General features: G+C 59.0%; 4 protein-coding genes and 1 long non-coding RNA gene across 9 annotated transcripts; 4 read left to right on the top strand and 1 right to left on the bottom strand.

The window, feature by feature from the left end:
- Positions 1 to 21,420: 21,420 nt before the first annotated feature.
- CSF1 (colony stimulating factor 1) lies at positions 21,421 to 29,835 on the top strand. 3 transcript variants are annotated; one of them, XM_075115536.1, is made up of 9 exons: positions 21,421 to 21,623; positions 22,827 to 22,955; positions 24,719 to 24,781; positions 25,086 to 25,265; positions 25,528 to 25,705; positions 26,647 to 27,485; positions 27,752 to 27,807; positions 27,904 to 27,956; positions 28,289 to 29,835. In XM_075115536.1, exons 1-8 carry the CDS (start codon positions 21,603 to 21,605, stop codon positions 27,953 to 27,955), a joined length of 1,518 nt encoding a protein of 505 aa, XP_074971637.1. In that variant the 5' UTR covers positions 21,421 to 21,602; the 3' UTR covers position 27,956; positions 28,289 to 29,835. The 3 variants fall into 3 exon arrangements, with proteins under 3 accessions (XP_074971637.1, XP_074971639.1, XP_074971638.1); XM_075115538.1 differs by having other exon boundaries at positions 21,424 to 21,623; positions 27,358 to 27,485; XM_075115537.1 differs by lacking the exons at positions 21,421 to 21,623; positions 22,827 to 22,955; positions 24,719 to 24,781; positions 25,086 to 25,265; positions 25,528 to 25,705 and adding an exon at positions 25,712 to 26,310.
- A 3,941-nt stretch (positions 29,836 to 33,776) lies between these two features.
- Positions 33,777 to 60,147, top strand: AHCYL1 (adenosylhomocysteinase like 1). The gene is made up of 17 exons (XM_075115283.1): positions 33,777 to 34,113; positions 48,912 to 49,023; positions 49,402 to 49,545; positions 50,329 to 50,429; positions 50,722 to 50,824; positions 51,085 to 51,179; positions 52,049 to 52,155; positions 52,235 to 52,351; positions 52,563 to 52,626; positions 54,060 to 54,148; positions 54,621 to 54,691; positions 55,143 to 55,237; positions 55,322 to 55,420; positions 55,999 to 56,067; positions 57,248 to 57,326; positions 57,807 to 57,927; positions 58,073 to 60,147. Exons 1-17 carry the CDS (start codon positions 34,006 to 34,008, stop codon positions 58,077 to 58,079), a joined length of 1,581 nt encoding a protein of 526 aa, XP_074971384.1. The 5' UTR covers positions 33,777 to 34,005; the 3' UTR covers positions 58,080 to 60,147.
- A 565-nt stretch (positions 60,148 to 60,712) lies between these two features.
- STRIP1 (striatin interacting protein 1) lies at positions 60,713 to 71,324 on the top strand. Of its 2 annotated transcripts, none has more exons than XM_075115300.1 (21): positions 60,713 to 60,878; positions 62,564 to 62,633; positions 62,921 to 62,995; positions 63,513 to 63,647; positions 64,021 to 64,141; positions 64,480 to 64,548; positions 64,972 to 65,078; positions 65,526 to 65,653; positions 66,088 to 66,270; positions 66,389 to 66,606; positions 66,885 to 66,950; positions 67,187 to 67,250; positions 67,651 to 67,722; positions 67,997 to 68,071; positions 68,266 to 68,363; positions 68,655 to 68,781; positions 68,874 to 68,974; positions 69,200 to 69,266; positions 69,541 to 69,645; positions 69,941 to 70,145; positions 70,441 to 71,324. In XM_075115300.1, the coding sequence occupies exons 1-21, from the start codon at positions 60,828 to 60,830 to the stop codon at positions 70,686 to 70,688; spliced, it is 2,385 nt and encodes a 794-aa protein (XP_074971401.1). In that variant the 5' UTR covers positions 60,713 to 60,827; the 3' UTR covers positions 70,689 to 71,324. The 2 variants fall into 2 exon arrangements, with proteins under 2 accessions (XP_074971401.1, XP_074971400.1); XM_075115299.1 differs by lacking the exon at positions 60,713 to 60,878 and adding an exon at positions 60,892 to 61,052.
- A 913-nt stretch (positions 71,325 to 72,237) lies between these two features.
- On the bottom strand, positions 72,238 to 80,753 carry ALX3 (ALX homeobox 3). The gene is made up of 4 exons (XM_075115312.1): positions 80,387 to 80,753; positions 76,768 to 77,072; positions 75,402 to 75,464; positions 72,238 to 74,771 (listed from the first exon to the last, which is right to left on the bottom strand). Exons 1-4 carry the CDS (start codon positions 80,751 to 80,753, stop codon positions 74,454 to 74,456), a joined length of 1,053 nt encoding a protein of 350 aa, XP_074971413.1. The 3' UTR covers positions 72,238 to 74,453.
- LOC142067065 (uncharacterized) lies at positions 78,901 to 99,274 on the top strand. Of its 2 annotated transcripts, none has more exons than XR_012663884.1 (4): positions 78,901 to 79,233; positions 93,491 to 93,641; positions 94,161 to 94,214; positions 94,811 to 99,274. It is a non-coding gene; the product is annotated as an uncharacterized LOC142067065 (long non-coding RNA). The 2 variants fall into 2 exon arrangements; XR_012663885.1 differs by lacking the exon at positions 78,901 to 79,233 and adding an exon at positions 89,384 to 91,066.
- The last annotated feature ends 9,805 nt before the right edge of the window (positions 99,275 to 109,079 follow it).

Consider the following 109,079-nt stretch of genomic DNA (forward strand, 5'->3'; position numbering starts at 1 on the left):
TGACAGGGAGGGGGGACAGCCACCTGGCACAGCCGCCACCACCCTGCTCATCCTGGGCTGCCCACCCCGAGGCAGGGCTTGCTCGCCTCGGGGACACCCAGGTGGGGCTGCAGCCCGCAGCGGGCAGGGTGCCCCCCACCCCGAGGCCTGCCTGGTCCCCCCCCGCCGGGGCTGAGCCTCGGCAGCGTCCCACATGGCAGCACCCAGCCCTCTCTCCCACAGACCTCTGCGCCCGTGCCCAGCGGGTAACCCCAGGCTCACCCCGAAACAGTCATCGCTGGGAAAGCCCTTTCAGGGTGGGTTGTGCCAAGGAAGGGCCCGGGTCCGCCATGTGGGTCCATGATTTGGGTTAAGGCTGGTGGCAGCAGAGTCACAGTCCCCCACACCGTGGGGTCACCCCTGCCTCCTGCCCCTGGGTGTCCAGCCCTGCTCCATCCCGCAGGGTCCCCCTTGCGGGGTCCGTCCCTTGGCACCCCCAGGAGAATCAGGGAGAGCTCCGGCCCCAGTTTGTCCCCCCAGCTGGGGGTCACTGGGTGTCCATGGTGTGGTTGGGGGGGGTGTCATGTCCATGGGACCATGATGACCAGCTGTCCCTCCTCCCCCGGCTCAGCGATGTGGGTTTTGGGCTCATTTTGAGCCTTTTGGCTTCTCTGATCCTGATGCAGCCTGTGGAGGGGGTAATGGGTCAGCTGGGCTGTGGCCACCATGTCTCAGGGGCATTGCTGGCTGTGTGGCATCCCAGCCATGCCCCCCCAGCCCCGAAGGCTGGCACATCCCAGCTGACCCGCTCTCTCTCCGTTTTCATTCCAGGTTTTTGGGCCAAACTGGTCCCACCATGGAGAGACCCCGGCACCCTGCACTCCGGAGTGTCACGCGGAGCAGGCAGTGTCACCCATTTGGGGGGGTCAAGGTGGGGGGGGGGGGGAAGGGGCTGGGAAGCGCCCCAGGGAGCGGGGAGGGGGTGTAGGGCTGTGGGTCGTGCCCCAGTGTCCCCGTGTCAGGGAAGAACATGGTGCAGTGCCCAGCTGCTGCCACCAGGGGGCGGCACGCCCCCACGCCAGCCCTGCCCCCAGATGTGCAGCCCCCACTTAGGGCCCCAGATGTGCAGGGTCCCAGATGTGCCCGGTGCCACCCCGGGTTCGGATGGCCCCACCGGGGTCCCTGGCGCTGGGGACACTCAGGTGACACTTCTCGGGGTGGGGGACACAAGCAGCTGCCTACTCTGTGGTATCACAGTCCCTGTGGGAGGTTTGGGGTTACAGCCCCCCAGTAGCTCAGCACCCCCCAGTAGATATACTGCTGTGGAAAGGAACTGGGGGGGTGGGCTCCCTGACATGGTCCCCCTGTACCCGCCTCCCTCCTCCTTAGGGACTGGGGACCCTGCCTGGAGGGGGGCTTGGGGTTTGGGGGTCAAAGGGGGGAGATCTTTTGGGATATGGGCCAAAATGCCCCCCCAAACCCTCCCCCGAGGGCCCTATCCTGCTCCTGGAGGGGATTTAAATGGCATTTGGGATCCGTTTAGGATCATGGGTGGTGGGTAGATGGAAGGTGCTTGTCCCTGTGGTGCTCCCCAGCTCCCCCAGTACCACCCACCAGCCAGTGCTGGGCCACACTGGGCTGCAGTGCCACCACAGTACCCCTCAGGGAGCCAGTCCACCCAGCACCCCTTACTGGGAGCCATGGGGCCAGGGAACTGGGGTATCACAGTATCCCCAGCTCTGCCGGCTCCCCGCACCGCCCAGGGCCGCCGGACGCCTGGGTCCTTCCCAGTGACGATCCCCAGCACCGGGGCGGCCTCGAAGGCGTAACGAGCTGTGAGGAGGGAGCAAAGTCCCTGCGATGAGGACAACAAACCCCATCGGGCACTTGTTAACGCCAGCAGCACTGGCTCAGCCCCAAATTGTGTACCCTGGGGTGTCCCCAGGCACCCCAGGGTCCCCCTGCACCTAAGCCATGTCCCAAGGGCTGAACCAAAGCACCCCGATACCCCCCGCCCCAGCCCTGCCACAAGCTCGGCCGTGCCTCAGTTTCCCCAGCCGCATCCCACCGCCTCCCTGGGCTTGGCCACAGCGCGGGGGCTACGTCAGGCTGGAGGAATCTGGCTCCTTCTCTTTACAGCACCCGTGGGCATGGGGTGGGCTTGATCCCCCCCCGACCCTGGCAGCACCCACAGCACAGGGAGGATCCGCAGCCCATCCATGTCCACCCTGCTGCAGGGCCAGGCTGCTCGCCCCACCCCTTCCCAGCTCCTCCCAGTCACCCCACTGGGTAAGCTGGGAATGGCGCCGGCTGCAGGAATATTATAAATACTATTATAATTTTTTTACCCCTTGATTCCCAGCCAGAAGCGACACCTCCCTGCACAGCCCCAGCCCCACCGTGCCCCCCCCTTCGCCCTTCCCCAGGCTCGGGAAGTCCCCAGGAGCCACCAACCCCCTTGGGAAGAGCTGGGAAGGGGCTTCTCCCACCCCTCCAGCCCTGGGTGACACCAAAGCCTTTTGCCACTTCAGGTTTAGAAACCCCCAGTGTCAAAATGTGCTAAATCAGTGAGCTGACCCCAAACCGCAGCTGTTCTGGGGAGGAAAATGGCCCCATCCTGCACCCCACTTTCTGCCCTGCAAAGCTTCAGGGTGGGCGCACCCACCCACCCGCCAAAAGGAGAGCCGTGGGGACGCAGCCTGATGCCCCGCCATCAGCCACCCACCCCATCCCCACTGGGGGTGCAGGATTGGGCCCTACCCCAGGAGCAACATGGGGTTGGCACAGATTTGGGGGTACCCGGGCGGAGGGGGACAGCGGGGGCCACCAATTCCTGGAATTACCGGTGACACATCGCTCCCGGCCAGGTGCCGCCGGGGGGGTTGCGGTGCCCGAAGGCAGCTGTGGCTCCGGCTGCTGGGTGCCGGCCAGCGGCACAAACCACCGGCCAGCCTGGATCCATCCCCACGTCACCGAGGAGAAGCGCGGGGCAGACTGCGGTGTACCCGGACCTGCCGCCTAATTGCTGGGGACCAGCTGCTCCCCGTCATTTTGAGGATGCATGGGGACAGTTTAACCCCTTGAGGGCTGGGAAACTGTGTCAGATTGTTCTCCCTGGGCTGGAGGGATGGCATGGGATGGCATGGGATGGCACGGCATGGTACGGCATGGTACGGCACGGCAGGGCACGGCCCCCGGGGTCAGGATGTCCCTCTCGGCAATGCCCAAATCCACGAGTCCTTCTTTCCTCCATGGGGTCTCTTCGGTGGCAACGGTGACAAGCTGATGTCCCAACCATCACGGCAGCCAGGCTCAGATGCTGTTTTGGGGGGACAGATGGCGGGATGTTCAGCGACGCCCTGCTGTCACCCTGCCTCCCTGCGTCCCGCTGGCTGTGTCCTCATCCACGGTGACCCCCTGCCTTGCCCCTGCCTGTGGCTTTAAACCCATTTCCAAAGAATGAGCAGGGCTGGAGCCAGAGCGGGGGGAGTCCCAGGTGGGTGCTCGGCCGCGGCGGTGCCTGAGGGGTGCTCCTGCACGCGCTGGACTGGGGTCACATCCTGCCATGGGGCTTAGGCACTCGCATGGCCACCGCGGGAGGGCATCACGGGGCTGGTGCAGCGCCGAGAGCCACCGCGGGATCCCTGTCACCCTGCTGGGTCCCTTCGTCGTGGGGGCTCGCTGGGGGTTGCGCCTCCCCCTCCACCACCCCTGGAGGTCCTGGCTTGGCACCGCCACCAAACCCCTCGCTTCCCCGGGAATACCCTCAGGGTGACCCAAAGGGAGAGGACCCTTGGGGTCCCAGCCCCAAGACCAGTGCCCCAAGCTCCACGGCTGTGGGGTGTCCTGGCCCTTGTTGCTCTGGGTTATCCCAGTTTTGCCACTGTGCTGCTGAATCCCATGTCTTCGGTGGAGCCGGAGGAGATCTCTGGAGCTTTTCTAGCCTGCAGCTTTCCAAAATCCCTCCAGCAATGTCCTTGAACGCTTTTCGGAAGCAGCACCATCCTCCTCTGTTCTATAACCTGCTGCTGACTTCTGTTTTCCCTGATTCCTGGGGGGTGATGGGGAAGATGCTGGCAAGCAGGTGATGTGCTGGGGGTTCCGAGGGCAGCAGGCACCTGTGCCCAGCTCCGCCGGGGATGCCCACGGCCGGCAGCTCCCAGCTGAACCGCAGGGACCCGGCTGGAGACTGGAGACCTTCCGACCGTGAGTATTTTTTGCTTTGAAGAGGCTGAAACGGAAAAGAGCAGTGAGGGAGCTGTGGGAAAGGAAGGCAAGGATTGTTCAGGTCCCCCCAAATCCTGAGCCTTCATCCTGGCCCACGGACAGGGCAGGAGCCCCGTGAAGGTGCATATGGCCACACACAAAGCTTTTTTATATCCAGAGAAGCAGCCGACCCCATGGCTTTGGCCACACATCTCCAAAAAGCACTTTGGTTTTGGGGTGAAGAAGGCAAACGAGCCTTCCCAGGACCACCCCTGTACATGCAGGACCCATCCTGCTTTGCTCCCCACCATCTCTCATCCCGGCAGCACAGCCTGCCCACGGCCTGGGGATTTCCAGAGGTGGCAGGGGCCGAAAAGGCACTGGCAACACATGGGTTTAATTAGAGGTGATGAGGGCACACAAATGAGCAGGTTTGGGGGTGGCTGAGCTGCTGCAGATCCCTGGAGGCTTTGGAGGTGCTTCTTGGTGTTTCTCACACTCCGGGTGCTGGGGGAAGGATGGGTTTTGCGGTAAGCACTGGCTGGAGGATGCAGCTGGGGGTGGGAGAGGGCAGGGAGGTGGGTCAGGGAGGTCAGACCTCCAAAATCGTCCCAGTCTGTGGATGTGTCCCTCTCCAGGAGAGGGAAGGGGTCCCTGACGTGCAGAGTGCGGGGAAGCCTGAGCAGCCTCGGGACCCCGGAGAGCCCAAGGAGAGCTTGGAAAGGGGTTTTGGCTGTTGGGATGAATTCCCTCATGGGAAGAGCTGGTGTCTCCATTGCCCCAGTGCTGCCCCTCCATTCTGCTTCCCACTCCTTCCCTCCTCATCATCGCTGCCAGGGGTTCACAGGGGTGAACCTAACCCAAAAGCTTCCCATTGACAGCACCCTCTCTAGCAGCAGGATCTGGCCCTTGCAACGTTCCTTCACCCCTAAACCCCCACAAATTTTGGGGTGAGCAGAGAGCCACCAAATCCCTCATCCTGGGTGGCTGAGGGACCCAAATGGGTCTTGGCATGGCAGCAAAAGGAGCTCGGCAAAGCCCGGGAGCCCCAACTCTTCCCTTGAAGAAAATAAGATGAGTTTCTCACCTGGAGAGAGCAGCTGGAGCCAGTCAGGGACCCAAACCCGTCACCAGTGACCGATGCAGCCTGCCTGTGAGATTTGCCTTTAGATATCAAACCTGGGGCCATGACGGGGAGGAGGATGGCATCAAGTGGTGCAACCAACGGTGTTTCCAGGGGAAAATCATTTTCACCAGCATCTTTCCAAGGAAAGGCGGTGGATGAGGCAGCACATGGATTATGGCAGCACATGATGCTGAGCTGGTCGGGGTGTGGAGGGCACAGTCAAACAAGGCTGTGAGCGGGCGATGCTGCAGTGGATTGTGATGAGCGGTTCCCTGCCCGAGGTGATGTGCTGCTGAGTCAACGCTCATAGAGACCTCGTGGGTGGTGGGATTGATTTGGAAGCCACCCGTGAGGTTCCTGGCAGGGGGACAGGGGAGGCGCATGCCGCCGAGCACGGGTCTGTGGCGTCTTGCTTGATGGAGAAGCTCTGGAGGAAATTGTGAAAGGGTGGGCAGATGCTGTCTGCGTGGGGTGGTGGGAGACGCGGCGTGAGCTGGGTGGGGAAAGGCCCATGGCAGGAGGTTCCCAGAGCATTGGATGGGGTGAATTTCTCCTCACACGTCATCAGATGTGTCTTCAACAAAGTCTCTTGGGTCCTTCCTACCCTGGGTGTGGGAGCTGGGTAAAAAGTGGTTACAAAAGGGCGCAGGAAAGGGGGAAATTGGAGCAGGATTAGGAGCACTATGAGGTGTTTTAAGCAAAATCCTGACTTCTGTTCCTGCCCATCAAGAGGCATCTCCCACACTTGCCCACACTCCCCATTCCCGCGAGAGACACGGGGCTGGGGTCTGCGCGCCCTAAGTCCCCCAGCGCTGTTTCCAGACTGACATTCAGGGCTTGCTGGGACACAAATGGCTGTTTTTTCTGCCAAAAGGCAACTGTTTCCGGCCAGAAAATGTCATTCCATCGATAAATAATCAGAATGGAAAGTGTTTGACCTCTTCTATTGTTTGGCTCCCCTGGGAAGCTGGCCAGGGAGGAGAAACCCTTGGCTCGCCCATGTATCAGCCCAGCGCAGGTTCTGCTGGATGCTGGAAAGGACGCGTGCCTGGGTGCCGTGACTGTCCAAGACTGTTTGCCAGCTGGCAAGGGGTCGATCAGGTCTTAAAATTGCTCTGCAAAAGCTTGCGGAGAAGAGTATCCAAATCCCTGAAGGCTTGGATGCTCGCTCTTTCTTTTTTTGGCATGTCTCTGGTCTCTTCCTTTCTGCGGGCCCCAGGTGGCACCTCCAGCGTGAATTCGGCCAGAAGCCAGTGCCACCTTCTCCTGGTTTGGAAGGTGTTCCGTGGCCGTGCCACCAACGGATGTGGCAAAGGTGAGGGAATAGCAAACCCAGGTGGTTCATCAACGGTTTTAAAAATAACTCATCCCTCAGGTCCCTCATCAGCAAGGGCTGGAGAAAGAAGCCAGCAGGGCTGGAGAGAGGACCTGCGAGGCAAAGGGGCTCTGCATCCCCTGTGGATGATTTTTGCCACCTGAGCATCTCCTAATCCTTAGTTCAGCCTCCAAAGTGGCTTTTAATGGACAGGGAAGAGGAGGTGGCTGAGGTCCCCAAAGCTGGGAGATGACCGATGCCTCCTGAGGTGCCTCCAGCAGCTTCTGGGGTCACAGAGTGAACCGTGTCATTGCTCATACGGGACGCAGATGGACCTGGAGGGATCTGGTGGGTCTGAGCTGGTGCCTGCAGATTTAGACCTCCCTGGTCTTCTCTGGTCTGGTTGGAGATGCTTTGGCCAAGGCTGGTCTATGGGACATGAGGGAGCTGAGTGTCTCTGAGCCATCTCAGGGTCTGGAAGATGGAGAAGTCAGTGGAGGACCTGGGGTTTGGCTCCCTCCAGGTGAGGGCTGGAGCCGTGGTGCAGGATGCTCATCGGGTCCTTCGGAGGAGGCCACAGTGAAGGGCTGAACCTGGGGCGGCAGCCGGGGTAGTTCAGGCTCATAGACACGCCGGCCCATAAAAAGGGACTTTCTAGCTCCAGATGCTGAAATCAGGCAATTGTTTGAAAATGACAGCTTGCGTTTAAATAAAATAAAATAACAAAGCAGCATGCTTCTGGCTTTCAGGGTGGTGCAAACCCAGACATCAAGAGCAGACTGCAAAGACCTGGGGCCATGGGCAGTCTGGGGCAGAGGGGGAGGAAAGCCCTGCTCCACGGTGGCTTGGACCCAGCGAGGGATGCTCCATACGGTACTGTCCTCGCCGTCGCCCCTGCAGCAAGTTTTTTTTGGCTCTTTATTTTGGCTATTTGTAACTTTCCCCCTTTTGTTTTTAATTTTCATCTCGCTGCTCTGGGGAGGACCGAGATACACCCGGCCCCGGCACGCAGGCGGTGGCTGCTTCTCAGAAGAGCAGAAATGGGGATTGCAAGTCCTGGGGAACCTCCTGGGGCGCACAGCACGGGGCTCCATACCCACAGGCACCCAGGGGTGACCCCACGCCAAGAGAAAGGGGCTTGGGAAGATGCATTTGAGATGGAGCCTGGCTTGCCGGAGGGGTTAAAGCTCTGCTCCTGGGGAGAGCCGGCTCCTTTCCAGCCTGAGTAAGCCCATTGCTCCTGCCAAAACCCAGCGCCCGAAGGCCGTTGCGGGTGTTTTTTTTCAGCTGTAAACAGCGTTGCTCGACGGTGCTGCACGACCCATGGGGTCAGCACCGCTCAAACCAGAAGGTGTTTTGATAATGTTCATTAATTAAGAGCTGGCAAGAGGTACTACCCATGTGCTGGGGTGGGAAGCAGCCCCGGAGGAGGCACTGGGTGGGCTCTGCAGCCGCCCCGGCCCCACCGTCCCTTTGGGGTCATATTTGGCAAAACCCCTTGGAGGGACGGCGGGGATTTGTGGCTGTGGCAAGGACGAGGAGCACCGCGGCAGCGCCGGGCAGGGTGTCTGGCCAAACCACGCTGGCTGTTTTCAAATGCCTGTGCAGACCACCTGCCTGGCCCCAGATTTTTGGGGCGTGGAAAGCCGCTGGTTGTATTGCACTGGGAGGGGGGATGCTGGCGTCACCTCCGGTCCCCGGCCAGCGCCGCGGGATAAGCATGGAGAAGTGAGATGGAGGTGGCCGGAGGGGTTAAATCTCCTCCCCTGCTCCCTGGAAAGGCCGGCTCTTTTCCAGCCTGACTAAGCCCGTCAACTTGCCAAAATCCTGCTCGGCGCTGAAGGCCAGCGCAGGGTTTTTCTGCCTGAGGAGTGATGCTGGAGGCTGCATGGGCATGGAGCGGGGAATGCATCCCAGCATAACCTGGCCTTGAGCCGGCAATGCATCCCACAGGATCTGGTCCTGGGGTACCACTCAGCACCCGGGGTGCCTGTGCTGGCTCCAGCCTCCGCAGCTCCATCCGGCAGCTCCAGCACAGGCTGCACCGTTATTATCTGCAAGAGGGGTGGGAGTTTTACTTTGCTTCCCTTTATTTTTAATTTTTTCAAAATTTTTTTTTTTAAAATTTCTGACTCATCTCAGACTGTTGCCGGGAGGAAACCGGAACAAAAATAATGCCCCAAATATCATTTGTATCAGCTAAATAAAATCCTCCCCCAAATACACAGGGAGGAAAGTCAGGCAGCGGCTCCCTGGGGCTGCCCAGGACCCGGAGCTGCTTCTCCTTCCCCCAGTCTCATTCCTATGGAGGAGGAAAACTCAGATTTTCCTTTTTTTCCAAACCACAGCTGGTTTCCGGCTCTGCAAGCGCAAAGCCAGGCCTGGAGCCACTCATGCTGCGGGGGCAGAGTGGCGATGGATGCTCCCAGCCCCTGCGTGCTCTGGCTGCTTTTGGGGCACCCATGTGGGCACCCAGCCCCGATGCCCATGGGATGCTCCATGGGGATGCAGCACCCACGGGGCTGCTGAAACAGGACATGGGAGGGAGTGGGGGGGATGCTCTGGAAGGGGTGGGTGCCCTGGAGGGGAGAGTGTCACATAAAGAGGGTGCCCAGTTAATACTGATGCCCAAGAGATGAGGTTGTCCTATTAATGTGGGTGCCTGATTAATAAGGGTGCTCCAGAAATGCAGTTGCTCCTGAGATGAGGGTCCCAGAGACGATTAATGAGGGTGCCATGGAGGCAACAGTGCCCTGGAGATGAAGGTTCCCCAGGGGTCAGGGTGCCCCAGAGGTGAGGGTCCCCCATTAAAGTGGCTGCCCCACTAACAAGGGTGCCCCATTATCGGGGGTGCCCTGGAGACGAGTGTGCCCAATGCTTTTCCTTCCTGGAGTGGTTTTGATGAGCCTCCCCTTGCGGGGGGGGGCAGGCGGTGAGAAGGTCCCCTGGCAGGTCCCTTGCTCCTCCCCCAGCCAAGTGTGATTCAGCAGCTGAGCCTGGCTGGAATGTGTGAAGATCAAGGGGGAAAACAGCCCAAATACAGCATCCTGGGGATGTGTGGGGGTGATTTGTGACTCCAGCCTGGAAAGCATCCTCCCAGACACCCCCAAACCCAACCCCCCCGCCCTAGCTGCTCCAGGGGACGTATCCTGCCCGGTGACAGCCATAGTCCTGCTGCCTGCACAGCCCCATCACCCAGCCCACGGGAAGGCGGTGGAAGATGCAGTGCCAGCGGGGAGGCTGAGTTCATCCCCCTGCCCCGCTCCTGTGCTTCGCCCCGGGAAATCCCCCTGCTCGGCCCTGCAGCAAACCTGGATCCGCTTTTCTCTTTCCAAGGGGATAAAAAACTGCTTGGCTGATGCTTGGCCCCATCCTGCACAGCTGCCCCTGGGCCAGGTGAGACCTGGGAGCTGAGAGAAACCAACCGCCAGGTGTTAGCCCTGATATCGCGGAGGATAAATTTGCCTCCCTGGCTCAGGAAAAGTGTTTTGGAGGGAGGTGGTTGGGTTCTTATCCCAGTCCTAATCCATCTTCTCTCTGTTGCAATAGCAGCTTGGGTCCAGCTCGCTCCCTGTGCCAGGCGCTGTACAAAGAGGATCCGGCAGCTTGTTTGCACCCTTGTAGGTGGGGGTTAAGCTTTATTTATTTTTAAATCCACAGCCTGGAGGTGATCCTGCTGCCGATGCCTCCTGCCCTGAAATGGTGGGGGATCCTCTGGCTTTGGGGGTGGCTGTGGGTACTGCACAGGGCAGAGGTGCTCGGAGCTGCGTTTGCCATCGCAGCACCCGGGCTGGGGTCTGGAAGTGGCTTTGGAGACAGGGACGAGGGCAGTGGGGTGGCACTGGGGGGTGTCAGCATATGGTGTTTTAGGAAGGATTGATGCTCAGGGTCCATCTGCGCCCAGAGATGCTTAGCCTGGGGGGTTTGGGCGAAGCAAGATCTGGCCTGGACAAGAGCTGGGGGTGCGGGGAAGCACCCAACGTGCTGCTCAGCTCCCCGCACTGTAAATCTTCCCCCCCAAAAAAAAGGGATTTCAGCCCGCAAGCAGCTCCAGTTTCATTTTTCCATGCTGGGAGGGGTGCAGGACAGCCATGGCTCCCCCCACGTGCCTGGGATTTGGCTCTTTTTCCTTTCCCCCTGCTTTTAGTGTCAGGTACTTTGTGGTGACATTGAGCCTCATCTGCGAGGGGAAGGGCTGAAATGAAGCCAAGCCACTCCAGGACCTCCCAGCCAAAAGACCCGGTGCTGGGCAGGAGGAATGAGCAGCTCCGAGTGGTTTGGGCTTTTCCCAGGGAGCTGACCCCGGCTCGTGTCCTGCTTTTCTGCTGTTTCCAGCAGCTTGGGGTAACCAAGCGGTCCCAGGTCCCTGCTGCGGCCAGGTGTAATTTTGGCATCCTTGGGGATGGGGGTGGGCTCCATCCCACTGCTGTGCAACCCTCACCAGGAGAAATTAATATTCGCCGTCTTTTTAATTGGTGTTTCCCTTCCTGCATCTGCCAGTGACCCCAGCACCGGCCCTGGGGTGGGATGGGGATTCAGCCGATGGCTCTGCCCTCCCTGGGCTGAGCCCTGGGGGACGTTACCGCAGGGGTGGGAGAGGGAGGATGCGACCCATGCGGAAACCACAAACGGTTTCGATGTGTTTATTAGCCTGGGCACAACTTCCCCTTGTTTCATTTCCCAATGCTGGCTGGCTACATTGCGAAGCCGCTCAAGCTCGCCTCTACATGTGTCAAGGACGTGCAATGGGGGGGGGACGGACACAGAGCACCTATAGGTGTATGGTGAAAACCCCTCCAGTGCCTAGGGTGTCCCTGAGGGGTGGCTGTCCCTGGGACAAGGCAAGGGTGGTTTGGGGAGGTGGATCACAGCTCCAGCACGGTTGGGAGTGATGTCCTCATGTCTGTCCCCATGGCCTGGGGATGCAGGAGCGGAGCTGGAGCAACGTGTGGGCTGGGAGGGTTTGCCGTCACCCCGGGGTGATGCTCACTGTCGTGGAAAGGGTGAGTGGTGCTTGGCCATGGGTCACACTCTCTCCCCCAGGAAAAGCTCGGGCAAAGGTTATTCTTAAAAAAGAGATGTTTCCTCTTTTCCTTCCTCGTCGGAGGCACGTGGTGGTGAGGTCATGGAGCGCCTGGGCTCGCGGCAGGACATGCTTCCAGCTCGGTGTAATCCCGTCCCCCGGGCCACGGCGAGACTGTTCTTGGCGGGGTCTGGGCGAGCGGTGGGAGGGAGGTTTCTCCTGCCTCTGCCCCCATCCAGCAGCACTCCCCCACTGCCCCTCCAGCTCCACTTTCCTCCTGGTCAAGCCACCACATCCTGAGCCAGCCCTCGGGCTGTTTCCTTTGCTCCCGCCGGGTTTCCTGGAGTGGCTTCTGCATCCCAGAGGCGAATGTGGCTTTGCATGGAAAATCAGCCCCAGATGTGGCTGAGCCGCCGCTGCTGCAGTGCCATGAGTGGGGATGGGGCCCGGGGAGGGCTTAGGGGACATGGGGACAGCAGGAGGGACCTGTTGGGTGGCCCGGACCTGAGAGCTCGTAGCTCCTGGAGGGATTTATCCCACCCACCGGGAGGCACGGGCTGTGCACAGTGTCCCCTCTGCAGATGGGTGCTCCCCAGGGAGGGGTGACAGGGGCACCTGGGGGCTCCCCACCCTTGGGGACAGTCACTGGGCTATGGAGTGGTGCCACCAGCACCAGGCTGAGCAAAGCCCTGGAATTTTGGCTGTACATAAGAGCCTGGCACAGCCTCCACCTTGGCCTTGGGAGGACGTGGGGCAACTCCTCTTTGATCAGCTGCCGATTCCCATCCTGGGATTGTTTTCTGGGAAGAGGGATCCCTTGCTGGCAGAAGGCAGGTCCCCATTGTTCTGTCACCACCCTCCCCGGCAGAGCTACCGGGAGCCAGGCTCTGTCCCCAGCCAATGGCACAGCCATACCTGGGGGTCATTGTAAATTTTAACTGATCAGGGATGCTTGGGAACCCCTGGGGACATCATGGCCAAGGTCCCCGGCTGATTGTGGGGCTGCCGGCCCCGCTTGGGGCAAACTGGCGGAGAGCTCTGGCGCAGGAACCGCACTCTAATCAAAAGAGGATGGAAAACTCTTGTGGTTGCTTGGAAATGAAGCACGGCTATGAGCAGACCACACCAGCCTCCAGATGCGACAGCAGTGGCCACGGGATGAAATTCCACTGGATTATACTTGATTATGAGCGCGGGGCGGGGGGGGGGGGGGGGGAGTTGTGTGTGACAGCAGCAGACTGGCCCTGTGGCATTACCAGACAGGGGGAGCAGCATGGAGCCCCTTCCCCACGGCTGGGAGCAGGTTTGGCGATGGATGAGCCCTGGCTCACGCCTGGCTCTCCTTGTTGAGCTGGGACTTTCCTGGATCATCTTAGTCCCTAAATTTAAGCCTTTCCAAGATCTTTGGGGATTCTTGGTCTATCCCATTGCTGGAAGTAATCACACTGGGGGCTGCTAACTCTCTCCATGACTTGGAGGCACTCAGCATCCCGGCTTCCATCCTGCATCCTCCCCATGCAAGGACATGGAAGATGAACCAAACTCAGGGTCCAGGCGAGGGGGTCCCTGACCATCACCTGCTCTCTGGGGCCACAAACTCCCTTGCAGGTTCCCTATTGCAGTTTTGTGCTCTTCAGCCTCCCCGGGCATCATTTCCGCCCACCCTGTTGCAACAGTGTGTTGCTCCATGGGGTTTCAAAGGGGCCGTGGGGCCGTTTTTGCGGGCAGTCCCACGGGCCGGAGGGCTGCCGGGTGGGAGGATGGGCGGAGGCGCAGCAGTGCATGCCAAGATGCATCAGCCTGTGTTTTTCTGGTGGTGGCTGAAGGTTGTTTGTGCTGTCCCAGGGATGATACAATGCTCTTGGCATAGGTGCATGACCCAGCAGCCCCCCCAAAAAAACTGCTGTGGGACCCTATTTTTACCAGCTTTGCTGCATGCCTGCATAAGCACCCCAGTTTCCAGCTCTGCTCAAACCCCTTCTTCCATCCAGGGCACGGCTGATGCTTCCTGGAGTTGGATGGGGTGTCTGCACCCTGCCCGAGCAGGGGAACAGTTCACCTGCTGGGGGGACCATTAGTTTTCTTGGAAAAAGCACCAAATGAATCAGAACTGGAGTCTCCAAGCATGTGCAAACAGCTGGAGCCGGTTTGCCCCATTGCTGGGGGCTGCTCGGCTCTGGTGGGGATGGAGGTTGCGATGGGTGGGAGGAAAAGGATGGGGAAAAGGGTGAAGGTGTCAGGATGGGAAATGACCCCTGGGAGGGAAGCTGAGGCCGCTGGGATGGAGGCAGGAGCACCTTGTCCAGCTGCGAGGGCGACGGCAAAGGCCAGATCTAGCATCAGCCTTGGCCGGGCAGTGTGGGACCGGCCGGCGGCTTTTCACCGAAATGCTGTCGTGATGCTGGTTGCGCTTGGTCCTGCCGAGTCCCCTCTTGTGATGCTGGACCCCCAGGGGCTTGGAGTTGGTGTTTGTAATGCTTTTATCTGATTTCCCAGAACCCAAAAGATGCTTTTAATAAACCTGAGTGGATTCCAGACCCTTCCCAAGCACAGTTTGGCTGGAGAAGCATGAGCCTGGAGAGCTTTTTTGCAATACCCCCCCCCAAATCCTCTTCACCCCCTTATCACCACCTTCAACTCCCCGGCCCCCCTGCCCCCCCCCCGGCCATTGGAGAGGGTCAAAATCTCCTGTTTCCAACCCAAAATGAACCACTTGGCCCCTGGCCAGGGCACCAGGCTACCAGCGCAGCTGGGCTTGCAGCATGCGTGTGCCGTGGCGTCGGCACAGCCAGCACCGGCAGCTCCCCCAGCACCACGATCCCTCCGAACAGCCACCTGAAATGCATCCCTGCGATGGAAAAGGGCCGGCTCCAGGCGTGGAGCCACGGGAAGCTCTCACAGCCAAGGCTCATTAAGGCTAAACCGCCGCTGGCTTCCCTCGACCTGCTGTTGGCATCCTGTCCCCCCAGGTAGGGCTCTGGCTCTCGGAGCCATCCCAGAGCCGCAGGCAGGAGGGAGGAGGCAGCTTTACGGTGCTTAAACCTCTGTTGCTAATGAAAAACAGGCTCTGAGCAGCCAAAACAGCTGATCCTCGGCGGCTGCGCTGAGTAATGCCTCGAATTCCTGGCAGGAGCGGCCTCCTTTTGGGAGGCGAAGGTTCCTTCCCCCAGCGAACAGGGCCCTTCATGTCCCCCTCGGCTGCGGGGCTCTCCTGGGGGCTGAGCCCCACTGGGGGACCAGTCAGCCCCCAGCCACCCCTCGGGGATCAGGGCTGACATCAGGACACAAAATTAGGGGGTTTTGCATGCTGCAGGGGGTCTGTCTATCCAGCCCCCTGCCCGTCCATCCATCCATCCCGCGGGCCCCGTTGTCTTGCTCTCCCTCCATCTGCAGCGAGGAAGATGATGAGGGCTGAGCCCTGCTGCTCCCTGCAGTGCCCAGGGACCGGTCCCTGTCCCCCAGGGTGTCGCTTTGGCTGGCCTGCATGTGTTCTGGGGCCGGCTGTCCGCCCTGATTTAAAGGATGCAAGCAGGGGAAGGGGCTCTGCAGCTCCCGGGATGAATCCTGCGCGGGGGAGAGCTGCCGCCGGCGCCGGGGCAGGATGGCCACTGGGTGTGGAGCAGGATGAGGCCATGCATGACTCAGCCCTCACCAGGGCTCTCGCACACTCCTATCCATCCCCTCTCCCCCTCCTGCCCCAGCAAAGCCCCCGCAGCACCTGGGGACCCAGAGGCGCAGCCGGGGACGGGGCCCTGCGTGTGTGTCCCCGTGGTGGAGATCGGGGCCAGCTGCTGATGTAAACAGCTCTGGCTGCAGATAAACAACCAGCTCTGGCGGGGAGGACAAACGGCCTCTCTGTTTGTGGCCCAGGCAGCTCCGGACCCTCCTTGCGACACCCCAGAAGCATCTCCATCGCTCGGGGTCAGTGGCCTGTAACCCCTGCTCCAGCCCCGCATTTGTGGGTGGCACAGGGATGCCGCCCAGCCAAGGGCTGGATCCACGTGGGGTGCAGATGCCCAGTTTAGGGGGGATTTAGCCACATGGACCTGTGCCGAGGTCAGGGATGATGCTGTCTCCATCCATCACAGCAGCCTGAGGGCTGGGGCATCCCGGCAAGAGTTTGGAAGGAGCTCGTGCTTGGCCCCAGCGGCATCCAGGGACCCCCCCCCAGCCCTTCCAAGGTGGGTGCTGCTGGTCCCTCCCCCGACACGGCGCCAAGGCCAGGCTTCCCTGAAGTGCTCCCAAGCCCTTTGCCCATCCTGCCCCCGGTCCTGGCACAGAACCGCACTCCCCCTGCTGCCGCTTGGCCGCCTGCCCCCACCTGTGCCCAGCTGCTCCTGGTGCAGCCCCCGGACCCTCCATGGGTCGGCACCCGCTTGGCTCCAGCCGGGCTGAGCTGGAGGGTGCTGGGACTGCACCCATGTGGCACTGTGCCATGAGCACCGGGAGATGCCAAGTCGGTAGGTGCTCCCTCTGCGGGGCTGAGCAGGGGATGGAGTACACGGGGGGCTGTGACCTCCCCGCAGCACCCTGGTTCAGGGTATACTGGGGGTGCTGGGGAGCCCTGGGCACCCATGGGTGCAGCCCCCTGGAGCGTGGGCACATGGATATGCCACGGAGTGGGCAGCATCCTGCTGCCACCCCAAAACCGCTGCAGCTGAGGGGCTGCTGGTGGCACCTCCGGTCCCCCTTGTCTCCCCCAGCTCGGTGGGTGCTGGCGGGCAGCTGCCTGGGAAGGCGTTTGGCTCCTGCTGCCACTGCATTCCTCGGTGGAGGGAGGAGTGGAGCTGCAGCCTGGCGTGACTCAGCGCCAGCAGTGAGGGCTGGGGACACGCTGGTGACCCGTGTGGGGCCGTAACCCGTCCTCTGTCCCCCCTCACCACCTGGCACGCACCCCTGGCGTGGGTGACCCCTCCCCGAGCTGAGGGGCTGAGCTTTATCCCTACCCAGGGACCCTTCAGCAAGCGCAGAGGGGGTGGCAGGTCCCCCAGGAGCCTCCACGGTCGAGGATGGCAGGAGCCAGGGTTATGATAACTCTAAAAAGGGACTTTCTCCGTGAGTGCTGGACACAGCCTGACCCTGCGGTTCCCTCACTCCCAGCCTGGCGGGCTGACAGCCACCGAGCCCGCTGCGCCTGGATCCAGCCGATGCTCCCCTCCCATGGGTGCACACGCCGTGGGGAAGGGGGCTGCTGCTGGGTGACCCCGAGCATGGGGGTGATCAGGGCTGGACGGAGGGGTGTCCAGAGCAGGACGGAGGGTCCTGGTCTGGAGCAGGTGGCATGGGAGGGATGGAACGGAGGAAGTGGGGGGGCTCGCTGTGGGATGAAGGCTCCAGCCTCATCCTCCCGCCTGCTCGTGACATCCTGAGTCCCTGCCGCTGGCAGCGGGCCAGGGGGAGCGCCTGCCACCCACATTCCTCCACTCTTCAAGGAACCGGCTCGGGACCTTCCCACGGGGATTTCCAGCCTGGGCACACACCACTCCAGCCCGGATCGTGCCAGAGGCTGGGGGCACAGCCCTGGCTCCGCTGCAGCCCCCAGGAACACTTGTCCACCGCTGCGGGGAGAGTGTCCCGGTCCCGCAGTGAATCACCGGGGAAGGAACTGATTAAGAGCTTGCAGCACTTTCCTGCTGGAAATAACTTTCTCTGCAAAGGCTGTTTCCAGCCCAAGGCTGGTTCCCCGATGCAGCCAGGGGGGCTTTGGATATGCTGCAGATTTTACCCCTGCTTCAGTGCTCACTGGCCTGAAAAAGCCTCCCGAAATGAGGCATTGGGTTCGGATGTGCTCCTGCTCCCGTCGGGGATGGGGAGAGGAGAATCGCTGAAGCTGAAGCTGCCCAACCAGCATTCCTCCAACTGAGCGGGGGGGGCCGAGGGATGCTCCAGCCTCAGACACGGAGATGTGGTTGCAAGTGGAATGATACTGGTGTCTGGTGCAGGCCCTTCGGAGCCAGGAGCATCCTGCATCCCCTCTGCCGGCATCCCCCTGCACTGGGGACCAGCAGACCTGGGGATCCCCCCGGCATGCCCATGAGCCCTCGTGGCCTTATCCTGCCTCCCCCGGCCCTGGGTGACAGCCCCAGGGGTTTGGATATGGCTGCGGGGGAGACGGGGACAGCAGCTCCCAGGCAGTTCCAGGGCAGTGACAGTGCCACTGGTCCCAGTTTGCAACTGGGAGAGGGACAGCCAGGACCACGCCACCCCAAATTTTGCCTCGTTGAGGCTGGTAAAGGTGTGGGTACGGGGGGTCCTGCCACCGCTGTCACCCACCGCCACTTCTAATGTTGTCTCTATTTCTGCCCTGTGACTCGAGGATTTCGGCAGGTTTGCGGGGGGTGGGGAGGGGCAAAAGCCACTTCCCTGCCAAAAAAAGAAAGAGAAGGCTGCTGCTCTCACCCTCCGTCACACAGAGGGTGGATTATTAACCCGAGCGGGACGCCGTCCCTCCGTCCCCCTGCCCGCGCTCGCCTGTCCCATGACTCGAGGATGTGACACTTTTCCGGTCACTTAAAAGGAGGAGGGGGGATGAGTGTGCGGGAGATAAGAAGAAGCGTGGTCCTCAGCCGGTGTGAAGGGGCCTCACGCGCTGGCACGGGGTTCCCGTGAGTCACCCCCCGGGGCTGGCGTCACCCAGCTGTGTCTCTTGGGTGCCCGCTTGGGTGTCCTCTCCCTGCTGGGTGCTGCTGAAGATCCCAGGACAGCTTAGTGTGGAAAATTAAGATAATGCCTCAGCATTTGTAGGTTATTTTTATTTATGAAGAGGGTTATTTTGCAAGTACAGCTCATTTTGAACTCCAGCGTCCTTCCTCCCCCCCATCCCCATCATCCTCAGTATTGATGTTTATCTGCATGCTGTTGCTAAGGGCCACCCATGGGTGATAAGGACACACGTGGCACCCACATACTGGTGCGGATTTGATGCTGTTGCAGGGCTGTCACTGCCGTCCCCATCTCCAGAGAGCTCCCAGCTCTTCCCCAACCCCAAATCCCTGTCGCTCCTCCGCCAGGTCCCCGATCCCGGCCCTCTGCTCACTCGGGGTTATCTCAGCTCCAAGAAAAACCCTCAGCAGCTTCTGAAACCCCGTTGACGTTTCCGGCCCGGGGGAGCAGATACCGCCGCTTCCTCAAAGCTCGGATGTGGTGGCTGTCACCGACACGCGGCCCAGTTGTCACCGTACCCTTGTCACAGCCGCAGCCTGGGGCCACCGCTTGCATCCAGCTCTGTTTGAAGAGTATTTTGCTTTCTGCTTCTGTTGGCAGAAGAACGCTTTGCGAGGCAACAGTTCACCTCATCGCAGCTAATTGTTTCCAGTTGCCTGCAACCAGGCAGCAAGCAGGCACATCCCCAAAGCAGAGGACGGGGCCTTCTGCATGCCCAGTGCCTCAGCGCTGGTGTTTTTTCTGGCCCCAGATCCAGCCCCAGATGGATCTGTTCCTGCACTCGCCTGCACACGGATCCATCCATGCACTCATGGAGCCCTTCATGCACTCCCATGCAAACAGCTCTGCTCGTGCACGCGTGGATCCATCCACACACACGGGGATCCATCCGTGCACACGGATCCATCCATGCACACATGGGTCCATCCACACACACAGGGATCCATCCATGCACACGGATCCATCCATGCACACATGGGTCCATCCACGCACACGTGGATCCATCCATGCACATGGGGATCCATCCATGCACTCATGGAGCCCTTCATGCACTCCCATGCAAACAGCTCTGCTCGTGCACACATGGATCCATCCGCGCACACGGGGATCCATCCATGCACACAGATCCATCCATGCACACGTGGGTCCATCCACGCACATGGGGATCCATCCGTGCACATGGGGATCCACCCACACACATGGGGATCCATCCGTGCACATGGGGATCCATCCATGCACACAGATCCGTCCATGCACACATGGGTCCATCGACGCACATGGGGATCCATCCGTGCACATACGTGCACCCAGACCTGTTCCTGCATGCCCATGCAAATGGATCTGGTTGTGTACATGCGCATCCATCCATGCACACACGAATCCATCCGTGCACACGGACCTGTCCATGTGCACCCATGTGAATGGATCCCTCCCTGCACACATGGATCTGTCCACGCATGCCCACGCACACGGATCCAGTCACACACCTCTCTGCTGGCTGCCTGCCCGGCACCAGCCATAGGAGAAGCAGCATGCAGGAACACCCTGGGGCCTCTCACCGTCTTCTTGTCCCCGATGCCTCAACTCCTGCTCTGCTCACACACGCCAATACCCCAAATTCCCACCCGCCTCTGCTCCCAGCACCCAGTGCACCCGCGAGCCCTGCACCCTGGCACGGCGAGGGCACCCCGCTCCCGATTCGCCTGCAACCCTCTGTGTGCCAGAGCCGTCTCTCAAGGGCATTTTGGCCAGGGTGGGCTGCAGGCGGCGGTGGGGTTTCGGGGAGGAACCGGGCACGTGCTGCAAGGGGAAGGCTGTCAAACCCACGCAGGATTTTCTGCAGGAAAACTTAGGCTGCGGGCTGGGAGCAAGGCACAAAGTGGCAGCGGGGCTGCGCGACGGCGTCATCAATGCACTGGGGTGCGTGTGAACGTGTCTGTGCATGCTGCGTACAGGGTTGCGAGCGTACACCTGCACGGGCGAGGTGTGTGTATTTGTGGTCTGTGTGCAAATATAAACGTGTAACCCTGTGCATGTGGAACGTGTGTGTGGGTGTGCGTGCACAGCTGCGTGGTGACCCCAGTGTGCACGCACGTGTGTGCGCGCGTAGGGGTTTGTGCGCGAGTGCCCACTAGGCGCAGGTTTCTGTGCACGCGTGCAGTGTGTATGTGGGTGGGGGGGTCTGCGTGCACATGTGCATGGGTGTGCATGCGTGTCTGTGTGCAGGCGTGGGGTCTGTGCATGCATGCACATGTTGTGTCACGTGTGCGCGCGCATGTGTGCATGTGCACAGGGGTAAGCGTGCACATGTGCGTGTGTGCGAGCCCCAGGGGGTGTGTGTGCTCGCGCGTGCGTGCTGTGTGTGTGCATGGGTACAAGTGCCCAGGGGTGACCATACGCATACATGTGTGCAAGGCCCAGTGCTGTGCATGCACGCATGTGCATGTCTGCACGCCCCGGTGCTGTGCATACCTGTGTATGTGCACACATACATGTTCCAAGGGGTGTGCGTGCACATACGTGGTGGGGCATCTGTCCCTGGCCCGTGCATATACGTGTGCGTACGTGTGCATATGCCCAGGGGCACGCATGGACATGCAAGCGTGTGCGTGCGCAGGGGCGTGCATGCGTGTGTCTGTGCATGGGATGGTGCAGGGCCGGGGGGGGGTCGCGCACACTGTGCCCATCGCTGCAAGGCTCCCGATCCGATCCGAGCCGGAGCCGATCGGAGCCGAGCGGGGCCGAGCCGAACCGAGCCGGAGCCGATCGGCGCCGAGCGGGGCCGAGCCGAACCGAGCCGGAGCCGATCGGAGCCGAGCGGGGCCGAGCCGAACCGAGCCGGAGCCGATCGGAGCCGAGCGGGGCCGAGCCGAACCGAGCCGGAGCCGATCGGAGCCGAGCGGGGCCGAGCCGAACCGAGCCGGAGCCGATGGGAGCCGAGCGGGGCCGAGCCGAACCGAGCCGGAGCCGATGGGAGCCGAGCGGGGCCGAGCCGAACCGAGCCGGAGCCGATCCGACCCGATGCAACCTGAGCCAGGCCGAGCCGAGGGGGCCGGGCCGAGCCGAGGGGAGCCGATCCGCCCCGAGCAGAGCCGATGGGAGCCGAGCGCGGCCGAGCGGCGGGCGCTGGCCGCCCGCCAGCCCTTTCTCATAAACCACATGCTGCCGCGCCGCTATAAAGGGGAGCGCGGCGGCGGCGGTGGCTCAGCCCGGCCCCGCTCGGCCCCGCCGCCGCCGCCTCGCCCGCACCGCCCGGCCCCGCCGCACCGCCCGGCCCCACGGCAGCCCCCATGCCCCGCCTCGGAGCCAAGGTACGGCGCTCCCTCCCGATATAACGCCCCCCCCCCCCCCAACCACCCCTCGTTCCCCGGCTCGGCGCCCCGCTGCCACCTGTGCGGGGTCCCCCGGGGCGGGGAGCAGCCCCCGCCGCTGTTAGCCCCGGTTTTCCATGTCCGTCCCCCCCCTCCCCTTCTGCCATGTCCCCGTCTCCCTCGGTCACGCAGGGGGACGTGGCAGAACCTCCCCCTTCGGGGGTCCCGGTGGCGTGATGCTGCAGCCCCGGCTCGGTTCCCGGACCCTCGGGCTGAGGTTCCAGCCGCGTCCCCGGTTCCCGGAGGACCCGCGGGGTGAAATCCCGTCCCCGACCCGGTTCTCGGCTCCGGCCGCGTCCCGATTCCCGGAGCCGGTGGGGAGAGGCTCTCCCCGGCTCCAGCCCCGTCCCGTCCCCAGCGGGGTGAGGCTCCGGCCAGCCGTGGCCGTGACTCGGCGGTGGCCCCGGGCGGCATCTCGCAGTTTCACAAGAGGGGAGGATTTCTGGACAATCTCCAAGGGAATTTCCCCCCCCCATCACCCAGACACCCTCTCTCTGCCGGTGCACCGGGGTGGGGGGGGGCACACGCACCCACCCCGGGGGTCCGCTCCATCCCCACCTCGAGGGGTCTTGGCCCTGGGGCAAGTCCCGTTGCCCACTGGGGTCTTGCCACGATTCGGGGCCTCCCCGGTTCATTGCAGGGGGATTGGGAGGGGAATTTGGGGCGATGCCAGAGCTGCTGCATGGAAAGAGCCCGGCGGGTGCAGGCGCTGGAGGCTGGGGGGGTCCGGAGGGTGGGAAGAGGATTTTTGGGGATGGGTGGGTCAGCGTGTCAGATGGCTCCCCAGAGCTGGGGTGGAGGAGCAGAATTCCAGGAGAGATGGAGAAATGGTGCGGGAGAAGGGATAAGAACTGGATAGGAAGTGTGGAGGTGACCGAGAGCAATGCTGGGGCTTGTGCCAGCCGGGCCCTGGCCACGCAGTCCCTGTGCCAGGCACTGGGAAATTCCCCACCGACCTGGTGCTCCTAAAAATAGCAGGATGGGGACAGGCACGGGGCTGGAGGATGGGAGTGGGGTTATCCCACTGGACCCCTGTCAAGCCCTGTCCACCATGAAGGTGGCCACTCCGGGGGATGGTGGGGAAGGGCAGGGGGCTTTGGGGGGGGTTAGCACTGCTCCAAGCCTTTGCTCTGCCATGCTCAGGTGTGCCTGTTCCGCTGCACCCTGCCGTCATTCTTCCTCCTCCTGGTCTGCAGCATCCATGAGACTGAGCAGAACAGCTACTGCCAGCAGATCATCACGGAGAAGCACCTGGCTGAGCTGGAGGAACTGGTGAGTGCCCTCGCTGGGTTCTGCCATGGGATGGGGGCTTGGCTGGGGCTGGGCAGACACAAATCAGCCCTTATTTAGGGCTGAAAAATCAGCAAATCAGCTTATTTTCAGTTATACCGGCAAAGCGGTGGTACCCAGGAGCTGAGCATCTGTGGGCATGAGGGACAAGCGGGCACCCGGGGGGGTGACGCACAGTGGTGCCTTTAGCGACGGTGGCCACGGAAGAGTGCCGGTGGGGGAAATGGGAGAAGAAGGGAAGCGGGAGCGTGGCTGGGAAGCAGGCACGAGTGGGGCTGGCCGAGTGTAGGGGTGATGCGGAGGTGCTGGATGGGACCAGTGCTGTGGGGCTGTTGCGTTTTCCAGGCGGCTGCGCAGGGGTTAAGCCAAGGAATCCGGCTGCATTCCTGAGCCCAGCTGCTTGCCTGGAAGCTGGGCTGGCAACAGGGCTGTGGGTGGGTGGCAGGCAGCAATGGGGGCCACCGGCCAGGCTAGCTGGATGATGGAGCCAGCCAAGCTGGGGCGATGGGTACCTTCACCCCGTGGGGAGCTCCGGGTGCTCGCACCCGCCCCACAGGGAGGCAGCTCCGGGCCCCATCCTGGCTGCTGGGGCTGTATCCCACCCTGGCCCTTGGCTCACCTCTGTGTGGGGAATCACGCGGATGCTTGGGAGAGAAATGGGAATCGGGGGCACGCAGGGATTTGCGCGGCTGTCACAGATTAAATGCCGCCGTTGTAGCGAGCGGGGTGTGCAGATAGCGATGCCTCCGAATCCTCACTGCCTGCTTGCTTTGCACCGAGCTCTCTGGCTCACAGTATGTAACCACTGTGTCTAGGCTCACTTTACCTCTTCCTCTTTAAGCACCAAGCTGCGGTGCCAGGAGCTGGCAGATGTTGTGTGTGCAAGCTTGGCTTCCTCTGCCCGAGCTGTCCCTGCAGCCCCAGCACCCCACATCTCTGGGGAGCCTTTGCTTTGTAAAACCCCAGGATTAAAAGTGGGCTCATGGCTGGGGGGAGTAAGGGGATGGAGCAGGTTTGAATGGAAGTCGTGGCTTCCCTGCTGGGGAGTGCAGCCCTTTCCTCTTCCCGCTGGCGGAGGAGCCAGCCCTTGCTCCAGCCCCCGCAGGATAATGGAGCAATTGTTTCCAGGCCGGCATCCCAGGCTGGGAGGGCGAGGGCTGCCAGAATTGCCGGCCGGCAATTCTGGCAGCCCTCGCCCTCCCAGCCTGGGATGCCGGCCTGGAGGCAGGGGGCTTGTTTAGGGTGGGTTTTCACCCCCATAGGAAGGTCATGGTATGGAGGGGGGCCAGCAGCGCTGTGTGCGGGACCCCGGCATTGTGTGACACCAGGGGATACGTGACCTCGGTGTCACGACCACCTCCTGCACGGCAGGATGCTCTTTTGCAGCCCGGCTTTAATGGAGCAAGTGGTGCGGGGGAGACCGTGGGAGAGTCAAGCAGGGCTTGGCTCTGCTGTGGTGCTGGGAGGAAGAGGAGGAGGAGGAGGAGAGGCGGGGTGGAAGCAGGCAGGGGGAGGCAGGCAGCACACCATCGTGGTGGGAGCAGGGATCCTGGACTCGACCCTGCCAGAGGTTTGACCTTAGGGAAGGATCTGTGCAAGGAGGAAGATGGTGTGGGATGAAGCAGGGGTGGGAGCAGAACCCACCCCAGCCCTGTGGATTCGGGGTGCCTTTGCTGGCTCTGCTGCCTCTTCCCGCTGTGTTCTCCCCCAGGGCTGTGGGGTGACATCCTGCTTTCTCCTTCCAGGCTGACACCCAGATGCAGCACCCAGGCAGGGTCTCCTTCAAGTTCATCAACAAGATGCAGCTGGTGAGTGGCTCCTTGCTGGGCACCCGGGGACTGAAGGGGACAGGGACCAGGGCTGGCTGGTGCATGGGGATGCAGGGAACCCCCGATCTCCCCTCTCCTGTCCCCCTTTGCAGGAGGCAGCCCAGGAGGGGCCCATCCTGCCTGGCCAGGCAGCTGTCGAGTCCCCTCTTGGGCAGCCTGTGGGACCGTAGAAAGGCATTTTGTGGCTCCGTGCCTCAGTTTCCCCCAGTCAGAGTGGGACAGGTGGTGCTGCCTCTGCCCATCCAGTAACCAGTCTCACTTTTTTGCATCCGTGTCCTTGCAGAAGGACTCCGTCTGCTACGTGAAAGCTGCTTTTCCTCTGCTGGGCAAGATCCTGGAGCGAACCGAGTTCAAAGAGAACTCGCCCAATGCCAAGAAGATGCAGACGGTGCGCAGGATGTACAGCCGCATCGACGAGAACGTCGACCCCTGCATCAGAGATGAGGATGATGAGGAGAGAAGGGTACAGTGTCCCCTCCCTTTTGTGGGGTGCCTGATCTGCAGGGGTGCGGTTCTGAGTCCTCATCCTTGGGTGAAATGGGGTGTTCAGAGCATCCTGATGTGGGGCAGGACCTTGAAGTGGAGCAGCGATGGGGTGTGCATGGACACGGGGAGCCATGGGGGGAGTCAAACCCTGCCCTGGGTGCAGCGTGGTACCCTGTGGTGGTGACACTGGGTGCCCGGCACTGTCTTGGAGCCGATGCTGAGCCCAGCTCTCCTTCCAGCTCTCACAGATGTGCTTCGAGGAGTTCACCACCTCCCCCTATGAGATGCTGTTGCTGGTGAAGCAATTCTTCCAGGACATCAACCAGCTGCTGCAGAACCAGGAAACCTTTGAGAAGGATTGCAGCCAGGTCTACCGCCGGACCTGCTTGGGGCCCAGGGATGCTGGATCCTCTCCAGGTGAGATGTAAACCCGTGCCGGGCTGGGGGGCTCGGGCTCGCCTGCATGGAGCAGCTTGACAGCCACGTGTCCCTGCCCGTGGGCACACGTGGGCGCCGTGGGCACGGCACGTGTCTGCGTCGGTCTCTGTCTCTGTCGCTCGGCTGGTGGCCGTCCCTGTGGGGTGGCGTTGGTGGTGTGTCGGCGAGCTCTGCGTCTGTGTGGGGAGAGCCGGGCTTGGGAGAAGGGGCTGGCTACCCTTCGGGGCCAAATCCTGCTGGAAACAAGGCCAGAGAGATGCTGAGGGGGAATAAGGAGGCATCTCCGTTGGCCCGGCTGGAGGCATCAGGCTCGGCTCCGTCTCAAAGCCCCAGCGCCTGGGTTGAGCATAACGTGGAAAAATTGAGGTGCCGGAACCCCTCTGCCACCGACGTGCTGCATGACCTCGGCTGTGTCACTTCAACTGCCCCCCCCCAGCCTCAGTGTCCCCTGACCAAGCCTTCAGGGAGAGCATTGCCCACCGGGGTGGAAGAGCCTGTGTTGCCGTCCGTGCTTTCGCAAGCGCCCGTGCTGTATGTTTGCATGCCCGCGGAGGAGACATCTTGCTGCCGTCCGTGTGTTGGAGGTGTGCCATGTCCCTGTGCCACGGGGGACGTTAAATGTGGCTGTCTGGCTCCTGCCAGCCACGGATAACTCATGGGGGACCCGGTGCTCGCTTCACCCTGCCTGCTGCTTGTTATCTTTGTGCTCCCATGTCTGTCCCAGCCTGCTCCCTGCTTGTTCCCTGCCTCACCTTTGCTGTCCCTCTTTTTTTGGGGGGGGGTGGGGTGGGGCTGTTTGTCCTGCTTGCCTGGGCCTGTGGGGAGGGACGGGGATGCTGCCCCTGACCTTGGATCTGCTGGCTGTGCCCCTCTTGGAGGCTGGTGACCCTACGGCAGTCTCTTCTCTCTGCTTCTTTCAGGTGTGGGGACAGATCCTGACTGCAATTGCCTGTCCCCTGCCCTCCCTTCTGCCACCCAGCCCTCCCTCTCTGCTGCCACCCATGCCGGCAGGGAGCTGGCACCTGCTAGCACCCAGGTCCCTTACAGCCTCCTCCATGCCACCCTTGCTGACTTAGACACCCCGTCTCAGCCCCCCAGTAGCACGGACGGCGGCTCGGGGACCGAGGAGGTCCTGGGTGCCGGGGTAGGTGACACAGCATTGGTGCCATCCCCTGCGATGCAGCAGCCAGATCAAGCCGACAGCACCAAAGCCCTCCTGGATCCGGCCGGGACCCTTAGCCTGGTGGCGGTGGACATTTCCATCCTCCGTGGGGATGGAGAGCTGGTGGAGCAGGGCACTGAAATGGTGGCCGGCCACCCGCCGCAGGATCCGGCCCAGCAGCGGGGAGCCTCCATCCTCCCGGATCATCCCGGCGGGCTCAGGACCACCGCGCCGGCAGCATCCCCCAGCGCCGACCCGGCAGGCGGCAGAGCCAGGATCCGTCCCACCAAGGCATTCGAGCCCGTCACACAGCTCCGATTCTCCAGGATGGCCCCGGGGATGCGGGGCCGAGTGCTGGGTGGCCCCGGGGATGGGCCGAGGGTGCAAGGCTGGGGGCTGAGCCGGCTGCGGGAGCCCGAGGACGGCGGGGCTGGCCCCAGCTTTGACTCTGGCTTTGTTCTGAGCGCAGAGCAGCGCAGGAAGGAGCCGGCTGTCAGGGAGGGCCACCGGGAGCCCCTGATATACATCGCAGTGGCCACTGTGGTGGCCATCTTGCTGGCCGTAGGAGGGCTGCTCCTCTACAAGTATAAATCCAGGGTAAGGCTCCCCCCCCAGCCCACACTACCCCTCCCCAGGTGCAAGCGTCCTCTCCTGCCTCAGTTTCCCCACTCATTCTCCAGCTCTGTGGGTTGAGCCCCCTTTCCCCATCATTTTGGGATGGGGGGACATGAGTGGGGTGGGAGGGTGAGATATTGGGATATTCCCACCCCACCCCACCCCCAGAGGGTTGGGGGTGAGAGTCCCCCTATGCTGCAGCCCCTTCCCCAGGGCTCATCCCCCCCATTCCCCCTCCCTCTGCGCAGGTCCTGGAGCGGCCACTGGAGGATGGAGGCTGTGACCCCGAGGAGCCAGAGAGGAGGTGGGTGTGATACCATCCTGCCTGGGGCGGGGGCTTTGGGGACCCCTGCCCAGGGCCACCCTGCCCTAAACCAAACCCCCCGCCTTTCCCTCACAGGGCACTGCAGGGAGCAAGGCGATGTCCAGAGCTGGAGACTCAGGACCTCTAAGGTGAGAAGAGGCTGGATGGGACCTTGCAGGGCTCCGGTCCAAGCCTGTGGGGACAGTGTTGAGTCCCCAGGCCGTCCTTGCCACCACTGACCTCTGCCAAGGGCAGGGAAATTTGGCTGCTGACAGGGAGTGGATGGGGTGGGAGGACATGGAGAGGAGCAGGTCTGCGCCCCAGCGCTGCCAGCATGTGGTTTTGCAGCCCATTAATCCATTACGAGCACTTTCTTAATATATATAGTATTTTTTCCTGTGGGTTTTATGTGTTTCTCCCGAAGCCCCGCCCTCCCTGGCAGAGCCTTGGCTCCCACTCATCTTTCTCCTCCTTTCCCCAGGGCTCAAGGCGGGATGTGAAGCTGTTCGGGGGACAGATTCGGATGCTCCTCGCCGTGCGAAGGAGGGTTGGCACGCGCTGGCCCCTCCGGTCCCACCATGATGCTGACGCTCCCTCTTCCCTTGTCCCGCGCCGGTGGCCAGAGACTGCAAAAAAAGAAAAAAAACCAAACGCTCCCAGGCAGGGGTGAAAGGATGGGGGGGATGCTCCCTGAGTGGGACCCCCCAGGCACCAGGAAGCGAAGGGCTGGAAGGTGTCGGACTCGCTGAGGGGCTTGGCCGGGATGGTGGTGGCGGCTGACGTGACACCGCAGTGCTGAGCAGGACGATGGAGAGGCTGGATGTGGGATGATGGATCCCACGGTGACGTGGCCAACGCTGGCTGAAGATGGAGGGGACCAGCTCCCTGAATCCCCAAGCTCTTCTCCCACCCCAGCACAGCGGGGTTTGGAGCAGCGCCTGTCACCCCCCCACCTTCACTCTGCCTTTCCCGAGGCTTCAGCTGGAGCATCCCGGATGACCAGAGGGTCAGTCGCCAGGACTCCACCCCCCCCCACCCCGCCTCCAGGCTGCACAACCCCAGCCCTGACTTGTAACTTCAACCCTCACACTGTGAATATTTAAAGCCCACCAGTGCCTGCGTCCCCACGGGGGCCGGGCTTGGGGGGGTGCGATGCTTGGCACCGTCCTGGTCCCCATCCTCCTGCCACTGGAGATCTGGCTCCAGTCCTGCATGCCTGAGCTGGCCTCGGCTCGCCGTCGTGCTGTTAGGGTTTTATTTTAATATAGTGGATGAAAGTCTTTATCCCGCAGAAGTATTTTACGGGGGGCCCGTCCTGCCCCCTTGCAGGGTTATTGCTGCGAGCTGGCCTCGCCTGCAACTGGATTTCTTTTGTGACTGTGCTTTTGAGAATGGAAACGGGGCTGGGGAAGGACTGGATTGATGTGGGTGTAAGAGATGGAGATGCCCCAGCGGGGTACCTGGGGGCTCTTTAGCTCAGCCCCCTCCCCTGCTCTGGGAAGAGCTTGGTTTGGGATGCAGCACCGCTGCAGATACCCCAAACCCCGGGCTTGGGCCTCATCCTGCCCCACCGCAGCACCCCTCTGGCTTGAATGTGAAGCGTGGCCCGCGCTGCTCTTGGGTTTTGAGGTATTATTTTTATACAGTGGATGAACCAAACTGTTTTTAAAGAAAGCATTACTATCTTTTTGTTTTTATTTGTGTATTTATGACTGCGAAAAGGAGGGGTTTAGTGCAAGGGACTGGTCTAAATCGGGAGGAAAGCCTTTCTGCAGTGGGGAGGCTGGGGCCAAACTTGCTGCTGGTGTAAGTCACTGGCTCGGCACTGATTTGCACCATAGAGGAGATGCTGACACCGTGCTGCCCCTGCTCCTGGGGGAGAAAATGTGTTGGATTTATTTTGCCTTGTTTTTCTTTTTTTTTTTTTTTTGATACATTGAAATTTTCAAATATTTTATATAAAGTCATTTAAAGAAGTCTATTTAAACAACTTGTATATTTAATATTATTAATAAACAGAGTCATGTAGCACTGTGTAAGTGTAGGAGCGGGGGGGGGCACAGGGAGGTGGGTGATTTGGGGGATGCAGCCTGTGACCACCCCCATCCCAGCCCTGGGGTCTCTGGTGGGGGGTGTGTGTTAGGAGGCAGAGAGGGGGGTCTGTCCTTGCTGTGGCTGCACTGGGGGGAGATGGGGGGGTCCTGCTGGAGCTGCCCTATGCAGAAGGAGGGGGGTGGATTTTTTTTTTTTTTCTCCCAGCCTGGCTCCAGGATGCTCCTGGGCTGGACCCAGCGCTGTGCCCCCTGCTGCTTGCACCCTGCACTGGGGCTGCTGTGCTGCCCTGCGATGGGGGGGTCCCAGGAGGTGAGGGGGGGCAGCTGTGGGCTCTGCCTGGGGTGGGACCCAGGGAGAGCTGCCAGAGCTGTGCTCGGGGCCAGGGTCAGAGGTCTGGACGGGGCCGGCGGCGGGCCGAGGGCTGGGGGGCAGGCGCCCAGCTCGGCCCCGCTGCCCCGACCCGCTTTCCTGTTGATGCACACGGGAGGTCACGGTCACTGGTGTGAGGACAGAGGGACGGACCCGGCCTTCCTGCATCCAGCTGACCCGCATCCCGCCGGCATCGCCGGGGTGAGGGGCTCCAAGAGCCGGCCCCCCCCTTGCCAGTCGTGCCCCCCACCCCCCCCCGCCCCGAAATCTGTGCGGAGGGTCAGGAAGCAGCTGTTTAACACAAACGCTTGAGGCTGCTCTCTGCAAAGCTTCCTGCGAGCACTTCACTTGGAGAGGCAGCACTTGAAGAGGCATTTCCGCCCCCCTCTCTGCTGCCTCCCCCCCCACCGCTCCCCTCACCTTCCAGGAACGGGGGAGCCCTGCATCCCCCTCCCCTCGCACGGACCCAGCATCTCCGGGGGGGTACCTGGGGCATGAGGGGGCTTCGACACCACGCCGAGCCCCTACCAGCGTGCTCACGGGGGGGTGGGGTTGGCGTTGGGGGGTGCAGGGTTAAGGCCCTACATCGCTCACAGCGGGACGGGAAGGGCAAGATGGGGCCCAGGAACCCTTTGCGGGTGTCGGTGCTGAGCCCGCTGCCGCGATTGCTGACAAACAGGATTCCTCGAGGGGAGCTGACTCAGCGCAGCCCTTCCTCTCCCCAGCAGCAGCCGGGGGTTTCCCAGGTCCACATCCCCTTCCCAGGGAAGTGGGACCTATATATATCCCGCCAGATTCAGGCCACAATCATTATGGTCAGATTTGGGGGGGGTATTTAAGGTCAGAGTCTGCTCTTACGGGTGGGCAGGGTGCCTGGGCTTTGGGGTGCTGGGGGCAGCGAGACCCTGTCCTGCAGACAGCACCAGGTGGAAGCCAGCTGCACAGGACAGGGTGTTAACTCTGGAGCTGAATGACGGCACGGCTATGACAGCAGCTTAATGCTTTGGTAGATCGTGGAGGAGCAGCGGTGGGAGCATCCCTGGCTGCTGGCCGGGATGTGAGGAGCCCCCTCTGTATTTACACCCCACAAAGACTCATTACTGACCCCCCCCGGCTGCTTCAAGCAGCCCAAACCTGTGAAGGCACATGGAAAATGCCGGAAAAAAGTGAAAAAGCATCTCCCTGCCCCAGGGTTTGGGCCACGGGGGCCCCTCTGCTTTTCATGTCCCCAAATGGTGGCCCCTTGCCCACCCTATCACCAGCCCGGCTGGGAGGGTGGTGGCACCGCCGGGGTCTCTCCTGGGGTGTAAAATGGGTGTTTGTGCCTCAAAAAATGGCCTTGATGGGGTGAAAAGGGTGATTTTTTGGGGGGGGGAAAAGATGGCTGGCAGAGAGGAAGGCAACACTGGGTGGCCCCTGGGACCTCCTGGGGGTGGCACAGAGCAGGGGCACCCTGCCCCAGCACCATCCCCCAGCACCCCAGCACCGAACCTGGGGGGTCCCTTGCATCCCCAGCGCTTGTGGCATCGGAGAGGGGCTGAGATCCCCAGGCTCATCCCACTGCCCCGAGACCCCCCCAAGCACCCCAGAACTCCCCTCAAGCACCCTGAGAAGGCTCTGCCCACCCTGGGAAACCTCCTCCAGCGCTGCTGTGGGCACTGCAGAGCTGCTGACGGGGCAGAGGCGCCCGGAAAGGGCCCTGGGGCCGCGGTTCCTGGGGCACAGCGGGTCCGGGACAGGGTTTTGGCCAAGGAGCTGCTGGAGGATTTTGGTGGCCAGAAGCCATTTTGTGGCCAGACGTAGCGATTTTGGTTAAAAAAACAAAGTTATCTGCAACCCCCCCCTCCTGGGGTTTTAACCCAAATGTTGATGTTTTCCCGGCTTGTATTTTAGGGGAATGCCCCTGGGAAAGCAAAGCCTGAGCAGGGCTCGGCCACCCCGGCTGCTCGTGGGGGGTTTGGGGACGGGGACGGGGTCAGGGTGCCCCGTGGGCAGGACTGCTGCCATCCTGCCTGTCCTGGGACAGAGGGGTGGGCCCGTCCCCAGAGCCCGTTTGGGGACCCCGCGGACACGGGGGGTGATGCGGGCAGGGTGGGTGAGCACCCGTTGGCAGGGCCAGGACCGGGGTGATGCCCAGCAGGACAGACAGACACCCAGCGGCAGGGTCACGGCCCATACGTGCACCCTACCCTCACCTGCACCCTCAGACTGCCCCCCCTTGCGTGCTGCCCGAGGGGTGCGGGTGCTCTCGAGGGTCCCGGGTAGGTGCTCAGCCCTGAGCCCCGCCATGGTGCAGGATGCGGCCCCTCAGCGTCCCTGGCCCCGTGGGGAGGGTGCGGGTGTCCCTGCCTGACACAAAGGGGCCAACGCCAACCCTGTGGCGGGGGAACCCGGTCCCTGGGGGTGGGGGAGGAGGAGGAGGCGGGGGAGGAAGGCAGCCCTGCCCAGGCCCAGCACCCCCAAACAGGGCTGAGCACCCTCTGCCTGGACTGGGGATGCTGGCGGGTGATTCCTGTGGACTTCGGAGCCCCACTCAGCTCATTAATGGGTAACGAGGGTTGGGGAGGTCAGGGACCCAGTGCTGTGCTGGCGCTGAGCCCGGGGCTGCTGCGCTGGGAGGGGCTGACCCGGCCTGGCACCCAAGGGTGCTGGCACCCATGTGGGACCGTGCACCCACCGGGGGCTGTGCACCCACCTGGGCGCCATGACTCACTGGGGGCTGTGCACCCACTGTGGAGCTGTGCACCCACCCGGAACTGAGCACCCACCCCCACAGGACCACGCACCCACTTGGGGCCGGGCACGCCCCCCCGGAGCTGAGCACCCCCACCCCGATGTCCCTGGCTCCCGTCCCCCTCTGCCTTCCCGGGCTCAGAGGTGACAGTGGGCCAGGATCAGGCCCGGCACGTCCCCCGTCCCGCAGCCCTCCACCCGTGCCCCGGCACGCACGGGCCGCATCCTGCTCCTGCCACCATCCTGTGTCATCGGCCTTTTCCCTGTAATTTCTCCATTTTCTTAAATTTTAATTTTGTTTCCCAAATTATTTCCCTCCCCGATTTATTTCTTCTATGATTTATTTTAATTTTTTCCCTGATTTATTTTTAATTTTTTCCCCAATTTATTTCTTCCCCCATTTATTTTCCCCCGTGATTTATTGTATTTTTTTCTCCAGATTTATATTTAATTTTAATTTTACCCCCGATTTATTTCTCCCGTGATCTAATATTTTCCCTGATTTATTTTTAAATATTTATTTTATCCCCTGAATAAACATAAATACTTTTCCCTGGAAAAAAAACCCCACCTTATTTTACCTTTTATAATTTAATTTGGATTGGTTCCGTGATTACTCTCCCCGGCCCCGCCCCCGGCCCCGCCCCCGCCCCGCCCCCGCCCCGCCCCCGCCCCCGCCCCGCCCCGCCCCCACGCCGTCCCCGCTCGCCGCCGCCAGGGGGCGCCGCTGCGCCGCGCCCGTTCCTCCCGCCGCCGCCGCGCGGCTTCACTTGCCCGGCGGGTGCGCGCTGACGTCCGTACGCGCTGACGTCACGGCAGGGCCGCCCCCGGCGCCGAGCGCGGCGGCCGCAGTCCCCGCCGCAGCGCCCCGTGAGCCGGTGGCAGCGGAGCCTCCGCCGCGGCACCGGACGGGCCCCGCCGAGCCGGACCGGGCTGAGCCGGGCCCAGTCGAGCCGAACCGGAGCGCTCCCGCCTGCCCGCCGTGCCCCGCCCCGCCCGGTGCCGCGGGCGGCCGCGGCCCGCCGCCGCCTCCTCCTCAGGATGTCGGTGCCGGAGCCCGCCGGCGGCGAGGAGGTGAAGCAGGCCAAGGAGGTGGAGGACGCCGAGAAGTATTCCTTCATGGCCACCGTCACCAAGGCCCCCAAGAAGGTACCGGTACCGGCGAGGGCCGGCCCGGTTCGGGGGGGCAGCCCCCGGTTCGGAGGGGGTGAGGCTGGCCCGGCTCTGGGAAGAGCAGCCCCGTGGGGGGGGGACACGCTGAGAAAGTGGGGACTGGCCCAGTTGGGGGTGACTGGGAAAGGGGGGGCTGTCGCCATTCAGCGGAGGAGAGGGAGGTCGGTACCGACGGGGGGGCGGGGACTGGTACCGGCAAGGTGGGGCTGGCCCTGCCTGGGGGCGGCTGGCGCCGGGTGTCGGGGGCGGTGGTGCCTGATGGGGGATGCTGGCCCAGTTTGGGGTGGAACGGGGAGAGGCTGGGCGCTGGGGTACAGCCCTGGCCCGGCGGGGGGCGGTGGGGGCCTGGTTCCGTGGAGGCATGGCCCGGTTCGCGGGAGCTGGGACCAGGTCTGGTTCAGCTGCGGGGAGGAGGAGGAGGAAGGTGGGGACCAGAGCGGGGGGGCTTGGCTGTGGTGTAGGGGTTCCTGGGGGACAGGGTGACCCCAGGCAGGTAAGGTCAGGGGGGCAGGTGTGGGGACCCTGAGGCTCTGCAGTGGGGTCAGAGGAGGGGGACCTGTTAAATAGGACGGGCTGGCAGCAGTGACCCGCAGATCCTGCGGTAGGTCACCCCAAAGGGTGGCAGGAGGAAATTCGGGGTGTTGAACTCTTCTTTGGGGTAGGGGATCTGTTGGTGCTGTGGGTGGGAGCACCTCTGGGCTTGGGGAAGAGGCTGCCAGAGCAGCCCCCGGTGCTGACCTCTCCTGAGTCACCTCTTTACCCTTTCATCCTTGAAGGCCTTCTTGCAGGAGCTCCTGAGATCTCCCAGTGCCGCTGCCCGTGGTGTAGGTCCTGCTTGCATAACCCTTGTGGGGTGTACGGATGGCACCGTGGGTGGGCGAGCGCTGGCTGTGCCGCCATAGCAGGGTGCAGGACCTCCACTAACTTGGGTAATCAACCAGCTTTTAGATGAGTGAGCGTACGGAGACGTGCGTTCCTGCCTTGGTGCGGACCTGCCAGGCTCGGTAACGTGCTGCTGAAGTCCCTGGTCTGGCCAGTGAGGTGGATTTGTGCTCCGAGCGCTGCACGGATCTGCGCAGCTGCGGCTGGAGGTCCCCGCTGTGCTGAACATCGGGTTTCCCCTGGGGCTGCAGCTGCCTGCCTCTGTGCTGGAAGCAAAGGCAAAGCAGTGGCAGGGAATGCGAACGTCCTCCTTCTCTGGGGGAACATCTCTCTTGCCTGCTCCGGCCAGCGGCGGGATTAGGGAGCATCTGACCCTCGTGGAGGGGCTGCTGTCAGGCAGTTGTGTCTGAGGCATCTCTCCTTGCCCAGGCTTATGGCTGCTGCTGGGGAGCAGGGGCCTGGAGGCTCTCCCTGTGACCTGGCCCTGCTTATCCGGGCTGCGGACATAGCCTGGAGGAAGGAGCAGAGGAATGTGGAGCTGGGATCTGCCTCTTCCAGCAGTGGCTCAGCACAGCTCAAACTTGAGGATTGTTTTTACCTTTTCATTACTGTCATCTTTCTTGAAGCTGGGAGTTGACAGTGCGAGGTGGCAGCTGGCTGATCTGAGAGGGGAGAGAAAACTACTAATCCTGGAGTATCCTGTGGGGCCAAAATAAGTGTTGTAAAAAGAAATGCGATGTATGTGTAGGGGGGAATTGATGCAGCACCCTCAGAGCTAAAGTTTGCTTGTGTCTTCAGGGGGTATGGGATGTTGTTTCACCTTGAATTTGCTGCTGCACAGCCTTGTTTGCACGGCGTGAGGAGCCACAGTCAGACTCGGCGGCTGCTGCAGCCTTTCCTGGCTGTGAGATGATATTAAAGGTGCCCAGAGCGACACACGACATTTGAGGTTGATAACATCAGCAGTCAGTGAGATCTTGGGGAGCATGCGATGCGGCTGAGGTCAAGGAACAAAATGCTTCGGGCCACTGTTTTCCTTGCCTGGCTAGTTAATGCGAATAGTGCTCGGTAATAGCGGAGGCGTTGGCAGAAGGATAAAAGGTAGAATTGGCCTCCTGAGATAAGATGTTGAGTGCCCCCAGCTCAGAAGCCTTCGAAGCAGGATCGCAATTAAACTATTAAAATGCCTTTCTGATTCAACGCAAGTCAAAGTGACTTTTGTGCTCGCTGCCTGTGGAGCTCTCAGCCTGGTCAGAGGCCAGTGAGGAAGATGGTTGAGAGAGATGATTTACCAGCATCGAGGTAGAGGAAATCGTGGCGTGCTGCTGAAGCAGCTCCCTCCCTGGGTTTTTAGGCTCCTTGAACTTTGCCAGTGCAGTTTGCATAAGGAGTTCGGAGATGGGGAGGGTGGGAATGCGGCCAAGCTTAGTGCAGGCTCCGTCTCTTCCGTGTGACCTGCTGCTGAATAGCTTTTCAAAGAGGGGGCCTTAACTTGTACTGGTGCATGGGGAAGGAGCCAGCGTGCAGCGGAAGAGCTGGCGTGAGCCCACCAGCATCCTGTGCCCAGCTTGGACCTGGGGGAGCATCCTGGACGTAGCTGGTGGCACGTCGGCCCTGTGGGTGCTGTGGAGAAGTCAGTGTCCTCGCTGCTGTTGGAAGGCTGCGTCGGGGGCTCCCGGAGCGAGCCCGAGCTGCGCAGCTAGCCTGGGGGATCGCTGACGTCTTTGTTTCCTCTCTTGTCAGTGACTTGTTTAAGGTGAAAAAGTGAAACAGCGGGAGGTAAGAGATTAAGAGATTAAATATGATCAACTCCAGATTTAAGTAGGAGCCGACGCAGTCGAGGTGAACAGAGCTGTAGCCTTTCTGCAGAAATGGGGCGGTTTTCCCCCAAGAGCTGGGGTTGCCTGGCTCTGCCGACGCTCCTTTTTCACTGCAGTTTATGGGAAATTGGGCTGTCAGCAAAATAACACCGGCTTTGGTCAGAGCGAGGCGGTTCTTTGGCAGGGAGTGGTTTAAAGGCAGAGGTGAGCGATGCTGAGCTTTCTACTTTCTCCAGTGTGTGCCTTGATGTTGCTGGGGGCGGTTTGGAAACACTGAGGCTTGTGTCTTCCCCAGTTTAAGTGAATGCGGGCGTGGGGATGAAGGGAGAGCTTAAGGGCACAGGTTGTGCTCTTCCAGATCCCCGAGTACTATCACCACTGCGTCTGGGCATCTGCTTTTCTGCCTCCATGGAGGCTGTAGGTGCCCTTGACAGCAGTTGCCTTCCGAATCCACGTCAGCCAGTCAGCAGAGCCTTAAACTCCCGGCTGAGCCGAGCCGTGGGAGCAGGCAGGACGCATCGCTGTGCTTAGGGATGGGTGGCAAGGCAAGGGGGCTTGGCAAGTGCTGTCCCTGTCTGTCACTTCACTCGATCCCCATTGCGTCCTTGTCGCGCGGGGATCGCCGTCCGGCGGGCTCCTTCACACCTGGGTGCTGACAGACAGACGCTCTTTGGACAGATCTGCTTACTCATGCAGCATGCCCGGGGTGTGAAGTGGGGCTAAAGCCTGAAATTTGCTTTTGGGGAGGTGAGCTACAGGGCACCTCCGTGTCCCAAGATGCCGGTGAGCCCGCAGCCAGTGTGTTTGGGTTGGTGCTGTGCCCCTGCGGATGCTGGCGCCGGAGGAATCCCGCTGAGGCTGTGCGGTGGGGAATGCTAATGCACAGCGCTGCAGCTTTGCAGTGGTAGTGAGCTGGAGCGTGCGCTGGCTGACGGGGGTGGCTGGAGATGGGAGCGGGGGAAGGCTGGGGAGAGGGGGATGGAGCCCGCGGGGAGCTGCCCTCCCCTGGGGAGGGCTGGATGCCTTCTCCAGAACATCGTTTCTGCTGCTGCTTTTTGCAGTTGCGTGCGGAGCTGCTCTCCTGCTGCCTGAGCAGGGTCTGACCTTGCTGCAGTCTGCTGCTTCCCTGCCTGCACACAGCCCCTTCCCAGGGCCAGGTTTTCTGCCCCATTTTTCTTAGTCCCGAGTCATCTCAGGTCCCTGCAGCTCTGGCAGGCCGGGTGCTAATAAACCACCTTCCCTTTTGGTCTGTCGGGAGGATGAGACTGTCCTTGTTTGTACTGACAGAGCTCCCGGAGTCGCTCGTTTTTCCTTTCTTTAATTTCAGCCCTTAGACTGGCTGTTCGTAAATCCTCTGCCTTTGTGTGCTTGTCTGGGGCAGTGGCCACCACCTCCTCTCCTGGTTGTTCAGCCAGATGCCGCACACTCGACCGTCTTTGCTTCCTTGCCCAAACCCTCTGCTCTTTTGCTTTCTTGCGCTCCTCTCCCTGCAGTTTTTCCTGCTCACAACAAGATGCCTGGGCTGCGATGAGTTGAAGGGCTCATCCTACTCTGTATGGACCTGGGATGGGTCTGGCCTTCCTTGGGGTGTGGGAAAACCCTAATAAATGAACACGTTGCTGTGGTTAGATGGTCACAGGCTGAGCTGGTCGTATCCTGACCTGTGGTGAGAGCAAACCACAAGGGTGTTTTGAATGGAGGTGATTTACTGGGGGCTGGGAGCACACAGGTCACTGGTGGTGCTGTGGTGAATGACAGAATCGGAATTATTTCTGTTAGAAGTTGCTCTTGGGTCCTTCCTGTCGCTTTGGCTTTTTGGAGGGCCTCATTGCTGTCCAGAGGGAGGCTTGTCCTTGTGACCCAGCACTACTGCAAGGCCAGAAGATGCTTAATTAAGTCATTGAACTGGAGAGCAGGAAGAAAGGAGGCTTTTGGGGTCTGGCAGACACAAGCCGTCCTCAAAACGATGTACCAGGGCATGTGGCGCTTGTTTCTCCATTCTCATCCTCTTGCAGTCGCGTGAGGCAGGCTGGGTTTCCACTCTGATGCTTGGCCTTTGGAGATGGGAGAGGAGTTGGATATTCCTTCTGCCCAGTCTTCAGAAGCATCTCTCGTCATCTTTTGATGGTGTGGGTGTGGAGGCCACCCATGTAAGCAGCGCTGGTTCTCCTGCGAGCCCCGCTGTGCTTGGTGGGAGCCTCCTTCCCACGTGAGCAGCCAGGTCTGGAGCATGGGAAGTCTGCTGGCGGCAGGAGCGCTGTGTTTTCTTTAGGCCTTTTCCAAAATGCAAGATTATCTCTGCTAGGGCCCAGCCTACCACAATACTTTCTTTGGGACCAGAAGAGTTTTCACCCTGCTTTCCAGCCCATGCAAATGTTGGAGCCTGTTCCTGCACTCCCTGTTAGAGGTTGAGGCTGGGGTCTTTAGCTCGGGAAACCAGTTCTTCAAAGCCAGGTTGGAGTTGATCCTTTTGGATAACTACCTGGCTTGATGCAGGGCTTTGTAGGTGAGGATCCTGTCCGTGTTGTTCCTCCAAGGGATCGGTGAATGCCTCGTCCCAGGTGTTTGAGCAGGGGAAGGTGTGGGACTCGTCCACTCAGAGCAGCACTCAGCTGAAGAGATTTGCTTGTGCCTGGCTGTGACTTTTATCATCAGGAGTTTCCTGCAGGTGACGTTCGCGTTTGCAGAAGGCTTGTTGCGTTTCCTGCTGAGCCCTTTGATCAGGGCTGCTTATCTGGGGACTCTGACTCACCTTCACTCAGTAGATTGTGGTGACGTTTGAGGTGACTGTCCCAGGCCCTGCCGCTGGCCCTGTGGAGCCATGGGTGCAAAGGACCTTTTGCTAATGCTTCTGGCAGAGCCTGGCGCTGCTCTTTCTCAATGGGACTGTGGGTTAGGTCAGTGCGGGGCTGGGACCTGCTGTAGGAGCGTCAGGCAGCCCTACCATGGAGGAACATCTTGTTACCATCTCAGCAGGGTATGCTGGAGCCCCTTTCAAAGCCCTGGGGACTTGGCCGCCCTCAGCAGCACCTGAACCTGCTCTGCACCGTACCCTTCGAACCTCGGGCTAAGCATCATCTCGGCACGCTTCCCTGGCGTGGCTAGCCCTCGGCAGGGCACGGCACGGGGAACGGGTGCTCTGGGGCATCTTGGCTGATGGTCCAAAGAGAAATCTGTCACTTCGGGTGGTTTTTGAACAGCTGATCTTGTCCAGTGGGCTCCCTGCCTCTGAGAAAGCGGGATGCGGAAGCTGGGGCTATTCATGCCTTTAGGAGGCTGCCCCAGTTGCCCTGTTGCATTGAGCTGCTCGAACAGTGAATTTTAATTACACGTTGGGATCAATACGGTGGCCTTGGTAACGAGCTTATTGCTGCTGCAGAATCTGTTTACTTCAGGTTGGTGACAGCCAAAGAACTTAGGTGGCCGAGGACATGATGTTCCAGCTTGTCAAACAGGCTGCATTATAATTCGGGTGAGGCTCCTGCGGCCCTTGGAGGTGGGTACAGCTTCCCCGTGGCTGCCTCCTGCGGACCTGGAGTTTGCTGGCAGGACCTGATCGTGCCTGGTGGAGGGGCTGCCTTAATTCATGAACTGTGATTTGGGTGGGGGTTGTGGAAGCCTGGCTTATCTACAAGGTGTGGGCGTAGGGAATAGCTTCTTCCAGGCTTTTGCAGGGAGAGAGAAGGTAGGCAGCTTGGAAAGGAGGTTCCTCAGGGCTTTGCCTTGCCAAAATTCATGTTTTGGTGTCCTCCTGCCAGATGGCCTAGGGTTGAGGTTCAACCTGTGTCTGCTGTTTTCTGTCTGCTGATTTTTGTCTCTCTTCCTTTCACCTCCCCACAGGGAGCCCCGAATATCGCACATTCTTGCACCATGGGGAGAGGCTTGCATCCAACCTGGGCATGTTTTGGAGCAGGAACGTCTGGCTGATCCCTGTTGACCTTGGAGCTGTCAGCTTCTTACAGGCACCACAGCCGGTGTCTCTCCTTACTTTAATCAACCCCTTCTCCAAATATTCTCTGAGCTCGCCATCCCCGCAAGGATGTCACTTCTTATCCCTCCTGCCCCATTTAAGAGAAGGGGGCTCAATTGAATCAACCCTGTCTGCAGGAAGGGGTCGGCTTTGCTCCCACATCAGGAGTTGGTGTCTGGGAGGGTGATGTTTGTCCATCCTGGTAGTGATTCCTCTGAGTCCTGACCAGCAAATAGCCTAAGGTGAAGCCTGGGATTTCCTTCCTTCCTTTTCCTCTAACCAGATGTATCAAAAGCAATCTCTTTTCCAGAGCTGAAAAGAGAGTATGTTGGTGAATGAGAAATGGGGAGCTCTAGGTGATGCACTTGTGGAAATACCACTGTGAGGGGCTTAGGGGGATCAGCCAGGGCTGGAAACATGGGGAGGAGGTATTTCTAGTTTTCTGACTGCACAGCTGTATTTCCTGGCTCTTGGGGATGTACTGTAAACAGGCTGCTCCGCTTTCCATGCTGATCCTGCTGGGCATTTTCCCTTAGAGCCGTGGTGTAGGGATGGAGGGTTTTCTAAGCGTAGCCAAGGGTAGCTGGAGCCTTGCCTGGGTGGTGTTTGCTGTATGGGTCTCTTGAAAGACCAAATGCTGTGATTCTGCAAGCCAGTTCATGGGGAGAAATGAAGGCAGGTGGGGCACGTGGGGTGCTGGGTAGACTGGTTCCCGCCCACCCCCCAAAACACGGGGGCTGCTTTAGTATTATAGGGGAGAGGTTTGGGGTTTTCAGTTTGGGATTTTTTTTGTGGCTAACCCTCGCTTCAGACCCCTGTGGTGGAGCTGAAGGAGCCTTCTGACAGCACTTTTAAGTGTTCCCTTGGTCTTGTACAGATGTGGTTGTAGGGGAGTTTTCTAATTCATTTAAAAAGTGATGCTGATTAAAGATGATTCCCTATCAGCTGCGACACACAAACACATTTCCATGGAATCCCAGCTCTGAAGCAGCCAACTGGCCCATTTGAAGCCGTTAATCCTTGGTTTGCCCCACAAGCCGCTGCAAATGATTTAACCCACAGTCCTGTCCTGTCCATGCAATGCTCCCAGCAAGGTAATTCCAATTAATAGGAATTATCCTGTTGCCCAAACATGTGGTGTGCCACAGGCGCACGGCTGGGTGGGCACCACGGATGAATCCATAGGTGAGAAATCTGGGATGTCTTTAAACCGATTGCTTTTCATACTGTGGGAAGCAATGTTTGCCCATCCGGGTAGCTGTGCTGGGTTGGTAGCGTTAACCTGTGAGTTAACTGCTCTTAAGGATCCCAGGTATCAGACTTTTGCTGTTCTTGCTGTGAAGGAGATATCCCTCTGTGTTAAAGCCCGGAGCAAGCCTTTGCCTCAATTCCTGGAGTCCAAGGACTAGATGCCTTATCTGCTGGTGGGGAGCTTTCCCTCTGCACTTGCTGGAGGCAGTGCACCTTTGACCTCAGGGTGTTTATAAGGCAGTAGTTATTCCCAGTTACTATTTAACAGCTGGGCACTCAAAATCACATTTATTTTATTTAATCCCACCTTCTGTTTATTTTTCCTTTAACTAGCATTTATAGTGATTCCCATGATGACTGAAATTTTGTGGTAGTTTCCAGCCTATTAACCTTTGGAATGGGCTCATTTCTTTCCTGGTGTTTCTTCTCTGCTGAGCTTTGGGATTCATGTGAAAGTCCTTAATTCTCCTCTTGTACTCCGAGGAACTTGATTTCATGTTTCTCCACCCCGCCGCCGAGTGCTTTACCCCACCAGCCCTTCTCCGCCAGTGAAGGATGGAGGCTGGTATCAGGGCTTGGCCAGTTTACTTTGCCAGGACCTCAGTGCCCTTTATTTCCTTGTCAGGAATGGTGTAAAGGTTTCCAGGCAGAGATCTGGCTGTGGTTCCTGCTTGGGGAGTTGGTGGGGAGAGTGCCAGGCAGGTCTCTGCCTCTCCGGGGAGAAAACCTGCCCTGTGAATCACCCTGAAAGAGCTACAGATCCAGGCAGCACTGGATTCAGCACTGATCGTGCTTCGATCCCCAAAGCAGAGCAGCCCCCTCGGACAGCTCTTCCCAGCTCTGTTGCCCGAACAAAGCACTTTGAGGTTCCTTCTAATAGTTTAGGTTAAGGGAACCATCAGGAGAAAGTCCTCCTGTTGCAAAGGCCACACCTGGAGCAGAAGCAGGTCCTGTTCCTCCATATAACTTCTCCAGCCAGGGCTGTGATGCATCTAGCTCTCCCCAGGGCCCTCAGTGCTCTGCCAGTGGACGTGGAGGATCAGAAGATGCCTGCTGAGTGCCCGGCTGCCGACCTGCTCCTCCAGCATCCCTGCAGCACGGTGGGGCTGAAGCCGTGGGCATTGCTAATGCCAGACCCCCTGCCTACGCCCGGCCTCGGGCTCTGGCTGGGGTATCGGTTGCTGCTGAGCTGATTTGAATTGGAAACGTGGTTGTCCCATGAGCTTGGTCGCAGCCTCGTGTGAATTTGTGCAGCTGCTTGTCATCTAGGTGTGTGCTGGCTCTCTTGGCCGGAGCTTGGAGGTGGTTTGAGTCATGTAGCCAAATCTGCCTCAAAAATCTCCCCTTGCTAGTGGTTTCGGGGTGGGGATGGTGAGTGGTCAGGGTGGGAGCCTCACTGATCCTGATGCACCCATCACTGCTCGGAGTACCTGATTTTTCCCCTTTCCTTCAATCCTAATGGGATGCTGTGGTCCAGAAATACCTCTCCAGGGTTGGGTAACCTCACAGGAGAGGAACCTTAAAAACATCCATGTCTGTCTTCCTGATCTCCACCCCAAAAGTAGACGTGTCCTGTCGGGTGGTGGAGCTGGAGCTGTGTCCCGCTGCATGCCAGAGGGCGGGGGGCCGCGGCGAGTTCCCCGTCCCTTGTCTAGACACTGTCCTGTGGAAGGCTGTGGGAACAGGCTCAGCTCTCCCAGCCTGGAAGCGGGGCAGAGGGGCTCTGAGGACAGCAGCAAAGTCCTCTAAACAAACCAAGCGCCCTGGCACGGCCACGCTCGCCGGCTCCCCCGGCCGTGGTGGGACTGCTGCCAGCCCGGGGCCAGCGTGGGGAGAGACACTGGGAACCTGCAGCGAGCCAGCTTGGGGCTACTCCAGCCCGTTGTCCCAAGGGGTACAAATGTTGCAGGAGGCTGTGGGTGGCTTTGGGGAGGGCTCTTTTCTCCTGGTTGGGAAGCGTGGGCTCCCCTCTGGAAGCCAGGTGGCTGCAGGAGCAGAGCCCAGAAGAGTGCTGCCCTCAGTAGTCCTGGTCTCTGCTGCTGGCTTTCTGCAGTCAAGGGAAAGGTCCCAGGACCCTGGATCCTTTCAGGCTTTCTCCTGGGAGGACAGAAGTGGGTTACGCAGACTTTCTCGCTTTCCGGGCAGTTGGGTTGCTGCGAGAACATGCTCTGCTCCGATTTTGCTGTTTCTCCCTGGGTGACTGCACTGTGTCATCAAGTCCATGGATGTGGTGGAGGAAACTTGGGAGGCTGGAGGGTTTGAGGTGGTTCGCTGCTTCCTTCTCATCTTGGGTGATGTGCAGAGCCTACTCTTGTACCCTGCCCCAGTTACTCTAGGGCAGAAGTGGCTAAAGCCACTTTGTAAGGGTGTAAAGGGCACCTTTTTTTTACACCGCTGTGGGTGTGCCATCACTCACGTCCCTAATAAAAAAAAATAAAAAATGGGGGGGTTGCTAAGGCAAACCTGGTGCTGGTAAGGTGGGAGTCTGGAGCTGCTCCCTGGCACGTGTCCTTTCCCCATGGAGCCTGCGCCTTGGTGAACCGGGTCAGCACGCGGCCTCAGGGATGGCCGTGAGTTGGTGGATGCTTTCCAAATCCTCCTCCTCCTCCTCCTGCAACCTGCTCCACTGCTGTCCCCCAAGGCTGTGTGGGATGCAGTCGGGGCTGTGTAGCACGGCAAAGGAGCTCGAGCATCCTCTCTGGAGCTGTTCAGGGCATGGAAAGAGTTTTAAAATTAAAAGTGGGGTTGCCTTGTGTGAGAGGGAAGTGCCTGGCTCAACTGTGCCCGAGCTAAGCCAGCTGGATTTACAAAGACCTCTGCAGCTTAGAGGTGGCGGGGAGGGGGGGAACTTCTCTTACTCGGTAAGCCCAAAAAACTGCTCTCTAGCCTGACTGCTGGGGAAAAACGCAGGGTAAACCATTGAGGATGGCACACCCAGCAGTCACGAGCTTCCAGTTCATTTAGATGGTAGCAGTCCAGATCTGGAATCTGTTTGCTCTTCCTATGTTGTAATAATTAAACAAATGAGGCTGTATGTGCTGGGGCACCTGTGCTGCTGGGTTCGGGACTGCCCGGCCAACGTCCCGACATATGGGCAGGTACCCTTTAATGTCAGGAGAAGCTCAATGAAGCTGACTGTTTATCTTCACGGTGGTTTGGGGATGCACCAGGCAGTGCAGCTGAACAAGGTGGCTGGTGTTGGCCTGGGGAGAGCCCGGGGGTCCCTAGCACCTCTTTTGACCCTTTTTGGGATGCGGTGCTCTATCAGTGAGAATGATGCTCCTGCATCTCCTGCCTGGCCAGACCTAGTGCCTGGAGGGGTGGTTTGAGCTGAAAATGAGTGGCTGTTGTTGGGAAGAGTTGGATCTGCAGGAGTGGGCATGGTCGCGCCAGGTTTCGCAAGGGGAGAAAATGTACTTCTGGCTTGGCAGGTGTGAGTGAGAGCAGGCAGCGTTCGGCACTGCTTTGCGAAAACTTGGCAGGAGGTGTCAAACCCTGGTGTTTTCCTACAGGGCATCTCCCTCCCCCCAAAAATCCCCTGCTGTACAAGCGAGGAGCCGCTCATTTGGCACAGGGCTCCACCAGGACCCAGCCCTGTCTCCTCCTGTAAGGGGGTCGCGATGCTAGAAACCCCCCAGCTCTGCTTCTGTGCAGAGAAATCAGTGCTGTGTTGTTTTGCCTCCTTGGTCATGAATTGCTGGGACGAAGAAATATTTTCCTTGTTCTAAAACCCTTGTGCTCCACCCAGTTGGAAAAGCCTCTTGCAGCAGGATGAAGTTTGGGATGTGATTCGCGATCGTGCTCTCTGCAGCTGGACGGTCCCGATCCCGGTCCCCTGTCGCTGCGGCCAGCCCGGCTTCGGTCAGCTGCAGCCGACTCATGTGCAGCCCCCGGCCGGGGATACCGTTCATTCAAATTCCCATGACAAGCTGAGGGATTACGAGATTTTCTCTGTCGCCTTAATGCAGCTAGAGAGCCCGGCACGTGGAAGGTAATGTGGCCGACGGTCATGCACGTCGCGGGTTGGCTCAGTCACTTTGCCTGACCGTGGCTCCCGCTGTCCTCCCTCATCTTCCTCTCGGCTGGTTGCCGGACGCTGCGTTAATTTGCTGGGCTTGGAGGGGGTTTGATGTGCGAACAGTTCCTTCGATTCGGAAGCTGCTTGCAATGTTTGATGATAATTTTAGACAGGGCAGATTTTGCTAAGCTGCGGAGTTCAGATGAGCTCTGGTAAAGCCACGGCGGGGATTACTGTGGTTAATTCAGCGCTTGGTTTCTTTAGCGGTGATTTTTTTTTTCCCCCCTTGAATTCAAACCCCCCATTTCTAGAACTGCTGTTTCTCCTAAAAAGTGGGATCCCGTGCCTTGGAGCTGGCTCGACACCCAAAGCCGGTCCCCCAGTTGTCTTGCTGGTGTGGGGATGGTGTGGAGCTGGGGAGCGCAGCAGCCCTCCGTCCCCGCCCTCTCCTTTCCCATCACATCCCAAACCAGCTTCGCTCCACGAGACCATCCAGGCAGCACGTTTCACTGCAGGGAAGTGTTCTGGCCTGGGCTTCCTGTGTCCTGGATGCTGTAAGCAAGGACAGACACCCACCTGCACCTGAGCTGGAGCAGCAAAGCCTGGGTTATCTGGGTTTTTTTTCCCTCCTGGGTTCAGCTTTTCCCTGGAAACCTTTCCCTGAGATGGAGAAAATTCCTTAGCTAACACTTTAAGCTGTTTTAATGCCAGCAGCTGTTTTATGGGGCACGTTTACACCCTCTAGTTTGATAAGTTGCCAGAGGAAGAGGTGGGTGCGAAGGGGTGGAAATCTTGCTGTTCTGAAATTGCTGATCTTTCCCCCGACCCTGGAAATGCCCATGAGCAATAATGCTGGCACGGAGGTGGCCCAAGCCTTTCTCAGGCTGTCTGGGGAAGATTGATCCAAGCAACAGACCTTGAACAAATTCCAGCAATATTATTACTTGGCTGGAAAACCACTGTGCCTGCCATCTCTGGCCCTGCACCTTGAGGACACTGCTGTTACCTGCCTGGTGTTGCTTGGAGAAGTGCTTCTGCACCTCTTATCTCTTGGTACCAGCTCTGCCAGCAGTGCTGCGGGTTATGACGCCCTCCAGTTCCTCCCTCTGCACCAAATGACCTAAACCAGTAGCAAAACAAAACCTCCAAACGGAATTTAGCATTCCCATTCCTTCCACTAGTGCAAATTCACACAATTTCTGTCAGAATTGCACGGATCTGCTGGGAAGTCTGGTCTGGGAAGCAGATACCAGGCATCCAGTATGGAGGAGCTGGCTAAAAACCTTTTAGCAGCAGCACCCACAGAAGTGCCTGGGATGCCTGCCTGGGTGTGGTAATGGACTTGATCTGGTGCAAGCCTTGTTCCCAGAGGGGATGCTGGAGTCACCTCCGTCACTCCACATCACCCCGCCTGTCCTCCCTTGGGCTGACCTGTGGCTTTCATGTCCCTGTTTCCCCTCCTGAGCAGAATACCAACACTGCTTCTGGCCCATCGGCTGGGTTTCTCCAGGAACCGCGGCTCCGTTTTACAGCCCCAATGGCCATACTAGTGGTGCAGATGCTCCAGACCCAGACTGTGTAGATTCCTCCTTTTCGGGATGGATCATTGCAACCAAGTAGTTTCATTCTTCTCCCTTTGAAGGCTGTTTCCTGCATCAAAGCTTTCAGGGAGCTTTTGGGATTGTTGTGGCATGGAAAACCCCTCCTTGAGGCCTCTGTGGCCTGTCTCTTTCCATCAGCTTGATTTCTTCGGGACTCTTCTCGAGGTCTCTTGGGTCCGTGGGGATGCTTTGTTAATCCCACTCCCTGTGATGATGTCTCATCCCTGTTAAGTGGCAAAATTAAATCCTGCAGCGACGCGATCAGAGGGAAGAGGCCGTGCTGGGGCTCTTTGTCGGGGTCTCCTGCGTGGCAGCCTGCCGGGGAGGGGGGCATCAGGCTGGATTTGCTGGTGCTTTTCCTAATTCCCTTTCATCTCTGTTGTCTTTCTCTTGCAGAAGCAGCAATAAGGCTTTTTGCTGGCTGGTCATATGGCATGAGTGCAGCAGCTGAGCATTTTGGGGCTATTTTTCCCCTCCTTTCGGCCCAAAACACTTGAATTTGATGAGCCAGTGGTAGGTGCCGGAGCCTTGAGTTGCCTCTGGCCGAGACAGGAAGGAGGGGTGGCTGTTTTAGGGTTTCTCTTACAATGGAAACATCTGTAACACAGAGGAGACTGAAAAGCAATGCAATGTCAACTACTTTTTGTTGAAATGTTCTCTCTTGCTGTTTTTTTTTCCCTCCTGCTTTTAGCATTGATTTTGGAAGGGTGTGCCATGTTTTTAACCTGTGGGAAGAGCCTGGAAGCACCAGGGATCTGAGTTTCTGCTGGGACCACCCCAGCTTTCTCGCTGCTGCACTTTTGGGGCAGAAATCAGTCAGGACCGGTTGAGGTTGGAGTGGGGGTCTGCCTGCGCAGGGCTTGTCTGGAGGGCTGCACGGTATTTGTGTTGTACAAGCAGTCTGACTTCCTTGGAGGAGCCTCAGGGAGCCAGAGGTGGGCTAAAGGGGATGGTTCATCCTCACTGGTTGCTTTTTTTCCTTTTACCTTCAGGTGTTAGGCGTAAAATCTGTCGTAACTTTCTGGGGACAGATGATCAGGCAGAGGAGGGGGTTCAGCTCTTTGCATCTGTAGCCGCAGATCTGTTCCGTGGTGTGTTTGGTGGTGCTCATTTCTGCGACTCCGGCAGTCAAGGGGGGCTGAAGGGAGCCATGGTCCCGTGCAGCCTGGAAGGATGATGTGCTGTAAGAAGCACCTGCTGATTTAGCACTTCTCTTCCTTTGCACTCCTTAGCAAATCCAGTTTGCAGATGACATGCAGGAGTTCACCAAGTTCCCAACCAAGACGGGCCGTCGGTCCTTGTCCCGCTCCATCTCGCAGTCTTCCACCGACAGCTACAGCTCCGGTAGGTGCTGGGCTCCTTGTCCCTGCCTGGGCCTCTCCCAAAGCTGGCATTGGTGCCGCTGTGGACGCGCTGCTCACACCGTGTCTCAGGGTGCTCCATGCTGGTGTGTTGTACTGGGATGCAGAGGGATTAATACTGGGGGTTCCTGATGCTCAGGCATTGATTACCCATTGATAACCCAGTCAGTTCTGCGTTGTTATAGGGAGCAAGAGTGCAAAATTCCTTTTGGACATTGGCTTTCCGTAGGGGAGTTGTAGTTTGAGCCATGAGTGGGTGCGTGCGTGAAAGCTGGGAGGCAAAATGGAGCAGAAACCTGAAGGGTGGGAGGTCCCTGGACTCCTGAGACTTGGGGTAACATGCGTTCCTCTCCCGCTTTAGCTGCCTCCTACACGGACAGCTCTGATGATGAGATGTCCCCCCGAGAGAAACAACAAACCAACTCCAAAGGCAGCAGCAATTTCTGTGTGAAGAACATCAAGCAGGCAGAGTTTGGGCGCCGGGAGATTGAGATCGCTGAACAAGGTAACAGTGGAGTGTGGGGCTTGCAGCCGAGTGCCGTGCTCTCACGAGACCAGGAGCTGAGCCGTGGCAATTCCCATGCTACAGCCTCGGATACCCTGTCATCCCCTCCCCCCCGAATCAACAGATTATGTGGGGAAGAGCTAGACGCGACAGCAAGCGTTAATGATGTGTGGCATCCATTTTCTAACAACAGCAGGGCTCTTGCAGGGTTTAATGTTCTGGTGGCTTTGGACGAGAAACCTCAGTGGGCAAGGATCTTGCAGCGCCTTCAGAGACATGAAAACTGACAGTCCCAACCCCTTCCCCTGGGGCTTGTGGGATGCTGAGTTACCATTTCCAGTGGGGTGATTGGGTAACTTTGCTTTCGGGCTCCTCTTACACAAATGCTGCCAAAGCCTTAGAAGGGGAAGATAATCCAGGCCCATTTAGAGCAGCTCGTCTGAGATGTGGCAGCACTGTTTCCATCTTCAGGTGCTTCTCCATGATGCTGTTCTGCTGCAGGGCTGGTGACTGCCCTTAACTGGGGCACATCCGATGCCTGCCTTGGGCAGTGCCTGTCCCAGACTTCTGTTGTTAAGTGGTCAAGTGACACTGGTGCTGTGGTCCCTTTTTGGCCAGACCTGCCGGGCCAGGGATGAGGCGTTTTCTCCCCGGCTGTGTAATGACTGCAGCAAAAACTGGGGCTGCGTGTAGCCTGGGAGACCCCAGAAAGGAGAGCAGGTCTGGCAGAGAGGGGCCTTTCTGGACTAAGCCGCCATTAAAACCCCTCTGTTCCTTTTGCAGACATGTCTGCTCTGATTTCACTCAGGAAACGAGCTCAAGGGGAGAAGCCTTTGGCTGGAGCTAAAATTGTGGGCTGTACCCACATTACAGCACAGACTGCGGTAAGTGGCTGCTTATTCGGGGCATCTGGGGTAGGAAAGACTATTTCTCCCCGGGGGAAGAAAGTCTCTTAAGTTTCCCAGCTTTGGGCAATTGGAGGAGGCACCTTCACTTTTCTGGAAACATCTTGGAGAGGTTCTGCTGCCCACATTTCCCCAGGGCAATGTTTGCTGGAGCCAATCTGTTGCAACACTGCCTGTTGTGTGAGGCTGCGCCTGGGGTCCTGTGCCATGCTGGTGTGCTTGTGCCCATCACCGCTGCCTCGGGGCTGCCGCTCACCCCGCTGTCTCGCAGGTGCTGATCGAGACGCTGTGCGCGCTGGGAGCGCAGTGCCGCTGGTCTGCCTGTAACATCTATTCCACCCAGAACGAGGTGGCGGCTGCCTTGGCAGAAGCTGGTGAGTACAGCTGAGCCTAGGGATGCAGAGCCCTTCCAGCCCCTCCCGGCTCTGTAGCCTTGTCCCAGCCGGCCGGTTTAAGGAGTGGTTTGGACCACGTATCTTTTAGGCTGGGATAAACAGGTCTGATCCTGTTGTGGACTGCGGTTTGATCTCTGCACGGCCCCTTGGCCCTCCTGTCTGTGGCTTTCCTGAGCTGGCTGAGCAGGAGAGAGCTCTGCCAAATGTGGCAGATGCCAAGGATGCTCCTCTTCTTCTAGGTGTTGCCGTGTTTGCCTGGAAGGGGGAGTCGGAGGATGACTTCTGGTGGTGCATTGACCGCTGTGTTAATGTAGATGGCTGGCAGGCCAACATGGTAATGAACCTTCTTTCAGCCCTTCCTCCTTTGTGGAGTGGTCACTGGGCATTCCTCACCCTTCCTGCCCCGGGGCTGTTCCTGGGAGCCTGCTGGGGCTACCTGAGCATCTGCTGGCATTGCAAAGGCCTCTGAGCCCCTGTTAAACGGGGGGTCCTGGAGAACGGCAGCCAGCGCTGGGTTGGGCCCACCGTGGGCATTGTGGGAGCTATAGAAAGTGTCCCGAGTTGGTACAGCCTGATGGCAGCTCCGGCAGGAGATGCTCCCATGCCAGCGAATCGAGAAACTATAGGACCTCTTTTCCCGCAGGGTCGGCCCTATGTGAGCTGCCCTAACCACTCCCCTCAACACAGATCCCATCCACCCTCTCCCAAAGAGACAGTGGCCTCTTCAGGGGACCTTTCCCATGCTGAAAGCAGATGATGCCTCTCACTGCCTTGATGCATGGTCCGTGATCGCTAATGATGCGATAGCATGGGCAGTGGGCTGTGACAGCTCCTGCAGCCTTTCCTCTCAACTGTTTGCTCTCAGCGCATGAATGTTGTGGCGTCCTTCTGATCTCGGCTTGTTTAGTTAGTGCTGCCTGTGGTCACGTTTCCAGGCTGCAGAGCAATAGCAAGGGCAGAAAACCCTGCTAGGATCCACCAGCCCCATGCAGGGGGTAAGAAATCCTCTGTGTTTTGGAGGAGACTTCGAGCTGCTGGCAACTAGGTGAACCCAGGATTCCTGACCCCCAGGCCTCTGCCCAAGCAGCCCCCCATCAGTGCCTGAGGATGCTCTCCATCTCTTTTTCCCCATCCTGTCCCCTGTGGGTGCTTTTCCCAGTGGAAGGCCTGACTGCTCCATGTTCTTCCTTGCCTGTTCTCTAGATCCTGGACGATGGCGGGGACCTGACCCACTGGGTTTATAAGAAATACCCTAACGTATTCAAGAAAATCCGAGGGATTGTGGAGGAGAGCGTGACTGGTGTGCACAGGTGGGAGGTTTAGGAAGGCTGATCTGGAGATCTGTTGGGTTGCTGCTCCCTGCTCTGACCTGCCTTCGTCCTCTTCCAGGCTGTACCAGCTCTCCAAGGCCGGCAAGCTGTGTGTCCCAGCCATGAATGTGAACGACTCTGTCACCAAACAGAAGTTCGATAACCTATATTGCTGCCGGGAATCCATCCTGGACGGGTGAGTCCAACCCTTCTCCCCATCCAGTCACTCTCACACCACTGGGTTTGGCTCCAGCTCCCCTTGAGCAGAGATTGGGCTCTTTGCTGCTTTGCCCTTGCTGTGTGCTTGCAGGACCTGGTTTTTGGGGCTCTTGCAGCAGAGCGCTGCCTTGTGCCATCAGCGGTGTGCGCTTGACTAATCCCAACACAGGTCTCTCTCTGTCCCCCAGCCTGAAGAGGACCACGGATGTGATGTTTGGAGGGAAGCAAGTGGTGGTTTGTGGTTATGGGGAGGTGAGTTTCGTAAGCGGCAGTCGGTGGAGCTGTGAGTCAGTCTCCCCCTGAGCCATCCTTCCCCTGAGCTCAGCATCCCGCTTCTTCCCTGCACAAAGACCGTGTGCCCTTGATATAGAGTAGATCAAACCTGGTGAGCAATTACCAGGGAAATGTTGCTAGAACCTGCTGGGAGGCTGGAGATCAAGCATCAGATTTCCCAGTTTGCTTGCAGATTAGCTGGGCTGCAAATATGACAGTAGCTGGGAACGCTGGCCTGAATTGCAACTACTCATGGGTGCTTCCATCTGCTGTCCCTGGACCAAGTTCAGCACCCAGCCCGGCTGTCACCGAGCCTGTGGCAGAGGAGGCAGAGGGGCAGGCTGCATCTCGCTGGTGGATCATGTTCTGGCAGAGGGGAATCATATCACGAACTTGTAAGTGATTCTGCCCTGGAAGAGTGCGGAGCTGGGAGCTGACACCTTCCCTCCATCTGTGCACTGTCTGCGTGGGTGTTTATCTTCCCGCGCTGCGAAGGGCCTGGCAGTAGCTGCAAATGCTCTTCCCAGCAGGAACGCTCTTAATTTATTTAGACACCAGTGGAGCCCAGCTCTGCTCGACCAAGAGGCTGCCGTCTGATTCTCCAGCCATGAGTTGTGCTGGGAGTTGTAATCCCCAGGGCATGTCCTGAGTTTTACTGGACTTCTCCAAAGCAAGGGAGTCCTTCTACCCTCACTGTTTTCCCCTTTGGATGTGGGTTGGAGTCCCAGTTTGCCCTGCTTGGCTGTTTTCAGTAGACCTGAGATCAGAGGTGGGTGATAAGCAATGGTGCTTCTGGAGGTGTTTCTTAGCTGGCAGCATCTTGCTGGTCAGAAAATGGGGCTGAGCATCGGTACATGCAGGTTAGCCATGTGATAGTGTGGGTAAGTGGCATGGAGAGCCGGACTTCTGTTTAATTTTGTAGAGGGGAGAGGGATAGAGTCAGAGATACTGTTGCAGGAGCTCTGCTGTCCCCCATGCTGATGCAGGGGGTGTGGAATGCAGGATCTGTCCCCTGATCAGTGCAGGAGAGCTCTGAATGCCAAAGAAACCCTTTGGCTTAAAGGCAAGTAGGGGAAGTGCATGCTCGTCCAGACTGGCTTTAATCTCCCCTTGGAGGAGAGCTCGGAAGGGCGCCTGTGATGCCGGGGGCTGCACAGGCTGTGAGCGTGTTGGTTTTGGAAAGCTTCTGCCAGCTGGTGGCTGTGCTGGAGGGCTGGTGGCCTTGGAGGGGGAGCTGGGCTTGCGGCAGAAGTGCCACTCGCCAGGTACATCGCTGAGCTGCTCCTGGCATCAGGCAGATGGCAGGGATGAGCCTCTCCCAGCCTGGGACACGCTCGGGCTGTTTTAGGAAAGGGCTTGTAGCACTCGGCGCATCCCGTGTTCGGCTTCACGCTGACGCTTTGTCTTGGCAGGTCGGCAAGGGATGCTGCGCCGCTCTGAAAGCCCTGGGAGCGATCGTCTACGTCACGGAGATCGACCCCATCTGCGCTCTCCAAGCTTGGTAAGATGTTACATGCTGCTTGTGAGCGTCTCTTCATCTGCTCTCTGGCCTCCTTTAAACCCTGACAGAGGCTGAAGCACAGCCAGGAGGATCTGTGGCTCATCTTGGAGAATGTATATCTTGTTGGGTTGCGATGGGGAAGGGCTGGGGCAGCTTTCAGGGCTGAGAGGTACCAGGCAGTAGGCACCAGCTGGCTTGGGAAGGCTGCTTGAGGGTTCATGCAGGGCTGGCTGAATGCTCCACACATCCCCTGGCTCCTCCAGCATTTGTGAGAGCAGGTTTGATACTGCATCCTTTGCACAGCCCTTCCTCTTGCACCTGGTGTCCCTGGGGTGTGGAAGGATAGCCTGGCTGCTGTGTGAGCAGTTCAGAGCCGCTGCAGCAATACAGCGCTGAGATCCCTCCTGGCCTGGGGCAGAGGGGGAACAGGCTTCTCCTCCTCATGGTGGTCCATCTCACCCTTTTTTGCCAGCATGGATGGATTTCGGGTGGTGAAGCTGAGTGAAGTAATCCGTCAGGTGGATGTCGTCATCACCTGCACAGGTAGGGATGGAGCAGGTCGTGGGTGAGCCTTGGAGCAGGCTGAGAAGGAGCAGTCATTCCCAAGCGGGTGTCCCAAGGGCTCTGGGGGCGTTGGGATGGGGGATACTTTGCTGCCACGTGCCGCAATAGCTGCGCTCTGGCAAGAGCTTTTCCTCCTACCCGCCAGCCTGCTATTTGGCCACAGTCTTCCTCAGCCCCTGGGAGGAGGGATGTCACAGCCATGTGTTCCCAGAGGTATTTTTGGGTTTCCTAGGGCCTGGTTAATTTGTGGGACCACAGATCAGCACTCAGCCCCTGTGTTTCTCTGTTGTCACAGCCAGTAAGGCTCTCGTTCTGGTTGTAGTTATCTGATGTTGCCCCAAGCTGAGCTTCTCTGACCCGAGTGCCGGGAAGGAGAAATCAGAGGGTCTATATTTCCACTGCCTTGGGTTCATCTGTGCCCTCTCTGCAGGAAACAAGAATGTTGTGACCAGAGAACACCTGGATCGGATGAAGAACAGCTGCATCGTGTGCAACATGGGCCACTCCAATACCGAGATCGATGTGGTGAGTCTGCCTGCAGCCTCGACGGCTGCATCCACTCTGCCGTCCTCCCGCGATGACTCCAACCTCTTCCTCCTGCTCTTGCAGACCAGCCTCCGGACCCCGGAGCTGACCTGGGAGCGGGTCCGCTCTCAAGTGGACCACGTCATCTGGCCGGACGGGAAGCGGGTGGTGTTGCTGGCTGAGGTGCGTTGAGAGCTGTGCCACGACGTCGCTTTGGGCAATCACTGCATGCCAAGTTTGTAACAGAGGTTTAACCGGGTGGAGAAGTGCTGAGATGTTTCGTACCTAGGAGGAGGCTCAGAGCTCAGGAAAGGGTTTCCTGACTTTTAAAATTTTCCTTTTCTTGAGGCAGGGAGGGGTATCATGTACCACATGCAGCCACAGAGATGCCATCTGGTTCCGTTCTTTCGAGCCGAGAGCCTTCCCTATCAGCCAAACGCCGTCTGCTTCTGGCCTTGGCAGGGTTTCCCACGCAGCGTACCGGCTGGGTGTCTCCTCTTCCCACTTGAGCTCTCCTGGCAGTAGGAGGGACTGGCTCTTTCTAGGGACCACAAAATCTCTCTGCCTTAAAGCTGAGGGTTAGGGTGGAAACTGAGGCAGAGTTTGAACACTCTGGTTATGTAGGTGGCCCTTGAATCACCGTGCTCTCGTTGCCCCCTGCCCCAGGGAGGGGGTAGAGGTGAATTCTGTCTTGGGACTTGATTCGGTTTGGCTTTGGGGGCAAGTTCAGCTCTCTGCAAACTCCTCCTGCTGTCTCCTAGGGCCGTCTTCTCAACCTGAGCTGCTCCACGGTTCCCACCTTTGTTCTCTCCATCACAGCCACCACTCAGGTCTGTATCCCGCAGGGCTGGGGTGCGAGGGGTGGGGGATGCTCCAGGGCCTTGCACGGGCCTTGGGGTGGGGATGGTTTGGAAGAAGCTTGGAATACACAGTTGGATGGGTCCTTGGGATGGCACCGGTCCCAGAGATACTGTAGCCCCCACCTCTTGGCTGGGATGCAGTTAATGATGATGTGAAGTTACTACTTTGGTTACAGCTGGGAGAGAGCGTTTAAATGAGCCAGGCTTTGTGGCAGAGCTCCTGCTGTGCTGTAAGCCACTGTGCTAGGGCACAGGTTTAAGCTTATCTCAAAGCAAGGCTTTTCTTTGTCTTTGGACTCTTGATTTCTACATCACTTAAGAAAAAAAACCAAAACCTGGGGTGAGTTTTGGGGATCTGGAGGCCGGTGGTTAAAATGCTCCCCAGCATCAGTGCCAGCTCAGCTGGGTGGACGCTGTTTGTCATGACTCTTGCCTTTCCAAAGAAAATGTTGATTAAATTTGGCTCCGATCTGAGATCTGCAGTTGGCGCTGGCTGCGCAAGCAGCCGAGGCCGGTGCAGCCCTTGGTTGGCGAGCGATGGAAGAAACCCACCGGGCTGGAACCACAGAGGGACTGCGATGGTGGGGGAGGACAGCCGCGCTAATGGTGGGGAATTTCCTTATCCTCACACTTGTCAGACCAAATGGACAGGGACCAGGCTGTGTTTTGGACCTTGCGCTCAGCTGCGTGAACTGGCACTCGGGGGAGATGCAGTTTTATTCCTGCCTGAAGCAGTGGCTGTGGCTTTTGGAGTGATGCTGCCAGCTTAAAATGAGCAATCCCTTCATTTCTGCGTGATGCGGCAGCCATACAGTTTAAGAGAATTAGAGCTGCTCCCCTCCCTTCTCTCCTCGTGTTCTGGTTTTTCCCGGGGCGTTAAGCCCAGGTGCTGCAAACAAGCTGGGTGGCATCTCATCTCCCATCTCTCTGGTCCTCCCCCAGGTGGTGGGATTATGGAGACCCAGAGAGGGATGTACCCTTAGGTGGAAGCCTTTCCTTCAAGGCATTTTGGACATGGTTTCCCCCTCCCTCAGGCTCCCAAACACTTATCTCTGCTGCCGAGAGCTTTGTGCCCCTGTGGGTGTTCAGTGCTGCCCGGCTTGGTGGCCGTCCCTGACTGTCCCCGGGCTGTCCCCTGTGATCTCTGCAGGCTCTGGCTCTGATTGAGCTCTACAACGCTCCCGAGGGTCGTTACAAACAGGACGTGTACCTGCTGCCGAAGAAGATGGGTGAGTGAAGGGAACCCAGACTGACTTAATGCCCTGGGCTGCTGTGGGCCAGTGGTTTTGGATGTAAGGAGAAACTCAAACCTGGGCTGGACAACACTCAGGGAGAGGAGGAGTTCAGGGAAGCCATCAGAGGCAGCAACCTTAAAACACTTGCAGGTTGTTAGATTTATTGTCCTTAATGTTCCGCAGCGTGGCAGGCGTTCCTTATCCTGCAGACTTGTTGCTCCGAGGCTTTTCATGCAACCCCTGTGCCCTTTGGTGCACATCCGGCCCTGCTCAGCTCCGGGGCTTGGGCTCAGCTCTGCCGTAGGCTTACCTGAGAGTGAATCCATGGCGCTAGATAGCAAGGTCTGCCTGGCCAGACCCAGTATGGTGCCCTGGCCCTTTTCGTGCCATATGAGGTGTTCATGCATCGTCTCCTTGACAGTGTAGTGGGGGGTGTGCACCCCCTGATCCCCTCTTTCCTCTCCCCCTTCCCAGACGAGTACGTCGCCAGCTTGCATCTGCCTTCGTTTGACGCCCACCTGACAGAACTGACGGACGATCAGGCGAAATACCTGGGACTCAACAAAAACGGGCCTTTCAAACCCAATTACTACAGGTCAGTGCTGGCCGGGGCAGGGAGCCGCCGTCTCCCCACCCAGTGGGTGCTGTTGGGGCACCTCCTTGTGCTGGGACAGCATCAGCTCCCAGGAGCTGTGTCCCCAAGCACCCACGGCCTCACTGTCCCCTCCCTTCTCTTCTAGATACTGATGGACCATACCCATGAAGGACCAGACCACACAAGGCAACATTAGAGAGATTATTTTTAAAGATCATTTTATTTTGTTTTACCTTTTTTCTTTTTTTAAAAAACCAACAGAGAAACCTGTTTTTACATTTATGAGTGTGATTTTAAGGTCACTCTTTTTTTCCTCCTCAGTTTCACCCTTTTACGTGATCACATCTCTGTCTGATCTTGGCAGACAACCTGGGATTCGCTTCTTGCTTTCATGTGGCTGAAGCCGCTGGTGGCTCCCAGCTCTGGCTCCCAGAGAGGGGTTCCCTTTCCTGATGTGCCAAGGGCAATTCATTCCCGCAGCAATGTTTTTGGTTTTGGTTTTGTGGTTTTTTTTCACCTTTCCAGCCTGTGTTAGTCTCGGCCGGGATCCCTGCAGATACGGAGATGCTGTTCTATCTTATGTTTTTTTTTTTTTTTCTTTGTGTGGATTATCTGCAACTTCTAAATTGCCTTAAAGAGCCCAGTTTTAGCTGCTAGATCAATGCTCCTAGCGCGGCTTGGGAGCAGAGTGGCGCCTGCTGGCCACCTCGCGAATAGGTGACTGTCCCCAAGTCTGGCCCAGGTCCCTGCGTTGAGGTGACCCAGGTTTGGTGGCCACTGGCCCGGGTTTGGTGGCCGGCCGGGTACGGGGGAGTTCACTGTTTCAGGGTGCTAATCTGAATTTGGACGGGGGTCGCTTACCCAGCATTATCCTCATCTCTCCTAGGTTTTTTAGCCAAACTGCACCTTAATTGAGTTAAAAATATTTTCGTTTGTTTTTTTTTTTTCTTTTTTCCGTTTTGATCATTAAAGAGATGTTTTTAAGGGGGGGGGAGCATTGGGGATGCAGCTGCCTGCCGAGTCTGGGTGCTCGCTGTGTCCGAGCAGCCCCATCTCCCACTGAGAAGCACGGGGTGGTTTTGAGGGTGTCTGGGTTGCTTTTTTTTTTTTTGGGTGTGTGTGTTTCACTTTTTGTTTTGAGACGGATGCAGAGATGAGCCTTCCCCATACCCCAGCCTGGGCCATCTGTGCCACAGACCCCTGCGCAAAGCCCTCGGCTCCCCGTTGCTGCCCCGGCCCTTGAGCTGGGCTTTCTCAGCTCTTCCCTGCCCTCTCGCAGTGCGTTTCAGCCGCTCTCATCGCCTCGTTCATCCCTCTCCCCATCCTCGGTGGTGACATGTTTCTCTTTTCCATCTCTTGGAGCCTGTCCTGGGACGGGGGGAAGCTCCTTGCAATCCAGTGAGGTTTCTCTTGGCTTTTTTGTCCTCCCCCCCCCCAATGCCTTTTTCGTCCCCCAGCCAAGGCCAGAGCATGGAGGGAAGGAGGTCCCCGCTGCCTGCCCTGCCTGCATCTCCCGGTACACGGATAATGGAGATGCTGCGGTACCCACGGCCGGGGCTGCTCCATCACCTCCGGGCCCCCCGTCCCGTGGACCAGGGTTGCCTTTTTAGTGCTGCCCTAGCTGGGGCCCTCCCTGGGGATGTTCAGGGTTGGGGGTGCCGCTGCTTCCCCCAGGGGTGCAAAGCTCCTTCATGGGGATGGGAGGGATGCTCGTGTCTTTGATCGCCCTCCTCTTTTCCTCTCCACCTCCTACTTTGACTATTCCTCTTTCTCACCCTGCCCGATCTCCTCCTGGACTGTCACTGGGTCGCTTGCTCTCCCCACAGATTTTGGGGATCACCTGCCTCGCAGGGTCCCCGTCACCATCCCTGAAACTTCATGGGGGACTCAGGCCTGGCTCAGGAGCCAGGACGGGTGTCTGCAGGGAGGCAGGGAGAGTGTCCCACCTTCCCCCTGAGGGGACCCAGGCCGGGACCCTTGCATTTGGGGGTCATGGTCCCCCCCTTTCCCATCCACCTTAGGGTCAAACCTCGGCGTAAGGGCTCCATCTCTGTATAAGCCATGTCGTGGGGGGGGGGAGCCCGGGGATGGCGGTGGCAACGTCGGGCCGGGAGGGAGAGGTTTATTTTGTATATGAATGATTTTTAATGAATGCAATATTAATCCTTGCAGATGAGCAATAAATCATTAAAGTCTAATTAAACTATTAGGAAAAACGAAGCGCTTTTGCTTGTGGGCAGTTTATTTGGAAGAGCCAAGCGACTGTAGTCCCTTGGGGACCCTGAGTTGCATCTGAGCCCAGGGCCTGGGATCAGATCTGCCTTTGGCCACCTTGAGATGGGCTTTAGGCCCCACCAGGACCCTCTGAGCATATCTGGGATCCTGAATTTTGGGGTCTGACCCCCTCTGGGACCTTTCACTTGGGGTTTAAACCCCATCAGGTCCCTTTGTTGGGGTCTGGCTCCCCTCTAAGCCTTCTCAGACCCCCTCTCTGTGGGGTCTGAGACCCTCAAGCCCCTTGGTTTGAAGGTTCACTTGTTCCAGGTCCCTCGGTTTGGGGTCTCGTCCCAAACTGCCCCACCCCGGCAGCCCTGCCCCTTCCTGCCACTCCCAACATGGCGGCCTCAAGCATCCGGGCCCCGCCTCTCCGGGCCAAGGGAGGGGCGGAAGTGCCGCTCCCAACATGGCTGAGGCCAGAGGCGTGCCACACCTAAGATGGCCGCGCGGGGGCGGAGCTCGCCGCCCGGCCGGGTGCCGCGCCGGCCGTGGCCACCGGGGGCGGGCGTCGCTGGGCGGTGACGCGACCGGAGCGGCGGCAGCGGCTCGCCGGGCCCGGCGGGCGGAACCCCATCGCAACCGCCCGAGCGGTCGGTACCACCACCACCGCTGCCGCTCCCAACATGGCGGCGGCGCTGCCCCGGCTCTCCCTGCCGCTCCCGCGAGAGGGGGGGGTGAGTCCTCGCGAGAGCTCGGCGCGGTGGAGGGCGGCCGACATGGAGCCGGGCGGCGGCGGCGGCAGCGGCGGGGGTGCGGGGCCGTTCCCGGGCAACAACAAGGCCCGCGGTGGGTCGGTGCCCCCCGGCAAGGCCCGGGACTTGGGCCGCCCGCCGCGCAAGGACTCCGAGGTCAGCGCCGCTGCCGCCGGGCCCGGCTCCGCGGCGGGTGGGGGGGCGGCCTTCCCGGGCGGGGCGGGCCGGGCCGGGCCGGGCCGCGTCGTCCTCCCCGCTGTGAGCCCCGGGGCCTGCCCATGCGGCACCGGTACCTCCCGCCGTCAGCTTCAGTCCTGACCCGTCCTTGGGCTCCGCCTTCCCCTGGCCCGGGCCAGGCCCGGCCGTTCCCCACCGGAGCGGGTGCTTCGGTACCGGCTCCCCCGGGCGCAAAGCCTTGGCCTGGAGCGCCGGTACCGGGGCTGTGCGGGCCCGCACCAGCTCTGTGGAGCCGCTTTGGTTTGGTACCGGGCCTGCCCAGAGCCCTCCCGGCTCGGTACCGGGCTCGGTGGGCGCCAGTTTGCTGTTCATCCATCATTTCCCCAAATTTTGGGTCGGTTTGCCCTGCCTGGGGTATGAGGGGGGCCCGGCCCCGGCCACCCTCCCTCCAGGGCTGCTCTGGGCTCTCCCCGCCCCGGCCGGGGGCTTTGCCGGTCAGGACGGGCCCTGTGCGGCAGTGGCGGGGTCCGGCGAGGGCTGGGCTGTCGGGTGGGTCCAAGGATGGCTCTGGCAAGAGGTGACCGATCCCTCCGAGAAGGCACCGAGGTCCCGGGGGGGACACCTGAGCCGTGGGGGATCGGGAGGGTTCCATGGGGCTGGATGGAGCCGACTTATCCCATGGCTTTTTCACCGTGTCCCCCAAATCCAGTCTCATTGCTGGGATGGTTCCAGGGCCATCCGTTTCCGCGGGTGTGCCCTCACCAGGGTGGGGGATGCTCCCCGAAATGATGGGAGAGGGGCCGTGAGGGGGTCTGTGTGAGGTTTGGGTGCCAGGGAGCAGCTCTCAGCCCCGCAGAGCAGCGCAGACCCACCACCCTTCGAGGAGCTGGAGGGTTGGATCTGCCCCTCGCTCGGGAGTGGCTGCCCTGAGATCCAGCAGTGTGTCCACGTTGACGACTTACTTAAAGGGAGCAGATGTTTTGTGCTCTAAGACTTCTGGATGCTTTTCCAGCCTCGCCAAAGCTGCTTGGAATTGTTTTGTTCCCACTATTTGTATCTGCTGGCGTCCCTCCCCTTGGTGCTGGGGGGATAGCCCAAATTTTCACACATCTCTGCAAAATGGGCGAGCTCTGAGAGCTGCCTGGTCCCACACAACCTGCTCCCCGCCCCACGATTAAACACGCCCCATCTCCTGCTTTATTATTTTGGCCTTTTGGGGCTCCCGGAGTGTTTTAGAGGTGGTGCAGTGGCAGGGGCTGCCCACCAGCGAAGCGCAGCGTGGCTCAATGCGGCGGAGCTGGGATGGAGATGCCGGAGGTGGGTAGGAGTTGCCTTGGTAACGTTTACGCTGCTGCGGGTACATTTTTGGTTTCTTAAACAGAAGATACAGTCCTGGATTCACGGGAGGATGAGGTGAATTGTTAATGTCTCGGGGATTTTGGTTTTCCTGAAAAATGCTGTAATGTAACCGAATTCTCCTCTGCTTCCAGGGCTATTCGGAGTCCCCAGACCTGGAGTTTGAATATGCAGATACTGACAAATGGGCAGCAGAGCTCTCTGGTAAGGAGCTTGTCTGCATGGATCAATTAACCAGCCATTATTTTCTTCCCTGGTAGTGATTAAAGGAGCTCTGTCAACTCCAGTATCACTCTAATATTGTCTTTAAACACCTTGTTCACATAAAAGGGAAGTGATATTGTGTAATTAATTTTTTTAGCCTTATGCTGGCTGTGTTTTTTGCATTTCCCTCATCTTGGATGAAACCGCAGTTACCGTGGCCAAGTTGCAGCTTCCTCCGATGGCTCGGTGCAGGCTGTTGGAGATTTTCCTCTGTGCTCTTTTGGCAGAGCTGTACAGCTACACAGAAGGGCCGGAGTTCCTGCTCAACCGCAAATGCTTCGAGGAGGACTTCAGGATCCACGGTAAGTCCCTTCTCCTGGACCTCTTGCCCCTCTAGGGAGGGACAGGGATTTCCCGAAGGCGGCGTGGGGACTGATGCATTAATGCTGCATCAGAAAGCTTGAGCCACGCGCTGACAATCTTCATGCGGTTTGTACTGGAGACCTCGTTGCCGTGCGTGGGCTGGCCCCGGAGCGCAGCAGCGTTCAGCATCTGCTGGTGTTGATGGCCGAGGTGCTTCATCGGCGCCAGGATGGCTGTGCTGGATGCTGGCAGTAGCGAGACCATCCAGCTCATTTCCCATCAGCTGCCAGTGCCGGTTCAGATGGATGTGATTCATCTAGTTGTCTGATGGAAGGCAGGAGACGGTCCGTCTGGGCCGATTACGTATGCCTGAGTGTTACTCCCAGGAGCACAGTGTTCCCTGTGGCAGCCCTGCTTTCCGTCATCCTGAATCCTTTTGATCTGTTCCTGCTGTGTTTGTGTCCGGGTCAGGCAGAGGCGCCCCGTGCCCTCAGCCCGCCTGCTTTGGCTTTTCAGTGCGGGACAAGAAATGGACCGAGCTGGACAAGAACCAGCACCGCACTCACGCCATGCGGCTTCTCGACGGGCTGGAGGTCACCGCGCGGGAGAAGAGGCTGAGGGTTGCCCGAGCCATCCTCTACGTTGCCCAAGGTGACACCAGACCTCTGCCCCCTTAGTTTCCCCATTGCTAAATGCAGGTAATGGATTGGAGGCTATCAGTTTAAAATATTTAAAACAATTTCTTTCCTTGCATTTTTTTGTTTCACCTGGGATGTCTGGAAGGCAGCTAATTCTCGTGGGAGCCAGACAGTTTGGTCCAAAATTTGGCCAGCTTCCCTGTGCTATCCCGGCTCTGCCAGACCTGGGCTGCGTTACCCACAGGAGGGCAGTTCTGTCCTCTGCATCCGACTTTTTGCCTTAAAATTAAGGCTGTGTTTTTCATTCCCCCTGCAAAGTGCTCTGGCGGTGTGGGAGGGCCCCGGGATCCCTGCAGAGATGGGATCCAGCGAGGGTATCGTTGCAGGCACATTTGGGGAGTGCGGCTCCGAGGCCGAGGTGCAGGCTTGGATGAGGTACAACATCTTCCTCTTACTGGAAGTGGGAACGTTCAATGCTTTGGTGGAGCTGCTGAACATGGAGATTGAGTGAGTACTGGGGGAAAGCGCTTCCAAAACGGCTCTGGAGCTCTTTGGCAGGAGTTTTTCTAGTTGTGACAGTCCCATTCCTTGCCTGTCTCTCCCTAAACTGATTTCTGCAGCCACTGGAATGACTTCCCGTTGTTCTGGGTGGATATACAGAAATTCACTATGAGCCATGCTGCCTGGCAGCAAATAGAGACGGGTCTGTTCCTCCTCCCTCGATGGCACTGAACAGGGGACTCGTTGCAGCAATATCTATTCCAGGGTTTGGCTCTGGTGTGTGGGTTGCTCGTGGCAGTTAAAATGTCTCCAAAGGCCCCTCTGAGGCTGTTTTCCCTCCGCAGCAACAGCGCGGCGTGCAGCAGTGCTGTGAGAAAGCCGGCCATCTCCCTGGCTGACAGCACGGACCTGAGGTGCGGAGCAGGGCTTGGGAGGAGGGGATGCTGAGGGGTGAGAGGGGGACCCTGTGTTTGGTGGTTTCTTTGGTGGGCTGAGACAGGCCAGCAGGCACGGACGGGTGTCCCAGGGCTCTCCCAGCTCCTGCCCCGGCTCCCTGAGCAACACAATAAACATCCCTGGCGCTCAGCCTGCGCATCAGGCGTGTGGCTGGCTGGGGACACAAAAGCAGCAAAGTATGGAGAAGCGATTTTTTTTCCCGCTTTGACTTGCAGAGCCTTTTTCCCCAGCGCCCGAGCACTGGTCTCCTGGTGTGGCATGGGTGCGTGGAAGCTGGCTGTGGCGTGGGCAGATCCAGCCTCCCCCAGAGCCGTGGGTGCTGGTGGTGCCTCCGTAACTCATCCCAACCTCTGGTGATTCACCTGACCTGCTTTTTGCAGGGTGCTGCTGAACATCATGTACCTGATCGTGGAGACCGTTCGGCAGGAGGCCGAGGGGGACAAGCCCGAGTGGAAGAGCATGAGGCAGACCTTCCGAGCGGAGCTGGGTGAGGACCGGGCGCCTGGGGGTTGATGGGGACAGGGGTTTCCAGGGCTGAAGAGTGAGAGAGTGAGATGGGGTTTGGCTCTAGGCCTCATTTAATAGGGGCTGGCAGTGCTGGGTTGGTTTCTGCTAGGCTAAACCTTGCTGGTGGTTCAAAGGGGGATGAGCAGAAGGCGGCAGCCAACCTATTCTCCTGCCTGGTTGCTCTCTCCTTCACAAAAAAAAATTGAGTATTGGGGCTGTTGTTTCCTCTTGACCCAGAGGTAAGAAATTATAGTGGGTACAAGGCCTTGGAAAGGAAGAAAGGAGCTGTCTGCGCTGAGATGAGGATCTTGGAGGTGGGGGTGCCAGATTGCAGAGGCCATGGGAGGGCGAAGCAGGTGGTGGCGCTGGCGGTTGCGGTGAGGACAGGGACGAGGAATGCCTGGCTATTGCTGCCATGTGGTTCCAGGAGCCCCCCTGTACAACAATGAGCCCTTCTCCGTCATGCTCTTTGGGATGGTGACCAAATTCTGCAGCGGCCACGCTCCCCACTTCCCCATGAAGAAGGTGTTGCTCTTGCTCTGGAAAACTGTGCTGGTAAGGAGAGGCCGTGGGGCGTGCCAGCACGCGTCTTGTGGTTTGACATTCGGCAGGGGAAGGAAGTTCTGCCCTCTGAGCTGGCTGTAATTCTCCATCCCCTTTTTCTGGCATTCAGCCGAGTAGTTTGCACCCTGTTAAACCCCCTGCAGGTTTCACCCCATAGGGGAGCACTGGATATTGGTGTCTGGAGCTGGATACCAAGGAGAGACCCAAAGCAAGGTCCCCAGCTGGGGTCTGTGCGAAAGAAAAGGTCCGGACACCTCAGTCGTGGATGCCTGTCCCTCCTGTCCCTTCTGCCTTTCACAGTGATGAGCAGTGTGGGGACGGGCAGCTCTTGTTTTACACCTGGAGAGTGGACTTGGGGAGGGCAGGTGGAGAAGCCACGTGTTGGGCAGACCCCCGTGCTCAGGGTGCCGTGGTCGTCCTTGCAGTGCACCCTGGGGGGCTTTGAGGAGCTCCAGAGCATGAAGGCAGAGAAGCGGGAGATCCTGGGCCTCCCGCCGCTCCCGGAGGACAGCATTAAAGTGATCCGTAACATGCGAGCTGCCTCCCCGCCCGCGTCCGCCTCCGATCTGATCGAGCAGCAGCAGAAGCGAGGCCGGCGGGAGCACAAGGTGAGGCCAGCGCGAGGAGCTGGGGACGGTGACATTAACGAGGGGACAGCGGGGGTCTGGGCACTGGCCTTGGAGCAACTTGCCCGCAGGATGTTCACCTGCCTCCTCTTCTCTCCAGGCCCTGATTAAGCAGGATAACCTTGATGCATTTAACGAGCGGGATCCTTACAAAGCTGATGACTCTCGTGAGGAAGAGGAGGAAAACGATGATGACAACAGCCTGGAGGGAGAGACCTTCCCCCTCGAACGGGATGAAGTGATGCCTCCCCCCACTCAGCATCCCCCCAGCGACCGCATCACCTGCCCCAAGGGGCTGCCCTGGGCCCCCAAGGTCCGGTGAGTCCGTGGGGCTGCCCTTGGGCCAGGCTGCGGGGAGAGCTGGAGCGGGTTGTGGAGAACAGAGGCTCTTAAATGATCAAGAACTTCAGCAGGGTGTGGGGACGATGGGGCGGCCGATCTGACTGTCACTTTGGTGGCTCTTCTCTCGGCGGAGTGGGCTCGGCACCACCTCCTTTACCTGACCGCGAGGCTTTTCCTGACGCCCTGTGCCTGGGGCTGTGGTGTACCCAGGCGGACAGGAAGATGTGACTCTTCCCCATGTCCCTTTGCTGCAGAGAGAAGGACATTGAGATGTTCCTAGAGTCCAGCCGCAGCAAATTCATCGGCTACACTCTGGGCAGGTGGGTTCCCTCAGAATCGGAATCTGGAAAATGGCAATTGCCAGCCCGGGGGGCTGCCGATTTGGGGGGGTTGTGGTAGGGTCTGCTAGTGTGGGGGCTGCCGTTGTCCTCCACTTGGCAGCAGAGAAGTCCTGAGCTCGCTGGCTCTTCTCAGGGTGCTGGTGTCTGACCTGCCTGTGGGGGTGGCTCAGGTTTGCTCCCACCTCCACCCAGCCTGGCTTTTCCCTTCTCTCTAGTGACACCAACACCGTGGTGGGCTTGCCCAGGCCCATCCACGAGAGCATCCGAACCCTGAAGCTGGTGAGTACGTTGATGAATTCCTCCAGCCCCTGCTCTTGTGTGGGTGCCCCTTCCCCATTCCCCTGCACCGATCGCGGGTCAGGGCCAGTGGTGTTTTGCTGGCCCCTCTCCCACTTGCTTAGCCCTGTGACGGGAGCAGCCTTATGTTTTCGTCCTATCCCTGCTCTCCCAGGCTGGCTTCATCCCTTTCCTCACTGGCTTCATCCCTTTCCTCGCTGGCTTCATCCCTTTCTTGCCGGGGTTGTCCCAGAGGCGAGGCCAGCAGCCACCACCCTCCCCATCACCTTTGGGACAGGAATAACAGGGAGGGGCTTAAAAAGATGATGAGGCCAGGCTGGGGCTGGTGGCATGGGCGTGTCGGGGGGGCTGTGGTGCGAACCCCTTCTCTCTCCCCCTGCAGCACAAGTACACGTCGATCGCGGAGGTGCAAGTGCACATGGAGGACGAGTACCTGCGCTCCCCGCTCTCTGGGGTGAGCGTGGGGGTGAGGATGGGACGAAGCTCCCGGGCTGGGAGCTGGGGTACTCAGTCCCGCCAGGCCTTTTGGCTGTCGATGGGGCTGGGGGTTTGCTCCGCTGTGGAGGGAGGAGCGATTTCTCTGGGGCAGAGGGTGGGGTGTGCGGGGAGGCTTTGGGCAGGAGCTGGGGGTATCCTGCCCTTGGGGTCGGAGAGCCTGGGGCTGAGCCAGGCCCACGGCACTGGTGGCAGCTCCTGGTATGAGGTTTTCTGGTTTCTCCTGGCACCAGGGGGAGGAAGAAGTAGAGCAAGTCCCTGCAGAGATCCTGTACCAGGGCCTCTTGCCAAGCCTGCCGCAGTACATGGTGAGCTGGGGAGCACTGGGGGTCCCCTGGGCTCAGTGGAGGGGCCCTCCTTCACTGCTCCATCCTTCTCCAGTGATGCCCCCCAAGATTTTCTTCCCACATACACATCTCTTACTCCCTGCTGCAGTGAGGAGGGGGGCCTGTGGCCAGTCCCCTTGCTCCCATCCCCTTTTCCATCTCTCCCTTCCTCCCAGATTGCTCTACTGAAGATCCTCCTTGCTGCAGCCCCCACCTCCAAAGCCAAGACGGACTCCATCAACATCCTGGCAGACGTCTTGCCGGAGGAAATGCCGTGAGTGACGGCGGAGGGCGAGCAGAGGTGCTGGGTGGTGGTGGGAAGGGAAGGGGCACAGGAGGGAGCCAGGCAGGGTGGTGCGGTTTGGGCTGGGGCTGTGCTGAGGCCTCTCCAGGGTGATCTGACCGTCTTCTGCTCGGTGGTGTGCCAGGAATTGTGCGTTGCTGCAGGAGCTGGCTGCAGGTGGCTGCTGAGAGCCCAGGGGATGGCAGGACCGTCCGCTGACACCTCCGGGGCTGGCAGGGTGCGCACAGTGCCCCAGCCCAAGGATCCTTCTGTGTCCCCCAGGACCACAGTGCTGCAGAGCATGAAGCTGGGGGTGGATGTCAATCGACACAAGGAGATCATCGTCAAAGCCATTTCTGCCGTGCTCCTCCTCCTGCTCAAGCACTTCAAGCTCAATCACATCTACCAGGTGAGGTGGGCCAGGGTCTGGCTGCCCTGCACGGGGCTTTGGGGATGGGGAGGACCCAGGGTGGGTCCCTGTTCACCCACCTCTCTCCCCAGTTTGAGTACATGGCCCAGCATCTGGTCTTTGCCAACTGCATCCCGCTCATCCTCAAGTTCTTCAACCAGAACATCATGTCCTATATCACTGCCAAGAACAGGTAGTAGAAGGGGCTGCCCACCCGTGTCTCTGCCGCGTGTGGGGAGGGGATCCCTGCTTGCTTTGCCCCCCCCCAATCCCTCCTTGGCCATGGCTTGGGCGCAGGTGGACCCTGGGAACTGCCCACCACAGCAGATCTCTGGAGGGTGGGAGGTGTGGGGCTGTGTTGCCCCCAGGCCAGGTAGGATCTGGGGGAGCAGCATGACACCCTCTCTCTTTCCTGCAGCATTTCTGTCCTGGACTACCCGTACTGCGTGGTGCACGAGCTGCCGGAGCTGACGGCAGAGAGCCTGGTGAGTCGCTCCCCGCTCTGCCCTGTCCTGGCACCCTGGGGCGCTTCCCGGGGCGGATCCTGGGTGTGGGGAGGCAGCAGGACTCCGGCACCCTCAGCACTCCTGCGCTTGGCCCCTGCTGCTGCTGGGGCTCTGGGGGGTGGGTGGGGCTGGCAGACGTCTCCTCCCTGCAGGCTGTGCTGTACGCCTTTGGGCAAGGGTCCTCAGGCCAGAGCAGCCTCTCCTCATCCCCGCTCCGATGTCTTGCCTGACCCCTGCCTCTGCTTTCCCGCAGGAAGCCGGAGACAACAACCAGTTTTGCTGGAGGAACCTTTTCTCCTGCATAAACCTCCTGCGCATCCTGAACAAGCTGACCAAGTGGAAGCATTCCCGCACCATGGTGAGGGCCGGGGAACGCTCTGGGGCTCAGCCCAGCTGGACTGGGCTCTCGCAGGGGGCCTGGACTGGGTGAGGGGGCTGCAGATACCTTGGGGTGCCCTCTGTGCTGCACCCCAGACCTCGCTGGGGAGCGACAGGCGAGGGAGGGTGGGTGGAAAGGGTGAGGTGCACACTGCAGGGAAAGGTTTGTGTGTGCTGGAGGGGAGGGTTTGGCGTGTGTGCGACAGGAGATAGGCACGTACCCATGCCAGCCACGTCACCCCTGTCCCCGGCTGCCCGCGGGCTGTTCCCTGCAGATGCTGGTGGTGTTCAAGTCCGCACCCATCTTGAAGCGGGCGCTGAAGGTGAAGCAGGCCATGATGCAGCTCTACGTGCTGAAGCTGCTCAAGGTACAGACCAAGTACCTGGGCCGGCAGTGGAGGAAGAGCAACATGAAGACCATGTCGGCCATCTACCAGAAAGTGCGGCACCGCCTCAACGATGACTGGGCTTACGGCAACGGTACGTCCTTCACAGGAGCTGCAGAGCATCCCGTTACCCGCTGTTCCTCCTGTCCCTTTGCTGCTTAGGGCTTGTGCAGCCCTTAGCTCTGAGGTACAGGGAGGGATTTGGGGCGGTGGCGTCATGGAGAAGAGGGAAAGGGCGGGCAGTGGCCCGTGTTGGAGCTGTTGGTGGTTGCCTGCTCCACACCCCACGTGTTGCTCTTTGTAGAGACCTGCAAAGACCGTTCCTGAGGGACTTGGGCTGGCTGAAGGTCCCCTAGCTCCCCTCTGACACCCCTCTTCCCTCTGCCCAGACCTGGATGCCCGGCCCTGGGACTTCCAGGCGGAGGAGTGCGCCCTGCGCGCCAGCATTGAGCGCTTCAACTCACGTCGCTACGACCGGGCACACAGCAACCCCGATTTCCTGCCCGTGGACAACTGCCTGCAGAGCGTGCTGGGCCAGCGTGTGGACCTGCCCGAGGATTTCCAGGTCAACTATGACCTGTGGCTGGAGCGGGAGGTCTTCTCCCGGCCCATCTCCTGGGAGGAGCTGCTGCAGTGACGGACGTCGGGGAGGCAGGAGGGGCTGCTTTGGGAGATCTCGAGGCTGGCCTGCTGCCGAGGGGCAGGGGGAGTGAGGCTTTGGGAGGTCTGCGGGTGCCTGGACCCCCTGTGGTGGGCTTGGGGAGAGGCTGGAGCTGTGGGGTCCTCGCCAAGACACCGTCCTGCCCCTCTGCGTCCTTCCGGGCTGAACCCCGAGCTGAGGGTGAAGGCTTGGCGGAGGCCACGGTGCCCTGGGGGTTTCCCTTCGGGTGTGGGGACCTGTGTGCGCCCCTGGTCGATGCTTTCAGAGGCAGCACTGCCATCGCCCTCCTCCTGCCCCCCACCAGCTGGAGCCAAGAACGGGGAGCAGGCGGCGGTGCAGGGAGCGGGGCGAAGCGGGGTGAGGGTCCCTTCGGCGCTGCTGCGGGACGGGGGGAGCAGAGGCTACGTGGCAGGAAAACAGTCTGTGCCCCTGCCCAGACCCCTGGGGCCACAGCGGCGGGTCGGGGTGCTGGGAGGGAGATGGCGGGGGGCGCGAGGGGCTCACCTCTCGCCGATGGGCTGGGGAGGGCTGGAGACTGCAGTCTTCCCTCGCCCCGCTGGGTGGGGTGGGTGAGCTGTACATATGAATATATATATTTCGCGATATCTCTGACCCGAGTGTGTCTGGGCTCTGTGTGTCCCCATCCCTCCTGCTCCGGGAAAGCAGCAGCAGGTGAACCCAGCGATGGGGCTGGCCTGGTGCATGGGGTTCCTCGGCTGGTGTCCTTGACCCCACTCCCTCCTCAAGTCCCACTGGGGCTGGATTACCTGTTGCCGAAAGATTTAATGTTTATCTTGCAACTGGATCTGTTGGCTTGGGGGAGCTGGTGACCTCAGGGGCGTGTGGGCAGGAGCTTGGCAGCTCCAAGCAGGCATGTTTACCTGTCCCCTTCCCTGAACCCTCCCACGTTCTGCCCTGGGATTTCTGGCACTGGCATAATGGTGTCACTGGGATTTCCTTTGGCCCCTGCTTCCAGCAGAGGAGCCGGGTGTTGAACCCACTATCCCCAAAACCTGCCCTTGACAGAGCTCACCCTTGCACCTTGCCGTGCCTCAGTTTCCCTGGCAGAGAGGCCGCAGCAGCCCCAGCCAGCTTGGGTCAGTGAAATCCTGGGAGATTTACCCCTGGTTTGAGGGGGGAGAGGTGGGGCAGGGGCAGAGGACGCTGTGGCAGCCCTGATTTACTCCCCGTTGCGTGCCAGGATGCATCAATGCCAAGCCCGGGGTGCTCCAGGAGTGACCCTGGCTGCTCTCCCTGCCCCGCGGCTCGGGGCTGCTTTCTGGACACGGTGTGCAAAGCTGGGGTGCATCAGCGTGGCACAAATTGCGATGCTGTGCCCTTGTTCCTGCTCCCCCGCTCCCCACCCAGCCTTGGGGGTGCTCAGCCCCTGCCCTGGAGCCCCACCCCACAGGCTTTGAAGGCCGGAGGCAGCAAACTTACCCCTTAGTAGACATTAGAGAAGCCACACCGGCTCAGTCTCGATGGTAACGTGCCTTTAATAAATGCACAGCCATGAGCTGGGTGGCGGGGCCCATCCTGCCCTCCTCCCTCGTAGCCACGGGCCAGGTTGGGTGGTGATGGTGAGCTGGAGCCCGGTGACCCCCCCAAGGTCCCCAGAGCTGCCCTTGTCCCCCTGGGAGCAGGAAAAAAAGGGGGGGGACAGACCACGTGTCCCCGAGCAGGACCTGCCCGGGGGGGGCGCAGCCACCACTGTCGCTTGCAGTGGGTGCCGCATGGCTCTGCAAAGCGTCCTGAGCCCCCCCCCAGGGGTGCTTTCCTTCCGCGGGGGTGCCCCCAGCACCCACCCTGGCCCCCAAAACCCGGGGAGCCCGGCGGGACGCTCGCAGATGAGGTGTGAGCCGGGCCGCGCTCTCCATCACACCTCGCTCCCCTCCGCCTGCTCCAAAATGTTCCCCAGCTGTGCCGAGCGATCACAGGCTGCGGCTTTTATAGCGCTGCCGGAGCCATAAATAACTTATTAAAAATGTGTTTTATTGTTTATAAATGAATAACAAAAATCCCCGCTGGTGGGAGGGGTGCTGCGAGAGCCAGGGCGCGAGATGGCCCGGGCGAGGGTGGGCAGCGCTGGGTGCACGGCCACGCCGTGGCTGCCTCCCGGGGCGGGGGGGGCACCCACCGTGGCCAGGCTGTGCCAGAGGTGCCAGGCCTGGTGGGCGAGGAACAACATCTGCACGGGTCTGGGATCGTTTGGGCTCCTTTTGGCTGGAAACCTTGGGGTTTTGGCCCAAATTGGGCTGGACTGGCAGGCTGGGCGCCTCCCTGAGGGGGTCCATGGTGCCTGGCGGAGGTGTCCCCCCCCCCGCCAGCATCGGGATGCAGGAGCTGGGGGTAGGATGGCACCGCAGTTTGGGGGGTTTTTGGCACGAAGGAGCCCTCGGGGGGGTTTAACGGCATCTCCTGGCGATGGGATGAGCGGGAGCAAGGGGAGATCCCGTTTGTGTCTTGCTTTGGGCCATTTGCCTGCGGGGGCAGGGGGGGGTCACACTGGGGGGGGACAGGATGGGACACGCTGCCCCGACCTGGCACTTGGAGGGACTCGTGGTGCACCCCGGGACCCCCGGAGCAGATGAAGCACATCCAATGCGATGTCATTGTGTCCCTCCCCCTCCACGGACGCCCAGGGCTGGCCATAGAGGTACCACCACTAACGGGCTTCCTGCAGGCCCCCAAAATGGGGAGAACCCCTCCAAATTGACCACTTGTGCCCCCACCACCCCGGCTGGGGCACTGGGGATGGTACCAGGGATGGGGGTCCCACCGCTGGGATTAAAGCACCTTGCTGCTTTATCAAGCTGAGGGGTAACAGGCATGGGGTGGCTATGGGTGACCCCACAGAGGGTTCCATTTAGGTGTATTTATCCCCACAGCCCCCCATCCCATACTGGTTTATTGCCTGGGGGATCCTGGACTTTGCAGGAGCTGGTGACTGGGCCAGGGGCTTGCCCTGAATCTTATTTCCCCTTTGAGGAGGAGCAGAATGGGCTGCTGGTGCTTTGTGGGGCTTCCGAGGGCTCCTTGAACGTGGCTGGGGGTTTTGCTCTGCCCCCAGTAACCCCGTCTGATCACCAGCAGCTGTCCCAGTTTGCATGGGTTTTCCCAGTATGGCTGCACTGGGGACGTGAAGAACCCAGGTTCTCCCATTGCTGGCTGCACTGGGGAGGGGTCAGCAGCCAAATTTCAGCTGGAGAGGGGAGCGCTACCCCCAAAACAACACGGTGTCCCCTGCCACGGTGCTCCCCTGGACATACCCGCAGCTGGTGCCCCCTGGATCGGGCGGGGGGGTCCGGGCGGGGGGGGGATGCAGCCGGGGGTGGCCAAGAGGCTGCGATCCCACTGCAAACTGCCCGGTGTCTCCATCAAATCCCATTTTCTGAAGGTGCTTGGGGAGGGCTCAGGTTTTTTGGGAGCCACTTCTGGGGTCCCGAGCTGCTGGGGCCAGCCCCGCTGGGACAGGATGGGTGTGGGGGTGACCCTTCTCCCTCCCCCAGCAACCCTGCTTTGACACCCCCCCCCCACCTGGGGGGGCCGACAGCAGGGTGATGGAGTGGGGTGGGATGCAGGCAGCTCACAGAGATTGGGGTACGCGGGGAGGGGGAGGTGAGGGTGACCCACTGCCCGCAACCTGCTCCCAAACCCTGGCGCTGGGGGGGGGGAAAGGATGCCCTCTAAGGCCGGGGGGTGGTGGTGAACGCTCTGTGTCCCTCCCCGGGTGGGGGGGGATCACGTAGCCCAGTTCAGCAGGCTGCTGGTCGCCTCTTTGCTCTTCATCCTCAGCGGCACCAGGGTGGGTGACTTGTAGTCGTGTTCGGGTGCCGGCTCGAAGGGGTGGGTGCCCAGGGCCGGGGGGGGGAGGCCGTGCAGGGAGTAGAGGCTGTTGATGCCGGGGTGGGGGCCGGGAGACGCGGGGATGCCCATGAAGCCAGCGATGTTGCTGTGAGCGTGGGGGTACGGAGACATGCAGGGGGACGGGATGCTCTCGGGGGACAGGAGCCCCGCAGCGTTCCCGGGGCCGGAGCTCGGCCACAGGTTGTTCTGCAGCTGGAAGAAAGGACCAAAACAAGAAAAAATAAGCCAAAAGTGAAGCGGGGGAGGCCAAATGTGGGTGGGGAACCACATCCCCCCCTCCTTGATCCCCCCCACCTGTGAGGTGCAAAGCAATGATGCCTTTAATAGCCTGGGGCGGGGATGTTGAGTCTTCCTCCCCCCGCCCCCGTGCAGGGCGCCGTGGGAGAGTTCAGCATCGGGGATGCACGTGAAGCTGAGTTTTAAATTATTTTTATGCTTTTCAATGTGGGGACAAAAAAAATGAAGGCTTGCAGAAAAGAGGGGCGGGAAGCACTGATGGATGTGGGGCAGCTAAAGGGGTTTCTTTGTTGGGGAGGACCCCAAAACCTGCCCCAAAGGGCATGTTCCCACAGGAGCTGGAGGGGGGCATAAAGCAGCATCTTCCTGCATGTGGCAGAATGTGATGCTGCATTTTCTCCCCTTTTCCATCCAGGGCCACGTGCTTTTCCCGAGGGTGGATGGAGCTGCAGGGCCCGTAGGAGAGAAGGAGCAGAAGTGGGTGATGTGGGTCACCCCATGGGGACCCCGGCTGCAGTGGGATGGGACCCCTGCCCTGGAGGGGGGCACAGGGCTGGGGCAGGCAGCCGCCGCAGCATCTCTCACCTCCTGGATTTTCCCGTAACGTTCCCGTTTCCGCCACTTGGCCCGTCGGTTCTGGAACCAGACCTGGGGGATGGAGGAGGGGGCTGAGGCGCGGGGACCCCCTGCCCACCCGGGGTGAGATGGGCAGCCCTCTGCCCAGGTCCATGCTCATCTTCCTGGCAGGAAAAGAGCCCTAACACGATGCTCCAGCATCCCGGTAAACTGGAGATGACCGCCGCCCTTCCGCACACCCCTTTTTGACCTCACCAGCCTTTTTCTCTTATCCCTCTTGGAAAATAAGCAGTCCTGCTCCGTGCATGGTCCTTTTTTCTCCCTTGTGCTTCTGCGTTTCATTAGCCCCAGGTTTTGATGCAGAACGAGGCTCTTTGGGTCCTGTGTGGTCACGATGACCCACCTGCACGTTCCCTCCGCGCTGCTGGCTGGGGACCGGAGCTGGCTAGGGTGGTGATGGCTCCAGCAGCATCTCCCGGAGAGGAGGAGGAGGAGGTGGGACCGGGATGCTCGCCACAGGGCCCTTATGGTTACAGGTAATTTCATCCAAATCCAGCCCAAATCAGGGCTCGGAGGCTGTGGTGGATGTTGGCTGGCCGGGTGGTTGCAGGCTCAGGGTGCGCATCCCCTGCCTGTGCCTTGTCCCTCGGGCCTGACCCATGGGGTGGGCAGCACCCAGAACTCAGTGGCTCGAGGCATCCAGCACCCAATGGGCGCCCCCTGCTCACTTTGTCACCCACCCACCTTCACTTTTCTCTCTGCCGGGTACCCCCTCCAGCTGCCTCTTCCCGCCGGGAGCCTCAAGCCACATGGAGATGCCTCTGGAAGAAGCTCGCTGGCCTGATGCAAGCATGATGTCGGCAGAGCTGGGGCAGCGAGGGAGGTCCTCATCCTGCCCCACGCCCTGGGACGCACTGCCCCCAGCCCCATCCACACTGAGCCCCCAGGGACCCCTATCCTGGGATGGCAGCTCCATCACTGCTAGTCCTGGGATGGAGGGAGCTGAGCTGAGGGAGGCTGGGGATGATGGAGGCATGGCGGGGATCACGTTAGGGGATGCTGGGGGCGGGGAGGTTGGCAATGACCTCCCAAATTTTGGCTCTTCCCACCCCTTGGGTGCTGCAGAGAGGGGATAAGGGGAGAACTGGAGAGAGCTCAGAGAGGCAACTGGCACCTGTACCCCATGGCAGTGGGTGAAGCGAGTGCTTGGGCTGGGATTTCCCCTCCGGGGCTTAGCAAAATCCTCCTGGGAAAAACAGCTTCTAACTAAGCATCACCCTGCGGAGGAGGAGGAGAAAACATCCCCCAGCTCTGCCTGGCACCAGCCGGGGTGGCCGTGTCCATCCCTACAGGAGCCAGCGACCCACGCCCCTACCTGCACCCTGGCTTCGGTCAGGTCTGTCCGTAGTGCCAGCTGCTCACGGGCGTAGACATCGGGGTAATGCGTCTTCTGAAAGACCTTCTCCAGCTCCTCCAGCTGGAACGTGCTGAAGGTCGTCCTGTTCCTCCGCTTCTTGCTCTTGCTCTTGCCCAGGGCCTCGTGGAGCTCGGGGACCCCATGTTCCCGGAGGCTGCCCAGGGGTGCTGCCAGCGGGCACCCCAGCTCCCCTGGGGCTTTCACGGGGGCCCTGCAGGCTGCAGGCATCGCCTGGTACCCGCCTTTGCAACCCTTCTCGCCGCCTGGCAGGGGGAGAGGCATAAGATGGGGTGGTGTTAACAAAGCAAAGCTCCCCCCCCGTCTGCAGCCCCAAACCTCCCCTCCCATCCCTGCAGGACACAGTCACCCCAGGGAGAATGTGGGGGTACAGTTCTAGAAGAAAGGGGCTCGGTGCAGGCACGCAGCAGTCAAATCAAGCACTGGGAAGAGCAAAATCCCAGCTCCCGCGGGGGGCTGCGGGCTGGTGCTGCTCCCCGAGGGTGCGGGAGGGAATCCTGGTCAGAGCAGTGGGTGCTTGGGGACCCTCTTGGATGCTGCTACCAAGGGCTGTGGGGTGGGCAAGGGGGGGACAGAGACAGCGAGCACGGGATCATCTTGCAGACAGGGCTTTGCTCAGCTCTCCTTGTCCTTCTCCTCGTCCCTCTCCTCATCCCTCTCCTCCTGCTCCCTTCCAGCACGGGCTGACGCCTCCGCCCTGCTCAGCTGCGCCCGGGGCAGAGACATTGGATCCACCAGTAACCCCAGCCCACCCCGGCACTGGGCTGTATCCAGACCCCCGCGCTTGAGCTCGATTCAAGGGGAGCCTCTGCCTGCCCCGGGGCCAGCACTTCCCTGCAGCTGTAACTCCCAGGAAACCATTTGGAAAGGAGTGAAAAATACCACACACGCCCCCGCCCCGCCTTTTTGCTCAAGAAGAGCTCTCCTTTCCCACCGTTCCACAAGGCTGGGGGGGCCAGGGGAAGAAATTTGGGGGTTCCCCTCTTCCCCTTGCTGCTGTGGCATCTCTTGGCTGTCTCATGAAATAGGTTCAAGGAGATAAGTCACTGCCAGGCGTTTCAGAGGTCATCTTTGTCCCCCGGGAGGGTTTTTTGTCCCCACACGAGGACATGTGGAGGTCAGTGGCTCTGGCTGATGCTGGGTGCTGCTGGGACCCAACGAGCTGAAAGGAGAACTGAGGGGGGACTTGGCAGATGGGGGGGACAGCCTGGGTACCCCAGCAGCAGCGGGGACATGAGGGCTTTACCCAGGAAGGAGATGACCTGAAAATGCTAGGTTTTGCCCTAGTTTCACTCCTACCCTGAGCATCAGCTCCAAAGCTTTGGGCTTGCTGCAGGTGGAGACCACCAGCCCCCTCAGAGGGGCAGGATCGGGCCCGCGGCTGGGCCTTGGGCACAGCGCAGCACTCGGGGCCGGCGAGGGGGGAAATCGCCTCCTTCGGGACAGATCCTCCTTCCCAGCCCATTAACCATCACATCCTGGTGGAGCTGGGCATGGGGTCCCCACCCCTGTGGGTCCACCCGGGGCTCCGCGCCCCCCAAACAAGCCCCCGCCACGGCCTTTTCCAGACTTTCAGTTTTGATTTTTCGTTGTTTCCTAATTAAGGCAATTTGGGGGTTACGGCGCACAGCCGAGAGCCGAGGTCCAGCTGCTTCGAATTAATGGGAAAATGTTATCTGGGGGAGGCTTGGGGGGGCGATTGCTCCTTCCCCTCTCGGTACTGACCTGTCTACGTGCCCGGTGGTGGGTAGCGGTGAAGGGATGAGGACAAATTGCCATTTCCACCCCGCTTTGTCCTCCAAAGGGCTCAGCCGCCAGACCAGAGGGTTTTAATGATAAAAAGCAAGTCCCACCAAAGAGTGGAGTGAAAAAAACCCAAACATGACCAAAAATAAGGAAAGAAATGGCTGAAATAAAAGAATCCCGCTGTGCAAAGCGGTCCGATAAATGCATCGGGTTTGGGTTTTTTTTCCTCCTTTTCAAAGGCAACGTGCTGCAATTCCGAGCGACCCGTGGGTTTCGGCATCGGAGACAAATAAATAACTGGCCAGAAAGTAGGAGTAGAGGCAGGAAGGGAGCAGGATATGGACGCGTAGCTAAATAAACACGGCGTCGCAGGGGGACAAAGAGGATGGGAAAAAGGGAAGATATAGATATTCCCCCCCCCTTCCTAAACTGACACCCCCTGAAAGATTCGGCGGCGCTGGGGAAGTCAGCAGCTGGGGAACAGCTGTACAATTCTTGGGTTAACCGGGAGGGGAAAGGAGAACTCAAAGGGATCATTAGTGAAGGGATGGGGGCACTGAAAGGGCTCTGGGGAACCAGGGGTGGGGTGGGGGGAACACCGGAGCCGCCAGGGAAAGCCACCCCGGGGCCGGCAGCATCCCCCCGCCGCAGCGGGAGCAGGTAAGGACCGGCCCGGTGTCCCCGGGGCTTTTTCTACCTGTTCCCCCCGCGGCCGGGAGCGGGGCGGCTTTGCCAGGCCCCACCTGGTTCCCATTACACTCGCGGCGCTGCCTTTTTCTTCTTATATTAAAACGAAGAAGGGGGGGGGGAAATAAAAGGCCCGTGGGACGGGGGAGCCCCGGAGGGATGGGACGAGCCCGGTGAGTCCCGGCCGGAGCCCCCGACGGCCCCGGGCGGGCGGGAGGCAACGTGCGACGTGAGCGGCGGGAGTTGCTCGGCCGGTGGAAACGACGGGGAGAGCCCCGGGGAAGCGCCTCGTCCTGCCCGAGCCTGGAAAGGGCTGCGGAGCCCCGGGGGCACCGGGGAGCGGCGGGATCTCCGGAGCCGGGCACCCCGGGGGCCACGCACCGGGGAGCGGCGGGAGCCTCTAAGCCATGCACCGGGGCACCGGGAGCGCTGGAGCCGGGCACCGGGGAGCTCCGTGCTCTGCGAACCCCCGGCCGGCCGGGAACCGACGGTGCTGCCCCGGGCCCGGAGCCCCGGGCCCGTCCGTGCGGCCGGTGCGGGGTCGCTCCCGCCCGGTGAGGCCCGGGAACGGGAGGCGGCGGCCGGACGCGCCTTTCCAGCCTCCTCCGAGGGACGGGGCCCTTCTCCGGCCCCGGTAACGGGCTCGGTCCCCGCCGTTCCTCCGCCCGGGGCGAGGCGGGCCCGGGCCGGTCCCCGCCGTCGCGGCAGCGGGGCCGGGTCTCTCCCATCGCCTCGTCTCCCTCTTTTCTGGGAGAGCGAGAACGATCCCGGAGCCCCTTCTGCTCTGTCGCGACACAGTCCCGGCTGCCCGACGCACGGGAGCACCGGCCCGGCCCTTGCCGGTTCCCCGGCTCCCGTCGGGGGATGCCCTGGCGGTCTCCGCTCCGACGGGGCCATATCGCGACAGCGGCCGCCTCGGTGAAGCCGGAGGGAAGCGTGTCGGCGAGAGGACGCTCTGGGGAAGGGCGTGGGGGGGGTCAGGGCTGGGGGGCCCGGCAGACACCGAGGGCAGCGGCAGGATCAGGCCCCCGGGCGGGGGTAGAGAGGAGGAAAGAGGAGCAGAAGGGGCCGGGGAGGGGGATGGCGGCCCCGGCTTCCCCCATCCACCCGCCGCTCGCCCCGGTACCTGCAGCCCCGGCCGGGTAGAAGGGCTTCCCATTGACGGCCACGGCGAGGGGGCCCGGGCTGGCGACCCCCAGGTACCGGGGCTCTGCCTTGTCCGGTGGGCAGCGGGCCGGGCGGGGGCTGAGCGGCGGCGGGTGCCGGGGGGGTCCCGGTGGAGCCACCGTGAAGGCGGTGGGAGGCCGGGGGAGCCCCGGGGGGGGTCCAGCCCGGCGAGGCGGGGGGAAGGCCGGGCAGCCCGGTGCCTCCATGGCGCAGGTTGGAGGGAACGGGGGGGGGCGGCTGGCGGGGAGCGGATTTTGTGCGGGGGGCCGGGGAGGAGGGGGATGGTGGGGATGGGAAGGGAGGGATCGCCCAGCACCCCCCCCCATGCACACCCACACCCACTCGCACACCCCACACCCACTTCCCCCACTCCACAGCCAGTCACGTGCGTCCTCCCATCCACTTCATTAACCCTCTAATCCCAATTTCACCCCCACCCCAGCCCCCAGGCCCCTTTCCCGAGTGGGTCGGACCAGAGCACCAGTTCTCCCCCCCATCCTCAAGGCAGGGGCTGTGGGGGGAGCCCTGCTCCTCCCCTCCCAGCGCTCCCAGTGTCTCCCAGCTACAGGAAATGCCCAGGGCCCTTCCTTCATTTAAAACTTCATCCCCAACTGCTCCGAGCAGCTCAAAATCCCAGGCAGGGGGAGAAACTTCCATTTTTCAGACACCCTCTGGTTTCCTCCCTTTTCCCGAGCTGTACCGAGCCCGTGGGCAGCCTTTCCCATCCCAAGGCCGCAGCTGAGGCCTGGGCAGGTCGGTTCAGGGATGGTCGTGACCCTGGGACACGGGATCGAGGATCCCAGGGTGCCGTGTCTGCCCTTGGAGCAGGCGCTGGGCTCTGCTGGTGTGGGTGGCGTTTGCCCCCAGCACCGATGAGGTCCTATCCTGCTCCCCACATGCCCCAGCTGCCGGTCCCACAGCCCAGGATTTGGGGACCCCCCCCCATCCCAGCAGGCTGGCTTTTGCAGCAGGCGCCGGTGTTGCGGGAGCGGATCAGAACTTGCCTGGATGTTTTTTCTTCCTGTTTCACCCTCTGTCCTCCCTTTTTGCTCCTTTGCAACCGTCCGCTTCGGAGCTGCCTCGGCTTCTCCCAGGGCCTGCGTTTGGCTTCGCGGAGGGGAGGGGTTACACAGTTTTGGGGGTGTTTGAGTGCAAAACGATGGGGCAGGTTTGGTGATTCAAAGGCTCGGTGGGAAAGAGAGAGGGGATTAAATAACGGGCACGGAGAAGTGAGCAGGTATCTGGGCTGAAGGGTGATGTTTTACGCCTCCGTTTGCTGTTTGCCCTTATGTGCAACACAGACGGCGGCTTTTAACTCATCCCAGGGCACCGCTCCTTGCTCTGGGTCTAGGGGACAAATAACGAGCAGGTATCGGGGCTGCAGGGCAGGGGATGGACTGCATGGGAGCAGCAAAAAGAGGCAGAGAAGGACCAGGCGGATCACAAACGTGTGATGTTAAACAGCGGAACAGGAGGATAACGCTGACCATTAAATAACGTTATGCAGCGCGCTATTGCTTGCATTGGCGGTGCTGGGGCAGTACTTTGTTATCTCAGGCATCCCTTGTGATTGTGTGGAATCACAAGACAATCTTGTTTCAAAGAGCTTATGATAAACATGTAATGTAACCCCTATGTCTTGGCAGCACTTGCAGGGCTGATACGATGTTGTCGGGTCGTTGCAAAACCCGGTGTTATCGCAGCAGCGCCGGGTTTGTAGCGTGAGGGATAAATCACGGCTGGATTTTCCAGTCCCTCGTTAGGGAAACTGTATTTGCAGTAAAAAATAGCGGCTGAGCTGCGATCCTGGGCTCAAACTTATTCTGGCAGCGAAGCCTGTGAGGGGCTGGCTCTGCAAATGGGGGTCTGGTCGTGCAGTGCCCCCCCCCCCCCCCACCTACCCTTTAATGCCCGCGATGGCTCCCTCTGCATCCCGCAGCGTTCCCCGACCCTTTCCCTTTGCAGCAGCTGGTGCTGCCGAGATTTTCTCTGTTCGACTGTCCACAGCTCGCTGCGTGTTGTAAATTATTGCTAAATAGGGACTCTCAGTCCTCTGGCACACAACAAGTCATTAAATATTATTAAACATAGCATAACTCCTGTAAAGGCTTATTAGTTTCAATGCATCTCTCCCAGTTTTACTGCTGGCATTTAAAGGATTTTAACAGCAAAGGGATGAGTCCATCCATGTGTGCCGGTGGTGGGGAGGGGGACGGGCGGGCTGGTTTGGGATGTGCTGGTTTTCTGGGCCAGGGACCCTCTTGGGCAGGTGGAAGAGGTCTAGGGAAGGTGTTTGGTCTCTGGGATTGGGTGTATTTGGGAGCTGAAGGCAGCGTGAGAGGCTTGTGAGCCCTCTTGGATGTTCGTGGGGGTGCTGAGGGGTTTGGTCCCTCCAGTGAGCCGGGCTGAGGACCAGGACCCCTGGGGTCTCCTTCTGAACCTGCCACCAACCCTCTGCCCTGGGTTTTCTTGGGTGTAGGGCCAGACCAGGGTGCTTTGTCCTCCTGGCTTAGTGGATGGGTGTGTTGGGTGCTCTGAGAGCGGGGTGAAGGCTGCTGGGGCAGACCAAGGTGGGTGCTTCTTCTTAGGGCACCATGGATGGGTGCCAGTACGGGACTGACCGGGGCAGGCAGGTCCCCATGGTGCTCCCAGGGCTTGCTGGGGCCCATTTGCCACAAACCAGATTATTTGTGGGCAAAGGATGACCCCAACAAACTCCTTGGTTGAAAAACATCCAGGAGAAACTTCACAATGTCACGGAGGCGTCCGGCTCCGACACCTCTGCAAGGGGAAGCACCGCCTGGTTGGCTCTTGGATTGAAATGACCTTTTGCAGCCCCATTTTAATTGCATCTGCCACCAAACGAGCCACACACGAGAGCCGCCAAGTGCAGCAGGAGGACTCCAGCAGGATGCTCTGTGGGCAAATGTTTTCTGTTTTCGGTTTCTCTCTTGTTCGCTGGGAGGAGGAAATTTTTTCCTCCTCTTTGCATCCCATTGGCTTTCCCGCCTGTCTCCAACCATCCCAGAGAGCTGCCTCACCTCCCGTGGGATCACGAGATGTCACTGAAGGGCTCAGCAGGAGGCGTGGAGGGTTTGCATAGCTCTGTGGTTTGTACAAAGGTCCCTGCGCAGCCAAGACTGCGTTACCCGGAGCCTTGGAAATGCTGGCGAGGCATGGAGCCATGCCTAACGCACAGGTCTGGGAACAGGCTTCTCCTTCTCCAAGGCTGTGTTTTCCCTCCCAGCCTGAAGGTCGGGCAGCGTAGATGAGGGCCAGCAGTCATGGTCCAACCCCTGGGCTTTTTCTCAAGGGGGTTGATTTTTATTATTTTTCCCTCTGCCATCTGCAGTTTGGGAAAAAAGCCCGATGTTGGGAGCCTGCTGAGAAAAAGCTATACCTTCCTCTGGAAAGCAGGGAGGCGGCTCAGCTCAACGTGGCTCTGGCACATGAGCTCCAGGGCCGAGGCAGAGGGGGCAGAGCCTGGGGATAATTGTCCTCCCGATGGCACTTAGACACCGAAGCCCCCTCCAGCCTGTAGCACCCCCAGCTGGGCTGGGTGACTGCTGACCAAGCTTGGACCAGGGCTTGGAGGCTGTTCTCCAGTTCTGCTGCTTCTCTGCATGCCCAGGCCAGGTCCTCAGCCTGGAGAAACACCACATGTGGACAAAAGGAGCTGGGACAACACAACGAAGGCCGTTCCCGCTGTCCTTTGCAAGGACATGCGTTTTGGGGAAGCCCATATGAGGTTCTTCCCTTGCCCGAGGAAGACGTGGGACTCAGTTGGCCATGCTGGCTGCTCTTCTGCTTGTGTCCCAGCCTGGGCCGCCCCAGCTCTGCGCCCCCGGTGAGGACCTTCCCCGAATCCCCGGGGGAGATTCATCCCTGGCTGGTTTATGCCCCTTGTTGGGTGCCAGCACGGTCCTCTGGTTTGTCTTGGGCACGTCCCTGCACCTCTCTGTCACGCAGGGGCAATAGCCTCGGCCCTGAGCAGCGAAGGGAATCTGTTGTTCTTGCTTACGTTTATCCTTTTTCTAAAGCTGCAGAGCTATCACGGGTTCAATCCTCAGCCCTTGTTTGTCTGCGCGTCCCTCTCTGCCTCCCAAATATCCCAGAAAACCCTCCAGTTCCTAACGTCCGACTCCTTGTAGAGTTTCATCCCAAGCTACGGTTTGATCTGGCTCGGGAATGTGCACGCTGATGGCAGCAAAAATGACTTTATTAATTCACCTGGGGAAATGGCCCGTGCTGATCACAGCCCTGTTTTGCGTTAGCGAGTGGGAGTCGGAGCCCCTCGGTCTGGTCCTCCGAGCCGGGGCCAGATTTGTTACTTAATGAGGCCAACGACGTAGAAAACGGTCCCGTTTCCAGGTCTCACAAAAGCAAAGCACAAACGCAAATATCCACCCACGTGTAGTAACGATGCACAAAGGCAGGCGACAGCCTCCGTGTCCCACACGTGCTTTACATGCACGTATACCCGTTATATACGCACGCACATTTATGTACGCATGCATTTTTATAGCCATCCAGAGAAACGCACTGGTAACTTAATCCCATGCAAATGTGCATTATAATTTTGCACACAAACGGTGTATTTCTGTGTCGGTTCACGTTACCAGCACACGGACACTAAAATCGTGTAAGTTTGTGTCTAGATTGCAGCGAGGTGCAGACGAGCATGTGGAAATCGCACCCGCATAACTGCAAAAAATACCTAAATTTGTACAAATATATTATGCTCGCATTGCCCGGACGTAGAGCCCCGTGGAGTTGGATTAGAGCCTTGTGGATGTAGTGAGGAGGGATTCACGTCTGCTGCAATAACCCATGGACACCCTCAGCACAGGCGGCAGGGGGATTTTTTTTTTCCAGGAAATAGTGAATTTGTTGAAATTGCAATTTTTTTGTCAAAAATTTTTTTTTTTTTTTTGGTTATTGAAATCTTGAAGTGACCGTTTTCATCCTGGCGCTGCTTTGCAGCGCTCGCTTCGGAGCAGCGTTCGGTGTCGAAGCGTGCCGTAAATTAATGATAGCAATAACAATCGAGGAAACAAAACCCATGAAAACAAACTGCGGGGCTGCGGACGGGCTTAAAGCCGGCGGGAAAGCCAAGCCCCATCGCTTCTGTTTTCGTATGTATTTCATGGAGATAGATTACAGGAGGAAATTTTAAAAAAAATAAAAAAATCAACATTATTTTGGCTTGATTCAAACCGATGTAAATACTAGCAGTTTTTTGCAGCTGCTGAATAAAAACCCAAGCGTTTATAAAGTGCTTTGAAGATGTAGCGGCCTTTAGAGGAGCTGCAGGAATAAATCAGCTTCATTCCCTCAGGCTGCTTTAAACAAGGATCCGGCCCCGTCCTTGCAGTCGGAGGTAGATTTCCACCACCGGTTAATTTGGTCTCTATAAACTCAATTTTATGCTGGGAGGCAGAGGGACTCGCGAGCCCCGCGTCGCCGGCTGGCAGCCGGAGGGATGGATCCCTTCTCCCATCGCCGTCCCGATGCCGGGCCGTTACGCCGGGCGGCTTTCCGCTTTACTAAGGAAAGATTTGTACTTTGTCCGTGTGGGGGATTTTCAGGCTGCTTTGGAAAGTGCTTCAGGATGCCAAGTTCAGGCTTGTTTTGCCTTCCAGCTGCTCCAAATATATATATATATTTTATATATTTAAAAAAAAGGGCTGAAATGAAGCCTGGAAGCGGCAACGAGCCGCCGGCGGCTGGGATTCAGGGGAGGTGCTGGGCTGGATGTGTGCTTATGGCTTTAATCACAGTAAAAGATGTGTAATTGGGGGCCGAACCGGTCTTTTGACTCCTAAAATTCTGATAGAGGTTGCAAAATCAGGAATACATCTAGGGATTAAAGGGAATTTATTCCAGATTTGCTCCGTCGGGAAGCGGTAGGATTCGAGTTGATTTGAGTTTCTCATTTTAGAGTAACGCCATTATGTGGCATAAATCTGAAATAATGGTGCTAAATAAGGGGGGTCACTTTGGATTTAATATATACATAACCGGGAGCAGGATCCGGCCCCTGAATTAAAGCAGCAGCTGGTTAAATAGGTGTAAATCAGAGTAACTCGCTGCTGGGTGTTAGTGCAGATTTATGCTGCCCGTCGGATGTACAACAGCCCGGCCGCGGCCGCGGGAATTAATTCCCCTGGGGGGTTTATTCCCCATCGGTGCAGGGCTGGGGTCGGCTCAGTTATTCTGCGTTTGATGGGGTGACCCTGGGCAGAGTTTGGTCTTTATCTGGAAGATGTTTGAAAAATGGTGGAAATGGAGGGGAAAAAAGCAAAAGGGAGAGGATGTGGGGTATGTTTTTGGGGTGCTGGGTCGGGGGGAAGTGAGCCCAGCTCCTTCTGTGCAGTGAGAAAAGGCTGAACTGACTCTGATCCCAGGAGGGATCGGGAATAAATCCAAGCCCTTCCAGAAATCGGCTTTGTAAAAGCAAATGCGTTTGGCTCCAGGTTTTCCTGCTTGTTCGGGATCTGTGGAGCAGGTCCCAACCCCGCGCTGGGGGGCTCAGCACCCCCCCGATTCACACCCGGCTGCCACGGGGGAGCAGGACCCGCACCGCGCTCAGGGACGCCCCGGGATGCTTCCCCCCACTTTGGGGGCTCGTTTGACCCTGCAGCCGGGGCTCCGCCATCCCGGCAGCCGGCTGGGGGTCCTGTGCCGTGCTGGCCGTGCCGAATTTCCCCGGCGAGGGCCCTGCTCCCTGTCCGGCTGCCGCGGAGGAAAACCCCCAAACCCTGCCTTGGGAGTTTTGAGCTGGACAAAGCTCTTCCCTTCCCCAGGGAATTGATGGATTTATTCGTCTCATCCCCTAATGAGCCGCTTCCAGATCCCAGTAAATTATACGCACCGGGACGGATGAAATCTTGCTCCATAAATCAGATCTGAGGCTGACAAGTGCTGCCTGCATCATTATCCCGGCGAGTTCGGAGATCCCAGGTATCGCCGCCTCCTTTGCAAATCCCAATAAATCTGGGAGTAATCATTCCCGACAGAGAGCCAGAAAAAGCACCGGAAAACATTTTCTTCCCTTAAAATGTAAGTGGAAAATTTATTGCAGGGAAAGGAAAAGTTTTCTCCGGAGAGTCCGTAACAAACGACGATGCAAGTAACTCCCCAGGGCTGAGCCGGTGGGATGGCATCACCTTGTGATTACTGGGATAAATTTGTAGCAGCCCCTAAAAATTAGGGAAGATCTTTTTTTTGGGGGGGGGGGGGGGTGTGAAACAAGGGGGAAAAAAATGAGGCCAAGTGTCTCCAACTGTGTCCTGAAAGGACAGTGGAGCCAATGTGCCAGAGTGCGTTGCCTTCTGGTTTGCGTTTAGCCTTTGGAAAAAAAAAATCTCCCCTTGAAAACCTCCTCTTTCCTTAAGGGGAAAATTTATTTTATTAAGTGGCCGACACCTGAAAGCAATCGGCTTTTTTTTTGGCGGGGGGGTGGGGGTGGGGAAGGAGCCATCCCTGGGGGCTCCGCAGGGAAGAAAGCTGTATTTTCTCACTGTTGCTGCTCCTGTACTGCGTCCGTCCGTCCGTCCGAGCGGGTCTCACCTGGCGGCGGGGCCCCGCTGCCGGGTGAGACCCGCTTGGACAGACGGACGCAGAACGGGAGCGTTCATGGTGCTGTGTGTACACGGGATGCTCTGGTCATCGGCGTTTAAAGTGGTGGATGCTGGCTGTGTCCTTACCCTCATGGTCCCATCAAGGAGACACCACCAGGGGACAAAGGGCTCCTTTTTCAGATGGGGAAACTGAGGCATGGGGCACCGCCATGGGTGTTAAGGGTTGCAAACATCCCGCCAGCTCTTCCTCAGGTGGTTTTGCTGATGGGTTGGTGGTGCTTGGCTGTCTTTACAACTGGAGGAAGCCAGGGGAGGTGAGGTTGACACCAAGGAACCACCTTTGTGCGTCCCAGGGGCTGTTTTTCCCCTCCTTGCCGTGTGGTTTCCACTTCTGCCAACCAAGGGCTTGGCAGAGAGTTTTGCTTCCCCCAAAGGCGCATCAGCAGGAGCTCTTGTATTTCCATAACGGGATTGTGCATGTCAAGACTTCAAGAGATCAGGCTGGTGGTGATCTCTGTACCTGTCAGGACGAATGAAAGGTGACAACACTGAGAGCGCTGGGGAGGTCGCATGAAAACCAGATGGGCTGTCAAGGCTTCTTGCTTCCCACCGATTCGTTTCGCCTGCTCCGGCTCCTAGCGTGGCCGGGTCGGCTGATTGGAGGTGTGTGGAGAGCAGCTTGCGTGGGGAACGGGAAGGAGCAGGCAGGCAGGAGCAAGCGAGGGGGAGATCAAAGTGCCCGACAGCTTGGAGCACTGGTTGGATCAGCAACGTGGTGCTATGGTCCGGGGTGGATGGATGGGAGGAGCGGGATGGAGGCTGAGAACAAGGCAGGGTTGCCTCGGAGCTGAGCCCAGAAGCATTTAAGCTTTGCTCTTGCTGGAGGATGCTTCTAGCACCTGGTTATTTGGGTCAGGAGGGCAAAAATGGTCTCATGGGACACACACTATGTCGCTTGGCTGTGGAGGAACTTGTCCCTCGGGGCCAGGACTCTATTCAGGCTCAGGAGACCTCGGTCCTGTAAAGCAGATGCTGCTTCGGGCTTTCTTTGGGGGTTTTGTGCCTGGCCACCACCATGTTTCTGCTCAGCCCTGGAGGGGTCCCAGCACCCAAACCCAACGTGGGTCCTCATCCGTGTGAGCAGTGCAAGCCAAACCAAGCCCAGCAGTGCTGGGAGGGATGTGGAGCACGTCCAGGGAGCTGAGTGGCCACCAGTGGGGCCAGCCCCATGGTTGCAGTGGCCAAATCCACTTTGGGCAATGGTAACCCCCAAACCATCACATCCCACAGCCTTTAGTTCTCCAGCGGATAGGACCGTGGGGCCTGCCAGGGTGGTGGGAAGGGTCGCCTTCCCCTCCGTGGCCTTGCTGTAGGTCTGGAGATAAGGCAAAATTCTTGTCTCCTGGGTTTCTTCCCACCTTCTGTCATCAGTGCCTCATCTCCAGATCCCCGGTGCCCCAGTGCTCTGTCCCCAGCATGACCTCCCCTGCCCGACCCAGATGGTGAAAGGTTTCCTCTTGCCCGGCCAACGCTGATAAGGACAACCAGAAACAGCTTTGACCTTTCAACTGCAAATCTCCCTGTGAGGAGCCGCAAGCTGTTCCGTATCTGAAAGGTCCTTTGATAGGAAACAAAACCCGTGCCATTGAACTTTTAAGCAATTTCACTGAAGAAAAAAAAAAAAAAAGGCACCAGAAAAAAAAAAGCTCAGCTGAAGAGCACTGGGTGGTTTTAACCCTGCTGAGGAGCTGGGCCAGCACGTGCAGCTCGTGTAAGAGGTGTCTTGGGTTGACTGGTTGTCTGCAGCGTTGGTCGTCTGCTCTCTCCTTCCCTTTTGGCTGCTGCGCTCACTGGTGGAGACCCACTAACGGGGTGTAAAGGCTTGGGGGAAACTTGGCACCTCCTTTCCTCTTCTCTGAGAGTGAGAGATACAGATTACGCTGAGACCTTTACCTCTGTCAGCCCCAGGAGGACTGGGAACAGACAGACGGGCCATCACGGATGAGAAGTGATGGTGCAAGTTTGCATGACAGGCTTGTCGGTGAAGGACAATTTGGCCCCTGGGATTTCAGCAGATGCACAATAGAAGCAAATCTCCATCCTTGCTTTCTTTCCCATCCCGAAGTGGTGCAGTCCAGCTTGGTGACGTGCCCTGCTCTTTGCTTATACCTTCTGGGCCACCGCTATTATAGGAAGGTGATGGCTGGAGGTGTTGGAGCTCATTAATTGCTTTGAGCAAGTTAATTGGTATAAACACAACAGCAGGAGATGCGGCGGCTCTGCAAAGGGCAGCGTGCTCAGCTCCAAGGGGGGATCGGGCAGAGGTCCTGTGTCCTGGCGGGTGCTCACACCCCGGTAACTGGGTTAAGGCACTTGGGACCACGTTTTCCTCGCTGCAGCGTGGACGTGGGCTGTGTCTCTCTGTGTGTGAGCCCACAGGGTGGAGGAGAGCGGTGTGCCATGGTGCTTTCCCCAAATACATCCCCACTTGGTTTCCATGACTTGAGCTTTTCTGCACCGGTGTTCTTCCCTGCATTGGGTGTTTATCAAGAACAGCTCCATGGCATGAAACACGGGGCTGTCTCAGGTGATGGAGAGCCTGAGCATCCCACAGAATCGGGCCCTAAACACCAGCAGGCTCCCTATATTTCCTCTGATACTAACCCTATGTTTTCCCTGCTGTTCCTTAACCCCATTAATGGGATCTGAGCCAGTTCAAAGCCTTCGGAGCAGCAGGGGGGAAGCTCAGAGCAATAAGTGGAGGCGACCCCTGCCAAATTGGAGTAAAAGATGTCTTCCTTCCACTCCCCAAACAGCCCACAGCATTTTCACATTAAAACTCTGTGCCCAGAGTAGTTGGGGAGGATGAAACAGCCAGGATCAGCCCTTTCTGCACGGAGCCAACAGTAAAAGGGGCTGCTGCCCCCCGGAGCAGCGGGTAAGGGCTCAGCAGCAAACCCCATGGTCCAGTGCCCGGGAGAGGATGCTCCTGGAGGGATTGCCCAGAGAACTGAGATCCCAGGATGTGCAGCCTATGAGAAAGTCATCAAATCCAGGTAACTTAGGGGAAAGTGAGTATTTTAGGAAGTTGGGTCAGGGGAAAAATTATGATGGGGTCTGGGCACCATGTTCCTCATTTGAAACTGGTAGAATGGGCCATTCTGGGGGAAAAGTGTTGATTTGTGATTATCTTTTTTTGTTGCTGCTTCTTCTGAGCATCTCTGAGGGGGTTCCCCAGCCCAGCTCAGCTGTGCAGAGCCCCAAAAGCTGGAGCGAGGAGCTGGAGAGGGGACCCGTGTGGCAGAGGGAGCCGAGGATGGAGCCCCTTGCGCTGAGCACTTGGCAGGGACGTGGGTCTCTGGGTGCTGGGGTCTCGGGGGACCCTGCGGTGTGTGTGGGGCTGCTGTACGAGGTGGTTTCATTGGGGCAGAAGGTTCTCGGAGCGCAGAGATGGTCACACAGGCTAAATTTTAGCAGCTTGAGTGACCATCGTATTTGTGTCCAAAGCTGCTAATTTGGGTCATAGATCGCAGCTTTTCCCCTCTCAGGGTGATGGCGTTACCCCATGAGCAGGATCTGACCTGCACCAGCAACTCCCCTTTGCTCCCCTCCTTCCTTCCCAGCAGCGTCTGTTTGCCCCTCCGTCCTTCCCTGCTCTTGGGGTTTTCTCCCAGCCCCGTTTTCGGGAGGACAATCCTGGGGTGAGAGGGAACAGGGCCCCCACCCTTCTCCCCGGGGACATGTGTGATGGGTGGGATGGTGCTGCCTCGTCCCCAGGATGGGGTCTAATGGGTCCCACCTGGCTCGCAGGCGCAGCGTGCCCTGCGGCAGCCCCCGCTGCTCTTCCCTTCAGCTTGTCGGGGGGGAGTAAATTCAATAACTTCACTGAGGGCATGAGCTCAGCAGAGCCGGCCGAGGCTTTCCTCGGCATTAACCCCGCTTCCTCTGCCTCACGGAGGAGTCACGGTTGTTAGCCGAGGCCAGCGGCAGCGGAGGGGAGGCAGAATACCCCTCTCTGTGCCTCTGCTCCCTGGGGAGCTGGGCAAGGGCTGCCCCATCCTCACAACCCAACCCAAACCACGCCTGGAGACCTGCTCATCCGGGCGGAGGATAAAATTGCACGGGAAGGTTAATCGGCAGCAGGGAGTGATAAAGTTGCTGTGACACCTTTCTTCGCTGCCTGTTTTGCTGTAGTGCTGCTTGATTTGCTCTCGATCCCTCCGGCACAGCAGGATCCTCTGTGCCTGTCGGTCCAGCCCATCCAGCAGCACCCACCAGCCTGGGCAAGAGCAGGGCACCAAAGGCGGATGCTCGGGGAGCGATTTTGCAGCATCCCCTCGCTCCTGCCCTGCATAGCTTCCCCCACGGGTGCCGCAGTCCCTGGCACAGAGGCAATATTGCTGAGCTGAATGTGAGAAATACTTTTCCATGGAGGAAGGCACAGAGCCTCCTCTGTGTCCCTCTGACTTGCAGTAATTTCATTAACTTGTTACATTCAAGGGAAGCCAGACCCCGGCAGCGTGGGACATGCTGACCCTATCGAGGCTGCGATGTCTTCCAGGCTGAAATCCATCCTTTCACTGATTCCAGCAGGGCCATCTCCCAGCCCAGCCGATTCCTCTTGGCTGCGTGTGGAAGATTAATGCACCCCCACTTTTGCCCACTAATGCAGACGCTTCTGGGTGGGAGCGTGGCAGCCTTTTACCAGCCGCTCAAGATAGTGCTTTAGCCACCTTGGGCTTTCACTGTTCACTATTCCTTCACCAGGAAGGAGCGAGGAAGTTGCGTTCAGCCCCAAAAAGTGAGCAAGGGGCAGCAGAAATACCCTCCCTGGGGGTGGGGGGTGGGAAATGGGACAGAAAGAGCATTTGCTATAGGAAGAAAAAATGCATCCGCTCTACAGGAGTCAGGTGCAGCAGCTCTGCACCACCGTAAGATCCACCATCCCACGACCTCTCTGCTTCTTGCTGGGACACCACCGCCTCGATGGGACCCCACGTGCTGCGCCAGCCCCCCTTCCCACGGGGAGGCTCGGTAGGACACGGAGCAGCCAGGTTTGGGATGATGCTGTTTCCTAAGACACCCGCCGCCGGCCCCGGCTCCTGCCGGCCCCGCAGGAATGCACGAGGGCACCTGGAGGCAGAGACCCTGTTTGTTGTTTTAATAAATTCAGAGCAGCCAGATCTGGCGTGGGTTAGCTCTCCTCCGAGGGGCTGGATGGGCTGGGAGAGAGGGAGAGCGGGGAAGACCCCGGCAGAGGGGCTCAGCCCCATTCTGAGCTGCTGTCAATCACTGTCATCAGCTGTCCCAAGTCAGGGTGATTGACAGCAGGTGGAGATGCTCTTGTTCAATAGCCCCTGTCTCCTGTTTTCTTCTTGGTTTAGGGTAAAGGTTGAAGGTTAACAGACTGTGGGGTTGAGCCCTTGGAGTTTCTTTTCTTGGAGGCTCCCTGCAAACATCTTTCCTTCTTTCTCCTGCAGCCTGTAGAAAAGGAGCAGGATGAGGAAGAGGAGGATGAGGAGGGTTCCCTGCCACATTGGCTGCAGAGCCCAGCGCAGGCTCATGTTCTCCCCGCCACCCTGTTTCACGTGCCCATCCCAGGACCTGTGTGATGATGCAAGAAGGCAGGAGGTGAGTCCTGTGCCCTCCCCAAACCAGCAATCCCCAGGGTAAATCCCAAAAGCCCCCCTGGGGTACACCCCGATGTGCTTAACCCAGCCCGAATGCCCCAAAGGGACCTGGGCTCTGTGCCTGGCCCAGCAGCAGCCTCCAAACCCCATCCTGGCTCCCAGGGCCTCCCATCAGCCCCAATTTCCTGCAGACCTCAGTGATAAGAGGCTGATCCTCAGCCATGGAAATCTGATGCCCCAGTGTCAGGGAATGCAGGTCTTGGGGGACTGTGGAAACGCAGCTGAGAATGAGCAGAGCTTGCTGTTTTCCCTCCCCGCTGCCAAAGAAATAAATCCCTTTGGAGGATGGATGTGGTCTTAGTGCCGCTCTCTGGCACCGCAGCTGGACTGCATCACCCCGATTTCTGCCAGCAGTGTTGGTTTCTGTGTGGTTACAAGCTGCCAGGCACACCTGCACCCACTGAAGCACCCAATAAATAACTGGGCATTTCTCGTGATTTAATGTCATCCTTTTTTTCAGGCTTTGCTGTGGTTACTGAAGTCCCAGGGACCCGCGGATTCCACCTGCTCCCTGGTAAGATTTGAGTCAGGGATTGAAAAGCAAGGCTCTGTCTGGTTTTCCCATCCCTCTTTACCTCCCCTCACTTGGGGTCTGGCCTGGCCTGGCCATGCCCAAAAGGAGGGAGAAACCCTAAAATCTCTCTCCTGAGCTGGTCTGGGAGCCCATATTGGCCAGGTGGTGAGTGCTATGGCTTTTGCCAGATGAAGGTACTGGTGGGATGCTGGTTTTGCTGGGCTTGGAGGGGATGTCTCCTTTTGCACCAGCCCTGTATCTCATGCACAGCACGGACCAGAGGAGCTGGGCAAGTCTGGATTAGTTATTCCCATCCTTTATCAACCTGGCTTAGGATATGTCCATTCCTTGACCTCACCCCCATCCCTGCATCCCAGTGCTGCGCAGTCCCCTGCCTGCACTGTGACATCCCTCTGCTCTGCTGGGTCTGGGGGCTTCGTCCTCCCAGCTAGCCTTGAATTTGGGGTGAATTTCTCCCTTTTCAGGTGTTCCTGTCCATTTTGACCAGGTGTTTCAGCCTGGAGCTGCATATCCTAGACCTGACCACACTGGAGAGAGAGACCTCCTCCAGGTTTTGCTATGTCTTTCCCAAGCAGGAATTGATTCAGCTCCAGCACTGCCCCATCCCAGCTGCCGGTCCTGGAGGGCGGAGGGAAGGTGCGACGCTGAGGCAGGAAAACCAGCCACCTCCGGAAGTCCCCTCCGCTGTAGACGGAGCGTCCTGCGTGAAGGACTGTAAAACCAGAGCTGATGCATGCCCAGAAATTACACTGATTTAATGGAGCTCGCTTGTAGATTGGTTTGTAGCCGTGTGCCAACTGCTGCAGCGATTGAACTAAACTGATTTCCTTGAGGGATTTCTCGTTTGGGCCGCTCTGCTGCCAGTCCGGCTGGGCAGTTTAGTTCCTTGTTCCCACAGGATTGTGCCTGGGATAAAGAGTCTGTTTTCACCCTAGAGAGATGCTAGCCCAGGATGGGGATGGCAGCTCCAAGGTTTGTCTTGCCTCCCCTGTTTATAGCTTGTACAACACAGGGCCGTGTGCAGGGACACTGTCCCCATGGCGAGGGGACAGCCAGGGTCTGGGCGAGGGCTGGGGGTTATATTGCAGCACCGAGGCTGAGCAGGGAATTTGGGATCTGCATCACGCTCACGCCTGGGCTCTGACAGGCAGAAACGTGGGCAGTGCACGTGAGTCCAGAACTGAGACCGTTGCAGAAGAAATCCCTGCTAAGCAGCCAAGATCTTGATTTTTTCCACCCAAATAAAACCTCAGCCAGAAAACAGGCTGTATCCAGGGCAACGCCGGTGCCTCGCAGCTTGGGTTTGCTGAGATCCGATCTGGGATCCCTTTGGACCAGCACTGGGGTAGGATGGCTCTGGTTATCACTCGGGTCTGCCTGGAGGGGATGGGAGAGGCTCGGGGGGGTTTAGGGGGGTCTCCCGAGGCTCCCCCAGAGCCTCACGGAGATGCTCCACTGCCATCTAGTGACAACGGCACCTCGGAGAGGGAAGGACGGTGGCACCGGCCCTGATGAGCCCAGCCGGAGGCAGCGGGTCCAGCCCACTCTCCCCAGGGAATGCAGCCTCCGGGGGTCTGGGTGTGGAGCTGAACCACCTCCCCGGGGAAAGGAGGTTTCTCCATCACCACTGATTTCCTCCCCGCAAGGACAGAGCGTTTCCCTGCTGTCCTCCCCTGTGCAACCTGCTGCAGGCACCTGCCTGGGTGAGCCTGGCATCACTGGAGGGGAAACGGCTTCTCCAGCCCTGGCTGTCCAAACATAACGTGCTCAGGCTCCAAACATCTCCAGATCAGGCTATTGCATTTTAAAAACTTGCCTTTTCCAACGGAGCTAATGGGAACAAGGTGCCTGTGCATCTCTGGCCATAGGTACCCAATCCCCTCCAGCGCCTTGGACACGCCACAGCCTCCTGGAGCATCTCTCCACCACCTCCCCCCTCCCTTCCCTCATCAACACTGAAATTATTTAGTGCCTTTAACATAATTAACACGTTGCAATCCTAAACTGCTCGCAGCTGCCCGGCCTTGCAATTTATCCTTCCACCCAGCCATTAATGCCTTCCTCCAGGCAATTATAAAGCAGAAAAATGCTGCAGACCTGAGCCCGACGCTGGCGGAAAAGGAAGAAATGGGGCAGGGGACCTGCGTGCGTTAATATAATTAACCACCATGATCCCAAATTGCTTGGCGGCTGCCTGGCTCCGTAATTCATCCTTCCACGGAGCTGTTAATGTGACCATAGGGGCTGTTAGCGCACACGTGTGTGCAAATGTGTGCGCGAGGCTGCCATGTTGTCGCTGTCCCCCGCTTTTTGGAGGAGATTTCCCTCCCAGCATCATCTCCCCAGACGCATCTCGCCCCTCCGTTTGCCACCTGAAATCACGGCAGCCGCTGTACGATTATACGCCTCTGTTCCGTAGTTACTTTTCCTTATGCTAATTGTGTAATTGGGAGAGGCAATTAGCTGGTGAAGTGCGATAGGAAGAGGGGCTGGTGCGCTCTCCCAGCATGGCTGCTCGTGGGATCCTTCCCCAGCTGGTCCTGGGGTAAATCAGGAGGAGGGTCCCTGTCCCTCTTGTGGAGGGGACCCCTGTGTTGGCAGCGCGGTGCCTCAGCCATGTCCTGCTCACACGGCAGCTGAGGGCACACCTTTCCAATCACCCTTTTTTCTTCCTCTTTTACTGCCCAAACTCCTGACCCTCGGGGTTTACCCCAGCAGTGGTGGCTCCCCCCGAGTATCAGCCTCTGCCCCCAGCCTCACGCGTGCCAGCTGCCAGATTCCCTGTGTCAGGCTCACAAAGCATCTCCCACGGGCTCTTCTGTCTTCCTCCGCCTGTTTGCAGGCAGATGTCCCCAGAGCTTGGCCTGTCCTCAGCCTGACCCTGGGATCTCCTGGGATGCTGGAAAAAGGAGGGTGAAGTCCCAAGGGGATGGATGGGGCAGGGAGGGGAGCTGGCCTTGGAGCAGGATTTGCTCCAAGATTAAGGATCCGACTTCTTTCAGCCATGGCTTCTTGTTGGTGCTCTAAGCTGATTGTGTTAAGCTGCTTGGTGAGTGATCACTTTGGATTTATCTTCCCAATTTTGCCTGGGCCGTCCCTTTGGGCAGGTGTTTGGAAAGGAGCTGCCGGGGCTCAGGGTCTGACAGGGACCTGCTGGCTCCCTGCGGAACACAGGACACCGATTTGGCTCCCAAATCCCCGCCACTGCCCTCAGCCCCTCACCTCCACTGATGCTCCAGGTCCATCCCCAGCTTTCAGCCTTACCAGGATGATTTCACCCACTGGGGTTGGCGTGCAGCTCAGAGACCCGAGCACCAGCAGAGGCCTGACAAACTCATCACAGCCAGCACCCAGCGCTTGGATGCTGCAGCTCGCTGTAGCCTTGGATTTCAATGTCAAACTTTCCCAAGGAAATTAAACCCCAGGCACAGCATGTTTAATCTGTGGGCAGCACTAATCCTGTTTGTAAACACTCGGGTGAGGGATGCACGGCTCCGGTGCTTGGCTGAGCCTCTCAGCTTCCCAACCAGACCACGCCGATCCCTCCCGCCCGGCGCATGCCTCCGATGTGGGGAGACTGGGCTGGCTTTGCCCCTCTGAATCCTCACACCCAGCAGTTTTGCAGGATACAGGTGATCCCTGTCACAAGCCAACACAGAAAGCTCGGCATTCCCAGCCCTCCCAGTATGGAGACACTGGGATCCCCACGGTGCCAGGAGCTGGGATCTGCAGATGGGTGGGTCATGGTGCAGCATCGTCCCCGTTCTTCCTGGGGCTATCCCTGCTGTATGCAAACAATTAACAGGCCCCAGTTAATGGGATCTGTGGTGGTGGTGGGGGGGGCTGATCCAGACCAGCTCATCAGGGGATTTGGAGCCTTTCGGGAGCCCAGGGACCCCCCAAAAGGGCAGGTGATGCTCAGCCTATAAATCAGTGCTAGCCCTGAAGCCAATGGGAAAGCGGATGCTGCATCGTGTGAGTAGATTCATGTGGTTCAGCCAATGGGCAGCTGGCTTTTTGCATATGTGAGGAAGGGATAATTAACAGCTGGGTTTTCCCTCCCATGCTGACCCCCTAAATGGGGGGTAAAAGGGCTGTGGGAGCAAAATGGCTTGTTATTCTTTGTGTTATGGTAGGGCTGAGATAAAGAACTCATGGGCTACAGCCCTTGTGATGGTGGGTACCCCCAAAGCCACCCAGAGCCAGTGTGGGATGGGCTGGTGGCCTTGGCCACCAGCGTGATGCTGGTCCCCTGATGGGTGTTCCTGGTCCAGCGAGAGAGATCCCACGCTGAGGAGGGCAGGGGGTGCCCACATTTACAGCCAGTGACTTTTGACTTTTGTGCCTGCTCCTGGCAGTTGGCATCAGGTTGGCTTAGCTGATTTGGGGTGCAGGGAAAGCAACACTGCAGGGATGGGGACCCCCAGGTGGGGGTTTTTTTGGGGGGGACATGCAGGAAAGCAGTGAAGGCAAGAGTGAGGGAGGTGTTGGGAGGTGCAGATGGTACAGAAGGAGCTGCTGGGGGAGAAGGGGGATAATTATAGTCTGGAGCAGAGCTCAGCAGCCCCAGGTGCATGTCCCCTTCTCAAGCTCGAGTGCTTGAATTGAGGAATCTTTAAAAAGCTGTGAGGGATTGGGGCATCTGCGTGGTTGCGTAAAGCAGCTGCGGCTGCTCTGAGCAGCTTTTCCTTCCCTTGCTCCAGCCTGGCTCTGCTGGAGGACCCTGGCCCCAGCGGGTGGTTTGGTGATGGAGCCCTGGCTGGTCCCATCCTTGGCACAGATGCTGCTTTCCCCAGTTCAGCCCAGCAAAACGTGGCTCCTTTCTTTCCCCGCCATCGCACCTGGGCTGCTCCGGGGCTGGGTCTCATCCTGACCCATCCCTGAGTGTCCCCTGTGGTCCAGGTTGGTGCTGGGGACCAACTCCCAACACTGGCAGCTCTTGCAGCAAAGCTGAGGCAGCGGAGCTGAAATGAACCCAAGCAATTAAAAGCACCCGCAGCAGATGGTTGATGCAGTCTGTCTCCCCGCCACCGCCGCCTCCTCGCTCTTCCCTTTCCTCATCCTCTCTCCCGACTCCTCTTATTCTTGTTTTTGCTGTCTTACTCTCCCAGGACTTCCCAACCCTTCCCCAAGGCAGGACCCCCACCTTCCCCTGCACCCCCAGCCCCTATTTCCACCTGGCGTGGAGGCTCAGAGTGCAAACCCAAAGCCTAATCTGCTAAATTTGGGTGTTTAGATGAGGAATGGGTTGGGTTTATGTGGCAAGGTTTTGGTAGTGGGGGGGTTACAGGGGTGGCTTCCATGAGAAGCTGCTAGAAGCTTCCCCCATGTCCAATAAGGCCAACGTCAGCCAGCTCCAAGACAGACCTGCTGTTGGCCAAGGGTGAGCTCATCTGCGATGGTGGTAGCGCCTCTGGGATAACAGAGTTAAGAAGGGGAAAAATTTGCTGCACAACAGCAGCAACTTCAGCCAAAGAGGGGAATGAGAATGTGTGAGAGGAACAAGCCCTGCAGACAGCAAGGTCAGAGGGGGAGGAGGTGCTCCAGGTGCTGGAGAAGAGATTCCCCTGTAGCCAGTGGAGGTGAAGACCATGGTGAGGAAGGCTGTGCCCCTGCAGCCCACAGAGGTCCATGGTGGAGCAGATAACCACCTGCAGCCCACGGAGAACCCCACGCCAGAGCAGGTGGATGCCCAAAGGAGGCTGTGACCCCATGGGAAGCCCACATTGGAGCAGGCTCCTGGCAGGAGCTGTGGACCCGTGGAGAGGGAAGCCCCTGCTGGGGCAGGTTTGCTGGCAGGACTTGTGGCCCACAGGGGACCCACGCTGGAGCAGTCTGTCCCTGAAGGGCTGCGCCCCGAGGAAGGGACCCACGCTGGAGCAGGTCATGCAGAACTGCAGCCCATGGGAAGGACCCGCGTTGGAGTTCATGGAGGACTGTCTCCCGTGGGAGGGACCCCTTGCTGGAGCAGGGAAGAGTGTGAGGAGCCCTCCCCCTGCACAGGAAGGAAAAAGAGAGATGACGTGTGATGGACTGACCCCAACCCCCATTCCCCGTCCTCTGGCACCGCTGGCGGGAGGGGGTGGAGAAAATCAGGAGTGAAGTTGAGCCCAGGAAGAAGAGAGGGGTGGGGGGAAGGTGTTTTAAGATTTGGTTTTATTTCTCATTACCCTGCTCTGAGTTGATCGGTAATAAATTAAGCTGTTTTCCCCAAATCAAGTCTGTTTTGCCCATGACAGTAATTGGTGAGTGATCTCCCTGTCCTTATCTTGACCCATGAGCCCTTTGTTATATTTCCTCTCCCCTGTCCAGCTGAGAAGGGGAGTGATGGAGCAGCTTTGGTGGGCAGTGGGTGTCCAGCCAGGGTCAAACCACTGCAAGGCGATACCTTCATATGTGGAGGAATTAAGGCATGATGCAGGCTGGGACCTTCTGTTTCCATCTGATCTTCACAGAGTAACAGGTTGGAAGGGACCTCAGGGGCCATCTAGTCCAACCTTTCTAGGAAGAGCACAGCCTAGACAAGACGGCCCTTCCCCAGCTGCAGAGAGATGGTGCTGCGTGTTTTGTGCCCTTGGGCCCAGCTTTGAGCACTTTCTTGAAGGGGCTGTAAATTCCAGGTAACAAAGAGAAGGGAAGGTTAAAATGTCCATAAAATCAGCCTGGTTAGATAGTTCCTATTTTGTCCAGGCTCCTTTTGTGTCCCCCCCCACCTTCCCCTTGATTCATAGCCCCTCCCCAGCTCCTGGGTTGTGCTCAGCCCCCTTGCCCCCCACCCCCCAGCTCTGCCCAGGGGTTAAATAACCAGATGGTGCAGCCGAAACAGAGCTACGAACATTCGTCTCGGACGGGGCCACGGCTCAAAAGGCCACGAGCTTCGCAATCCCCTCTCCCAAACACGAACATCCCCCGTGTTCCCCCCCCACCGGGAACCCCCGCGCGGCTGCATTCCTCTGCGGTCCCTTTCTCAGCGGCGGTGGCTGTCATTCAGCCGAGGTCGAGCCCCGCAGCGGGGACGATGGGCTTTATCCCGGCCTCAAAAAGACGCATTGTTTTTTTGGGGTTGATTTCTACAGTTGTTTGTCTCTTCACCTCCTCCGGGGTCTCTTCGGCGTTGCCAGTTTTGTTGGGTGTCCAAAACTCCTCTCGGGTGGCAGCGGTTGAAGCCTGACCCGGACAATGGAGCGTGCTGCTGTCTTGGCAGCGGTTCCACATGCCGACAGCCGTGGGGATGCTGGGATGTGGGGGGACAGGATGGGGACCGACAGGCAGTTGGTGCCTGGATGGTTTCCCACGTGAAGGCTGAGCTGGGTGAGTGTTTCCACTGGAAGATGCCCCGGGAGGTCCCTGAATGGCTGGTTTTGAGGTGCTTTCGTGGGGGGGATGCCCTGGGGGGTCCCGGCTGGGATCCTGCTGTGCCATCGTGGAAGCTCTGAGCACTGTAACAGGGAGGAAGATCCTGTTCGCTGAGGCCTGAGTAAATCCTTCCCTGAGCCCATCAAACATTGCTTGATCTCAGCACTGTCTGGCTTCCCTTGGTTCATGGCACTGCTGGAGCCTCAGGGGAAGGGATGGGGCACGGCAGGGGAACCCCCACTTTGCAGCTGGCACAGAAAGCTCTGGGCACTGGGGGAAAGAAGGAGAAGCCAGAAACACGGGAGGCTTGAACAGGTACAAAGTCAAACCACAGCCAGCCCTGCTCCAGCTGGGGCTACCACCCATCTTGTTGCGTGGCCGACACTTCTCCCCTTGGCAGATCCATCTCCTGCTGTCACCCCTGTCCCGGTAAGGAGACCTGGGGAGGAAAAATCCCCCTCTCCCAGCTCCCTGCAATGCTTTAGCAAACCCTGCCTCAGCTGAAAAAATCCCTCTCTCCCAACATCTTGCAAAGCTGTAGCAAACCCTACCTCCGTGCAGGATCTCAAGGCATGAGCCTGCATCTCTGGTGTGAGTGGGCTGGAGCAGCGTGGCCACCCTGGACCCGCACAGCTCAGCCCAGGAGATGCTGCCCAGGCAGAAACGCTCCTCAAAGCTCTCCCGAGCCCTATTCCTCCTCCTGGCCCCACTGCAGCTGGGCTGGGTCTGTGCCGTAGGACGGGAGAGGAGAAGAATCAGCCCCAGGGGGCTGAGGGAGGGGGAGAAGCCTTCATTTGTGCCAGCTATAATGGGGCAGCCCGGCTCTTCCCAACGGGAGAGGGCTCCAGAGGGGCCGAGCATCAGCAGCTTCTCCACACCGAGGCAGGGGAGAGGCAGCCCCGCGGGCGGCTGTCTTGCTGGGTGGATGGGAGCTCAGCGGGGAGGGCGAGGGATGGCATCCAGGCTCTTCTCTCCAGCAGCGTTTCACATACCTTGGGGCTTGCTCTGTCCTTAAAGCTCAGCGAAACCCCCTTGTGCGGGGAGCTTGAAGGGTTGAGGGGCACAAGGGAGGGGAGGGCGGCTTGTCCCAACCTGTTTGTCTTCACTTGGATGATCGTTTCCAGCTGAACCACTGGGATGGGATTTTTTTTTTATCAGCTGCTTTAGTCCTCCGAGTGACCTCTGCCAGCCCTGAGACCTCCTGCGTCTTCCCCCTCCACTGGTACGTCTCCGATGGGGGCTGAACTGCAGCCGGAGACATCCCACCGGCAGATGGGATGCAGGAGAGCCTGTGGCAATGCCCAGCTGGGTGATGGCCAAGGGATTCAAAGAGAAAAATCTGGCTGTGCCCAGGGTCCAGGGTAAGGAAACACGCTCCCTTGGCCAGATGTTTTGGGGTTTTTTTGGGCCATGGGTGCTCACATGATGTTGAAGGGTGGGTTTGTGCCATGTACAGGGCAGTGGGTGTCCCCACAGCATCTCCATAGGCAGCTTGACTTCAGGGACCTCCAAGGAAGGACACGGAGGCACTTGTGTGCCTGGTGTTGGCACCGAGATCCAGTGGGATGTGCTGAGATGGAGCTGCAGGTGAAAATTCCCAGGAGGAGGGAAAAAAACAGGTCGGATTTTGCCTTCTGCTGCTCTCCACTGGTCATGGGTCAGGCCAAACAGCTCGATGGGAGGTGAAGCGAGGCTCAGGTAAAGGTTTCCGGGGACAGACAGCGGCTGTTTCTGGGACAAGACATGCAAGTGAAGAGCTCAGCGTGTGTTTGTGCTGCAGTGCTGCAAAACACTCCCCAGCTGCTGGAAGAAGAGCAGCGGCCGTGCTGCTCCGTCCCTGCCCGCGTCCTTCTCCCCAGATGGCTGCGTCCTGCGTCTGCTCCTGGAGGTGCTCAGGCCTGGGAGGTGAGGGGTTTGGAGGCTTGCTCCTGATCTGGGGCAGGATGCAGCAGCTCATTTGGGGCTGGGACTGATCCAGGAGAGTCACTGGGATGGAGGGGATGGGACAGGGTCTGCTCTCTGATGCAGACCCTGTCAGTCCCAATGGGGCTTGTCAGGGCGGTCAGTTGGAGCGCAGGAAGGACTTTTCGCTTGCACCCAGCTCCGAAAGGAAGGAAAGAGCAGAGTGAACCCGTCACCCCAGGTGGCTCCATCTCCTGATGCCTTGCTTCCCACATCCACCCTGCAAGGCCGATGGACCGGTCCTGCCCTGAGCCCGATTGCCAGGTGAGCTGGGCATCTCGCAGCCTGTGGGTTTTTTCCCACCTTTTTCTTGCTCTGCCAAAGGCCATTATTAAATATCACCTCCCTCATCCTCAGCTCTGTTCAGCTGTTAAGGGGTCACCTGGCTGTGGGGAGGTGATACGGCAGGGGATGGGGGAAACTCAGGCCAAGGGAGCTCAGTGTGTGATGGGAGGAAACTGAAGGGGAGATTTGGGGACCATTTTGCCTGGAGAGGTTTAGAAAGCAGCATCCTGGGGAAGAAGGTGTGACGTCAAAGGCAGCGCTTAAAATATACCCAGGGCAAAATCACATGGTAGCTTGTGAAACAGGAGCCGACGGGCTCCACGCGCCAAGTCCCGTGGGAGCCCTGGGGATCCGGTGGGAAGCATCCCCCAGCTGAAGCCGGCAGCTTTGCTTTCTCCGTTCCCTGATTCCAGCGGCTCCCATGACCCGGGAGCTGCATTGCTGGGCTGGGGACAGCGGGGAGGGCTGGCCGGTGGCAGGCGGCCGTGGGGACCGCAGGTGGCCGGCTGGCTCCCATCTGCTGCCTGGCAGCCGGGGCTGCGGTTGCACGGCCCCGGGGCGGTTCCTGGGTGACTTCTGTTGAAAGCAGCTACTGGTGGGGACTGGCTGGATGGCGTTTGGCTGCTTCTCATTAGCTGGGTAGGGAACGATGCCGGGTGCCAAGTTGCTGGGGGTTATCTCCCCGGGGAGGGCAGGAGCTGCGGCAGGGGATGATGAGCAGCTTGGTGGGGTTGGCTCAAGAGCTTGGGACATGCTTTTTGTTCCCAAGGGATGCCGGTTGGGGTGAAAATCTCTCGTTTTGTCACTTTGAGCCCTGTTGAGTCTGCTGGGCAGGTTGCACAGTCAGGACGAGCATCGGCGGAACAAGCCATGTGCTGGTTTGGGCAGCATCAGACAAGGCCGTAGCAAACTCCCTCCCTGCTGGGCTGTGTCCTCCCTCTGGGACTCAGAAAGGGAACGCATGTCCCCTTTCTGAGAAGCTGGCCCAAAGGCAGGCTGAGATTTATTCCTCCTAGAATAAATGGTGCGGCCAGCAGTGCCTGTGCAAGGAGATCTGAGGCTGAGTAGCCCTTTGAAGGGTTTTTGTTTTCATTTCCAAGGACAAAATGTCCAAGGACCCTGTGGCTTCCCAGAGCAGGTCTGGACACTGAGACTGTCCCAGATCCCTGACTCAGGCCTCTGTGCTGGGCAGGGAGGGCTGGATCCAGACACGAGGGAAGGCTTTTGGGGTCTGTCCCACTGCAAACCCTCCAGGGAGATGTAGGTGGCTCAGCTGGGGAGCGCAGGCAGCGAGGGGCAGGACTGGGGATCCGTGGGGGAAAGCAGTATCAGCCAAGCCATGGGTGAAGCCTTCAAAGAACCCTCTCTGAGATCACTCAAAGCCCCTCCAAAAAGATCCATCCAGGTCACCAAAACCACCTGGAAATGGAGCCAGCTCTTCCACGGCAGCCCGAGCCAGTGTGGTGCCACCCAGCCCTGGCGCTCATGAATTTGCCCCGTTGCACAAAGCCGACTCGGCCGTGTCTGATCTGATGGCAGCTCGGCATGTGAAGAAAATTAAGACCAGAACTCGGGAGCAGCAGCTCTTTAAAGTGTGTTGTCCCGCTGCTAGGAGCCCTTGCCCAGGGGCGATGGGACGTGGTTCTCATTCCTATGCCTGTGCTGGGGTTTATTATTTTTCCTTCTATTGTGCAGAGTCCCCTTTATTCCCTGCATGCTTGTCCCCTGGGGCTGAATGAAGCAGTGTGGTTTTCTTCTTGTGCTCAGACACGGCTTATTGCCTCCTCCCAACCACGATTTTGTTTTTCAGACATGATCTCCAGGCCAAAAATAGATGGCCCCTGCTCCTTGCAGCTTGGAGAAAAAGAGCCAACAGGTGAGTGCACGGAGGGGCACCGGGGCTGGTTTCACTGAGCTCACTAATAAATGGTAGATGTTTCTTTTAAACATAATTTTCTCCATGTTTCTTGATGTTTCCAGCTGGGGCTGTCTGGCATTTGTCCTTCTCCTGGGGACACGGTACCCTGCGGGGTTGTCATCCTGCTCTTGGGTGACCCAGGAGGTTTGGGAGCCCTTGGAAGCGCCACCACATCTGCACAGGCTTGACGGTCGCCGGCCCAGGGTGTCCCTGTTCCCCCTCGTGACGATGAAGATGGGGCATCACTGGGATGGGCAGGGCAAATCCAAGGGGAACGTCCTGGTTGGGATCCTGGCTGTGCCACCACCTCACCTACAGCCTTGGGCACATCCCTTCACCCCACGGGGTCGGGGAAGCAGCCTGGCAGAGCGAGTTGGGAGCCTTGGGTGGAAAATACTCTGTAAGAGCCAGAAATTCCTCTGCTCTGAGTCAGGCTGGGCTCTACTTTCCCAGGCTCTGCTCCTTTCCCTCCACGTTAGTAGCGCCCAGCCTCGAATGAGCCATGACAGGCCCTGGCTTTGCAGGCAAATACATATTTAGAAACCGGAGGGCATTATCCCCTTTGATTATTATCACTTGAATGTAGGTCGGCTTGACAGCTTAGGTGGAAATTCATCTGAGCGTACTGACAGCTCCATGCTCACTGTCCTGTTAATCCCTCCCTGTTCACACCCTGCTTTGGGGGGAAAAGCCAGGCTTAGGAGCAGGAAGCAATAAGGTACGTTATTAAGGCAGCCATCTCCTCCTAAAGGCACAAGGGTGGTCCCGGCAGCCAGGAGGGGTTTGGGGTGAGATGGGGATGGTGAATGCATCTCCCCATGCTGGCAGCACCCTTGTGATGCTCCAACCTGCCAAGGGCATTCACCCCTGCGCTCCCTGGAGACGTCTGTCCATCCCTGCTCTCCGTCCATCTGGGCTTGTCTGTCCGTCCCTCCCTTCCCATAGCTCTGCCCAGGTGCCCCTGCCTGGCTGCAGCGTGCTGGGAAACGCAGGTTCTGCCGCAGCCCTCTTGGGAAGGATGGCTCCCTCCTCACCCTCTCCATCCTCACCCGCTCCCTCTAAACCTCCCGGCTGTATTTTTCCTCCCTGAATTGCAACTTTCATCCTTTAAAAAGCCTCAGCGATGCCTCCCCCGCTCCGGGCCCCCTCCCCTGGACCAGTCCTATGAATGAATGAATAGTTGGTGGCCCTGTGATGCCATTTCCATGGTGACAGATGGCAACCGAAAATGCGGGGATCAGGGTCACATGAGAGCAGTGGTAAATTCAGGCGGTTATTTATAGGCTGCTGCTCCAGCGTTTATGGAAATGCATCTATCTTCAACCGTGATATCAGCCCTTTGCTGGCTCTCCGGGGCACTGCTCTTCGAGGAGAGACATTACTCATGCTCTGCTTTAATCCAGACTGTTCCCGCTGCTCAGGCTGATGTTGGAAAAGTACCGGGCTCTCTGGGTTTGGGGTATTCTTTTTGTTTTTTGAGCCTGAGTCTCTGGATCAGCCTCAGCCAAATGTAACCGTAGCCAGAGCTTCTCGCATCTGCCCGTGGCATCTTCTGCACCGATGGCTGGCACCGTCTGCAGCGTGACAGCCTGGGCCGTAACCTGAAGTTTCAGTCCTGAGCGTGCATGTTCATGGCAGAGACCAGATCCAACCTTTTCTAGTTTTTATTTTTAAGCTCCGATAACAGCTCAGGATCTTTCTGTGCCTCAGTTTACCAACCAGCACCACATTTCGGTGATGTGTGGCCAGCCAAAGGGAGATCTTTAAATCCTGGGGGAGGATCTGTGACACCTCAAGGTGCCCCAGGAACTGCCCCCTCCGCAGCTCGAGTAGGTTCATCCCTGCTCCCTGCTGAGATGCACAGGACCAGGGGAGCCGAATGGCTGGTTCAACCCCTCTTAATAAGGTTGCTTGATTTCCCTTTGCTTAAGACCCCCTTAATAAGATCACCCGCTCTTCTTTTGTTTAATCTCTGGGTGTGCAGAGAGCTTTATGCCGCCAGCTTTAGCAGCCCACGGGCCCTGCAGCTCCCCTTCCCCAGCCCTCCTAAGCTCGTACCCCACGGACACAGCGGTGGGATGCAACAAAAATCCCCATCTCTGGAAATAAGGAAGTTTTTCTCACCCCTGCAGACAGCAGGGCCTTCCTCCCGTCGCTGGGCTCTTCCCAGCGCATGTGACGAGCCTGATGCTGCTCCGCACGGGGTGGCTGTCACCTTGCAGCCGGGGGAGAGTCTGCCTCACACCAACCCTGCGTCGGGTTGAGTTTCACACCCCATCACATCTCCTGGTCCCTCTCCCCCATGGCTTTGTCCCAGCCCCTGACTGCATCCGAGCCCCTGGGCAGTCACGCGGGAGTGGAGCAGGGAGCGTCCACGCAGAGACGTGCTGTGGGGCACGTTTCTCTCTCCCTGCTCATTAATAGCTGCGATTGCCTGTCCCCTGCGTGCCCGCACAGGAGGGAGCAGAGGGCCCCATCAACGTCCTGGCTCTGATGGCTCCAAGCGTCCCCTTCGCTTCCCAGCCTGGGCATTGCACCCTTGCTGTTTGCTTCTCCTATCAACCAGAAAGCATGATCCACAGGAAGGACTGCGCCAAGATGCCACTTTTAAAACACAAAAAGCATCAAGTCTTCAGAGAGGTCACGAAAGCTGACCGCAAACCAGAGGAGCCCCTGGCAGGCTTTGACCCACACCCCATCTCTTCCAGGCTGGTTTGCGTCCGCCTCCAACTGCCCTCACCCCTGCCAAGGTCCACCAGCTTCCGTGATGCGCGGAGACATCGCAATAAGCTGAGCAGTCGCTGGGGATTTCGCACAGTAGTAAATCACGAGCGCGACGTGCCTCTTCCCCTTCAAGTGCCGTGTCGAGCGGCCTTACCCCCGCCTGCGACGGGTAAAGGCGCAGATTTAATGGAGCGTGGCCTCATTTCTCCCGGGGGGACAGGAGGGAGAGTTACGACCGTCGCTCTCGGGCGCTGGATCTCGGTGCAGGCGCTGGCTGAGCTCCCGAGTACCTGGGAGAATTGATCATTTTGTGCCTAATAGGCTGGAAAGGGAAACGGGTCCAAAGGCCAGAAATGTGCATAAACGCTGAGATCTGGGAGCTGGAAGGAGCGTGGTTTGGGGCTGGAGGCCTGAACCCTCCGGGGTTCGTCTCTTCCAAATGTGTTTTTCCTCCTGTTGGGGTTTCCTCACAGGCCCAGGAGCTGGATACTGGTACCAGTACCCCCAGCACCACTAACACACTGGTTGGAGAAATGTGTTCAGGCTACACTGCTGGGGTTTAGATGGGCTGAATTTGGGTTTTCAGGATTCAGAGACCT

Source organism: Phalacrocorax aristotelis, chromosome 21 (assembly GCF_949628215.1).
Source record: "Phalacrocorax aristotelis chromosome 21, bGulAri2.1, whole genome shotgun sequence".
Classification (NCBI taxonomy): domain Eukaryota; kingdom Metazoa; phylum Chordata; class Aves; order Suliformes; family Phalacrocoracidae; genus Phalacrocorax; species Phalacrocorax aristotelis.

Excerpts from the sequence above, each read along its gene's own strand:
- CSF1 (XM_075115536.1), top strand. The coding sequence starts at position 21,603 with ATGCCCCGCCTCGGAGCCAAG. Across the intron at positions 25,266-25,527 it reads AGGATGATGAGGAGAGAAGG|CTCTCACAGATGTGCTTCGA; the intron begins GTACAGTGTCCC and ends CTCTCCTTCCAG. Across the intron at positions 27,808-27,903 it reads CCCGAGGAGCCAGAGAGGAG|GGCACTGCAGGGAGCAAGGC; the intron begins GTGGGTGTGATA and ends TTTCCCTCACAG.
- AHCYL1 (XM_075115283.1), top strand. The coding sequence starts at position 34,006 with ATGTCGGTGCCGGAGCCCGCCGGCGGCGAGGAGGTGAAGCAGGCCAAG. Across the intron at positions 50,825-51,084 it reads GGCTGCCTTGGCAGAAGCTG|GTGTTGCCGTGTTTGCCTGG; the intron begins GTGAGTACAGCT and ends CTCTTCTTCTAG. Across the intron at positions 52,627-54,059 it reads TGGTTTGTGGTTATGGGGAG|GTCGGCAAGGGATGCTGCGC; the intron begins GTGAGTTTCGTA and ends TTGTCTTGGCAG.
- STRIP1 (XM_075115299.1), top strand. The coding sequence starts at position 60,921 with ATGGAGCCGGGCGGCGGCGGCGGCAGCGGCGGGGGTGCGGGGCCGTTC. Across the intron at positions 66,271-66,388 it reads GAGGCCGGCGGGAGCACAAG|GCCCTGATTAAGCAGGATAA; the intron begins GTGAGGCCAGCG and ends TCTTCTCTCCAG. Across the intron at positions 68,072-68,265 it reads CAAGCCTGCCGCAGTACATG|ATTGCTCTACTGAAGATCCT; the intron begins GTGAGCTGGGGA and ends CCTTCCTCCCAG.
- ALX3 (XM_075115312.1), bottom strand. The coding sequence starts at position 80,753 with ATGGGGGGGGGTGCTGGGCGATCCCTCCCTTCCCATCCCCACCATCCC. Across the intron at positions 77,073-80,386 it reads CTACCCGGCCGGGGCTGCAG|GCGGCGAGAAGGGTTGCAAA; the intron begins GTACCGGGGCGA and ends TCCCCCTGCCAG. Across the intron at positions 74,772-75,401 it reads GTTACGGGAAAATCCAGGAG|CTGCAGAACAACCTGTGGCC; the intron begins GTGAGAGATGCT and ends CCTTTCTTCCAG.